This window comes from Lissotriton vulgaris, unplaced genomic scaffold, assembly GCF_964263255.1.
Source record: "Lissotriton vulgaris unplaced genomic scaffold, aLisVul1.2 SCAFFOLD_234, whole genome shotgun sequence".
Lineage (NCBI taxonomy): Eukaryota > Metazoa > Chordata > Amphibia > Caudata > Salamandridae > Lissotriton > Lissotriton vulgaris.
The window spans coordinates 757,052-901,230 of NW_028251781.1; the positions used below are offsets into that span (position 1 = coordinate 757,052).

A 144,179-nucleotide genomic window follows, 5' to 3' on the forward strand; every position below is an offset into this window, starting at 1 on the left:
TATCTATCTATCTATCTATCTATCTATCTATCTATCTATCGCCCTCACTCTATCTATGTTGCTCTCTCTCTATCTATCTGTCGCCCTCACTCTATCTCTCTGTCACCCTCACTCTATCTATCTGTCGCCCTCACTCTATCTGTCGCCCTCACTCTGTCTATCTGTCGCCCTCACTCTATCTATCGCCCTCACTCTATCTATCCACTCGGGATCTCCATCAGACCCCTGCCCACCCACATCTTCAACAAAGCTGACGCAGCAATTGCACCCCAACTGCGAAGAATCATCAACATCTCCTTCGACTCCGCGACATTCCCGGAAAGCTGGAAGCACGCCAAAATCAACGCACTCCTCAAAAAATACAAAGCGGACCCCAAAGACCTCAAGAAATTCCGGCCCATCTCCCTGCTCCCCTTCCCGGCGAAGGTCATTGAGAAAATCGCCAACATACAGCTGACCCAGCACCTTGAAGACAACAGCATCTTAGACCCATCCCAGTCTGAATTCAGACGCAACCATAGCACCGAGACTGCCCTCATCGCGGCCACAGACGACATCAGGCGCCAGATGGACAACGTTGATAACTCAGCCCTCATCCTCCTGGACCTATCAGCCGCCTTCGACACAGTCTGCCACCGCACACTCAGAACACACCTCCAAGAAGCCAGAATCCAGACGAAGGTCCTCGACTGGGCCTTGTCCTTCCTCTCCGGCAGATCCCAGAGAGTCCGGCTCCCACCCTACCGCTCCGAAGCCACCGACATCATCTGTGGCGTACCCCAAGGCTCATCTCTCAGCCCGACCTTGTTTAATGTCTACATGGCCCCCCTCGCACAAGTGGCCCGCCAGCACAATCTGAGCATCATCTCCTACGCGGACGACACCCAGCTCATCCTCTCCCTCACCAAGGACCCACACACCGCCAAAACCAACCTCCACAAGGGAATGAAGGCCATCGCCGAATGGATGAGGAGCAGCTGTCTAAAACTGAACTCGGACAAGACGGAGGTCCTCATCCTAGGACCCACCCCTTCAGCCTGGGATGACTCCTGGTGGCCGACCACATTGGGAAATGCTCCGACACCCACGGACCACACGTGCAACCTGGGAATCATCCTCGACTCCTCCCTCACCATGTCGAAGTAGGTCAACACCATCTCCTCCTCCTGCCACAACACCCTCCCCATGCTCCGCAGGATCTACAAGTGGATCCCGACCGAAACAAGAAGAACATTTACCCAGGCCCTCGTCAGCAGCAGGCTGGACTACGGCAACGCACTCTACGCAGGAATCCCAGCCAAACACCTGCAACGACTACAACGCATCCAGAACGCCTCAGCCCGCCTGATCCTCAACGTCCCCCGCCACATCTCCTCCCACCTAAGAGACCTGTACTGGCTCCCTGTCAACAAGAGGATCACCTTAAAATTCCCCACCCACGCACACAAAGCACTCCACAAAGCCGAACCAGCCTACCTGAACAACATATTCAACTTCTACACCCCCACCCGCCAGCTCTGCTCCACCAGCCTCGCCGCTGTCCCGCGCATCCATCAAACTAACTCAGGTGGCAGATCCTTCTCTTACTTCGCCACCAAGACCTGGAACACCCTCCTCACCCATCTACGGCAGACCTAAGACCTGCTCACCTTCAGAAGGCTCCTCAAGACCTGGCTCTTTGAGCAGTAGCAGCTACCCCCCACCCCCTCCCTGCGCCTTGAGACCCTCACGAGTAAGTAGAGCGCTTTACAAATCCCTGATTGATTGATTGATCTATCGCCTCACACTATCTATCGCCCTCAATCTACCTATCGCCCTCACTCTACCTATCGACCACACTCTACCTATCACCCTCACTCTATCTATCGCCCTCACTCTATCTATCTATCGCCCTCACTCTATCTATCTATCGCCCTCACTCTATGTATCTATCTATCTATCGCCCTCACTCTATCTATCTATCGCCCTCACTCTATCTATCGCCCTCACTCTATCTATCTATCGCCCCTCACTCTATCTATCTATCTATCTATCTATCACCCTTTGCTCTATCTATCTATCGCCCCTCGCTCTATCTATCTATTGCCCTCACTCTATCTGTCTTTCTATCTATCGCCCTCACTTTATCTGTCTATCTATCGCACTCACTAGTTTGCCATCACTCTATCTATCTGTCTATCTATCTATCTATCGCCCTCACTCTATCTATCGCACTCACTCTATTTATCTATCACATAACCACAGCATCACTCAGCACCACCACAGCATCACTCAGGGGCACCACAACATCACTATGCGCTACCACAGCATCACTGAACGCCACATCATCACTCGTCGCCACCACAACATCACTCAGCGCCACCACAGCATCAATCTGTGCAACCATTAAATAACAACTGGTTGAAATATGTTCTCTCATTGTTTCAAGCTTTATTACAAATGTCACAAAAAGTTGTTAATATTTCACTTCTGTTCTTGGATTTTCGTCACAATAAAATACACTGAACATAATCTTCACAAAAGTTATTTACAAAAGTTTAAGCTATTGCCATTATAAATGACAATAACTTTTATTTAAGTATTAATTATTTAAAAGAAATAAAAGCCATTGTTATTTGTAATATCAATACATCTAAGTCACGTAAAAACAACACATATTGCATTACAAATGCTATAGGTGTCACATTTGCGAAAGTTAACTATTGGCACTGTAAATGACAAAGCTATTAATTTCGCTATTTTCAAAACCAACACATAAATAAAAAATGTGTCATTTACAATACCAATAGCTCTTACTTTCCTAATGCCAGACCTATTGCATTGCAAATGCTTGTTTTTTATTCTTTTTTCGTGCTATTTACCCAGTGTAGGGTGTCAAAGTGTTTTACACAACACAGAAGCACAATAAATCATATGTGTGTAAATCAATGTACACGAAATGTTACATAAAACAAAGAGTGTTATAAGGTGTAGGAATTACATTTCATCTATACTTGTGGACATTATGGGCCTGATTGCAATGTCAGTCAGAGTTGCCTCTGACCGACATCGCTGCGGAATCGGGACCGACCGATCTCTGGTCAGCAGTCTCGACCACATTATTGCGATGCAGCCACATATGGTGCGGTCGAACACTCCCATTTCTCAATGGGAGCTTGTGCTGCGGTTGGAAACCAGACACAGCAATAGCTCCCATAGAGAAATGGGAGGTTGTGTAAATCCCAGCACCCCGTGGCACACGGTGAAGGAATTAAGGTGCCTCCCAGGCCCACAACCGTAGACCGCAGAGGCAAGGGGGCCCTGCTAGCATCCCCAAAGGTATTTTCCAATAACTTTTCCATGTCCGAAAGGCCGGTATGGAAAGGTTGTGTGAAACTGACATTGCAATCCTGACTGCGGAAAGCCGTCCTAAAGGGATTACGTTGCGGTTCCGACTGGCTAAAGGGCTCCTTGAGCCCGTAGTAAACCAGCCGGAATGACAAGCCAGTTTGACTTCGGACCACCTACATTGTAATTAGACGGTCGGAGGTCAAACCAGAGATGTCGGTCAGAAAGCCTCCGGAGGCTTTCTGACCGATATCATAATAGGGCCCTACACGCTTAAGTGAATAATCAGAAATAACACAAAGTCAGGATATAAAACGTAACACAATGATTGTGGTTTTCTGTACTAACAAGACTTTATTACATCCCAAAGGAACCCTTATTTGCAAATGTATAACAACAGATTAAGAAAACAACAATAAGGATCTAAACCCATGATTTACAGTTTGCATGCAGCTCATTGATGCCGGTAAATACATCACTGTGCTACACCAGAAGGTTTGCAACTCATGAACTAGAAGGAACATAATGGTCTCAATGTCAAAGGCCGTATCTCTCTTACCTTGTTCAATGTCTACATGGCCCCCCTCGCACAAGTGGCCCACCAGCACAACCTGAACATCATCTCCTACCCGGACGACACCCAGCTCATCCTCTACCTCACCAAGGACCCATACACCGCCAAAACCAACCTCTATCTATCTATCGCCCTCACTCTATCTATCATGATTTACAATTTGCATGCAGCTCATTGATGCCGGTAAATACATCACTGTGCTATACTAGACGGTTTGCAACTCATGAACTAGAGGTAACATAATGGTCTCAATGTCAAAGGCCGTACCTCTCTTACCTATCTAAATTAAATACACAATTCTGTGATCTGCGTGTTACACGATGGACTTTGCAGCACGCAGATTAACATTCTATGATACTTAATTAATAAAGACTGTGATTGGACAAAACGCAGAACTATCCTTGCATTGTGTTAACCACTTATACTAAGTCAATTATTGATCCATAAACAGTAAAAATCAGATTTGTGGGATCCTTTGGCATATATCCCTATGGATAAGACAAAACACTATTGATCTGAAATAGAAATCCAGAAAGGTCATTGTTCATGTTGTTCAGCAGTCTTTATTCATGTTGTGAAAACATTTTTTTTAAACATTCCCAGCCCACGATAGCCGACACATGTTTTGTCTTTTGCTTAGACTTTTTCAAGGCATAAACGTCAGAATCAACAGGCCAGAATTGAGAACGGGTCGTGTCTGTTCTTGCATAACGACATATGTGCACGAACCCCAGTCCAGATATTTGTATAACCAGCTCAGCTCAAAGTGTCCCAAAACGTCACAAGCAAGATCCTAATATCCGGCACTGGATCTGGCAGGTCCAATATATTTCAGAGCTGCATGTAGGCAACCATCAGGCCACTGAAATGGGTCAACGCTGTGCCTCTAAGTATTGATAACACAGTCTGTTACTATAACACCAAATCTTTTCCAAATATGACTGTCCACATTATTCGTGATTCGTAACTAGTCAGTGGACCTTCATTCGCGATCCTACTGTATGCGATCTGTCACCTTATACACAATCAACTCTTCGACAGTCTCCTTTTGTAAGTTCCTTTTAACGCGACCCTTAATCGCAACCGTAGTACATTGCAACCATCAAAGTTGTAGTGTGTCCGCCGATCCGCTTATCTCCACAGTCACAAGAGCAATTAATAAAGACTGTGATTGGACAAAACGCAGAACTATCCTTGCATTGTGTTAACCCCTTGAGTTATCTTACCACTATAATAAACCCCTCAGAGTTGCAGGGCATACAGTGATCTCTGCAGCAGATCAGCTTCTTTGTGACCCAATTAAATAAGCTAGCACAGATATTTTGTCATATATGTCCTTGTTGTCATTTTCTTTGCAGCAGATTTTAGTATTTAAATAAATGTATACTTGACTGTCAGACTCTGCTTTTTAAACTCAGCCCTCTTCACTCCACTCCATTTTCTCTGTCCTACCTTGACCCCCCACTGTTTAGGTTCCCGGACTAATTATTTTCCAATTGCATCTCTGGTAGGAAGTATTCCAAAGTAGTAGAAGTCATTAAGGACTTTAATTTCTAATGAAAATATGCGGGTTCAGTGACAGGGCCTCTTCAGTCCCAAATTAAAATCAGAATTCCAGCAAAAAAAGCACTTACGGTAGAAACATCAAAAATGTATGATGTAGTGTGCGTGTTTTAATAGAAGTGTTTGTTTTCTAGTGCGCTTTATTGGATGTAAATAGGATATATAGTCAAAGAGAAATCCCTGGGTACACACTCGCATATGGTTTTACTGTACTTTCATACTCCTCTGTCTGTACATTCAGACTCACACAGGAAAGGCTAGTTCAGTGCACTATATTAGCAAAATGTTAATTTCCACACCAGAGTTGGAACGTTCACAGTCTTATTTTAATAAAAACGTATACATAAAAAGATTGACACAAAATAACAAGTTAAAATTTCAAAGAACAATCTTTGAAAAAGGTAAAATAAAAACAAGTAATCATAACAATTCATTAAACATATAAACAGGTTAAACTTAAAATTGGAAGCAGGACAATCATAAACAATTAAATATCATAAGTATATATTTCATTGAATCACAGGTCAAACAGAAAAAGACTCTTTTTTACAAACAACCCCCTACATTCACTGTGGCCTACTGATGTGTTCGCCACTGCTAATGTCTGGATCCAAAGGTCTTTAGTTAATACAGAAGTGACACCAACAGTAACATTTATACATGTATATCAGTTGCTCACTGGACCCTACTTGGATTCTATTTATGGAAAAAATGCGTTGACGCGTTTCAGTGCAGAACACAAATGATACTGTAGCACCTTCTTCAGGACTTCCGTATTAGGGGTCACCAGCTTCAGTAAATAGTGCTTATCACCCTCTCTGTGGATATATGGGGAGAAAAGCAAGATATCACTATACTTGTACAGGTCTTATTGAAATAGCGTAATCAAAGGTTCTTATCACCTAAATGCAAATGGTTCTACAACCTATTTCAGTTGGTCTAACACATCTTGTTCTTGTTATTTCTATTTATCTGTTTTTTTTAACCTACTATCACCTGATAGGGTTCATTTGGTTATCTTTAAACATACCCAGTTTGGAAACTCTCATTTACTTTTCTATACATGTATTCTTACTTCGTAGTTTATACATTTCATTACAGAAGTACACCTTTGTATATCTAGTCCCTCCGTTTCCAATTTGGCGTGGAAATAGATAGAGGTCCAATTTGCAAGGCATTCACTCACGTTTAAGCTATTACATTCAAACACATTCTTACCCCATAGGTGTAGGGCAAAGCACCCGAATGGATATTTTTATGGGTTCTCCTATCCGACTTCAAATCTGGGATGTAGTTAATCATATAGGGTACATCGGATACTGTCAGGGTCTCTAATCTATCAATTTAGTCTTTTTTATGCTAAACCGTTCGATAAGATCATTTACCTTTTCACACTTATAGGGATCCCCGATGTGGAGCCTCTTCTATCTTTTCCAAATCTTTAAACCACTTGTATGGGTATCTGTGTTAGCAAGGAACAATATTTGGGTTATAGCTTCCCTCTTTTTAGTAGTTGGATGGATCTATCTGTATATTTGGTTAGGGTTAATTTTAGGTTACCTTACCTTAAAAGTTTATAAAACTCTTCTCGAACGGGCATATATTTGTATAACTCCGTCAATGAACTGGATATGTTCTGTGAAGGTAAATAAATACACAAATATGTGTGTGCATCTTTAAGGTTAGATTACCTCATTTCGTTTCTGTTTTTTATTTGCTCTACAGTTTATCTCTAGATCTACCCCCTTCTCAATTTGCTGACACAGGGACAATTTTCTCGCTGGTTTCTATTTTCCTGTTCTCATTTATACTGTCAGTATACCCGCTATCTAGCTCTTCTTTCTAAAGTATTGTTGGGAGGTTCCTCCCCAACCCACTTCTGAATCAGGGGTATTGTATTAGCGTTTGATACTACTCATTCACGTTTAGTGTAGCTCGTATGTTTGTTTAATTAACTCTCCCTGTACGCTATTCTAGGGATTCGAATTCAGCGTTGTGGTTATATTCTAGCTTTGTCCCCCAAATTTTAGCCTACAACCCGATTTAAAATGTGCCGTCTAGCCCATCTAGTTGTTAAATTTATATATAGTCTCCCCCTCTTACCTCGTATTTTCGGGAATCACGCCTCTGCCTCGTTCTTTCTCCTTCAATGCCGAGGATCGGGGCGTACTCTATTTATATAAATTGGAATTAGGTGGATTGTTTTCACCTGAATTGCGCACATGCGCTGTCTCCACGAAGCTCGCACCTATGATAGCGCCATCTTGGAACGGTGTGTCTGTTCCTATATATTATAGTTACCGCTGTCAACTTCTATAGACTTACACATTTCTCAATTCATTATTGTATATAATACATATTCCTCACACCTATTATATAATGCGTCCAGGTGCTATATTTATCCCTGTTTGATTTGGGAAGATCGATTCCCTCTGGGTTACGCGCATGCGCCGACAGGACGGGGCTTTCACATTTGGTAGCGCAATCTTCACACTGTATCCCCGCTACTCTATAGTGTGCTTACGGGTATAACGATATCCCACATTGTGCTTGTCTTCATCCATTATTACCTGCTATGTCAACCTCACAGTTTTCACTAGAAATATTTTGTTTCCGAATTATTTTGTAAATATATCCCAATTTTTATTCGTCATATCGTATGGTCTCGCCTTTGGTCCGAGCCTTGTTTTAAATGCTTAGCATCGGCCGATAGGGAGATTGTTTTTAACGCTATTTTGTTTTTGGTTCATAATTTATATTAAATATATTTTTGGTTCCTATCTTTTTCTAACAAATATGATCACAGTCTTGTCTCCCCTATCCCCCTTATACTATGGGTGCATAGCCTCAATATGCCTGTCCTCCAAAGATTACATTCTAATTTTCTTCATTTATATCAAGGCTTCCCATTCTTCCCTTGAGTTCAAGCCTTGCCTAATGGCATTGAATTTTATCATATACCATTGTTCTTGTTGTTTTCTTCTATTGATGCTATTTCCTAATCGGGTCTGTTCTTTTATTCTTTCTAGGATGACACATCTTAGGTCTTTCTCACTATGTCCCTGTTCTCTCCAATGTGCTACTAGTGGTGCATTTTCCTTGTTATTCTTAATTGCTGACTTATGTTCTCCTATTCTCAACCTTACTTCTCTGCCCGTCTCTCCTATATACGCCTGGTCACATGGACAGAGGATCATATATATCACATTCTTGGTTCAGAGTGGTGATTTCTTGTGTGGCTCCATTGTGTTCCACCTTTTTGGTAACAATACACAGTTCACATATGCAGCACTTGTTGTTCCCTACTGCTCTGGTTCCTGTTAGGGTAGTTTGGCTTTCTACTATATCGTCCCTATAGGTGTGTACTAGGTTAGACCTTAAGTTTTTGTTTTTCCTGTACGCATATAGAGGACGTTGTAGAGCAGTTTCTGTTCCATTGTTCAGGATTTTCCAGTTGTGGTTTATTATGTTCTTCACCTGATTGGCCACAACTGAGTACTGGCTCACCATCACTATTTTTTCTTGTATCTTCTTTTTATCTTTTTTATTTAGCAAGCAGTCCATATCATAGTAACGGGCTCTTTTTAAAGAATGGTCGATCCGTTTTTTTTCGCCTATGTTTACTGTTCCCAATTCATTGATTTACTCCTTTCAAGTATAGTAGCTCGTGATGGATGCCTTGGAGGAATGGAATGTTTAAGGTAGAACGTGTGAGGGTCAATATTGGTGAGCTGTGTGTGAAGGGAAAGTGTTCATCTATTTTCCACTGTGTATGAATATTTGTCGATCGCTTATGTTTGTCGTATCTCCGTTGAATGCGTGCAAGTGGAGACGCGGGACCAGAAGTTATAGTTTAAATGTCCCTTTACAACAGTAAAGTGCACCGTGTTATTTTAAGATGCCCTTAATGGAATGAAAACGTTTTTAAAATAATAAGTTTTGAAAAGAGAGCAAGTTTCAGTCCAGAAAAGCCCACGCATTTCTTTTTGGTCGGGGGTCCGCAGTAGGGAACGGTTGGCACGGTGCACTGCGAGGGGGGCCAGGCAGGTGGGCAACCGCCGCCGCGGAGTCTCCGGTGGGCGGGGGGCCATGGGATCTGCGAGCGGGCTGCTTGTTGTCAGCCGGGGGCCGCCACGGGGGCGCACACTTCGCTCGGTGGCGGGGTCAGGTGACTGTCAGGTTGCAGCAGCAGGCGGCGTGGGGACACAGAGGGGGCTGTTTGGTCGAGTGGGCTGGTGTTGGCAATACACGAAAGAGGGGGAGAGGAACGCTGCACGGGCGGCCCGGATTCTTGCAAGTAAGCGAGAGTGGGAGGCGGATGGGTTCCATGGAGGAGGCACGTACAGGGTTGGAGGAGGACAGGGAACGCAGAGGTGGCGGGGGCCCGCAGAGAGGTGGAGGAATGCAGCGGGGGAGGCAGGAGCCGGGGTCTAAACGGGGGGTTAGCGGCACGGCGAGCGCGCAACAGTCTGCTCTGCATTAGCAGCAGACGAGGTTGTGGCGCAGCTTCCCCTGCGCGCGGAGGTGTTCGTGCAAGACCAGCAGACGGCCGGAGGCTATGCGCGGGTCCGCCGGTCTTGCGTGTGGAGCCAGCCGCTTCCCCTTCTGGACCGTCTGCTCCCCGCACTGCAGTTCGCCTCTCTGGTCTGCCGGGTGAATACTCCGGAGATCCGCTGTCTCGTCCGTGTCCAGACAGGCGGCGGAGCCAGACAGGTAGGAAGCTATTAGTGCTCGAACTCACCCCCTCGGCTGCGCACTCGCTCTCCGCAACCGGCAACTTTCACTTTGAGTAACGTGTAATGTGCAGAGTGGAGCAAACCCCCTGAGGGGGGAATTGGTGATGCGTTGGGAGTGTTTTTTGTATTCATATTATTATTACTATGTGTTTAATATTATTGAACTTTTCTTCTATGGCAGTGACTTAGATATTTATTTGGTTAATGGTTCCGTAGCTCGTGCACAAGATTCTTAACTTCCTAGGCTAGAAGAACGTTCCCTGGGACAAGAGCTAAATATGGTTGACGGTGTTATTAACCTTTGACCTCGAGATCACACTCCCTGTGAGTTCGCGAGCTCGCCCTGTAGCAGCGTTGCGCGTGCCTCGCATACCAGAGGCCTGCAGCGTGTTACCATTTATACGTGGTTACGTCAACAAGGTCATCGACGTATGATGTTAGACTGACCTGTGCTCATATGACCAGACATTTATCTCTGGCTGCCCCAACCCATGCATTGCAGTTCTGTACCTACTTGTGATAGGTTTATGATTCGATGTGCATACCTTAATAAGGGCAGAGCATTATGGATGCAAAAACTTCCCCCAAAAATGTAAGACCGTTGCACCTGTCACCCATGGCACAGGGAGCAATAGGTAAGGTGACAGAAGCTCACTTTTTGATTAATCCTCTCAAAAATGTTGGTGCAAAAACGAAATATTGCAAAGTCAGTGCCCAGGTTTCTGCTAGGAGCTCAGCCTTCCCATCAGAGTCGACTCCTGGGAATTCCGCTGGCATCTCACTTCTACAAGGAGGTCCAGAAGATTTCTCCTTTTCCGACTGCACGCGCTTTGAATTCTTGTGGCTGTTCTGCATGTGTACATGGCAACCGATCATGTTTGTGGGGCAGTTGTTCCACCATGGATATCCCTGGCAGAGGAAAGCACTTTGCCGGGGGTTTCAGGACTCCCGCCAGCATGTTGGATGTTTAGGCTTTAGACACCGGGCAGCAATCTGTGCAGGCAATTTTTTTAGAGGGACCACCCAGATCTCATACTAGATCTCAGAACCCAACCAGACGCATTATGTATTTATGTATGTGTGTGGTATTTCTATAGCTCGAACTTAGGCAAAAGGCAGCAGAGAGGTGTACAGTCAAAGACAAGCATAAAGCCAAGCATAAATCCTGCGAGTGGCAGGAGAGGTAGCTGGTTTGTGGACGATTAATGCATTGTGATGTACTGTTCTTAAAATAGCTTCATCTTCAACTCTTTCCAAAGTTGCAGCCGTGTTCGGGTGGTCCTGATGGAGACTGGATGGTGTTCCAGATCTAAGATGCACAGATGAAAAAAGCCTGCTGCTGTATCTTTTTTTTCACTTGTTGGTCTGCAGTCTGATGATGTCCTGGCTGAGGGTCTGCATAAAGCACCAGAGATGGTGGGCTAGACCGCAAACCCAAGGCTAATCCTGAAATTCTTAGGGTTGATAATCCAGATTTTGGCAAAAACCTTGCTTTTTTTCCTTTTCACTTATGGTTCCCTACGAAAGAGCTCCACCACAAACACATTATATTGTTTTTTATGTGACCTCCCCCCAAACAAATAACCCAAATGATATTGTATCCAACAGTGCCCTCTCATTATTGTTCAGGGGCAAGTCAGAATATGTTCTATTGAACCATGTATTTGAAGAAACATTTTAATAAAGACTAAAATTGCTGAATTACAACTTTTAATCAAAAGACAGAAAAAACATGTCCGATTTTGATCTAGTGAACAGAATGTTTTTATCCAAAATTTAAGGAGTCTGATTTATTGAGGTGCTGCTTGTGCATTTGTCAAAAGACACATTTAGCTGTACGTGTCACGAGACAAGAGTAGCTGTTATGTAGATCTTTCTTAGAAGTGAATTTGCCACTGTTCACTGGACCAGATCCAAATTGATTCTCTGATTCTTTTTGTCTCTGTAATTCCCAGATCAACACACTGCACCTCTTCATCACCCTTAAGTGCAACACAGCTGTATCTTCCTGTACACCTTTGCCTCAGCCCACTCTTTTTTTGCCCTTCAGACAACAAAAGCTGTTGCTCAGCCAGCTTGTAATGAGCAGCCTTACACTCACTGCAGTTGTTGGTTCCCCGAAGAGCTGGTGCAGTTGCCCAAAACACCTGTTTCACAATGTGTTGCTGCTGTTAGTCCTCAGAGGGATTACTTTTTTTTCTTCCGTTCAGGACTTGTGATGCATTTTAATGGTTTTACACCATGCAAATCAAAACTGTGTGAACTGCGAGTTATTGTCACTGGTTAAATCACCATTTTAAAGTCAGTATCACAAATTCTAATCTTGGCTCACCTCCTTTATCACCCTTGCAAGATAGCTGGCAGAGAGCCAGGTCTGCAGTATTTTTGCAGCATTACAGAGAAGTATGTGGTTGAAATTGTTTGCCTATGTGCCTTGTCATCAGCAGTATTTCATGGAGCATAATCTTCCGTCCAGCAACATATTTGTTTGATACGTGTCTCATGCCCAATTTCACAATTTTTTTGTTTTTAAAATAACGGCATGGCAAAGATCTCCATGAAGCCGTTCTCTTTCAACTCGACAGTCACTGTGTTAAAATGCAAAATTAAGATGGGGCTATTTTTGTATTGTAATGTAACACGAAAAGTCTACTGAATATAACAAAATGTACTCACAACTTGCTTTTTCCTATTTTTTTCACTGCAGCTGCCAGTGTAGCAGTCGACAACACAGGAGCGGCAGATGTTGCTTCTCTGTCTGAAGATATGCAGTACAAATGAGTACAGACCAACATGAACAAGCTTATGAACAAGAAATACACAAGTATGTTGGAACAATTACCTCAAAGTCCTGTGATAACCTTTGTTTCTTTATACTGCAGTATGATAAGAGATTTTTGCCACTCAATACAGGTATAAAGTTTGTAAACTATAGCAGATATTTTAAATCTTTGTGCCTGAGTGGGCAAGCATGTGAATTGTAATACATTGTAGACCTAGCCGTATTATATAATTTCAACCAGAAACATAACCTTTTTAGAATACATAAATGGCATGTTACAGTACTGAAAACCAGACAAATTCAATATTAGGTCCAGGAGCAAGTCAACTTTAAAGCATTGTCTCTTGTTTTAAACTAACAGACTGGCCATCTGTCTGTATGTCTGTTCATGTGGCATTCTGATGGGCACAGTGGTACAGCAATGCTGACTGAAGGCTTGCTGCAAATATTAAACATTGATCAGATCCCATATGCATCTTCTATACCTGCAAATCAGCCATCTAATTTTTGGCAAATATTTTGGGAGTGTTGTTCCTCAGTATTTCTGGAGCATTCATTAACAAACACTGGCACTTACACAAAAGCACAGTAAAGATCTTGTCTCCCTTAGGAATGCTCTGTAAATATCTGAGTGAATGAGTCCCTTGGCTTTACTTATCCAATTCTGTAGGCACTGTTCCACATAACTTTCTTATTACACAGGTTGGGGGAAGTCGCACGCGCTCAGCTATTTACTACTGTAGATTATCCATAGCCCATGTGCGAAATTTCATCCTTCAGATGCCATTCATTTCTCTTTTAGAAATGGGCAAAACTATCTTGGCAGCCATGGATTAAATTGAAACGTATCAATGGATGCTATTGGAAAGCAATGACTGTGGCAATAGAGCAAGTATGTGTAATTGTCAGGCAGGAACATGGAACACAAAAACCCATGCACAGAGGACTGGAACCTGTACGTTTAAAAGCAAGTACTATATTTCTCTACTAAGCACAAATCACTTCTGCTGATGACGGATATAGAGTGATAAAGTATATAAAAATAATATAGAATTTGGTGCTAGAGTTGGAGTATTTTCAAGTCAACCAGTCTGGAATGCTTCATGATCTTCATAGAGTCCATGGGAAAGGTTATTGGAAATACACTGAAAACAGCTGCTGCTGCGAAATCCCCTGGCCCAGGTGGTGCTGGAAGCAGCACAGTGCAGTAGTCTTATTAGGCAACCACCGTTTCATCTGTGTGTGTGGCATTGTCAGATTACATACACTGAAACATTAGGAAATCTGAATGAAAAGAGCAGAGCAAGACCAAGTTCAGTGGTAAAACAGTGCATTAATTAGGTGGGTAGGATCACCCCTGCTGACAACTGTTTTAAGGAAAATATTTGTAGAACTAACACTTTCCATGCTTCACATTTCCGGCTTTTTCACAACTACCTTTGGTATATCTTATCTAGTATTAAAATTCCTAGGTAGACTACTTTTGCTACCACACTGCCACCCAAGGCCCATTTCATCATCTTGTCTCAAGCAATGCTGTTGCTGAGAGTCTTAACATTTTCAGTCTTACATTTATGAGCTCTAGTGCCTGCAGTCAAGACCATTCTCTAAGTAATTGCTTTTATCCCTACCCAACATGCTAACAGGCATCTTATCCTGGCGATCTTGAGTATAATTGTATTACCGCCTCTCTAACAGTTGACTGCTGACCCTGGGATCTTGGTGGCCTTAAGACTGGTAGACCTACCCACCCAACCTTTGCGTTTACAAAAAGATAAATCATAGCACACCCACAGCTGTAACACCCACTTATCCTCATCATAGAGAGGTTTGTCCACATCACCAAAGATCTTGGATCTTGGGTTTGAGGATGCAGAGTTTCTGTATCCAAGTGTTTTTCTCTTTACATATTTGCTTCCATGCTACAAGCCGAAAGTAGGGTTCTAAAACCCCGCCAGTCGCTTTCCCTCCAAAGTACATTATTTTGCCAGCAGATCCTTACATTGTCGTACCTCAGCCCTTTGGACCTCTACTGCTGAATCTATACCCCAACCCTAAACTTTGGAAGTTCAGAAAAATCCATCTATTCCGCTATGTATACTGATCTTGTTCCAATTTCTCCTGTTCCTCTTTATTTCATCCACTTTCTTGGATAGTCCCCTTCAGAGTGCACAAGCAATACACAGAATAACTTCAATAAATATACATATATTATAGACCTTGAGTTGTTAGTTTAGATGTTTCAAAGCTGCCCTAATCTGAACAAGTCAACCATTGCTCCTGGTTAATATATAGCAGATTTGCATCTTGATCGTCAGGTACGCAGTGTTACAATACATTTGTAATGTCAAGCTGATGGGGTTCTTTGAGGAAAGCAGGAGAGGGTGTTATTGCTTCCGGGTGGAACTTTGTTTGTTGTCCAGAGGAAAGATAAGACAATGGAATTTGCTAACATTTGTTAGCTTTTACATCTCCTCTACCACTTCTTCGCCAACCATGGTCTAATTTCCAACATGAGAAACTCATTCTACATTTACAGCTCAGAAATCAATTTTTAGCACAATCTGTTGCCTTTGAGTGACAAAATGAGCTTGTAGTTTGCTTACCACATATACTGCTTCAATCCCATTATCTCATAGATATTGCTTCCCATAGTCTAATTTCTATTCAACTGAAGTAACAGTTCTTCTTCAAAACATGCTTTTAAGAAGCACTTTTAGGTGAGCCTTAGTACTCTACTTTCCTCTTGACTGAAATCAAGCTATCTTCCTAACCTGTTGAGTTGTCAGTTTAGTAACCTCTGTCATATCCCGCTCCTTGTGAATACATGTTCAAGGGATGAAGCTCTGCTGCAACATGCCATGTTGTTTGGTCCATGGTTTACTAGGTCTGGTTACCATTTATTAACGCTGGAACCAGAGAACTCAAGCTGCTTCCTGTGGATAAGATGAAAGACACAGGAAGCTATCCCAATTCGAACACCTCAGTGAATCAACTAAAGTGCAAACAGTGAGAACAGTGTACGCTTCCTAAGATGGGTACAAGAGCATGTATTTGAGGTATTTAGTATAGACATTTCATGTCTTCCTAGTGATCCCCTCAGGTGCGTGATCACAGTGGTCACATTGATAGGCCACAAGTTGCCAGATTGTTTGCAAAAATCATAGCAAAGGGGAAAGCGCGATATAAATCATGAATAGGCATTCAAGATGAGCTTGGTAGCTACTGTTTACTTTAAAATGGCTATATTTCCTTTATATCTATGTGTTTGTCTTTAATGAGTTAATGGAGCAAGTGTTAACTTTAATAACAGTTATGGGGACATATTTGCGTATTGATACCATCATCAATAAAATTAGAATTAATTCCAGGAGAGTTCTGAATGATTCATGAACACATTTCATGTGCTGGTCGTTCTGCATAATCCCAAACAAATGATGATTGAAATTCATTGTTTTGTATTCTATCGGGTCTTTTTCTTTAGTTGGAAATATTTTTTGATTAAATGTAATGAAAAAGAATGTGTTAAAAACAGTTAATACATAATCAAAACGTAATTAACAACTGTTGTGATATTAAAAGGTATTGTTAAATGAGTAAATTAGAAAAATACAAATTGCCTGTAATAAAATGCGTTTTGAAAAAGATGTCAAGTATAGGGAAACTTTTATATAATTACAATAATTTCACTTGTTAGTGACAATGTAATAAAGTGTATACTTCATGAAACCTGATAAATAATTACAAATGTAATACAACAGAAGAAGGAAATAAAGAGGAAGGAGGAGAAGAAGGTGAAAACAGCCAGGAAATCGGTAAATCCATACTACTATTATAAAGGAAGAACTTTGAACCTTTGAGGCGGGTAAACTCGGGAACCACAGCGCCAATCCACACACTCGATACATCGTTGCAATCGTGAGGGTGTGCAGATGGACATAGGCTATATAAACGTAATAAAAATACGTAATTTAAAAAATGTACCGACAAAAAAAGGTAGTCCCTTGGATGAAGCGCCGGCCGCGACGTGCGTGCTGACGTGAGGAACGCGGGGAGGAACGGCGTCCAGGAGCGCGAGGAGGACCGGCGGACATGGCGCGGGGAGGAGCGGTGAGGAGCAGCGGACAGGCGGTGAGGAGCGGCGGACAGGCGGGGAGGAGCGGCGGACAGGCGGGGAGAAGCGGTGAGCGGCGGATGAGGTAGGTTATTTATTTAGGAGCGGTGAGCGGCGGAAAAATAAAGCAAAAATGACAATCGTGAGCAAGAGGAAGCAAACGGAGCATTACAAAAGTGAGCGAAACGGTGCATTACAGGAGGAAAAAGTTACGTGTGCAGGTTACAAAAGCGTACATCGTGAGCAAGAGGAAGCAAACGAAGCATTACAAAATTGAGCCAAACAGTGCATTACAGGAGGAAAAAGTTACGTGTGCATGTTACAAAAGCGTACAAAGTAAACATAGAGGTACGGGGAGGAGTGGTGTGCGGCGGATGAGGTAGGATATTTATTTATTTATTTAGGAGCGGTGAGCGGCGGAAAAATGAAGCAAAAATGACAATCGTGAGCAAGAGGAAGCAAACGGAGCATTACAAAAGTGAGCCAAACGGTGCATTACAGGAGGAAAAAGTTACGTGTGCAGGTTACAAAAGCGTACATCGTGAGCAACAGGAAGCAAACGGAGCATTACAAAAGTGAGCCAAACGGTGCATTACAGGAGGAAAAAGTTACGTGTGCATATTACAAAAGCGTACAAAGTAAACATAGAGGTATAATACTGCATTACAGGAGGAAAAAGTGACGTGTGCAAGTTACAAAAGCATACAAAGTAAACATAGAGGTATAATACTGCAATATATGGAGGAAGCCTCCGGGGGACCCACGGACAACGTCGGGGCGGGCGGGGGTCCTGAAGCCTAATTGCTCCCGGACAACGTCGGGACGGGCTGCTAGTATATACATAATAGAGGTCCTACTGTACACGTTTTAAGTAGTGAAAATAATTTTTCATAAATATTAGCTTAATTAGGTAAACAATTAAACAAATGCAATTATGCCTGCATGGAAATTTCATCTCTTAGTACATTTAAACCTTTATTCTAAGGTACTTAGTGACAACATTTGTTAAGTAAAGCCGCAGTGAGTCTCTTTTGACAGTATCATGAATCTGACAAGCATAATCTATATCAATTATGTTATTAACCCGTCACATTCCACTAGTAGGTAAAATTTGACATTTGAGCATCTTTCCAACATTTTTTCGATAGCAAAGGATATTAATAAGTCAATGATTGCATAATGTGTACAACATGAACCCTAACAAATAATTAGCGAACCAAGAAAAGGTTTTAATAGGCAAACATGTAAAAATCAAGTCGTTTATTTAATCTTTCTCCATAATATTTCCCAAAAACTGTAAACTTTCAGACATTAGTTGTTAAAATGTCAGTTTCAGAGTGACATGACCTACATTTATCTTCACTTGTAGAGCATTCATTCTGTGTTACTCTTGAGCAGATAAACGTCTGTAGAACACAAAAAAATAGAGTCTGCATTAGAGAAACAAACTCGGACAATGTATGCAATCTCATCTATACAATCTCAGCAAAACAGCCCAACAGATCCTGAGTTTTACAAATTGCTTTGCAATTTTACACAATGCTGGGACAGAAAAGTAATTCGCAAGGTGATGGATGTGCACCCTTACCTTGAGTGCCCCAAATGTAATCATGTCTAAATCCATATTTTTTTTTGTCATGGACCATGTGTGTGCACGATGACATAGGCCTGTTTTACCGATTGCTGTCTTTGTGTACCGGGAGGGGCACCCAAAGTGCTGCCCTCAATGGTGAAAGTTATATTGAAAGTGGGTGACCCAATAAACCCTTGCGAGCTTGGGCTGAAATATGGTATAAGAAAAATTGCTTACAAGGGAATTATTTTCAGAGATTATTCTATAACAGTAGTCTCACGGGATAGTTTGACAGTCAAACTATCCCGTGAGACTACGCCACTTCGGAGGAAGTGTTGCTGAAAATTTTGCCGAATAACAAAGCATTAACTTTGGAAGCGGATTAGGTATGCTACAACATCATTTTCGAGTGTAAACTTCAACACAGAAGGAACTTTTGAACCAAAGGTCCCACAAGAACAGCGCAGTCAATGACGATCGAGTGGAGATCCAGGAGGGGGTCACATTTTACAAAAGATTGAAAGTCCTGAGGGTGGCCTTGAGGATTTGTCAATGATAAGGCCGAAACGTCGACGTATCAGTCCACATCTTTTGTTTCTAGATCAATTCGTCACAGCGTCATCTTTGTACATAGTGAACAAGATCAGTTGTGATATAACTTAAAAGAGTGGGCAGCAACGCAATGGCTTTGAAGAACAACTAATCTATGTCTGATCCACTTGTCTTTTGTTGATTAATTTTCACAGTTTTTAAAGAAATTGTACCCTATAAAATGCAAATTTGATATAAAAATATATTTTATAAAATCTACTTCCCATGTAGCTTTTTCTATTGTGAGTTATTACCACTTTGTTGAATTTGAAAGTATTTATCCAAATGAAAACAGGTTTAATTGAATTAAGTTGGTCCTAAATTTTTTCAGTCAAGATTGATCAACCTCCTGTTATAGAATAAATTCTGAAAAAAATTCCCTTGTAAGCAATTTTTCTTATACCTCAATGATGAAAGGCAATGCCTTTGGCAAGAGTTAAGCCATACGAGCGCAGTGGTTGCAGTTTACTGTGGCGTGATCAATAGGACTGAACATGCCTTTTCACCTGTGTCACTGGAGTAAGGCCTACAGGTCCACTTATATAAAGTTTAGCTGTTGAATGTTTAACTCACCCTTGGCCTATATTGATCTGCTCTGCAGTGCTGCGCTGCATATGTGTGTTATAAATGTGCTTGGGCGTAAATGTGGCTCTATACAGTACAATACAGGGATATTGCTGTGCAGTGCATGTATGTTATATGCATGTGCTGGGTGTATGCGTGTGTGAGTCGTACATTACATTAAGGATTTAGTGCTGTGCAGTGCTTGTATGTTTTATATATATAACATGTATATATGCACGTGCTGGGTATATGTGTGCCTGTTAATGGTACAATACGTGGATGATTTTGTTTTTCATTTTGGGAGACCCAGTGTAGTAATGGGCCTCAGCCAGACCCGCTAGTGCAAGGGGTTCGCCCTTCTCAGCACAAAGTCCTCAGACCAATAGGAAGAAGTTGGCATGAAAACTGGAATAGAAAAAGTAACATTTATTACACCTCATGAGGGGGTGCTCCGGTTCAAACAGTACCCTTCGGTATTGCAAGAAGTAGCACAACGAGCCAAGAAAGCATGGTTTATTTATACCCACACAGGGGCTCAAAAGTAGGAGGTACAAACACAAGAGCACAGTTTATGTACATATAAGGTAATATTCGAGAGGCACAATCGATCAGTGGGAGGAGCTAACAGTTTTGGGGTCGACAAACACATTCCTATCTGGAACTAATCACTAACAGATGTGGACCTTACTTGACATGCGCGAAAGTGAGGAATGCTAAATATAACTTGTTACCGGGCAGATTTCAAGCACCGTGGACAGGAAGATAGGACAAAGCACATGGTCAGCACGAGGCAGCATGTAGCAGACAAAATGGCTGCAGTGAATACAAAATGGAGTCCGCTAAATGTCAAGACAACATTATCGCTGTTAATTTACGGCACCAGGGCAACCACGAGGAACATGAGGAGCTAGAGGGTGATCTTTGATTTAGAGAAAGGTCACTGGGAAGGGGCCTAGGCACATCTCAGAAAGGTGATCTGCCTGATAAAATAATCATAAAGAGTAGGACCACTGTGGCTGACATCAATCAATCAATCAATCAATCAGGAATTGTAAAGCACGGCACATCACCTGTTAGGGTCTCGAGGCACTTTGTGGTGATCTGTTCATTCGAACAGTCAGGTCTTGAGTTCTTTCCAGAGTTGCTGGAGCGGTCCTGTGGTGCAGGGGAAGGTTGTTCCAAGATTCGGCCACCAGGTGTGAGAAGGAGCATCATCAGCTGTTGGCTCCGCAAATTCGACAGGTGTCTGCAAGGAAGAGTGAGGCGGAATGCCGGTGTTTGGTTAGCTGGTGGAAGGTCATGTGTTTGTTGATGTACGCTGGTCCCTCATTGTACAGGGCTTTCTAAGCGTTGGTAAACATCTTGAGCAGGCATTTCTTCTTGATCGGCCAGATCTGTCAAGCAGTGTTTGTTAGGATTATTTCCCACAAAGATTAATTACAAAATGAAAATAAAACTTGTATCATTTGACACAGTCTTGGTGAAAAAGCGAAAAGCTATGCTTTGGGTCAACCGGATTGCCCCAAAGTTCAATAAGTGGAAACAAGACTTGCTGGAATGGAGAAACAAAATCCGAAAGCCTCGAGAAGAGAGGAGAAACCAACAGAAGGCGTGACTGGGCCGCTATGCTGGCAAAATTGATAGACCCACCCAATAGCAGACGCTTTAGTGTCTGATTTAACATACATTGCTTTACAATGCTACTGCTTGACAATTAGATTGGTATATGTGCTTAAGGGCTGAAAGGAGACACAACCATACACATATTATTTTGTTATACTGTATGCACGGTGCATGTGAGGTGGTGTGTACTGGAAATGTTTTTGTTTGTTCTTATGATGATGTTCAGATACCAATAAAAAGAATAAAAACAGTAATTGAACTAACCAAAAAATATTCCTCTCATATCAAGATTTCCAACATATGGTTCTGTTTTTATCGTCTTCTTTTTTTAGCATTTAAGAAGACTAGCACTCACCACAGTACAAGTCATATAACAGGTAAATGTTGATAGTAGACTGCAGACTGTTATACAGTGGAATCAGCAGGAGCAACTGGCAAGTGCTGCATATGTCTAGCATCGTAAGGGCTGAGCCTAGAGACATAAGCATTTTAGAAAATAATATCCGTGGCGATAAGAACAAACAAACACTTCACTCAACTTAACATACTAACTGAGCAAGGGTAGGGAAGGGGAGAGGAGTTGGAATTCCGTGAGGGAGGCTCAGGTAGGCTTCCCGGGGGATGTTTCTGTTTTTATTCCTAGTTTGATTTTTGCACCTAACGGGGGAAGGCACAAATCCATTAATGACAATTTTTATTTTGAATTCAATTAGAGCAGGGGTCTCCAACCGGTCGATCGCGAGCTACCAGTAGGTTGCCAAGGCCCCATGCGTAGCTCGCGCTGGTAAGGTCTCAGTTTAGTAACCCATCAACGTTGTTATAGCATTTAGGCCTTTTTTTAGGTGACGTTCCCCCCTCACCCAAACCAGCTGATCAGATTGACTTAACTGAGCCAATTAGGGCTGTAGTCGTTTTTTCTGCTTCCCGCAAAGCAAAGGTGGTGCTAAACTTTATCTAGCACGTCACAGTTTTTTTCCATGTGGATTGCTATATTTCTACAAGTCATCGAGTCATTCATTACAACTGCTAGTAATGAAACCAGTGTGGCAGCCTTCAACAGCCTATCGTTCAATAACGGTCTGAATACTGCTTTTTACTTAATATTCCCAAGAAAAATCCTGAGATGTATATTCGGAGGTTTTACAAACTTTAATTTAAATGAATGGCATGAAATAAGTGGTGCTCTCTGTGTTGGGCAACTGAAAAGGAGCGATGGCAGGCATGTGTGTACATTCTGAATGGAATAGAAAAGGCATTGAATCTGAAGAACTCTCTTATTGATGCTGATGTCTGCTGCACAGATTGAAGCAGGATTAATATCAGAGTGACCTTGACCGAAGGAAAAGGAGCGCCAAGCAAAGTAAACGGTAAGGCCAGACATGCCAACCCTCCTGATTCAGGAGGGAGACTACCGATTTCAAGTCTAGTCTCCCACCTCCCGATTTAAGCATCCAGAAACCCGATACCACAGGATGCAGCAGGAATTACACAATGACCTGCTTCATGTGCTTAAAATAACTCAAAGTTGAGCTAAACTGAGAGCTCAAAATTACGTTGGCTCTCCACCTTTGTGTGAGTTGCTTGGCCTTACGTAGCTCACAACGATTTTCGCTGATCAGAAGTAGCTCTCATGACAGAAAAGGTTGGAGACCCCTATATTAGAGATATGTGGAACACTCTAAATATAAAAAAGAGATAATAATGTTAAGAATAGAGTGTCTTGTAAGAGTTTAGGAATTGCATATTTGAAACTAGTAATAGAATTGCCTCAGGCAGATGCAACGTCTGGAAATTTTACTCCACCTTCAGTTTTTTTTTTATTCCTTAAAATGTGAGGTGAAACAGATTCTATAGATTGAAAGAAATAATTCAGTACATTAAATGGAAATAATACTAAGTATAAAATAAGGAACTGACTGACATAAGTTTAATGGATTCAAATCAACAATGGCAAGACAAATCCAATGGAGACAACCACCGATTTACCAACTTAGGGCCTAATGTACAATAGCTTTTTGATGTAGTAAAGACTGTGATTCACAAAAAGACAGGGTTGCAACTTCAAAAAGCTATATTGGAATGTATAAACATTACTTTATGAGTCTGAACAGTATTCCTGACGTGCTGTAATGGTTGGGAGGTCATTCTGAAATGTAAATAGAAGACGGTGCGAAAGAGATGTTCCCGCTCCTATTACCAGTTGCAATGAAGTGTATAAGTGGAAGTAAAACTATTGTTCTGTTATCAACACATGACTTAGAGTGGTAAGTTATTCACAAATGGATCTGTTCCCAACAAAAAGCTTTCCAAGGTTTTCCCTTTCGGAATTGGGGCAAGTGCCTTGCGGGGGGGGTTGCGGGGCTGAAGCAGACAATTGGCTACAGGTGCAATGCATGCCGGGACTACCCCCAACCGTGTCATTCCTTTTAAGTGACTTTTTTCTTTTTGTTTAAAAAAAAACAGCCTGTATTTCTGTAAGAGACTAGAGCTGAATTTTAAAAACAAGCAATAGGAGAGCCAGTAGGTATGGCCTTGGCAAGCTGGTGGGTTAAATTGTTTCGTTTTTATTGCAAGCATAGTCTGTTAAAAGGGAGCAAAGAGAAAACATACAGCTCAAATATGGTGGCCCTCAGCTTGCTGCAAACCTTTAGAGTGAGAAAAAAATATTTCATACACTTTTAATTGAGCAGTATGTGTGCTTCCTATCACAATGGTGTACTTACACTAAGAGTTAGTGCACAGATCAGGAACATATTATTAATATTGGTACAAAGAAAATGTACTATTAGCTTTGAATTATTTTAACCTGAACATTTAACAAAAAAGGCTAAAGATTGGATAGAAAAACATCGGGAAAGTAAAGTATTGGGTCACAAATACTCATGCAAAATTCCATCACTAGGGGCAGGAGAGCCAATGGTGGAAGTGGGTTGACCCATTGCTTAATGCTATATGTTGTGGTGGATAAAAGCAAAATTTGAATGCCAACTGAATGTTCAGTGGGTGAATAGAGCTCAAGCCCTTAAATCTACGTAAAAGAATGCATTTCAATTTAATGCAATTTTTGATTTCATGTCGCTGATAAGACATATAAAGCTGTCTGTAGGTCAGACCAAAATAATTTCACTTCGAAGAAATACAAAAGGAGGGATGGAAGCCTGCTGTCCTTTGCATGCCTCATCCCTGTATTTGCAGGCATTTGCGGGGGAGGAGGGTGCAGAAAATGTCTTCTTTTTCACGAATGAAAGACCATTTTGTGATGGAATTGAGTAGTATATCAGTCGTTTTGCAAATAAAGCCCTGTTCACCAGCCAGTAAGGGTGCGGTTGTTATTAGCGATTTCTGAAAAGGCCGTAGTACACCAGGTCCCAAGATTTCTTGTATATGAATAAAATCAATATTGATGATGTTTCTGATATTATTTGAAAAATATGTGCCTTAATATCTCCTGTAATTCATGTATTGAGCTTGCACTGGAATTCAGTTTCAGTAAATATCCTACATTTAGAGGGAGTATTTATTTTTTTAAATGTACTTTATAACCAAATAAATCCCAACATAATTGTATTACTTCCAGAGAGACTGTAAAACAAGAGCTATGGTGTCACATATATTTAGATATATAATAAATATTCAGAATAGTCTGAAAATGTAACCTTTTCTTTACCCGCTGAATAACCATCATTGAATTGTTTTTGGTGATATGTTCTAAACAAAGTCAAAGTATTATGGGAGAAATTAGGCAATCTTGCATTCTGCCTTGGTAAAAAGTGAAATATGGGGAAACAATCTTATTAACAAAGAACCAAACTGTAATATTGGTATATATTTATTTAATTACATGAATACATTTAGGACCAAATCCAAATCGTTCCAAGAATTTAAGAAATAAAAATTGCTATTTGACTTGATCAAAGGCTTTTTTACCTTCTCAAACAAGTGCTGCCAAAGTGGAGTTATAAAGGGAAATCTAAAAATTGTATTTGCAAAAGTTGTAGTATTATCAGAAGAATACAACACCCTAATAAGACCTGATTGATCAGGTTTCACCAGAAGTGCAATAAATTATTTTATTCTAGATGCTAAAAACCTTGGCAGATATTTTGCAATCACTGTTTATAATTGATGTGGATCTTATGTTCTTACAAAAAAGCTAAATTATACCCTGCTTAGGAATTTGTTTTATCAAAGCTTACAAAAGGGATCCCTGCCCTTTTTGAGAATGTATAGATTAATTAAGCAATTGAGATAGTCAGGGTAACAAAATAGTAGCATAATGTGTGAAAAAAAATCTAGAGCCAACCCATCCGGTTTATAGGAGTTACCTATTTTGAGAGTTAATGGACAGAAGACTATCTAATGTAATCAAGCGAAGCCTCAGACTTTAAAGAAGTATAATCAAATTGTTTTTCAGGATTAATATTAGTTAGGAAGTACCTATCCAATTGCCCTTGAAGTATATCCTATTATACGTAGTAATGATTAGAATAAAAATACACTATAAATATTAATTTCAGGATGATCAAATGAGCTATTACATTCGTCAGGAATGCTCTCAATATTCTTTAGCTAACATTTGACTAGCCTTATTCTGACCTAATAATATTTAGCTTTTATTTTGTAGGTCTGGCTAGATACAGAATGATCTGTCTGCAAAAGGTCTTGTCGTTATATAGGAGTGTACAGATAGGGGCTTTGGGACAGCCCTTTTTATTAATGAGTATCTTTATTGCTGGTCAACATGTGCTTCAAAAGCCGTTTGATGGGAAAGCAGTCTGCCTAATGAGTCATGCCCCTCAAGTCAATTTAGTCAAGAGGAACCTAACTTGAAACCACAACCTCTGCAAATTGCGCCCCACTTTCCAGCTACCAGAAACAGGTTAAAGACAGCCAACAACTGTACATAAGGCCATAGCCATGCCTCCCAAGGCAGTGCCGTCCCATAAGTCTTGTGACCTACTTGTATTCAGCAGACATTGAGGCATGTGTAGCTTTCCTGCCACTTGGAACAAGTTAAATAAGCCTTACAAGTGTGTTGTAGGCTTTAGTCTCACCATACTATACTAATTCCCCACTAATCCTTTATGGGTTCTGGAGCAGCATGCTACTCGCCAAAAAAGCACTTCAACACCTCATCAGGGGTAGCAAGCTCTATATAAATGCAAAACTTTTTCCCTCTTCTATCCCTCAGCTATCTTTCTCTATCCAAATAACAGACTAACATATTCACCACTCAAATTACTTTCGTATTTCACTATACTAATTCAGCACTAATCCTTTATGGGTTCCAGAGTAGCATGCTACTCGCCGAAAGAGCGCTTCAACACCCCATCAGGGGTAGCAAGCGCTGTGTAAATACAAACCTATATCCCTCCACTAGCCTTCTCAATCAAAATAACTGACTAACATATCCACTACTCAAATAACTTTCGTTTTTCACTATACTAATTCACCGCTAATCCTTAATGGATTCCGGAGTAGCGTGCTACTCACCGGAAAAGTGCTTTGACGCCTCATCAGGGGTAGTAAGCGCTATATAAATGCAATTACAATACAATGTAATACAATACATGCGCAACAAGATCATGTCATCTGCCAGTGCTCTTTTGCTAAAGCCTATCTCAGCCTGTCAATTTTCCAGAAAACTGAAAGGTTTAACAAGCCAGCCACGTGTCCAAGGCCTGTGTCACTGCACAAGCCGGCATGTTATTGAGGGCATGTAAGCTACCATTACTCCTCAATACCATCCAATAGTAGCACTTTGACATTCCCCCAAGTTGGAACAGTTTCCAGACGTCCGACCAGCATCCTGCAGGCCTTTGTCTTAGTCTACAAACCAGCATGCTCATGCTCACTTAACCTTCCATAAAGCTTGTTGCAGATCGCACAGCTTTCCAACCAACAAGAACTGATTCAGGAAGGGGAACCAGCAAGCTTAATGTATTATTCTTAAAGAGATGTGTATTTAACTGTTTTCCTGAATTGGAGCAGGCTTTGAGTAGTCCTAATAGACACAGATGATGTTGTTCCAGATCCTGAATGCATAGATGCCTTGTTTTCTTTTTTTCCTATTTTGCATTTCTGTGTCTCAAGTCTGATGGTATCTGGCTGAGAGTGTGTTGAGAGCCTCCAAAGACGGTGTGTTTGCCAGCCAGAAAAATGGAGGTGCAGGAAATGATTGCCTTCCAAATTATGCAGTTGGGTTAAAAGGTGCTGCTGGCTTCCAAGTAGAGCGAGTGGAGTTTCATTTGTACGTGGTTGAAGTGATTGTATTTCCTCATTGTATACCAATGGTACAGAAATGCATACTCCTCACTGTTGACCAGTAGGAAAGAAATTACCCAGCAGTGGAAACTAGAGACTACCTGGTGCTTGAATTGTTGACAACAGAAAACCCATCAACAAAAATGTGTAGTCAGGCATTGCTGTGCAAGACACGCAGCTTTAATGCCTCTCTGAATCCTGAAGTAGTGTGTCTTGTGACCAGACCAGCGCTTACTACACCAGATGATAAACGGAATGTTGCACAATGGCAAAACATTCACCCCCAGTCACAGATCTGGGTTTAATCCATTGTTATTTTGCTCACCAAGCCACCCCAGTTTAGACATGGCCATATGCAAATCAGTCTTGACCCTGTGCCTCATGGGAACAGTCCAGCCCGAACTGCCAAGCCATGTCTTTCCTGGACCGGAATCAAGCATCCTAGGACCGGTTTCTGGCTATCAGCCGTCATCAGCCAGGATAGCTTGACTCCAGTGGCTTAGTGGGCAAGTGACCCACGTCTGGGCATACCCTTCCCACGTAGGGTGAAGAGCAAAACACACAAGATGATGGACGGAATGTTGCACAATGGCAAAACATTCATCCCCAGTCACATATCTGGGTTTAATCCATCGTTATTTTGCTCACCAAGCCACCCCAGTTTAGACATGGCCATATGCAAATCAGTCTTGACCCTGCGCCTCATGGGAACAGTCCAGCCCGAACTGCCAAGCCATGTCTTTCCTGGACCGGAATCAAACATCCTAGGACCGGTTTCTGGCTATCAGCCGTCTTCAGCCAGGATAGCTTGACTCCAGTGGCTTAGTGAGCGAGGGACCCACGTCTGGGCATAGCCTTCCCACATAGGGTGAAGAGCAAAACACACAAGATGATGGACGGAATGTTGCACAATGGCAAAACATTCACCCCCAGTCACATATCTGGGTTGAATCCATCGTTATTTTGCTCACCAAGCCACCCCAGTTTAGACATGGCCATATGCAAATCAGTCTTGACCCTGTGCCTCATGGGAACAGTCCAGCCTGAACTGCCAAGCCATGTCTTTCCTGGACCGGAATCAAGCATCCTAGGACCTGTTTCTGGCTATCAGCCGTCTTCAGCCAGGATAGCTTGACTCCAGTGGCTTAGTGAGCAAGGGGCCCACGTCTGGGCATACCCTTCCCACATAGGGTGAACAACAAAACACACAAGATGATGGACGGAATGTTGCACAATGGCAAAACATTCACCCCCAGTCACAGATCTGGGTTTAGTTCATCGTTATTTTGCTCACCAAGCCACCCCAGTTTAGACATGGCCATATGCAAATCAGTCTTGACCCTGTGCCTCATGGAAACAGTCCACCCCGAACTGCCAAGCCATGTCTTTCCTGGACCGGAATCAAGCATTTTAGGACCGTTTTCTGGCTATCAGCCGTCTTCAGCCAGGATAGCTTGACTCCAGTGGCTTAGTGAGCAAGTGACCCACGTCTGGGCATACCCTTCCAACGTAGGGTGAAGAGCAAAACAAACAAGATGATGGACGGAATGTTGCACAATGGCAAAACATTCACCCCCAGTCACAGATCTGGGTTTAATCCATCGTTATTTTGCTCACCAAGCCACCCCAGTTTAGACATGGCCATATGCAAATCAGTCTTGACCCTTTGCCTCATGGGAACAGTCCAGCCCGAACTGCCAAGCCATGTCTTTCCTGGACTGGAATCAGGCATCCTTGGACCGGTTTCTGGCTATCAGCCGCCTTCAGCCAGGATAGCTTGATTCCAGTGGCTTAGTGAGCAAGGGACCTATGTCTGGGCATACCCTTCCCACATAGGGTGAACAGCAAAACACACAAGACCAGCGCTTACTGCCATATAGGATTTGGATCACACCACATAGAACAGAAGTATTAGGAATGTGCGTGGTAGCCAAGTTGGAATGGGAAACGCAGAAATATATATTTGTGTGTGAAATGCGACCCAAATGCCATCAGATCTCAGGTCTCAATTTTGTCTAGGTCCTCTTAGTTGGAAAACACTCCTCTGTACTCCCCCAGACTGAGGCCTCGACGGTCACCCACACTGTGCCTTACCTAGGGAGATGCTGGTCTAAGGGAAAAACTGCAATCAGTTTGAATACCTCGGTGAGTTTTAACAACTCTACCACAACACCATCCAAACATGACTCACTGAGCTGTCCTGCCATGTGCCAGAAGGCCAACCAGTATTTTACTCTACAAGCAAGCACGGTCATGGAGGTCACATGAACTACTGATTCTCTGCAGATTGATTTAATTTCAACATGCCTAGCAATGCTTTCACCAGAAACAGTTCAAGAAGGCCAACAAGAATACTTAAGGCCTTCTCACCCAACAAGCCATTGCTCTCAGGGAGGTCAAGGGTCTAGCTAAGCAAAATCTGGCTAGCATTACTACAACCAGAAGCAGGTTTAAGAAGTCCACCAGCATAACTAAAGCCACATTCTCATCTTCAAGCCGACCAGTACGCCCAAGGACTTGTTTTTGTCCTGTAAAGTAGCATGTTCTTGGAGTCCATACTATCTACTCCTACTGTGCAGGTCTAGTGGTCAGGCACATCCTGGCAACCTTTCCTGCCACTAGAAATAGCCTCAAGGAGGCCAAATAGCCGTCCCAAGCTCTCTATATCACCCCATAAGCCAGCGCTGTCATGGAGCGCACATTACATTCTGCACGATCTCCAGGTCCAAGCAAGTGCAAGATACCCAGCTTTTCCATCAACAGGAACCAGTTCAAGGAGGCTAATTAGCATGATCAAGACTCAACACACACTCACGATAGGCAGATAATATAACCTTACTACACAGTCCTAGGCCATTGTGGCTCACGCCGCTGTCCTCTTATGAACATGATCAAGAAGGGTAATCAGACAGTCCATGGTTTCAGTCTTGTTTCACAGTGCAGTACGCTAGCATACATCACGTGGCCTATCGATACTCTGCAACTCCAGCCAAACATGGCCCACCCAGCATTCCCACCACCAGCAAAACTTTCAAGAAGGCCAACCGACATTTACAAGACTTCAGTTTTGCCCCATAAACCAGAGTACTCACAGAGGCCATACGAGCTCTGCAGCTTTAGTCAATCGCCGGAAATTTTAAATATGTAAATGTGTGACATTTCTGTGTTATGTATGATCCTGTCAAATTTCTATTTCAGGTTTTTTAGTAATAAAGGTTTTCAGTTAGTGAACATGTTTACGAAAATGTAATGGCTGACATCTTTAAATTCAAATAGAAGCTGATCATCACTTATATCATTTTCCACTTGAAAGATGTTGTCTTACACAATCCTGTGACTAAAACTGTTTTATGCCCGGAGCCTGACAAAGTCAACTGTGATTATCAGTTACTTTAAAATGGGAGTGTGTACAGGCTATTGTAGTATTTATCCATTTTATTTTTGGAAAAATCATTGATACCCCTTTATCAATGTAATGGCAACAAGCTTCATGTTATTAAAGGCCAATATTTTTTAACATAGGTTCAACCGATTTCATTGTGCTTTTTTGATCACAGTGTTTAATTTTACATTTAGTACTGACTTATGGAAATGCATTGGTGTTTGTATGTTGTCCTAATTGCATTGTTATGTTTTTCAATGAATTGTTAATGTAATTGCATTATCATGGTTTTATTTAACTAGTGCTATAAAGAATAAATCATTCTTTATTTCTTAGTGTTTGTATGAGTGACTTCTGCATGGCTTTAGCATGACTCTTTGAGTTGCACTTTATATGTTGTTATGGTTAAAGAGTGATGGGGTAAATCTGAACATTCACGAACGATCACTCGGTGATGGGGCAGATTTTATCATGCATAATGGTGGTTATTCTTCACACATTTGTGCCGTTTTAGCACAATGATGCTCATACTTGGTATAATGCCTAAACTGGCATAATATTGTTTTTAATTTTCGAGTTCATACAATTTAACACAACTGGTGTCTAAAGCCTCACAGTGGAAGACTGATGTAACTTCAATCCATCCATGCACACAATCATACAGGATACTTAGAAGTCCATCCTTGCAATCACTTACTTAGCTATTCATTCATTAACACTGACTCATTAATTATTCATGCGTTCTGCCACACTTTTATCCATCCACTCACTCATTCATCTATCGTTAACACATTCTTATATTTAGCCACTTACCTACTCATAAAAACACACATACACTATTAGTCAGTAAAGAAGTATGTTCACTAACAGCCAGGCCCATTTGCTTTGCCAGTGTTTGTTAATAATAAACCACAAGTGTAAGAAAGTGGATTATTATTTGGGGGTGGTGACTGCCCACCTCAAGGAATAACAATACCTCTGTCAGGCTTAACCATCAAATTCACTAAATTAATCTGAGCTCAAACCTCTGGTAGCTATGGCACAGAGCAGGCAGCCTTAACTTAGGGCAATGTGTTAAGCATTGATGCAGTACCAAAATAGTATTAAGATCAAATTACCAAACAACACAAATCCCGAACTCAATCATACAAATGGAGTAAAATGTATAAACAAAAAGGCACAAAAACAATAAAAATCCAATAAGGAGAACAAAAGAAATGAAGTTTTAAAGCTTTAAGTGAAAATAGTGCCAAAAAGCATTAAGCACTAGTGATTGTCTAGGGAAGCGGTAGACTGGGATGTAGGTGCAATTTGAGGTGAAGTGTGATGGAGCCTGTGTCAGATACACCACGGCAATTGCTCCCAATAAAATTCTGGAAGTCAAAAATTTGAAAACGTTTCAAAGTCCCACTACAGAAAGGGACTTTGTCACTCTCCTGAAGAAATACATTGACACTTCTTTTACGTCCCAATATAGAATAGGAATGTATCGCTTTTTGACAAGGAAAATTTTCCCCATACATGGCACAGCTGAAACTGTAGCTGCCGCTGCAGAACCAAAGCCTGGATACATGATGCAGGTTGGGCCTACTAGCGCTCTTGTGGTTTGGTGATTTCCTGCTGAAAAGTTTTTTTAAGTCTCAACACTGAACTGGATTTTGTAATTTTTCTTGGAAGTGCTGGGATCTTTGAGCGGGACTAAGCTGAATTCCAATCTGATGTTGTTGGAACTGTCAGATGGATACCGTTTCTAGTAGGTCTCGCTGAAGGTGTGGAGGAAAAGTTTCCAAGCATTCTTCTGCAGCCCAAACAACCACATTGTTACACTTCGCAGGACTTCAGGGGAAGGCAGTTAAGGACTCGTAAGGGTGTCGGGTAGGGGCTACCAGCAAGGTCCAGTTACCACCAGACAGGTGGATACTTCGAGGAAAAGGCCTTGGGCAGCTTGTTGTGCACCTTTAATTACACAGGAGTCCACTTCTTCATCCTGGGTACATGAGTGAGTATGTCCAGTCCTTCAGGGCCTCTCATGTCACAGACAGGTGGTCCAGTCCTCTTCTGATCTTCTGCAGGTCCAGGAAATGTTCTCCTGGGGTGCCACATTACACCTGGCACATTCTAGTGCATAAGGGTGACTCCTGGCTCTTCCCTAATAAATGAAGTATACGTTCCAGGGGCAGCCCTACCAACAGCAATTACTGTTTTCCCCACTGTAGACAACCCCTCTGTGTTCCTTATTCTCAAACTCCAAGATGCAGAAATATTTTCCCCTTATGCAGACACTGTGTTTTGGTGTCAGCCTGACTAGGGGAACAAAGAATGGGTCCTTTCCAGGTGTTGCCTGATATTTACTTGTGAAAAGACAGGCCCCTTTGAAGCAAATTAAGTTCCTGCTCTCACCCCAATTGGTCTTCCAGTGAGAGGAAGAAGACGCCTCCTGAATCTCAGGCAATAGACCCTGCTCTGAGAGCGGTGTTCACACTTCATTATGCTCAAGTGCTTGTTTGACAGTTGCTATACAGGTAATGTAAATTAGCCGCCAGGCGCTTCAGACAGGGTAAAAGTAACTGTCTAAACAACTTTACAATTGGGTTTTTAAGAAATATTAAAAAGAGTGGTTGAATTATTTTTCTAGCTGGTACTAAACATGAGATACAGAATTAATATTTTAACCTATACTCTGGTTTCATTTAAACGATATCCAGGGCTACCACTGTGAAACCAGCTTTTAGGCCTGTCTCTGTAGGGACATGGTGACATAAATTTTTACATGTCCCACTTTTTAAATATCATTCATCCAGCCTAATAGGCTACAAGGCCTACATAAGGATGACTTATAAATATTTAAAAGAGATCATTGCTTTGAATTATTTTGACAGATTGCACTGTAAGTTTTACACTGCAGACGTCAGGCTACATTGGTAGGTCTGAAGTTACTTTTTGTTGGCCCACTCTGTGGATGCACAATAATTGCTGCAGTCAACAGGTGGCATTTAACTTCCAGGCCCTGAGTGCATTCCCTACACCATACACTAGGGACTTATATGCATATTAAATATGGCAAACATGAGCCAATTTAACTATGTTTAAAGGGGGAATCGCATGCCCTTTACTCTTGGAGAAGAGAGGTCAAGAACACACAGCCGTAAAACCAGCAAAGCAGATAGGGCAAAAAATGGGGGGACATTATACAAAAAAGTCAATTTCCTACAACAGGAGTTAAAGGGTTGCTCAAGCCTAAAATTTTGGGGCCCAATTGATGACCAGTGTAAACCCAAAGCACTTACAGTGCTACAGCGCGGCTCCAAAAATGATTTCTAATTATAACTCACCATTTCCCTGAAACCTTTAAACGCACAAAATATGCACCAGTGGGGCCCATAACACTGCGCATTTTCTCTACTCACTTACACTTGGCTTCAAGGCTTTTGGTGAATCATAATGGAGAAATGCCGTAACATTTGGTGGAGCGTCTAAACTTATTTAACTATTTATTATTTACACCTGCAGTTTAAAACAAACATATTATCATAATTTCTTAAACATTGGATTATTCAGACACACCACCATAATGGCAATGGATCTGCTAGAAAGAAAATTAGGCGTAGGAAAATCACAAGACCAGCTTTTAAAATTCCATTTCCCAATTTTATTAAAAGCAAAACTTTATTATGTTTGATATTTATGCATTAGTCAAATCTTTATTTAGTTAAATCTCAAACTTTATTTCAATAATGATCATTTTATTCAGAGCTCAAGATTTCAGTAAAGTTTAGCAAAGAACAGATAGTTCCAACTTCATTCTCTCCTAACATCCCTGTCTAACACCTTCATCTTATCCTTATAGTTCTGCAAAGCAACAAGATGAAATAAAACAGAGTCTTACATCCAGGAATCGGTCAGCAAACGGGCAGCATCTCCGATAGAAATTGAAAAAGCGACCCCTTCTAGTCAAATCCAGGGGTTTTTATACCTTAATTCTCCTAACTTAATCTATCTAAAAGTATCTTGTCAGTCCTCATTCAAATTCTCATTGGACAGTTTCGGGGTGGGTGAGCATCATCTCACCATTACGACACACTTTTTTCTATGTGTCAGCATAAAAATAAAGGGTCTTTGTTATGTTCAGTTTGCGGCCTAGGCGCATCCGCGACTAGCAACATCCATCCTCCTTCCCAGGCTCTTGAGCATTACATCCTCCATGCTTGGCACGCATCCTAGGTTCCGGGCCACATTCGGCCTTGAACTGTTCTCAGACACAAGCAGTTCACTCTGACTTGTAGATTTTAGAGTGCCTGAGCTTTTCAGCTCTTGCTCACAGTTTACCAACACGTTTATTTTGTTTAGGCCTCAGAGGCCACTTTTTGGAACTACCATAGAAACAAACAAAAATTCATGTTAGTTATTGAATTGAAACCCATTCTGTTTACCTCCCACCATACTAATGTTTCCCATTAGTTGTTACCTAGCAAATAAGCCAAACAAATGCGTTTTATACTTACATAAACGACCTTCTTTTTCACAATACGTGTACAAAAAGCACATTTAAATAGCGTTTTGTTTATAACTAAACAGCACATTAGTTCACAATACCATAACATTACACATTAGCTAGGTTTATTGCAACATCCAAGCAAAATTAGTATTTCCGTGTGTAAAAAATAAAAATGAGAAAATGTGTGCATCTTACTCTATGGTTGATTATTTTCACAAAACATGCAATTAGTAATCATTATTGTTATGGGACATTGACTTCGAGAGGGGTACACAAAATGTTGCCACCTCGCTCCATCAATTTCCTCATCTGGTGATTTTATCACCAAATATCTCTCAAAATTTTGGATAATTTAGTAGAACATGTTTCAAATTCTTCTTTCTGTTAATGTCATCTATACTTTTGTCTCTTTTTTTTTATTCTTGCCTGCTGTGCTTTATTTCTTTTCCTAGGTACCATGAGGCATTAGGGGGTAACCCACTTGGTCCCCTTAATATGAGTATTAATGAGAGATTGAAGGCATGGTACGATTTATCACTCTTGGATGTTGATGAATATAACTATATGACAATTTCAACACCAAGAGCTCCCTGTTTGTATACCCTACCAAAGGTACACAAGAATAGAGAGAACCCACCAAGGAGACCAATAATTGCAGGAATTGGTGGCCCGACTGAAAGAATTTCAGAGTACATTGATATATTTCTGAGACCATTTGTACATAACTTACCCTCACATATTCAAGACACAAAACATGTGCTTAATATAATGTCGGATGTCAGGTGGGAGGATGGTATGTATTTGGTCACACTTGATGTGGTCTTACTGTATTCGAATATTGAACACCATTTGGGAATAGCAGCGGTAGAAACCTTTCTAAACAAGAGACCAGTGGAATTATTTGAGCACACTAAGATGCTATTAGAAATGACTGAGGTACTGCTAAAAAATAATGTATTTGTATTTAGGTTGACTTTCAGTTGAATATTTGTGATATGGCCAATCGATTTAAAGCAAGGGGCTACGAGACAGGAGTGATTGATAAAGCCAGGAGGAGGGCATGTGCACTCAGACGGTCACAGACTCTGGCACCTAAGGTGATAATAGATGAGGACAGAAAGAAACAGAAGGTACGACTAGTGACCCATTATAATGTAGAATCCCACAGGCTGTACTCTATTATTAATAAACATTGCACTTACTTAAAGCAGATAAAGACTTACAGCCATATATCAGTGAGAGACCATCCATAACCTTCAGAAAGGGTAGGACATTGGCAAATGATTTGAGTCCCAGTTATCCGATCAGAACTAAAAGGACCTGGCTAACGAATGAAGTAAAGGGATTCCACAAGTGTGGTCGATGCAGCTCGTGTAGATGGGCCAGGAAAAAGGTAACGAGTTTCAGTTACAATGGCTCAGAAAAATATGAGATAGATACATTTATCAATTGTGACACTACTTTTGTAGTATATGTGATAGCCTGTACATGTGGGCAAATCTATGTTGGCAGCACGATTAGGAGACTTCGTGATAGAATGACAGAACATTTTAGAGCTTGGAAGAATGGAGACACTAGGTACCCAATAGCTGCCCGTTTTATACAGAATGTCGATAGAAAGCACGAACACCAATATAGCTTTCATGGGATTGACCATGTGACACAGGACCCCCGAGGGGGTAACAGGCTATTGAAACTGAGACGGAGAGAAGTAATATGGATTATGAAGCTTAGAGCGGTGGAGAGAGGTTTGAATATCGATAATGAATATCAATTCTATCTGGGACAAGACTAAACTGATATAGGAGTGCAGAGAAATATTGTACCACTGAGAGTAATGGATAGTCAGGTTTTGAATATTTTGGACACATACTAAATACAGTATATATTGGCCTTGAGACTGTTACCGGTTTGTTAATTGTTAGTAATTATTTTGGTTTAAACTAAGCATGAGCGGAAAATCCGTTCCGCTCGCGGATTTCGCGGATTTTCGGTAAATTCGCAATCCGCGAGATTCGCGAATTTCCCGCAAAATCTGCGAATGAAAATCCACGAACGGAAAGGATTGGGTCAAAAGTTCAAGCTGACTTTTGTAACTCTTTTAGAATGGCGCCGGCAAGCTGCCAGAGCCATTCTAAAATAGTTACAAAAGTCAGCTTCAACAGGAAGCTCTAGTAGATAAAGTAAAGCAGGTGCTGCTCAAATTCACTTACACAATCATTAATCACCCCAAACTTGGGGTGATTAATGATTGTGTAACTTAATTTGACCTTCAACTGGAGCACTTGCTTTACTTTATCTATTAGTGCTTCCTGTTGAAGCTATTTCTAGCTATTTTAGAATGGCGCTGGCAGCTTGCCGGTGCCATTCTAAGTGGGGCTGAGGGCAGAAGGGCACAAAAGTGGGGCAGAGGGCAGAAGGGGACAAAACATGAGTGGGGCAGAGGGCAGAAGGGCACAGAAACAAGTGGTACAGAGGGCAGATGGGCATAAAAAACGAGAGGGTGGCAGTGAATAAGCAGGCAAAAAAAAAACCTCAGCGAAATTGCAAAGCGCCTCGCGAACACCCGCGAACACGCAAAGCGCCTCGCGAACACACAAAAATAAAAAAATCCATAAATTCGCGTGAATTCGCGGATTTTGCGGATTGCCAATTCGCAAATCCGCCAATTCGCGAATTGCCAATTCGCAAAATTCGCCCATGCTTAGTTTAAACAAGTAGAAGGATGTAAAATAGGACTGATAACACATGCACAAAATCATGACTTTTGTATTGTTTTAATTTACAACGAGTGAATTTACATGAATTATGGTATCTGTATATTTGATATTGTTAGTTATTTGTAATTTGTGCAAGCTTGTATATATGTCTAAAAGGGCATATTGATGCTACTGAAAAGTATAGTACATGATGTTAATATTCATGCATATAGCCATCACCATATCAGATTAAGGTTGATTTATAAATTATTGTGATTCTCTTGCAGACGTGCATGCACGTACACCCCTTTACTAACTCACTTCTTTATCCTACAAAAACCTAACCATCCTTATATTGGACTACCAACTCCATAAACTATCTGCTAATACTTAATAATTGGAAACTCAACTTATCTTTCCTTTACAAATGATGCTCCTTAAAAGCACTGCAGATAAATTAGATATGTAGTGGGATAATAGATTTAATGGTTGGTGAACTAAAGTTGATGATAATTCAGATCGAGAGTTGTTATACATGTATAATAGAGTGTTAGTGGCAAGGGGATTGAATTATCGGTAAGAACTGATGGCTCGTGATTATAGGAAATAGTAATTGTACGAATAATTATGACTCTAGAGTGCATTATAAGATGGCGCCCTATAATGTGCAGGACATAGAGGTAATTATAGTAGACGTATATACAGAATGCATGATCCGGAATTATTGACTCAGAATTTTATCTCTGATCTTAGAGTAATGTTGAATCATATTATTGTGGTATGGTGAATATAGCGAATAGGGGATATAGTAGCCTTTTACTTTGGAATTAGGCAGAGAGAGAAGATTTTGCCCTGAACATGCTACAAGATTGTTAATCAGAATAAATAGGCACTTAAAGATGGCGCCCGTGTAGCACGCCATACTGAGTAGCAGGGCAAAGTGCTACCGGGAACTAGGTAAGGAGATTGCCGCTCACGATCGTTCTATCATTTATGACCTATACTTGTATAAGTATGATCTTTTATTAGGTCGCTTTTTTATTTCAAGTTGGGGTCGAAGAGGCACTTGACAAAGTTTGTAAAGGTGAGCTGACTGCCAGGTGGCTTGCTAGGTAACCGACAAGTACACCATTTGTGATAATAAGGCTAATGTATTATTTTTCAGCAATACGAACAGGGAGAAACTCAAGGGAACCGAGACCCCGAATACTTTATCGAGTTGGGGACGTAAAGATGTATTTATAGAATGAGAAGGTGAGCTGACTGTTAGACAGCTTATGAGGTTACTAAACAGTCTCATGAATTTGGTAATGAGACAAATGCATTATATCATTGTTTTATTGCAGAGATACTAATAGGGAGTTGTATATGGATTAAGACCCCCAAGTCAAGAAGTGGTATACTCCGAGGGTGAGTGCTTAAGCGAGAAATTGTTGTGTCAAAATGACCCGAGCTCGGCACATTATAGAATAATATATGATCTATCTTTACAATGTGATATAAATAATATTTGTTATGTCTGGGTCAGAAGTACGGTAAAGAGAGTATGGATTTAATTTGGTGATTATGTTTTAGATTTGATATACAGATGAAGCTAGAGGAATCTACTACATTAGATTGAACTATGGAATAATAGGTGATTACTGAATTTTGTTGCATAGAATAAGGCATGCTACTCTCTTTTCCTCTTTTTACGTTTTAAACTCGTCTGACATGGGAATATAATCCATTACACAACTTATGGGTGTATTGTGAACTTGGAGTGGTATTTCCTTTTTTTCCATTCTTCTCTAATTGAGATTTACACACCGTGTGGACTTGATATCTTTCTATACTGGTGTTTTTACAATAACACTACTAACTATAAGCCATACGTAGGTCGTGGTTTATTCATGGGAACTGTTTATTTGATTACAGCCCTGAGGAAGTCACAATGTTGTATAACTGCACGACGAAACACGTGTTGGCTTATATATCGTGAACCTATGGTTGTGAAGAAAATGAAAATAAACACAGCAGAACCTTGATTGAAATTTTTTTGACTTTTTACTGCAAGCGATTTTATGGTGAAGGCATCATTTTAATTATAATTTGTGGCTTTTCAAATTTCAGTTAACACTTACCAATTTCACCGCTGCCTCCCCACTGAGTGTCCGGCCGATATTAGGGCTGAGACACCTGGGAATCGGGCGGAGTGATAGCGGCGGCCATCTTGGGTGAGTCACTTGCATAAAAACAGGGAGAGCGCCTCTCTCACGAGATAACAGCAGCAAACGCCTGAGGCTTGAGCCGGGCGGTATTTTCTTTGTCCTGATTGAAGCTATTACTTGCTAGCACTTGCCCCGTGCGTCCTCTCCCCCCTAGCACTAGCGCGCCGATATAGCGAGTCGTTTGGTGCCTCACCGATTTTATGGTGAAGGCATCATTTTAATTATAATTTGTGGCTTTTAAAATTCAGTTAGCACTTACCAATTTCACCGCTGCCTCCCCACTGAGTGTCCGGCCGATATTAGGGCTGAGACACCTGGGAATCGGGCGGAGTGATAGCGGCGGCCATCTTGGGTGAGTCACCTGCATAAAAACATACGGCTATGGCTCCGCGCAGCGGACGCGATCAGCGGACGCGCCGTATTAGCGCCGGAGTTACACCAGAGTTCAGCGTGTCTGCGCCCGTACACGCTGAGGACGGGCTGCAGGACGGGCTGCACATCGAACTCCCCGATCCTCCCTCTCAGTTATTACATTCCTATACTTTGGAGGAAATGTTGGCTTGGAAACCGGAGGACCCCCTATGCCACCATAGGTATACCCCAGAGGAGCTACTGCTCATGGCCTCACTTAACGCATGTACTCGGAGCCCTGATACTTCCCCCTTGATTAATTATCCACCTCAAAAAATCTATTCCTCGGCTAAAAGTACTCACTCAGAGAAAGGATATCTTATCAATGCTCGATCCATAATTAAAAATAATGTAGCTTTCCATGATTTTGTGTTGTCTAGAAGGCCTGCATGGGTTTTCATCACGGAAACCTGGGCCTCGGAGACCTCAGGACACGACCTTTTAATGGAAATCCCGAGGGTTATGCTCTGCACAGATTTGACAGAGTTAAGTGAAGGGGCGGAGGATTAGCGATCCTCTACCAGTCGCATGTTACCTGCCGTATTAATGCTTTCTCGGTACCATCCGACCCCTTCCAGGTCCTGCATTTCTTTATTTCCTCATCACCATCAGCATCCTTTGTGGGCCTTCTTGTGTATAGGCCCCCAGGCCCTAGATCCAATTTTAGCAGTGACCTGTTTAGAATTCTGGAGCCATATGTTAGCAAGCCCCATTTCACCATTTTAGGGGATTTAAACTTTCACTTAGATGACTCCACTTCTAAAGCTACCTCTTCCTTGGTCGATCCTCTTGAAGCCTATGGCTTTCTTCAACTGGTAAAAGGACCAACTCATCGGGCAGGCCACACACTTGATGGAGTTTTCTCCAACGATCCTAGAGTTAAGACTGGGACTCCTGAACCGCTGGTCTGGACAGACCATCTGGCAGTACTGTTAGTTCTGACCCTCTCGCACTCAGATCCTCCTAGAAAGGAACAGACCCAGGGAAAGGGCAAAAGGAACTATAAAAACATTACCAATGATTCTCTGGCCCCTCTCATTAGTTCTGTCTCCCTGCCATTAGACCCAGAGAAGGCTGCACAAGATCTTGCCAACTCCATCGCTGGGGCAATAGATGCTCTAGCTCCAGCTATACGCCGATATTCAGCGAGGCGCAGGCCCTCCGCCCCCTGGTTTACTGAGCCTCTCAGGTTGTTGAGACAGGGATGTAGGAGACAGGAGAGAAAATGGAGGAAAACATGGGACACTATGGACAGAGAGACTCACAAGCGACTGTTAGGTGAATATAAGTCCTCAGTCATTAAGACAAAACAAGAATACTTCTCTGACCTCACAACTTCTCTCACTTCATCGAATGAGTTGTTCAAGGTAGTGGATTCCCTCTGCTCACTACAAGTTCCAGGCCCAGTGAAGGGATCTCAGGAGCTCTGTGACAAGATCTCAACTTTTTTCTATACCAAAATCGATGAGATTGCTGCTAATCTAGAAACGCAGAAAAAATCCCCTGGGAACCACACTATCCAGGCTCTCCCAATCTTAGAAGCCTGGCCTAAAGATCCCACCAAGACTCTCTCTAATTTCCCACTGATTACACCCGACAATCTTAATTCACTGCTGAATAGGACTAAATCTTCCTCCCCTCTGGACCCATGTCCTCTCAAAGTGATGAAGGAGTATAGGGACACACTACTTCCTCCTTTACTGGAAGTAATGAATAGTGCCCTGTTACACAGGGTTTTTCCTTCAGTCTGGAAGAAAGCGATTGTCAGGCCGCTACTTAAAAAACCCTCCCTTGACCCTACAATCTTAAAAAATTTCAGACCCATATCTTTACTTCCTGCCCCCGCCAAAATGCTTGAGTCCCACCTGAATCTGCACTTGTCTGCCTTCCTGGACTCCTCTGGGTTTCTAGATCAAACCCAGCATGGGTTCAGGAAACTCCATAGCACGGAGTCTGCACTCACTATGGTGACAAATAACATCAGAATGAAAGTGGATCAGGGACAGACAACGCTGCTGGTCCTGCTCGATCTGACCGCAGCATTCGACACCCTATCTCCCTCAATTCTAACATCTCGTTTGAGGGAGATAGGAGTGGAGGGGCCAGCTCTGAGCCTTCTGTCCTCTTTTTTAGACCTTAGAGAACAGAGGATCAAACTGGGAGAATACCTCTCCCCTGCTACATCTCTGCAATGTGGGGTACCACAAGGGTCAGCCTTAAGCCCGACCCTATTTAACATTTACGTGGCCCCTCTTGCGAGATTAGTAAAAGCTCAGGGAATGTAAGTAGTGTCATACGCAGATGACACTCAGATCATGGTGTCACTGGCCCAACCGGTCAGCACCTCTGCGTCCAGCTTCAGGAGTTGTATGCAATCAGCCTCTGACTGGATGATAGTCAACTCCCTGGGGCTGAATGGCGACAAGACCGAGGTGCTGATCTTCGGAAGGGACCAGGATGCGTGGTCAAACGAATGGTGGCCGCAATCCCTGGGAACCTGCCCGGTCCCCTCTCACTCAGCTAGGAACTTAGAGGTCATCTTCGATACTTCGCTGGCAATGACCCTTCAGGTCAATAGAACGGTGGCTACTTGCTGGGGAATCATCAAAATTCTCTGACGAATAGTGCACTACCTCTCCCCGCAAGCTAGGAAACAGACAGTGGTTGCGTTGGTTGGTTCAAGATTGGACTACTGCAACTCACTGTATGCAGAGATCAATAAGGGACTAATCCAACGCCTCCAAATAGTACAGAATGCGGCAGCAAGATTTGTCCTAGATATTCCCCGCTCCTCCTCTGCGACACTAGCCAGAAAGAGCCTACACTGGCTTCCTATAGAACACCGTATCTCCTTTAAAATCATTTGTTTAGTGCATAGGGCTCTGAAAGCTGGAATATCTGTGGGGCTTGGATCACTTCTCTCCGGCTATGTCCCCAGCAGATGTTTACGCTCATCACAACAGAATCTTTTGGTGATCCCCCGGACTAAGAAGACCAGATGGGGTGGAAGAGCCTTCTCTACAGTTGCCCCGCGTCTTTGGAATGCACTTCCATTGGAACTTAAGTCCTTATCCTCACTGCCCCTCTTTAAAAAGGCCCTTAAAACATGGTGTTTCAAGAAAGCTTACCAGTAATCTGCTCTCGGGACACGTAAATAATTTTGTGTTAGGCGCCTTGATGCCCTTTGGGCTTAGTTTGCGCGTTATAAATTTGTTTTCATTTCAAGCAATTGAACTCTGACATTTGCCAATTGATTTGTGTCATTACCTTAAGTTAGTTGGATAATTGAGTGCTCGGAGGATATTGGTTCAACTTTCTAAAATGAAATGCTCTTCTGTGCCAGATCTGGTTTAGTCAATACTCTGTTTCTTTTTGTTTACTTTTTTCCCATTCTATTTGTTATCCTTTTTATATTTTTCAGTAGTCTTTGTGTGTTTTAACTATATTTTCAGTTTACACTTATTCAGTGGCAGCAGTCCATTATCTTTGTGCCAATAATTGCTAGCCAACGGCTGCTATATTTAGGTAACAGCATGTTTTCTTCTTTCTTCTTTTCATTTTTATGGCATATCCTTGCAATCATTGTTTTTAAAATGATGAACTCATCAGCTTCCTAAGGCAAGCCATATTGGTTTTGCCAGTGCTTGTTTCTTTTATGTGGCTATAACCTTGTAATATTCTGGCTTTTTTGTGGTGTGTTGATCCACTCATGTTCAGTTTTTCTGACAGACATTGGTAATTTTGTTTGCTAATGTTTGTAGGCAGTGTAGTAAGCTTTGAGGATCATGTTGGTAAGTAGCTGCCTCCAGGTAGGTTGACAGTACTATGCCTTCTATGACAGTTGTGAATTACCCTTCTAGGAGTAAACATTTGCCTTTACATAAGGATTAAAGTTGATACAATGTTCTGGGTTTTCATAGCAATTGATGCCTGGAAGACAAATGAAATGTCAGGGGTTTTGTACGTTGCTTCAGAGGAAGTTTGAATCTGTCTAGCTCCAGCATGTCTTCTATTTTTACAATTTCAAGTATGTCAGTCACAGGTAAAGCATAGAATGGGATCATGGTTGGCACTATCATGAAACCGTTTGAAATCAAACTCAAGATGGGAGTAACCCTACAGCATCTGTTAAAAGATAGGTTGTACAGCACTATAAACAGTGGTGATTAACTGGCTGAATGTGTGGATAATACAAAATGTTAGTAAGACTGCATTGGGGAGTGCTACACAAGAGGATACTGCAGGCATTATAAGTGCTCCTCTTACAAACACCAAGTTACATTGAGCTCAGATGAGACTAACATATTAAGTGCTGAAGTGTTGATGTAAAAGTATATGTCTGTAAAAAAGACCTTATAGACTTAAGTGGTGGCAGTGGTAGAGACATTATTAAATCATTGTAGGGTTTAATTTCAACAAATTCAATATCTCCGCAATCATCATCTTCCCTCAGAGAGGGCTCTTGTGGCCATATAGACTGTGCTTCTTAGACAACACAGACTCAATATAGCTGAAGGAGGATGGCAACAAATTTGGAGCATACAGTGTACGCCTATGCGATGGCCTGCATTCATGATAAGCACCGCCCGGGGCAGCAGAAATATATTTTTTCGAAGTAAACAAAGTTCCGAAGAGTTGCCGGCGTTCCATTCTTCCATACTGTCAACACATGGAGAACTTACTTGTTTGCCTGGCAATTTTGCGTTAAAGTGGTCGGAGAAATAGATAACAGCGATGGCCATTTCCAGTCCGTGTCCTGAGGAGAACCCTTAAATAATATAGTGGTTCAAAACGCGTTGACTCTGAGCTCGAGCAAGAAAGAAGGGGCGTTTCAGGGCATCAAATATACCATTCACACTTCCTCATGAAATTTGACCCCATGCGAAGAATAGTCTCTGGCTCAGTTAGACAAGCAGGCTCTTGCAATGTATTTAATGTCCGCTTGTCTGTATATATTTAATATTTAAGGACTGGTGTCCTAGAATGAATTAATTTGAGGCATTGTACAGTTGTCTATTTGGAGTGTACAGGAATTTATCACATTGATTTTGTGTATTATGTATCGTTTTTGAATGTCTTTATGTGCTAATGATGTGACTGTGGGACAAGTGTGTTCTCTCTATGATATACCAAAGGATTTCAAAAATATTCATAAAGTGTAAATGACTAAATCAAAGAAGTCATCCCGCCTAGGATTATTTGGCTAGGAGCGGTATAGTGTATTGAAACAAAACCTATCTGGCTATTGTTTTTGTTTAATAGTTTTGAGTGGTCCAGGCCAGCCAGTGACAAATACAAGTAGACATTTATGCAGGCTTGTGGCAGAACCAAAACAAGCACAGCTACTAAGGCAGTGTCACTATGAATAACAGTATTCAGACTAAAGTGTTTATTTTTATAGCAGTACCCCAAATCTAACCACAAATTCACCATAATTTCACAGTAAAGGATACAGAATCCCACACATGTAAGCCAGTATTCACAAACTTCTTTATCCAGGCTGCCATTAAAAAAGGGCCCCTATGAAATAGGATGTACATTCTCACCACAGTAATATCAGCAATGAGAGTCGAAGTGCAGTGCACACAGGCACATAATAAGAGCCTGTATATTTACCATTAAAACAATGGAGTCTCTTTTATTATGTAGAAGCAACTGATATCTGAATCAATGATGACACCAATATTTGATTGTGGCATCACAGCATTACTGGGGTATCTCAGCAGAACACACATCCTTGATTAAAGGCAATCTAGCTAAATGTTGATAGTTGAACCAACTACCTTATTCCTATGAGGATAATAAATGTTTCTGAGAACTAGTGGCTGGCACAAATACAATTCACAGCTTCCTGATCACAGTAACTTTGTTGCAATAGCATACCGTACATGTGGCAAATCATTATTGCACATTATGTGCCAGACAATGAATACACTTATTTTTCACTATGCTACTATTTGCTCTGCTAGCACACATCTGGGCACAGCCATTATAGTGGCACAGCGAAATAAGTCTGGAAATTTGTATACGCAGTTTCAGTTAGTATGCAGGCAAACTGATCTTTTGACTGGACTTCAAGATGTGAGTGTGCAAAGACTTGCTCGTACTTTGGAAGTGAACGTCATCACTTCCAATAACAGTTGAAGTGTTAGGGATGTCCTACTTGTGGTTGGTGTAATATTAGTGTAATGTTTATGTCCTGCTTTGTTTATGTTTTCCATCTGGTAAGGGGTTTGCCCTTCCTGAATATAAATCTGGTTGGTAAATTCTAGCTGTAATCCAGAAGATATATCCACATTTCAACTACTGGTACAGTGCCCAACATAGCCTTGCATGACCTTGAGCTGCGACAAACCTTGCTGCAAATTGGCTGAAGGTGCCTTTCCTCATAACTTGTAGCTTCTTCTTGTACATGCTGGACAGCATATGTCTGTAGTGCAGTGCCGCCAGTCACGCAAAGGTTTTGGAGACAGCGTTCTGTGAATCTCTTGAGTTACAGCTGATAACGAACAGGTGCACAATCCTACATTTACTTCTGCTAGACAATCATGATGACCCAGAACACGACAAGACCAGGACAGTTTGAAAATGGGAAATGGATTTGGAAAGTGTTTTGTAAAATGTAAGATATTACTTAGCATAGATAATTAAGTGGAGGAAATGTGAGAATATTTTGGACATTGGTTACCAAAGGTTCTGACAGCGCTAATAGTAAGCTCACCAGTGATTCCTGAGAGAACAAATAATTAAAGTATCTTGTAGGGGTTTATTTGATGTTTGCAAATTGACTTATTTACTACTATGGATGAGAGGTACTTTCAAATGTTTATTAATTCCAGAAGAAAAAAACACTCTCTTTGTTGGATTAAAATGAAAGTATTCCTGGCTCTCCTGGAATCTGTCACGTGGTCTTTAAATTTCTCATTGATTGGTGGTGTTTTTTTTTTAGCTTAGCTGTACTGGAATATGGTCCCTAATTTTGAAAAAGGAGCTGGAAAGTGACAAGCATCTTGTTTGGACTCTATGTCCAAAGTTATTAGAAAAGCAATTGTATCAAGGCTGAAAAATGGATTGCTGACCATGTCCAAGTGGAACCTTGTACAAATCATAGCATTGATGAAAATATTTTACTATACTTGAGAGACAGTAATTGCTACTTTAGGAACTTGATGAAGGACAACGTACATGCAGCATGCATAGGCCTTTCTAATGTCTTTTATAAAGCCCCTTGGGATGGTGATGATGCAAATAAATATTTGATGATGAATAAATGAAACGAGTGAAAAATGTATTGCAGGATTAATTAACACCAGTGCTTACATTTGAAAAACACTCTTTAAAACGCTCATTATCAAATGAAATCAAAAAACTTGTAAAATCCTTAAGTGCCATCTATTTCAATTGAGCTGTTGAATTATTTTTGAAAAATATAAAAAGCCAGACCTGAAGCTAAGCAGAATGTTGGAGACGTCGCATTCTTTGTCAGACCAGACTTCTGTCATGTCACAGTCGAAAGGCAATGGCGATTATGTCAACTAATCAAACCTTTTCAAGATAAAGAAGCTCAACCTTTTCTGAACAACCCAGCTTCTCTGAAGGTGGTCCGCCGGGGCAAGATGAAATTGTTTACGTAAAAGACAATGAATTTCTGATGGAGCTTAAACCATAACACCTCAGTGGGTTAACCTAAGCCAAGCTCAGAAGACCATGTATATATTTGGCTAATCTCTTGTTTTTGCTCTCTGTCTTTTTTCTTTCTTGGTTTTTTCTATGTTGGACTGTTTTGCTCCAATATCAATAGAGGCTTGAGAAGGGATACACTTTTAGGGCAGGTCTGAGGGCCCTTAGGAATCTTTTGGATTCAGAATAAAGAATCCCCTTACTCAAGTAATTAAAGTACAATGTTCACGATATATTCACGGTTTATGTAAATTGCTTTCTATCTCCATACAGACCGATGTGCGGTCTAGATTCTTCCCAGAGACTGGGAGGGGGTAGGGAGGGGGGAAGGGGTCAGGAGAGGTGGGGGGGCAGCGTGGGGCCGATGGGCAGGGTTGGATACTGGGGGGTGGCACGGGGTGTATCCTTAGGGGTTTAAGGGGAGGATAACAAAAAAAAGAAAAATGTTCAAAGAACAACATAAAAATAAAAAAAACGAGCTGGTCGGAATAAGGTTAAGAGACAATATAGTAAGGTTTTATCAAGCTATACTAAAAATGGGTGGAAATATTGAGTTGGCTAGCTTACTAAACTCAAATGGGTACGATTACTATTCGCTCAGTCAATGTAGGGGGTCTAATTGATTGAAGTAGGCATTTAAGGATCATGGAGATTGTAAGAACTATAGCTACCGACATAATCCGCCTCCAAGAGACACATATTTCATGGGGCACAAGGGGGCTAATCGCGGCTAAGAGCTATACACTACTGGCTTGCTCCTCCCATGAGCTCTAGCATCAGAGGGGTCCCTATCTTAGCTAGAAACAAACTAGGGCGGGTGAAACAAAAACTTGTCGATGCATGTGGAAGATGGGCATTGGTGGAGCTAGAGGTTGGTATAACAATAAGCACTGTTTATGACTCAAACCAAGAAGATCCGAAAATAACAGAAGACTTGGAGCTGGAGCTAGCATACTGACCTACTCCCCTGATTATGTGTGGCGAAGTGAATCTTCATCAAGCAGAAGGGAGGACCGTGACCAGCAAGTATCAATCAAGGAAACCTAGAGTTATAGGGCTCTATCCTCACTCAGTTTTAGCCATGGACTGACTGATGTCTGGGATTTTAAGTTTCCCCCGCGTTCCTGGGTACACATAAAAAATATGTCAGCTTGGACTATTTCTTTATACCAAAGCAGATTCTGACTGAGGCAGGAATAAAAAAAAGTGCAGAAATTGAGGGTGGATCACAATCCCCTGATTCTCGAGGTAACGATTCAACAAAATTTAAAGCAACGATGTCAATAGTCATTTGATAGGAAATTACTGATAGACCCGAACTTCATTGATCATGTTAAGAATTGGATACATTACTATTTTAATACTAAAAGATACAGCACATCGCGCATCATGGTATGGGACGCCTTTAAATCAGGGATTGGGGGGAGGGAGCTAGTTTTGTCTCTCATAGTAGGAAACAACAGGATTTGGAGAACAGGAAGGTATTAGCAAAACTGACTGAGCTTGAGAAGGGACATTTGGTAAAAATAGTGCAGGGGGATATAGCCCAAACCCAGCTAGAAATTATGCTGACCAAGGCAGAAATAAATGCATACTACACTCGGAAAATTTCTGCAGAATATCAGACCCTTAGGACCGAGAGCTATGAGTTTGGGGAGACAGCGGGGAAGCTCCTAGCTCTAAGGATAAGACAAAGGACGCTTAAGAGCCAGATATCTTCAATAAAAAGGGAGGGGATGACATACACAGATCCAGATGATGTAACACGATTTTTTCATAAGTTTTATCAGGATCTTTATAATGTAGGTGGTCAGAGGCCATTAGGTGTTCCCCAGGAGAGGTATAGATATGAAGAAGGAAGGAAACTAAACTCTGCTGCCAGGGAGGAGCTAGGATCTAACTTCTTATTGGAAGAGGTGCAAAATGCTATACAGCAGCTTGCTTCAGGGAAAGCAGCTGGCCTGGACAAGATCCCATTGGAGTTCTACAAAATATTTCAAGCAGAATTAGCCCCTTGCTATTGCATCTATTCTTAGGGGTACAATATACTGGTTGCACACCAGAGTCCTGGAAGGGCACTAATATTATCTTCTTCCCTAAAAAAGGCAAGCCTCCCAATAATCCTACCTCTCATCGACCTAGCTCCTTAATAAATACAGATACAAAAATGTATTCTAAAGTTTTGAAAATCCGTCTTGGGGGGTCATAGTCTATCTTGTCACGCCATGGCAACAGGGCTTCATACAGGTCACATAAGACGAGCTGTGGCATTGTTCCATCGCCAAAGAAACCGGTGGCCTGCTGGCTATGATCCTCCTCAAAGCGGAACAAGCATTTGATCAGGGTACATGGGAGTATTTATAGGGAGCTCTGGCAGCTAAGGGGTTTGTCCCAGGGCGATAACGGCCGCTAAGGCAATGTATGCAGATCCGTATGCCAGACTTCAGCTAATGGGCAAAGAATCAGACACTATAATAGTGGCTAGAGGAACAAGGCAGGGGTGTCCATGCTCCCCCATATTCCTTGCTCTCTACATTGACCTCTTTATCGAGCAGATACTACAAAATCAAGTAATCACCCCGGCTCTTACCAGGGAGTAGAAAACCAAAGTATTAGCATACGCTGATGATATTGCTGTAATAACCTTTAATCCTGAGACGGCTATAAATAAATGAGAAACTATGACAGAAATATATGGTCGTGAGCCCACATACCTAATAAATAAAAGAAAGACACAGATAATATGCACTGTCAATATTTCCTTTCAGGACGCTCCACGAGTAGCCACCGCCACATATTTAGGGGTAAGGATATATCCAAAGGTAGAGATGATTGCTCAGATTAATTTTGACCCTTTGATTAGTAAAATGCCCTTTGATTTGAGGCTCATGAATGCACTACATTTGACTATCATGGGTAGGATTAATGTCCTTAAGATGGTAATGTTACCTTTCATTTTATATTTGTTTAGGGCCCTCCCTGTGGAAATTGAAGGTTCTATATTGAAGACACTGGACTCTATTTTCCGTAATTTTATCTGGCAGTGTGGCAAGATCAGGAGATCCCTGAAATTTCTTACTCTCCCTCAAACCCGAGGTGGATGGGCTGACCCTACCCTTACTTTCTACTGCTCGGCTGCATTATTACAACAAATGAATATACTTTTTTTTAAAGTGGCTCCAGCGAGCGGTCTGAAGGGATTGAGGCCATTTAACTATATGTGAATTGGCACTCGGAGAGGGGGAAAGGGCTTTGCTTCTTTGTCAACTAGAACCCAGCTACTTAAAGAAGGTGCAATTCAAAAATATAATAAATGTCTGGAAAACCTAGGGGAAAATCCGAAAGATCATGAAGATAGAAAAATACTCCAGGCATACACCACTCTGGCGATCAGCTTTTTCTCTCCGGCTTTCTATGATATAATGGGGAAACAATGGGAACATTTTGGCCTTAGAACAATTGGGGACATCCACGCAATAGATCAATTGTATCCTTTTTCTGAACTACAGAAAGATCTTGATATTCCTGATAGGTCTTATTTTAAATATCTTCAAATAAAAGAGTTTTTTAATAAAAATAGGTTAAATCGATGGCCAAGATCCCTTTGCTTGAAGCACATGGTCAATTTAACTGTAAGATAAAAAACATCTATATGGTATAATGTTGGATCAAATACCAGACGATATAGAGAAAACTGAAACAAAGTGGGCTAGCAAATTGGAGAACGCTGATATTGATATAGATATGTCACTAGGATCGGCGACAAAACTCTTCTCTCAGCTAACCTGAAGGCGCTACGCTTTAAGACGGTTTCTAACTTATATTTTACTCCAGTTAAACTATTTAATTGGAAAAAAGGGAGGATGATAAGTGTCCCAGATGTGGGATCAGTCCGGCCAGCTGCAGTCCATGCAGTTAACAGTGGTGGGGCAGTGGGGCCGGGTAAGGGGGGATTTCGAGGGACGATGCCAAGGGAAAATTAATTATTTATTTAATTTTCCCTCTGCATCGTCCCTCGAAATCCCCCCTTACCAGGCCCCACCGCCCCACCACTGTTACCTGCATGAACCACGGCTGGGTCCAGCTGAAGTCGCGGACATGTTCTATGACTGTATTAAATTATCATCTTTAAAAAAGGGCATGGAGAAATTCTGGGAGAAGATACTTGGTAGGAGGGTTGGCCTGACCCCTTCTTTAATGTTACTAGGACACAACAATAGTTTAGGGCTAGATAATAGTCAGACCTACTTTTTATTTATTTCAGTTACAGTTGTCAGATTGCTGGTAGCAACTAGCTGGAAAGATTCTGATCCCCCAACGTTTCAAGCTTGTCTGACTCGTTTTATTGCCTTCTATAACCTAGAGCAAATGCTATATGATTATAGGGACGTCAAGATAGGAAATGGGGGGAAAAGATTTGGCTTCCAATATCAAAGTGGTTAAACAGGGAAGGAAATGTAGAAGTTTGACTGTATTTTTTAGCTCAGATGAAAAGTATATTGATTGGTAGAAAAGAATGACCATTATAATCAACTACTATAACAATCTATTTTATACTAGCTTACCATCGCGCGTTGCTGCGATCTCAGAAGAAAGGACATTCAAGGAAACTCGTTATGATAGCATTAGATTTACATTGTGTCATTGTTATTGAAACTTATTCATTTTATTTTTGAAAACATTTCTAAGTGTGGCTTGAGCAGTGCGTCCTCGATTGGCTTCCAATCTTGATTCTGGTTGCTCTCCTGTTTCATTCGAGCGGGCTTTAGCAGTGCGTAATTGATCGTTTTCCAATCTTGATTCTCGTTGCTCTCCTGTTTAATTCGAGCGGGCTTGAGCAGTGTGTAATCGATCTGTTTCCAATCTTGATTCTCGTTGCTTGTTCGTTTGAAATGAACGGGCTTGAGCAGTGAGTACTCGATCGGCTTCCAATCTTGATTCTGGTTGCTCGTTCGTTTGAGAATTACGTGCTTGAGCAGTTTGTATTTGAACAGCTTCTAATCTTGCTTCCCGTTGCTCGTCTGTTTCTGAAGCTCGTAATGCCTTTTTCTTTCGTGCTTCTGATGTAGATTGACCAATCGATTTCCGTTTGCGGGTCATAACTATCGACACTGCTCACAAATTTGCTGACTATTTCAGTATTCAAAAGATTATGGGGGCCTATTTTAAAAAAATAAAATTTGACAGAAACGCTTGCGGGAGTGTACTCAACAACTACCCAAAGTTTCATGGCGATCGGATGAATGGTGTAGTAATGCATAAAGGACAAACAGACATACTTTCGTTTTTATATATATAGATATATTAGAAGGGTATAGACTCTCGCTCCAGATTTTTTTATACATGTAACTTCTAATTGTGTAACGTAGTAATCATGGGATTACTGCTATTTTTGTATCATCTATTTGGTATTTATTTGTACAGTTCCTCTCTGCTCAATAATTAAAAAAAATCTAAAGTATCTCATATGTATGAGGAAAGTGACCCACCATGTCAATTGCACTTTGGGAGCCAGATGAGTATTTTTTCTATGTTCTTTGAAAACGCATGACGTTAAAGTAACAGTGTAATGCATCTATGTTCATTAACTGTGAGAGAAACAGAAAAATCTGTGATTTAAGAGGAAGGTCTGTTGTTAACCAAAGCGCAAAACCCTCTCAGTGTCACCACATGAATTGTTAAAATAAAGGATTTATTGAGTTTTCCAGTGTGGGGATCTTTTTTGCGACCATAGCAAGTTGTGGATGTATAACTTAATAAATAGCAATCAGTTCAGGAAGGTGGCTTGCTGATACCTTCAAACTACACCCGCTCTTATCTCTCTGTGATTCAAATAAGAGCAACCTAATAGAGGAAAGACCCAGTCGAGAATTTGGGAAGGGAGAAAAGGCACACGCACTGCTGCCCTTCTGGACAGTGTGGCCCCTCCATATTGGTGGTTTAGTAAAGGAAACGTCGAGCTGTTAAGCAGTAATGAATAGTAGCTCATATGCATGTGAACTTACTGGTCTGCTGGTTAGAGGGAGGCAAACTCAGGTGTCCATGAGATGTAGCAGACATTTTCAAGAGAGCCATGAGAGAAGACAAGGGATGGAGCAGTAAGCTACGAGAGCTTACCAAAACCCTTGAGCCACAAAAACAGAGACAGTTGGAAAACAGAACAAAATTGCACAGACAAAGCCAAATGGGCACTCAGCACATTCCCCGGAAAGAGAATAGTCTGTAGCCCTACTGGAAACTGCTGCTTTTGATGGTGGGAGTGTTGTAGACCATTCTGTTAGAAGAGCATGCAACTGCCATGCTGAATTGAACAAAAGCATGACCAGTCCCTTATCTCTCAAGATAGGAACCCACCTTTTTATGTGAATTGAGTGCAAGAGCAGTACTTAAATCTTGCGTGCCCAGAGATGTGACTCAGTGGCTACAGGTGTCATTTATTCCAGACCGGTACTGTGGTCCCCAAGTGTACCTTTGAACCTTGGAAGCAAAACAACAGCTCCAAGCAGAAAAACTCTACATATTCAGAGGAGGCACGCAAGCTAAACTGGCCAAAGATGAAGTGCTGTGTGAACCTGCAAGTGACATAAGCATGTCCCAGCTGATGGGATAGTGGGTCTTGCTCTCACATCCAGATTTACAGAGATTCTATGGAACATTGACCCCGCCTTCAAATTATAGTGCCTGTGTTCGGAGAGTTAGGGGCAGTATAACACGAAACTGTTTTCTCAAAGATAGCTGAGATTCAATGTAAGCAATTTTTCTTCAAAGAGAAGAATTACATAAATGAGAGGCCTACGGTACTCACTGCAGCCGCTGTGAGAATAGTTCTCTTAATCTTTGGTAGTCAGATAACGTTTTGCTAACAGAGCTGCATCTTGTAGGATGTGCCTTGAAAAATTCATGTTCTCTGATATTAGGTACCACATCACTAAAGGTAGGCCTCTTGCCTCAGGGATGGTAGTTGTCAGCATGCAATACATCTTTAAGCTGGGCTTGAACCCATCCTTCAACCAATGTCAGTTGAAAATCGATCTCTTCACTTAGCACTGTCCAAACAGAGACAGTAATTCAGTAAAGAAAATACAAGATAGGCTTCGAACCCCAAGGGTGCTTTCTATATTCTACTACATTTTTTTCTGGGGGAGTCCACTTACTGTCCTGAATATACGCCACATCTGCAGTAGAAATGTAAAAAATAAAAAGTTCGAGTAAAAACAAACAGAATCTTGACAAATCATAAAGTAATTACAATACAGAAATTTGAATGTCAAGGGAAAATGCATGTGTTACATCAGGGGTCAGGAACAAGCATAAGAAAGGGTATAGTGAGGTATGGTGTGAGAGATGAGGTAAAGCGGTATAGGTTAATGTTAGAGTAGCACCTGCAATCTAGAAACTGCATTCATCAGAAATATCTGAGGGCTCTGACCTGGATGTGAAAATACAATTTTTGTCAGGTCGAATTGCTAATTGTTGCTTTTCATGGGGGTTGATATTTATCTGCAAGACATAAAACCAACCACCACATGACCTTGAAATACTGTTAAAAAAGGTGAGGAATTCTCACAGGTGGCCATAAAAGGTAGTAGGTTGAAAATGAAAACTTTGAGGACTGTTTCAGTAGCAGATTGTTTTTTTTTACTTCAATCCTATGTGAATTTCATCTTTTGTAACAGTGCACTGCAACTGTTCAGTAGTGCTTGTCTAGCTCAATCATGGTGAAAAAGTGAAAAATAGCCCAGTGCATGAGATATTTTATACTAGAATCAACTCATGATCTATTTATTCCATGTGTTGTTTTTGGCAAATAGGCACATAAGTGAGAGTGTGTACACATTCCGTCTGTGCCTCAGCATCTATCCGATTTCCCTGTCTCGCACTCCTTCCTCTCTCTCCGTCTGTTTCTCACCTCCTTGTTTTCTCCTCTTTCCATCTTCATCACTCACATGAATTTAATGAGTGCTTTGTTCTCCATTCTGCCAGGCCTAGTCTTGGCCTTATATACTTAGAACAGAAGCAACGTGATATTATGTGTCTCATTTGTGCCCAGCGGCTTCATGTTTCTGTTTAATGTTGCAGTTTGGTTTCTCAAAATGGGCCTGCAATTGTAAAAAGACACATAGTGCACTGACTATAGGAGGACGTCATGTTCAAGAAGTCCATAAACAAACTTTATGGGTCAAAGAAGTCAGACTGTCAACAAATGGGCAACGAGAGCGTATAGAGTCAATTAAAATATTGTAAACAATTCCAAATGTTTGTACACCAAAGTCAACGCACTTGCGTTTGCGTATTTACGTAAAAGATACAATAGCAGTTCTGAATGGGTGCATTGTACATGCAGAATTTTCACTGCTCGTATTTTGTGGATTTGTGATGGTTTATCGCAGTAGAAGCTTTCTTGAAAAAGACTGGTAGTATTGGTCCCTATCTGGCTAGGAGCATTTTATCCTTTTTCTGTTTTAAGGGATTGCTGTGCACCTTTGTCTGTTGGCTGGTGTGAGGTGTAGCCTAATGGCTAAGGGCCAAGAGTACAAAATGTGTTAATGGTTGCAAACCCTCAGATTCACTAAATCAGAAGGTTTGCGACTGGTAAAATATTTTTATATTTACTTATCATATTTACTGGTTCAAGATCGTGTTTCTAAATTGGAAAATGTTTTTAGCATTGGATGATAAATTGCTATTTGGCATGCTGTGGGTTTCCCTTCATATTTGGGATTCATACACTTATGTATAAATACATTGCATAATTCCGGATCACAAGCCGGTTGTTGTGGTCACTGATCTGCTGATGAGGAAAGAGTTCCCCTTTGGACACCTCCGCTTTAAGAATGTTGAAAAAAGTTTCAAGAAAAGTAGGCTGTGCTCCACTAGACCACTGCCAACTTTCAGTGAAACTTTTTTTAAAAAGTACTTTTTCCGTTAAGGGAAAATATATGTTTTCTTTATTTCAAAACAATCACAGACATGGGGCCCTTGCAGGTAGCCAATCCTGTCAATGTGGCCTATTGCAGGGTCACGAACTGCAAACTGTCTAATGAAAATAATTAGGCAGTTCTTTCTGTGACGTTGATACACTATTTTATGAAAGCACATATTTGTTCTTGGTTGGTTTGAAAGTCCAATTCCGAAACCCAACACTCACTGCACCAACAGCATCCCATGCCCCATTCTCTGATTCTCGCATGCATGCCCAACACCCGCTCACTCACAAACACACCATGGAGATCTGGGATCTGCTGCACAACAATGCCCCTGACCTACTCTGTCTCACAGAATCCTGGCTGAACCTTAAATTGGCACACGACATCGCAGCAGCCACCCCCGGCAAGATTGTCCGGCAAGACAGACTTTACAAGCAAGGATCACCAACATCCACAAGAACATCATCTGCCACACCTCATCCATGGACACATCATCCTTCAGCATGGAACTCCTGTCAAGGCCATCTTCACTCTACAGATCTATCTGCAGATCACGAGGACCACACACCATCTTCACTCACACACTCTGACAGACTTTGTCTTTCCTCTCTCCCTTGATGCTAGCAACTATATCCTACTTGGAAACCTGAACTTACACCTGGAAAACCATGTCGACTCCAACTCAACTGACGAAGTGAGCTACAGAAAGATTTTGGATTCAACCCAGATCAGTGACTGGGGGGCGAGAGTCTGAAAAGTTTCGGAACTCTGTCCATCATCTCCTTGTGCTTGCATTGTTCTCCCTAACTTGTCAGGGTATGCCCAGAGGTGGGTCACTTGCCCACTTTGCACTGGAATCAAGCTAGCCTGGCTAATGAGGGGTGTAATCCCGAACCCGGTCCCAGGATGCATGTTTCTGGTCCAGGGAGGACGTGGCCTGGCAGTTCAGGCTGGACTGTTCCCATGAGGCACAGTGTCAAGACTGATTTGCATATGGCTGGATCTAAACTGGGGTGTCAAAGTGAGCTAAAGAACGATGATGAATTCAACCCAGATCTGTGACTAGGGGCGAGTGTCTGAAACGTTTCGGCACTTCATCCATCATCTCCTTGTGTTTGCCTTGTTCACCCCAACTAAGGAGCATTCATTGAAGACCTTTAAAGCCTAGGCCTCACCCAATGAGTAAAGGAAACTATGTAAGTCAGTGGCACCTCCATGACCTTATTTTCGCCAATTTCAGCAACTTCTGAGTAGACAAGCCAACACCAGTTCCTTGGACAAATCACACCCTTGTCAAGACCAATCCACTGAAACTGAAACAGCATCACTAACAATGACTGTAACACTACTCTCAACACCCACCAACCCAAACACAGCAACAGGCTCCCCAAAGCCATCCAGAATTTCAACAATAGGATTACCTCCTGAGCCGACTACCTGGCCCCCAATCAAACCCAACAATACAACAGGATCCAGACCCCACAGGATCAGACTGATGAAACGCCACTGCAAACTGGAGTGCAAATGGAGAATTAGCTAGGACAATTCAGACAGCGGCATGTTCAAATTCACTCTGAGACACTACCACCAAAGTATCTGGACCACTAAATACCCCACTCTGGTGGACCGCATTGATGCCAGCTACAGTAGAAGCAAATACATTTTCTCCATTGTGAAAGATTTCATATCATCATTGGCATTCTCCCACTCACTAATACTCTTGCATGACCTCTGCGACAATTTCTCTCAATTCTCCAGCAAACAAATCAGCTCCATTTTCAGCAACCTGACTTGACAGACCTCGCCAAATGTCTCCCAATATCATCCAGAGAACCAATTTTACCCACATGGCCTGTCATCATCCCAGATGAAACTACCACTACCATGAAGTCCATCCACTCAGTACCTAATCAGACCCCTGCCCCCACCATGCCTAAGCCATAGGACTGCAACTCATCAGCACCATGCTCACACCCACTCTGAATCCCTCTGCCTCTTCTGCAACCTTTTCACATGCTTGGAAACACACAACTGTCCTCTCATTGCAGAAGATGCCCTCTGTGGACCCTTTAATGCTCGCCAACTACAGACCGATCTCCCTGCTACCATTCCCAGCCAAGGTCTTAGAGAAAAGCATGAATGGACACCTCACCAAATACCTCAATGGCCACCAAGAACCTGACACCACTCAGTCTGGTTTCAGAACCAACCAAAGCATGGAAACTGCCCTCATCACTTCCATGGAGGACATCTGCATGACTCTGGACAGAGGCGACACAGCAGTCCTCATCCTCCTGGACCTCGCCACAGTAGTTGACCCAGTCTCCCACCGCATCCTCATTCAAAACGTACACAACATCGTAATCCAAGGACACATACTTCAATAGATCTGCTCCTTCCTGACTGGAGGGACACAGTCAGTCAGCCTGGCACCGTGCAGCTCGAACACCCTCAGTCTCATGTGCGGATGTCTGCAAGGATCCTTCCTGAGCCTGACCCTTTTCAGTGGATACATGAACCCTCTATCGGTTATCATCTGCTCACATGATATGAGCGTCCTCTCCTATACTGACGACATCCGACTCATTCTCTCCTTCACGGACAAGATGCACAGCACCTGGATCAAGTTCAATACCTTCATGACTGAAATCGCCCACTGGCTGACCACCAACTTTGTAAATATAAACCTCGACAAGACCAAAATTGTCATCTTCAGGAAGAGCACATAACTATGGGACTCCACCTGGTGTCCATCAGATCTAGGACCGGCACCCATCACTCAACTGGATCATGCTTCCATATCCTGAAGATGCTGAGGAAGATTTTTAAATGGCTGCCAATTAGGACCTGGAAACTGTCACACACGCCCTGGTCACAAGCAAGCCGGACTATGGGAATACTCTATGCCAGGATCAACAAAAAACTCTCCAGACAGCTGTAGACCATTCTGAACTGATTGGCAAGAATCACTGTCAACCTCCCATGCCACAATCACATCACACCACACCTGAAGGAGCTCTACTTGCTCCCCATTCACAAACTAGCACAGTTCAGACTCCTCTCCTACACTTTCAAGACACTACATAGCACTGGCCTAACAAACCTCAGCAATTGCATCTGCTTTCACCAATCTTTGGTAATCATGCCTATTGCCTTGATAAATAGTTTACTCACTAGTGCTTGCACTGTGCGCTCAGCCTGAGGATTTTCCTGGCATTATTTAAAAGCTAAAGAATGCAGAGCTTAATTTTGATTTATTTAGTTTCAGGCTATGTGCATATTTTTACGCAGAACTTTTTTTTACTACTAAAGTACACAAAAGTGATGGATGGAATGCTTGAATTAATCATAGTCATTGGTAATTGCTCAAAGCTGCATCCCAATCCATTGTTATTTTGTACAGAATGCCACCTCATTTTGGACCCAGCCATATTCAAATAAGTCTTGACCTGCTTTAACAGGAACAGTCCAGGCTGAACTGCTAGGCCAGGTCCTCTCTGATCTGGAACACAAGGAACCTAGGATCAATTTTGCCCTAGTTAGGGCTCATCAGCTAGGTATAGCTTGCTTCCAGTGACAGTGTGCACAGGACCCACGTCTGGGTGTACCCATCCCACTTAGGGTGGCACTCTAACGTATACAAAAGCGATGGATGGAATGCTTCAATTAAAATCAGCCACTGGTAATTACTCAGGAACAAATCCCAATCCATTGTTATTTTGCACACTGTCCCACTTTAGATTGGACCACATGCAAATCAGTCTTGACACTGCTCTAACAGGAATAGTCCAGTGGACTGCCATCCTAGGTGCTCCCTGAACTGGAACACAAGCAACCTAGGATGGATTTCACCCTGGGTAGGGCTCATCAGCCAGGTATGGCTTGGTTCCAGTGACACAGGGTGCAACAAACTCACATCTGTTCATACCGATCTTTCTTACAGCGATAGACTAAAGTATGTAAAAGTGGTAGATGGAATGATTGAATTAATCTCAACCACTGGTAATTTCTCAGGTTCATCCCAATTCATTGTTATTTTGAACACCCCGGCACTTCAGTTTGGATCCAGCCATATGCTAATCAGTCCTGACCCTGCTCCGCGGGAACAGTCCAGCCCAAACTGCTGGGCTAGGTCCTCTCTGAACTAGAACACAAGCAAGCGAGGACCAGTTTCACCCTAGTTAGGGCTCATTAGCCAGGTATAGCTTTTTTTATAAGCTCAATCCTTCTTTCATACCACCATTTGTATTTTCTTGGACTAGTATGCTGATTAAGCTGTTGATTCATATCCTATATCAGGTGTAATTTTTATTTTGTGATTATTTCTATGTTGTGTTTAGCAGCTTAATTTCATTCTAAGTCAATAATTTGTCAGTATTGTTGTCATAGGCCAGCAGTATTCCTAAAACTAAGCCTTGACGTGACAAAAAGTTGTGAAAATTTTAACAAATCGCTTTACATCGCTGTATTTTGAATTGTAAATGTAGCATACAAAACTGTATAGAGCGATATCTCCTGCTGCCGCAATATCATATTCCACTGCATTTCCACTGCTTTCTTGTTTTCAGGATCTTATTAGCTGAAACCTCAAAAACGTCACTGTTCTACATACAATAACTCACACTTGTGCTATTTCTCAACTATAGCGGCAGATACCTGGTAGTCCAGAGGCCAAGAATGTGCAATGCCCTTATCCTTATTCTGAAATATGAACTCAATCACAGGCAGTTCAGGAAGCTCTTTAACTCTGAAGTGTTTAGCCTTGTTCACCGACTCAGGGGTCAGGATGGAAGAGCGTCTGATATGGCTACTAAGTGTAGTGTGCGACCCCACCCCCTTTTTGTAACTTAAAGCTCCCTTGAGCAGCGGGCTGACGAGCCTGGGATCCCGCACCTACGCGCCGGAGTGGTACTATACCTGGCAGATATTGGCAGCCATCGGCGACCCCAGAACACTGCCTATCCCTGCTGACGAGGGTTGAAAACCCGAAACACGTGTCCAGGGATGGCGAAGACAGCGAAGATAGCAAGATCGAAAGATGATGCATCGCGAACATTCTACTACAATGACCAGAGTCCTTAGGGGCAACTTCCGCCGGTGTGTGAGTAGTGTGCGACCCCACCCCCTTTTTGTAACTTAAAGCTCCCTTGAGCAGCGGGCTGACGAGCCTGGGATCCCGCACCTACGCGCCGGAGTGGTACTATACCTGGCAGATATTGGCAGCCATCGGCGACCCCAGAACACTGCCTATCCCTGCTGACGAGGGTTGAAAACCCGAAACACGTGTCCAGGGATGGCGAAGACAGCGAAGACAGCAAGATCGAAAGATGATGCATCGCGAACACTCTACTACAATGACCAGAGTCCTTAGGGGCAACTTCCGCCGGTGTGTGAGTAGTGTGCGACCCCACCCCCTTTTTGATATGGCTACTAACTTCCCTCCAGTCAGACTCCATTACTACCTATGTTCTCTTTTTGTGTGTACCTATTTAACCAACTCTAGTTCTCTGAAATAACTTACCGGCTTACACATAGCACTTTACAAAACTTCTGAAAACCTCTGTGAATAAACAATGTTTTTGTGACTTGGTTAGATTCTGGTTATATGTAAGTGCCTAAAACAAAATAACTTGTCAAGACTGTCTTTACAGTGTTGTGTTCCATTGTTAAGACATTTAGCCATGGTCTTTAGATTTAATTTGCTGTAGTACAGTTACAATTATGCTTAAATGGAGCTTCTCACCCAATTACTCAGACAGGGTCTGACTGGCCTATAGAGCAATCAGGAATTATTAAGATGGGCTGGGCTTACAGGTCAATGTGTGGGCCGGTTTTTTGGCTGTTTGTAGGCCTTCTTGTATGGTCAAGTTGGCTGGTTTTGACTGTTTTTACTGCTGATTTAATTATTATTACCACAATCATTGCCTTCAGCAAGTACAAATGCATGCAGTCTCCCATATCTAGCAAAATACTCATATAGCGTGCCTTTACTAGTTAAAAAATGGCCTAATATGCAAATGTGGGCTACTTTTTTAGTTATTTGGGTTACCAATGGGGGCCACTTTTATTTTGGTGCCCCGGCCTATTTTTTGTTCCGGTCCGAACCTGGACACAGACCACACCTAATAATGGTCTGTGCTTTCGTACGACCCAGCGTGTATTGCACTCTTTTAACACTGCTTTCTCTGACAGTTTACAGTGATTACATAGCTGGAAAGCAAACATTTATTGGCAGCCTTCTGGATACATTTGCAGGAATCTCCAGGTAGCGACAGATTGTAAAACTGGACAGCTGGCCTTGAACTTGACGTACATTAAGCTACTGTAACCTGGCTCTAGGGTGCAGCCAAGGTGCAATTGGAATGGGGCCCTGTGGTGTGAGAGCACCATTTCCACCTGATGCTGCTACAGAGTCATTCACACTGTGGAGCCTGCAGGCCTCCTCTTACTCTAACATTTCTTTTTTCTTGTGAGAGTATGAAAAGGGTGTGGAGATGATGGGTGCCTCCATCGTCTCCATGTGACATGTTTACCTACTAATTTGAAAGCTGCCCTCTGAAATGGAGTGTGGCACATACCTTCAGCCAGCTTGGGCGCAGTTTTTTGGCAAGCAGTTCATGACTATCAATGTATATTGAAAACTGATGCAGATAAGCACGAACTGTATAGGTAAATAAGCTGGCACAAAAACAGAAAGTACACAGGGAAAATATCCTGCATCATGCTGTATGAAAACAGCCTGCATATACACTTAGAACATGTAAGGAGAGCACTCTACACATACACACAGTCTACATGAAAGCAAGTTACCCATTTGTCTGACTTCACACACACACTTTATAGAACCAGCATCCTGCACATACACACAGATTGTATAGCGAAAGGAGCCTGGACATACATACAGTAGGGGCATGGCTATCAATAGTATATTATGTGCGTTGGCACCATGGCCCAGGAGATTGAGAGGGCCAATGCATCACAGTTATAGTTGATTATCACGCCCAAACCAGAGATTGGGGGTCTGTTCCTGTTCATCTTGCTTGCATTAGGACCAGTGGCATCCACGCTACGACTCTGCCATAAACAATTACTAGAGTTTTCTGGGTGCAGATTCGACATATCTTCCGTATGGAGCCACTAATCTTCCAAAACCTGTGTATGAACATACTACAGGCAGGCAAACGCACATGCTCAGACTACTGCTGTTACCAAGCTGATGCCTATTGGATAGTCTTTGGCTGCAGTTTGTCCCAGGTTCTGCTGCCGGTGCAGGGTCAATGAAGTGTTGACAGTCAAGCAGCAAGTCTTTGACTTTACAGTGTTGATGTCACACCACATGGCCACAGGTCCTGAAGCGGAATCTGGCGTCACAGACTTTGATGACGCATTGATCAAGACTGACACGGTGGCGGATCTTCAGAGGCAGTGCTTTGGGGATTGCATTGCAAGTCGTGGTTGTTACATTGAACGTAGTTCATATAGCCTTCCTTTTGTTTACTTTAAGATGCGGAACCCAGCAAACCGAGTTTATTCCATGTGGCGATGCACATTATGTTGTGAAGTGTGTTTCGCAAAAACGAATTTCTCCTTTTTAACTGTTGGGGGTTATTAATATACGATTGCAGAATCCATGGGCGATACATTGCGCATTCGTTCGCCCGAGTACGCTCCTAAGCAAAAACTATGCTCAGATTAATTCAATTGACACTCAGTAAAGTACTGTAAAATATGTCCTCTGACCTAAATAGACAACAGAGGTTTTTTCAACAGTGTTACAGCTTAATGTATGCACTGATGGGGCACTAGGTGATCCAATCTTAAGGGATCCCAGATGGTTGAACACCTCTTTTTAACTCTGAAAGGATGTAAATACTTTTAACCGTGGATGCCTTTACATGTTTTCCCTTGCGTTTTTTCTTTTCAGATGTAGGCCTTTGGAAATGCCAACAGAGCCCACTGGGTAAAACCGTGAGTTTTACCACACCACACACACACTACCCAGGTTAGGGTACGCCTTAGCGTGCGTATACCGCCGGGGATTGGTATTCGGTCCTGATGAAAACTTTGCTAAATTAGCTGATATAAGCAGAAACATTTCGACAAATTATGCACAGTTAACTCTAGGATACAGCTGACTCGCCTTATAGGTCAGCCCAGTGTCCGCACCACTGATTTTAACCATTGCTGGTTGCCCCTCTATTAAAGTTGGTACAGGGTGCAACTCGCTATCTTTTAATCCCCACACAACTCACTTTCCTTTTTTTGCATTATCACTCAGTGAAAAAAAAAACAGCTCCGCTGTAAATACAGGCGTTGCAGCACACCAGGGAGACACTTGGTTTCCCTCGTGGGAACCCGATGATGAAGCATGTCACCAACCAGGTTAGTGAGTGAGGGTTCTTTTAAAAAACAGAGGTTTTTTCCCATCACACCCAGCCCTTGTTACATATATTGTGTTTTCTTGCGCCATTAGTTACTCTTTTGTTGTTAAGGTATATTGTTTTGGGAAAGAAGAGTGATTCCTTTCCCTGACTCTCCCATTGTTTGATACATAAAGAAAGAATATGCCAACTTTCTAAAAGTGGCATTTGCAAAGATGTGTTTTTAAATTGTGAGTCCTGAGATACCAAACTCCAATTGAGAGGAAATAAACACTGGAAACATTTCCCAATTCAGAAGCAGCTGAGCCTTGAAGGTAACTGGATTAATGATTTGAACAGTCTTAAAAGGTCCATAGAATAGAGGTTTTAATTTGTTCTGGGAAAGATAAGAATTCAAATATTTAGAGTATAATCAAATATTATTCCCGATTTCATTGGTAGGAGGAGAGTTACGATGGCCATCAGCATACAGTTTTATCCTTTTCTTTGACTTCTGATGATTAAGAAAAAAATGTTATCTAGCAGTTTTGAACTGTCAAAGCTGGTTGCCACATGATTGGCTCCGGAACCTTCAAAACCAAAGGCAAAGGCTTGAAGACAAGACCGTGGAAACAGATGAATGGCGAAGACTGAGTCATGCTATGGATGAAATAGTTATGGTAAAACTCAGCAATGGTCAAAAAGGAAGACCAGTAACTTTGAGCGGAATTACAGAGGCATCTAAGATATTGTTTCAGTTCTTGGTTTAATTGTTCACTTTGACCATTTGTATGCGGGGTGAAAACCAAAGGACATGGCCTCATCAATCTAAAGAGTTTTGCAAAAAGATTTCTAAAAGCAGGAGTTGTACTGAGAGCTTCACTCTGAAACAATAACTTAGGACAAACCATGCAAAAGAAAAATGTCTTGTTAAAAAATGTGTCCCAAGCTCTTAGCAGAAGGCAATGTCCTAAGGGCTGTGAAAGGAACTGTTTAAAAAAAAGAATCAATGGTGACCACGATGACCCAGTTCACTCCAGAAGGAGGCACAGCTATGATGAAATCAGTAGAAATCGTGTGCCAAAGTTCTGGTGGAATTAGTAAAGATTGAAGAAGTTCTGAGGACTGAGTGAGATTTCTTTCCCTGAGCACAGTCAGACAAGAACCAAAATAGAGTTCAGTATCCTTTCGAACAGAGGTCCAACAAAAGGATCAAAGAATGAATTCCAGAGTAGATTTAATCCCTCTACGACCATTATTTTGAATTTTGTGGCACATCTTGAACACTTCAACTCTCAACTCTTTAGAAGGAACAAATAATGGCATTTTGAAGAAACAAAATGTTCCTTCTTACACACTAGTCCTTGTAAGATTTCCCATTCTTCTTTAGAATAACTGGCTTAAACGTTTTCAGAAATGATTGAGCTACCCAAATGATAATTTGTGGAAAAAGGATATTTTAACCAAACGTTTATCGAGCTTTGGGATGTTCTTAGGGCCAGGAATATGTGTAATGATAAAGTCAAGTTGGTTGAAAAACTAAGTCCACCAGGCCTGCCGACTATTCCTACACTGCATATTCCAGAGACGCTGAAGGTTGTGATGGTCAGTGCGAATTTTCAAAGACTCATAAGCCCCCATCAATAAGTGGATCGAGGCAGCCCTCTGGGGCCCTCACAGTCCTTCCCGGCCTTGAAAGGCCCTGTGTACCACCAGCCCGATACAGCCTTATCCGCTGGCTACGGACAGGAGGCCGGCAGCAGCACCACAATGGCATTACACCCAGAAAGACAGTTTACACAAGATTTTGAGGACAAAAATTTGAATTTTAAATTATTATGTGCTCTAATTGGAGCATCCCATTTATTTGATGTACTTGTCTAAAGCTTTTCAAGATATTTCTGGTTCACTGTAGACTATGTTTACTTTTATTTGGGCTGTGCTCATTGTGCACCCCGATCAAATCCCCACTTACACAGGACAAGTAAGGTAAACATAGAATATAGTCCTTACCTCCTGGTTCTACCGCAGTTTTTATCTAGTAGCAATGTTCTTCTTATCTAATCACTTAAGGAGATGAAGTAGCTCGGAATTCTTAAATGAAATCTGTGATGTCAGAAAAGATATTGGGCCAGATGTAGGTCGCCAATTACCGGTCGGTAACGGCTGATTTCGGCCGTTACCGGACGGTAATTGTTTTTTGAGATGTAGGGGGCCCCAATTTTACTGATTCTGTAAATTTACCGAATCAGTAAATTTACTGAATCGGTAAATTTACAGAATCTGTAAAATACCGACTCAGTATATTTACAGAATCTGTAATTCCTGATGTAGGTGGCACAGTTTGCAGTGCCACAGGCCCTTAGGAATTCTTATTTTACCATGCAATCCTATTGTGTGGTAAAATACCGAATTCCAGTGTACATGCACATATGTGCATGTACACCTATGCCATGTGACACACAGACATGCCCTTAGGGCATGTCTGTGTGCCACATGGCACACAAGCCTGCAATCTGGGTGCTACAGGGTGTCAAAGTGACACCCCGTTCCCCCAGCCAGGATTCGGTATTTACCGATTCTGTAAATACAGAATCGGTATTTCCCATTGATTCCTATGGGCTTCAAGGCCCATAGGAATCAAGAGGAAATACCGATTCGGTATTTACCGAATCGGTAAAGGTAATTCTAAAATAAGAATTACCTACATCTGCCCTCTTCCTATTTACCTACTCTTAAATACCGAATCGGTATGATTCGGTATTCAAGAGTCGGTAAATCGGAATTACCTACATCGGGCCCTTCGTCACTGAAAATGTCTGTTTACTATCAAACAGTACATGTCTGTTTAACGTTAATGTTTAAAGCATCTCTTACCCTAGAATTACTTCTCTTTTTTGGTCAGGTGTTTGGTTATCCATTGTTCTGTTATTGTTCCATTCACATTTTTCTTCCACCCACTACAGCATGAGGCAGTGGGCAGTCTACCTCAGCCAGTGATTACTAAATTTGCTGTGAGTGATGGTATTCTACCTATTTATAATGAGCAAATCCACACACAAAGTAGATCCTTTCAGTGTCAGGGACCACTATGGCAATGTCTAAATTTTTGTTTTTAAGCACTGTTTGTTTTTAAATAAAATATTTGCTGCGAACTGAGAAGCTTCCACAACAATATAGTTATTCAGAAAATAGAACAAGCATGGACAAAGGCTGAAGTCTGACAGCAAATGCCAGACCTATTAGTGTTGCTAATGCTTGTTCTTTATTGCCGCTCTGCTGTGAATTACAGTATGCACACAAAGCATGTACACTCTTTGCTTTTCTTTGTAGCTTATTGCAGGTGAACATAAAGCATGATATAGTGCTACCCGGGCCCTGATAGAATAGAGATGTTGTTCTCTTGAATGCCACAACATTATTTGCCTGGGAGGCTGCTTTATCAGCCAGTTTATGCCTTAAAATTGCTCTTTTGCATTTTTGGGCACATGGGCAGAATCAGACTTCAGTCCACTTAACCAAATGGACTTGTATGTTCAGTCCATCACTGGCCATATGCCCATGAAGGGCAACAAAAAAACCTAAAAAAGTTCCTTGTTACATGTTCTGGAACCGGCTTACAACACGTATGTAGCTGTAACTTTTGTGGAAGCTCTGAATTATTAGTATAATTCAACTACATATCCAACTCATACATATATACACATTTACCCTTGTGAATATTCACTAATTCATGCATACATGGGTTACAATGTAATCCATGTGCTAGTTGTACCTGCGTGTAGAAAAGGTTTTCTGAATCCAACCACAAAATATTGCAAATTGTGTTGGAATGTGTTATAGCTGCTGCTCAGCCAGTGTGACTGTGGTGTGGAATGTTGATAAGTGAGGGAGTCAGTTGGAGGATGGACTGAGCAGCATGATGACTGCTCCTAGTGGGGCTCTACATACCATCTATCATAATAAACATTTTACATAATCTACCCTGGACTACTGGACATCTTTTCAATAAATATATTTGACAACGATTTGAAGACGGATTAAGATGAACCTGCGTGTGTTATTTGAGTGAAAGAAGAAACTAATGAAACAAAAGAAGGAGTACTACTGAAAGAAGAAATACAACTGAAAGAAGGAAGTTAAATGATCTTTAGAATACATAAGCAACTTGAAGTTCAGAGTATGATGGTATGCCCTTTAGCCCCAACAGTGTCCTATACTACCGGACAACCTAACAGCCAGGGCATGGTTGAATTCAATCCTTTCATGAACTCAATGTCAGTACATGACCAGATGGCAGAGGATAGCAACCACTTTGATGCTTGGACTACTCCTGCGCATGTGTCCCTGCCAGCGGTCTGTGAGGATGTGGGATTCTGGGCTGTTTCTTGCATGCTAGAAGTGTCTGAAGCGCACATTCAGCAGATCGCTCTGCCACAGAAACATGGGGAACCTTCGATTTGGTTGGTGTCAATGTATGTACTTGGAGCTGGTGTGGAGGAGATTGGGGCGTTAGTACGTGACGTCGCTTTGGGGCAAGCTTTGTACAAGCTTTGGCAGCAGCGCAAATTGTCCGATAGCTGTGCGAGTTTTGAATTACCTGTGGCATGTGGTGCAGTTCTGTGGTGCGTGGAGCAGCTCAGTGGCGCCTGTAACAGTATGGCGGTGCAGTACCTGTTAGAGAGACATTGAACCGCGTGTACATGACCAGAGCCACCAGGTCCTCTTTACGTTTGCGTGCCTTCATCCTGTACTCGCCAATCAAAGCTGAACTGGTTTCCTGAGCAACTGCCTTGCTTTTGCGTATATTTGCTTGGGAAGGACTTTTATATCGGAAGGAAGTTCCACGAGAACAGACGCATGGCAGTATCGGAAGGAAAGTCCATTCACCTTCGTCGTTGGGAAGATGTACATTTATTCGCGTGGTGGTCACGACATTGTGGGAAGTATTCCCTGCTGGTCTTTGTTTGTGTAAGGACTCGGAGGACACTTTATGGGACAGAATGCAAGGTAGCCTTTGGATGTGCTAACTCTAAGGGAGACATATGAATATGACCGTCAGTAGCAGGGAGCAACTTGGTCGAGTCGGAGGTCACACTGAACACCCTGGTCATAACCCAAAGTGATATTTAGTCCTGGGAGGCATTGAGGTAGTGTGGCTCACTGGTTAGAGGCGGCAGACCCGAGAGCAGAGGACGGCCCGGGACCAGGGTTCGATTCCCGGCGCGGCAGGTTTCTGGACCAGGGTCAGCGGACTCGATAATTCTCTCGCCTCGGTGCCCACTCTGATCAGCGATCACACTCGGCAACTCTGGGCATTAGCTTGCCTCATCCTCACTAACGGCCCCACCAGACCGCCGGGGATGCCTGGTCTCACCCTGGAGATACCCATTAAGGGACCATCTCTCAGGGAAGCCAGGAAGGGTTTCGCAGCGGTCGAAGCGCCTTGGGACCCTACGGGTAAGTAGTGCGCTATATAAATGCCTATACATTTACATTTACATTTACATTTACATATGACTTTGAACAATGCTGGTGTACCAACAGTAATGTCATGTTTTCTTCTCATGTATTTGTGCCGCATATGCTCATTGTGGTGTGCTTTCATATGTTTCACCATATTTAAACATTTTTACCTACATGTTTGACATGATGTGCTGTGTTATGTATGATGTAAGGATGTAGCCGTTGCTTGTCATTTTATTTGTTTTGTTCTTCCCATAAAATAACAACATATTTATTACTAGTGATGTATCCTTGGGGATGACTTTGAGGTGGTAATTCACTCATTTTGTACTAGTGTGTGTTTTGGTATGGTGATCAGTGGGTAAGGAGCAGTCATTCATGTTTTATGACTCTATGTGGTTGTGGGACGGTGTCGCGATTAGGTTGGTGTCCACCACTCTGTGATTGTGGGATGGTGCAGTAATATCACCGGCCATTGTAGTTTCTGTATTGACTTTATAAGTAGTAGTCATGCAGGATAGAAGTGCAGAGCTAAGCTCAAACTACTTGCAGCAAGTAGGTGTGCCACCCTATCCATGGAAGTGTGGGTGAAGAGCAGAGTTGACGTTGTTGTTCCACCCTACCTATGGAGTAAGGATGAAGGGCAGGGTTGAAGCCACATGACTGATGTGAAGTGTTGTTCCACCCTTACTACGGGTTAGGGTGAAGGGCAGGGTTGAAGCCAAATGACTTATGTGAAGTGCTGTTCCACCTTTACTATGGGTTAGAGTGAAGATCAAGGTTGAAGCCAAATTATGTATGTGAAGTGTTTTTCCACCCTTACTATGGGTTAGGGTAAGTTCAGAGTTGAAGCTAGTTGACTTATATGTTGTGTTGTTCCACCCTTACTATGGGTTAGGGTGAAGTGTAGGGTTGAAGGCAAAATATATGCGTGTATAAAGTGTTGCCCCACCCTACTACGGGTCATGGTGAGGGGACATCGTTTAAGTCAAGGTGGTTCACCAGTTTAGGTGTTTCATCTGTCCTGTTCTCTTGTTCTTTTGCTATAGGCTATCCACTACTGCACCCCTGTGATTGGTTCCATACTTGTTTCTTTATGTCTGTCTGGCCAGCTTGCATGTCTGCAGCATTTTGGGGTCTGTTTGAGGATTAGTGGTTTGGTAGAGAGTGTATGCTGTGTTCTGGGTAGAAATGGGGAAGGGGTTATTTTCAGTATGATTATTTGCTGTTGTTACATTCATGGTCCGTTGCAATTATTATGTTCCTTTTTCAGTTACACATAATGCTTGCAATGTTTTCATCTGTTTTTCACATGCACTTTTAGTGTATGTTTCTTGCCTTGTTGTGCATAATGCATGCAATGTTTTCCACCTATTATCTTCATGCATCTGCATTGCTTCGCATTGCAATATGGTAAACACCATGCATGAGTCTAATGTTATTCTGTGAAAATAAGGGAGATGTGTTATACCTGCTGCTCAGCCAATGTGACTGTGGTGTGGTGTGTAATGTTGGTGTGTGATGATGTTGAGGAATGTGATGAATAGAGAGATCTGCATCTAGATGGGAGGGAGGAGTTGCACCTGAACCTTGAATAGGGCTGTGCCTGCCTTCCACAATGCTGGCTCCACCCCCTGGGGAGCGGCTAATGTCTCTAATAGCAAACTCCTTAGTGGTGAGGTCAGCCAATTTCACTATATTAGGTGACCTCAATCTTCATTTTGATCTGTCTCAAGACCCTACTATCAAAAACCTCTTGGCCGACTTTGCTGCCTTACAACTCAATTCTCTAATCCAGGCCGCCACACACTCGGCCGGGCATATATTAGACCCTGTTTTCACTAACATCCCGGAGGTTAAGACAGAAGTGCCCAAACCTATGGGATAGACAGACCATTATCCTATTAAAATGACTTTGTTAGTTAGAGAAACGTTTAATAAAACTGAGCCAACTTGACGCCTTAAGAGACCTTGGCATAAACTTTCAACCAGTGACCTGCACGTCACTCTAGGAGAATTCTAACGTGAGGCAAACTTGGACATCAACACGACTTATAATGCCTTTCAAGATTGGATTACTAGAGGACTAGATGTTCTCATCCCAGCCAAATGAACCAAAGGGCGCAGCTCTCCCTCCAACCCATGGTATAACGACACCCTGAAATCCATGAGAAAGATTGCAAAAAAGCCGAGCGAATATGGAGAAGGGAATACAATAATAGAGACAAAGCTTCTACCTATCCAAACAGAAACTTTACCATAAAGCTATCGGCTCCGCATGCGCCTCCTTCTATGCAGAAGAAACTAACTCTAGGCGCAGCATTGTGAGGACCTTGCCACGTTCTTTGTAGAGAAAGTGCAAAGAATATACAGATCATTTCCACAGCACTCTCCCAACCCTCCTAACTTCACTAACTCCATTTCTAATGGCACCACCATGACGCTCATTACCAGAAATCTCTTATGAGTACCTAACTAAACTCTGCAGGAAAGTTAAGTCTGGCTCTCCAGCAGACCCGATGAGGCCTACCCAATTCATGGAATAATTCGAATTTTTTCTGCCTTCCCTGGCCTCCATACTGAATCTCTCCTTTTCTTCGGCTAGTGTCCCGACTGTTTGGAAACAAGCTTGGGTCTCCCCTATTATCAAGAAGCCCACCTTAGGCCCTTCCAAACTGGAAAACTTCAGACCTATCTTGCTGCTCCCATGGCTGTCTAAACTTGCAGAGGCTCATGTTAACAACGTCCTGTCCCTACATATGGATCAAAACGACATCTTGGACCCATCTCAAAATGGGTTCAGACCAGGCCACAGCACCGAGTCTGCCCTCCTGGCTACGACTGAACATCTCCGGATGATCCTCGATGCCGGTCAGAGTGCTGCGCTGATTCTATTAGACCTCAGCGCAGCCTTTGACACGGTATCCTATAACATTCTGTTAAATCGTCTGGCGACAGTAGGGATTGCCGGTCTTGCCCTGGAATGGTTCTGTTCCTTCCTGAAGGACAGATGCTTCTGGGTGTCAGCTCCCCCGTTTCTTTCAAAACCCCATCCCATCGGACAGGGAGTCCCGCAGGGCTCTGCACTAAGCCCATCCCTTTTCAATCTTTACGTGCAGCCACTTGCGGCAGTGGCTAAAGAGTGGGACCTAACGCTGGTGTCATACGCAGATGACACGCAGCTGGCCATCACTCTCACGGAAGGCCCTTACACTTCGACCTCAAGATTTAGGGATGACCTTGCTGCAGTAGCCCAGTGGATGATGGACAACTGCCTGCAGCTCAATGCAGGCAAGACAGAGGTGCTGCTCCTCGGAAGGAACACCAGCTACTGGAATGAGCACTGGTGGCCCTCGTCACTAGGCACTATTCCACCACCCAAATCCTTGGTCAAAAACCTAGGCGTCTGGATGGACTCCTCACTCAGCTTTCAGACCCACACAAAAAAAGTGGCAGCTACTTGTGTGGGCCTGCTGAGGAGTCTCAGCCCTATACTCGGTTTTTTTTACCCTAAGGTTCGCCAACTCATTGTCCAAGCCACAATTTTCTCCCGCTTGGACTACGCCAATGTTCTACTTCTTGGCGCCAATAAAGGGGAGATAGCGCGACTGCAACGCGTGCAGAACTCTGCGGCAAGAGCCTTGGTTGGTCTTCCCCGCAGATGCTCGGCCAGAGCCACTATCCGAAAGCTGCACTGGTTACCTATCGAATCCCGAATCGAGTTCAAAACCCTCATTATGACATTCAAAATACTCAAATCCGGATGCCCAGAACTTCTGCGACCACTCCTTACACCGTACGTGCCTCGGCGCAACCTGCGCTCATTAGGCCAGCACCTACTGATTGTACCCCGTACAAAGCTTTGCCGCACTGGTGGTCGCTCCTTTAGGGTTTTGGGAGCCAAGCTCTGGAACGCTCTGCCACTGAACATCCGCTCTCTGGAAAACTTGTCTACTTTCGGAAGGCCATCAAGACCCACCTGTTCCCCTCTCCTTAGGACTCCTGTATATCCCACTCCTTTCTTTCCTCAGTATAGTGTCTGTGGTTCATCAGCGCCGGGACGCCTCTTTGCTGGGGCAGCTGTTGCACTCTACCAAAATTATAACATAACATAACATACTCTACACACTGAAAGAAGAGAAGGAGTCCTGTAAACAAAGTGCTCCAGGACTGTACTTGCCTTCCACAATGCTGGCTCCACCTCCTGTGGGGCGTCTGATGTGCATGCCCTGCACTGTAATGGGAAAGAAGTCTGGTAAACAGAGTGCTTCAGAACTAGTTTGGACTGGGCAAAGGCCCCTCAGAGAACAAAGATTTTGGGGTGTAAATATTGGGACCCTGATCCCAAGAATTAGATCACTTTGTACTACAATAAGAAACCTTTACTGAGGAGAGGAACCTGACGAAACTGAGGAGAGACTATTTCCAAGCTGAAGGGCTGCTTGGGGGATTGGCCTGCAGTGGTTGCCTTACTGCCAAAGGAAGGAGAAAGGAACTTTGTGTACTTTGCTTTCCACTTATGAAGGATCTCCAATGGCTTGGAAAAGAGTTTGCCTCCTGCTGAAGTCTCAGGGACAACAGACTTCACCCCTCAGCTCCCCAGAGTTCTTTAGTTGTGCCTGCTGCTGTTTTGGGCCTTCAAAAGAGCTGGAAGCGCGACTCAACGAGAAGAAGCGTGTCACCCGCCGTCGCAACTCCGAAGAAGGGTGTCGCCGCTGCAATCCACGCATCGAACCGAGAACTTCTCGCATTCCAGAGAAGCGTGCCGCATCTGGAAGATCTTCAGGTCTTTATTTCTTTGTATCTGAACTTTGCCGCATTTCCCATTGCTGGGACATTGCTTGTCGTGGAAGCGCAACGCAACCTAAGGTACATTGACGCAGAGTGTCGCATCTAAGAACTGAACTGAACTAAGCTTAAATCTACCATCTTAAAGTAATCATAGTGTGTATTTTTGTATTTTATGGTCTTGTGGTAACTCTATATAAAGTCTACCTATTTTTGATATAAAACCTGTGTGGTGTCCATTTGTAGTGTTGTCACTGGGTTACTGTATGTGGTCCCAACTGCTTAACTTTCAATGCCTCTGAAGTAAAGCCCTTCTGCTCGTGCCAAGCTACCAAGGGGGTGAGCAGGGGTTATTTTAAGAGTGTAATCCCCTTATCCTGACTAGAGGAGAGGGTCCCTATTTGTCACAAGTACCTACCTGTGCCAACTAGAGACCCCATAATCTAACAAACATTTTTCCTGAAAAAGTTCTGGAGGACCTATAGACGTGAAGTTTAGTGGTGGACTCATTTAAAGGTGAAAGCCAAGTCAGCCAGAGAGATAGCTTTTGATTGGTACTTTATGATGAGTGGGTCAGGCAGGTCCTTTCTGAAACTCACTTAGTTTTATTGACCTCTAAAGCCTGGGGCTGACTTGTTCCTTAGACGGGGTAAGGGTTTGAGGGATCCTCGTCTATGCTTTAATTGTCTGGGTTTACTTTGGCAGAGTTTTGCCCGCTCATATAAAACTGTTATTGCTGTCAGGGTCCTTGAAAACCAAGATCTCGTACACTAAGCAGCGTGAAACATTGTTTGGTGTTCTATTCAACTCTGTATTTTATTTTGATTAGTACAAAGTTTCGATAAGTTGTAAAAAACATGAAACTTATGGCATCGGTCTCGCTAGCTGACATCGACATCCCCAGTATAACACACGAGGCTATGCAAGACCTAGAGGTAGACCAGACAGAGGAAGAAATTCAGTTGTCGATTCAGGCATTGCAATCAGGCAAAGCGCTGGGTCCCAATGGACTACCCGTGGAATGGTATAAAGCAATGGCCTCGGAGCTCAGTAGACCCCTACTGGACATGTATATGGAGAGCCGGGAAAGGGCGGAATTGCCGCTTGATCAGCGCACGGCCACGATTATAGCCATACCGAAGCCGGGAAAACCCCCAACTGACTGTACCTCATATCGCCCAATATCCCTGCTTAATGTAGAGGCCAAGGTACTAGCCAAACTTCTGGCCAACCGTTTGATGCCACACCTGCACACCCTGATCCACCCTGACCAATCAGGCTTTATGCCCCACAGAAGTACAGCACTGAATCTCTGGAGGGTTCATGGGGTACTGGCTCGTTCACACCTCCTCTCGGAGAAGGCAGTAATTCTCTCCCTCAACGCCAAAATGGCTTTTGATCTAGTAGAATGGGAATATCTCTTTGTGGTACTTGCGCGTATGGGCTTTGGGCCGAAATACATAGCCTGGATACGACTACTCTACACGAAACCGGTTGCGCAGGTGGTGGCCAACGGCCACATCTCGCTGACATTCCCGTTGGGCAGGGGGACTAGGCAGGGATGCCCCTTGTCACCCTTACTCTTTGCGTTGGTACTCGAAACCTTGGCAATCCTAATTAGGACAACGCCCTTATTCAGAGGCATTAAATGGGAGGAAGGATGGGAGGATAAAATATCACTGTATGCGGACAACATGCTCGTTTATATGGTCGACCCTGATGTCGGAATCCCAGCCCTACTGGATCTCTGCAACATGCACGGGAAGTCTTCAGGCTATACCCTGAACTGGTCAAAATCAGTGATATACACGCTGAAGGGCCCGGCACCAGGGCTACAGGAAGACTGCCCTTTGGCAACGTCAACGACCTCCTTTAAATACCTGGGCATTGTCGTCACGCAGGATGAAGCAGCCTTCTTTACTAATAACTTAAAACCACCTATGGATCGCCTACGTGCAGACGTTAAGCACTGGGCAACTTTACCCCTGACCCTCCTAGGGAGGGCAGCCTTGTATAAAATGATGGCTCTCCCCAGGTTCCTATATGTATTGGAAAACACCCCACATCTTGTCCCACCGCGATATTTCAAACAAATTGCGGTGTTAGTCTCCAACCTGCTCTGGAATAATGGCCCGGCACGTATAGCCTACGACAAACTGGTAAAAAGTTGGTATGAGGGGGGGATTGCGCTGCCCAACATACAGCTATATTACTGGGCAGCTCAGCTTAAAATAATTAACCAATGGATCCACGCCCCGAGAGATGACCCAGCATATCAGGCAGATTGGTCACAGCTGGGGGCGGACTGTATGCTCTTAGTGCTAAATAATAAACCGCAGCTTAATCATCTGATCGGTCCAACGCGGCACACAGCAGCCCTGTGGCACATAGCGCAGGCACAACTGGGCTGGAAAGGGAAAATCACTAAAATGACACCACTGTGGGACACAAGGTCACTGGGGACCCTTAGATTGTGTAAAGGATTTGCGCAGTGGGACCAAATAGGCATTTCCACGGTAGGGGACCTTTGGGACAAAGACATGGTAATAACATTTCCACAGCTCCAGCAGCAACATGGCTTTAGATCCACTGAAACATATAGTTACGTACAAATCAGACACGCACTACTCCGGGCGATTCCAGCGGGAACTGACATACCAGATTCCTCACCACTGGAGGATAGACTACTGATAGACTTTATGCAAGAAAGCGCGACCTCCCTCACGTACAAAAAACTGATCAACAACTTGGAGGACCCTACACTGAAACTCAAAGAAAAATGGGAGGGGGAGGTAGGTGAGGCGGACGAATCGGAATGGAATGAGGCATTAGCCTCCCAGAGAGAGGTGGGCATTTCGGCAAAGTTCAGACTGGTGCAACTCAAATTTTACACCGCATCTACTATACTAGAACGCTGCTCCACAAAATACATAGAGCACCACATCCCTTTTGCTTGAGGGGCTGCGGGGAGGAGAACACTATTTCATACATTATGGGACTGCCCACATATACAGGAATTCTGGAGGCAAATAATGCGTACAATCTCCCAAACACTTAAGATTTCTGTTTTGCCTGAACCACGCAAATGCCTCCTAAACATCTGGGATCCCAACGACCTAGACAGATATGGACTAATTTGGGCTACATTGGCCATGACAGTGGCTAAGCAAGATATCGCGCAGAAGTGGGGGGCTCCGGAGCTACCCACTGTGAACAGATGGGCTAAAAATATGGATATACTGATGGTTACGGAGAGGGCGGTATATGTCCTTCGAGCTTCCCCCCGTAAGCGGAACAAGGTATGGGCGGCATGGAATGTCTATAGAGGAGAGATATGTGAACCTCTGCCGCAGGGAGATGAACTGGACTCCGAGGGGGAAGATGAGTAACGGATAGGGCTGGGGATGGCTGCCTGAGCGGACCAAATGCAATGGCGTTCTGGAACACTGTAACTGAGCGGTGACGGAAGGGCATGGAGGCTTGCTGATGGGGAGAATAGTGTGGAAGCATACTTGAAAATGATAACTTTTGTTTGGGGGGGGGGAGTTTTCTTAGGATCAATAAGATGGGGGCTCATGTTAAGCAACACACCACGGGAGATAATTTGGTAAACTCCGATGACTGATATCTGGACATATAAGAATGATTACGTAAGTTTTAGTGTGGGTAGGTAAAGTCACTGATAGAAGTTGTCTGTTACATACTGTAAAATACGAAGATATAACTATGTACAAAACGACTACATGATTGAATGTACCAGGATAAATGCTTAATATGCCTTAATGTTAATAAAGATTTCCCCCCCAAAAAAAACATGAAACTTTGTTGCTTGTTTTGTCTCAGGTTTCCAAAAATGTGTGCAAGGTATACCGCAGCTCGGTGGCACAGCTTTTGCAGACAGCAATGTTTCATTTTCTTGACCTACTTTTTAAAAATGTATTTAGCATTCTTGTGGGGTGCCTGACAGACAGCTCTGGAAGCAGCAGTTCTCTGCCGTTAAGATGCAGGCACCAGGATCGCCGTCCAATCATAGTATAAATAGCGGTGCAGTGTCCATCATTCAGCATCTCTATAAAATGAGCCCAATGTGTCTCTGGTGTAATCCCAAATTGAAGGCTGTGCAGTTCATATTTCCAGCCTAGGTACATGCACCTGCATCAACTTTTTGGCCTCTAACGAAATGCTGATTGCAGCTGGTTGTTATGGTGCCAGCGCCGGCTGTAGGGCGGTGCGACCGGTGCAGCTACACCTGGCGCTGAACTCAACAGGCGCTGTGTTTAGATTAGCCTACGGTGTTAAAAGCAGATGCTGCAGAGTTTCCAGGCAGCAATAAAATTGTCAAGATTACTCTGGGGATTGATGTTCCTCATGGAAAGATGGCGTTTTTGTCTAGTTGCAGTTTGGACTCATAAAGTAGCACAGAGGGTTAATGTGCCTGCTGCGGAGAATGCAGACCAGAGAACTGTATCTTTTATGGATAGCTCAGTTGAATACTGCTTTTGTCATGGTATCCTTTTTGTTACTTGCACTTCTTAACTTACAATGCTAATATGAACTGTCTTCAAAGAGATACACTCAAACTACATTGTATAGGTTAGGACTTTGTTTTTTCCACAGTCTTTCATTATCTTCTTCTAATGTAGCTGAAAAGGGTTCATTTGGTTTGATCTACATTCTCACTAGTAAAGCCTTTCCCAAGCAGCACTTTACAATAAAATATATGTGGGAGAGGAGCTATGAAGAGATGAGGTGCTCTGTTGACGGGTGGGAATCCATGGAGGAGGTCATTGGTGGGGGAGGCATCAGAAATATAAGTATCGCACCGGGAACCTCCATCTCTAAAGCCAGCCCTAAGCGGTGCTTTGCCAGAAGGAGCCTGTCCCATGTTTCTGTCCCTTAAACTCGCTTTAAAACACCTTAATGAAATAATCATTATTCTTCATATTTCATTGACATTATTTTAGAAAACAAATTCTAACATTCGTACAGTTTGATTCGAAAAATAACCTTTTTTCATTTTTTTAAATGCCTTTGACCCTTTTTCTTTAATATGCTAGATCATAAACTCCTCTTATGGCCATATTTGTAATTAATTCCTGTTTGACAGGTACATGTTTTGTCAGAAGTAAGTTCTGAAATAACGCCTGATGAGGATTTAAAAGTTCAGTGAGTAGCAAGGATTTACCATAGGTAGACTCAGGACTTAAATTATAGGGTTCCAAATTCCTCAAGGTTATGAGATCAAGTCTCAACCGCAAATAAGAGTGTATGTTGTGCACATCTAAGTACTGCATAGCTCTAGGATTCCAATATGCATGATGTTATCATAATTGTTTTATATAAGGTGCTTCATAACCACAAGGGCAGAACAACAATATATTTGATGCCTTGTATAGCAATCCTCTTGCTACCAGTGGTTGCTCACAAATGTTCACCAGCATTTTTTATTGGTACTGATTTTTTTACCAGTAGTGTCCCGAGTCCATGTTGCAATCTAATTGGATGAACAATTTACTTCGATTCAGCACTTGACTCTTTGGTGGTAGGGAAGTTGATCAATTGAGGTTTACTATAGGACGCAGCCGGGATTAAAGTTTTCAGATATGGCATGGCTCAGTAAGCAATAAAGATCATTCAAATGAAGAACATCTTTTTTATTTGTAGTTTTCTTGTCTTGTACTTTGTTCTTCAGTCTTGGTACATTACTTCATGTACATCCATTCATCTTTTTCAGTAAATCCCAATGCATTTCGGTATAGCAATACCTTCATCAGGGGAATACTGTAATCAAAATCAATGCAATAACAATCAGGGTTTTGAACAAAGGCATTTCTTTTGTTCCGACGTATTCCACTAACAAATTGGAAAACTGAAGTTGCATTATTTAAATTCATGAGAAAACTTCGGTTACAGTGGTTTTTCCACACGATTAACACAGAGTCCGCAACCCCAGCCACCACACCAGAAAAACCACAGGTCTTCAGACCTAAGAGCACTTTTATGGCTCCATTTTCACACAAGGCTTTGGATCTATTTGAAACCTTGGTAAAGAAAGATGTAGAACAGATCTCAACCACAAAGACTAGACAAAATAACTTGACCAAATCAGAACATCAAACCTTGGTAAAATTGGCACAGAATGATATGTTAAAAATTGTCCCGGCAGATAAAGGAGGAGCACTGGTTGTACTTAACCATTCTCATTATCTGGCAAAGGTCAATCAGCATGTTACCGATGAAGACACATATATCAAATTGGATACCGACCCCACAGTTCGTTTTCAAACTATTCTGAACACGATTCTTGAAAGAGCACAGGAGATGGGTTGGATAGATGAGCAAACCCGCAAATTCTTGACTGTCCAATACACCAAGAGGCCTCATATATATATGGTGCCCAAAATGCACAAGAATCCAGCAGACCCCCCATTCAGGCCAATTGTGGCAGGATGTGGGTCTCTGCATGAACCATTAGGCAAGTTTTTAGATCATTACCTACAACCATTAGTACAACAATGGAGCACGTACATACAAGATACCACAGACTGTTTAAAAAGGATTGGTGAAGTGATTATAATACCAGGAGAAAATGTTTTGTTATGCACTGTGGACATATCTGCCTTGTATACCTCTATCCCTCATCAGGAGGGCATAGAGGCTGTTGAATGGATGTTATTACAGCATGATTATGATGAAGGTACAAATGTTTTTCTCCTAGAATTGTTGCATTTCTGTTTGTACCATGGATATTTCAGATGGCAAGACAGTTTTTACCTACAAAGGACAGGTACTAGCATGGGTTTTACTGGAGCACCAACTTTTGCTAATATATTCATGGCAAAGTATGAGAACGAGAACATTTTGCAAAACCCCCAAGGGTCACAACATCTTAAGCTTTATGTCAGGTACATAGACGACATCCTTATGGTGTGGGATGGTACACATGAGATGTTAGAAAACTTGTTGACAGAGTTAAATTGTTGTCATGACCAAATTAAGATCACATACTCCGTTGATGATAAATCCATCAACTATTTGGACATACTCATCGAAAACAAAGGAGATGGCCTACATACAAGACTGTACAAAAAACCACAGACCGCAATAGTGCATTACACTATAGCAGCTTCCACACACTATCCTTGAAAAATCACCTACCTTTCTCACAATTTTTACGTGCACGCAGAATTTGTTCACAGGAAGAACAAGGTATTCAAGAGATGGAGGTTATGGTTCAGGCATACAAAGAGAGAGGCTATCCAGAAGAGGTATTACAGCAGGCTAAACTCAAAGCCAGCCAGAAAGATAGACAGGAACTGCTTGTAAAAACAGTTAGACAACCACTTCAGAGGGAGGTATTTGTAATCAAACACTCCACATCGAGTAGATTCATTAAGAAAAGCATTTTGAAAAGATGGGAAGTGATTGAACAAGAGACAGACTTCAAAAATGTGTTTCTTGACAAACCACTATTTGCACACACCAGATCTAAGAACATAAAAGAGATATTAAAAGACTCTCAGATCAACACAGGCAATGCACGACATAGAGGCATGGTAAAGTGCCACAACTGTGGTCACTGCGGCAACGTAATGACAGGGGATGTGTTCACACATCCACAGACAGGCAAACACATACAGCTAAGACACACGTCAGACTGCAACACCAGCAGAGTAGTCTATGCCATTAAATGCCCTTGCGGGCTGGTATATGTGGGTAAAACCACAAGAAAAGTCAAGGTCCGTATAACGGAGCACAAGAGCCTGATAAGAACGGGGAACCCTAAATCTAACTTGGCAATGCATTGGAAAGAGAGACAACACACCATCCCACAATTGCGTTTCACAGTGTTAGAAAGCATTAATCAGGAGGTACATGCTGATACCAATCGCCAATTATTGCAAAGGGAGACATACTGGATTCGCAGTTTGAATACGCTAGAGCCGCGGGGACTCAATGACAAAAGTGAATTTGCATGTTTTCTGTAAATAAACATATGTATTGAGTATTGTTATTATCATGGTTTGTACGGCAACTTTGTCATAACCAGCACTCACTTAGTGGTAGATGTCAGTATTTTATTCATTTTTCATTCATTTTTTACACTTAGTTTATGTTCATTTTTTCATAGATCTTGTCATCAGACCCCATATGTGGTTTCACACATATTTAACATATGCCCTATTCGTTTTTGCTCCTCTCTTGAATCTCCGTTACCTATACGTTATTGACTAGGCAAACATGGCGCTCGCTGTCAGTTCCAATAGTCCGTTTTTAGTGTTAACCCGGAAATGGTAGTCTATTCATTAGGATGGGTCAGAGACGGCGTCTCTGAGCGCAAGATGATGAGACAAGCAACTAGTTCCCAGTAGCGAGGTAATGAGAAGCACGGACGCGGGTTAAGGTTGGGAGATCAGTAGACCCGTTAGCGGGACATTAATGGCATCGCACATTTTTTTGCAGTTGCTGGACACGAAAGGCAAGACTCTTTGACGTTTAACTTCGGGGGAGAACATTCACGGATATAGGTAGGCGGTAACTGGTTTCTGCTTTTGGCGTCTTTTTAGTTATGGTCAGCACAGTTAGCTACCATCTTGTTTCATTACTTAGGAACATCATACGTGGCACAGTACAGTCGCTTACTGCATCGAGTCAGGTACATATTCTCTGGGCTTGAGTATAGCGTGACACGTGGTGGCTTTCACTTCTTGCTTTTAGACACATTGGTGGAGGTAGAGCTAAGCTGGTACTCGTTTTGACAAACTTGCCTTAGAGGTGATATACACTTGAGGTGGAGTCTGGGGCTCCCGTATTTTCAATTCTGATTATTGTTATTGCATTGATTTTGATTACAGTATTCCCCTGATGAAGGTATTGCTATACCGAAATGCATTGGGATTTACTGAAAAAGATGAATGGATGTACATGAAGTAATATGCCAAGACTGAAGAACAAAGTACAAGACAAGAAAACTACAAATAAAAAAGATGTTCTTCATTTGAATGATCTTTATTGTTTCTTGAATGCAAAAAACATATTGACAATGATTTGGTTGAATGAACTTTTATAACATTTGATACTATAGATCATTGTGGCTTATAGAGCACCCCGCGGGGGCTTGTGAAAAGTGCGTCGTTTTCAGACAGTTTCTGTTTGTGTTATATGTTAAGTTACTGACTTGAGCCGGTCAGGTTAAGCGACAGCACCTAGAAAGAAGGAGTACTAGATTCGTATTTTCAAAAAAGGAGTGCAGAGTGTCAATCTCAAGACATATGGCTCAGTAAGCAACATACCACAAAGTCAATGTCCAGCCAGTACTATACCTTTGAAGAAGATTAGGAAATGCCAAAATAGGATTGATAACTAGAAGGCACTAGCACCTTCTCGGGCTTAGATATAATCACAAGTGTTTTTGTATAATTTACGCACACATTTTTAACCAGATTTTCTATAACATGGGGCTAAATTATCACATATTTCCTTAGTGATTACCCAACAAAGCAGTGGCTTCTCCTAGTAAAACTGTACCACCCTCTGCTTAGCATAAATGTGAAAGTTGTCGCATGTCTCCTTAAGAGAGTCCCAGTTAGGAGGAAAAGCCACAAAAGACTAATCGAACTTCCTTAGCAATAGGAATAGTCCTTGATTGAAGATGAAGAGCTTTATAAGACTTTTGAAGCCAGACAACAAAAACACTCTAAGTCTGGGTAGAGAAAGCGTGTAGAATAACCTTCCAAGTTGAAGAATCGAACTGGGAACATCAGCTTCTATAACAAAGAGTTAAGATCAGGAAGACAAACTTTATACAATGGACAATGAACCCGATGAACAACAGGGGAATCCTTTTGTAAATGTACTTCTTGCTTTGATAAACTATTGATAAACTATTTAAAATTGCTTCATCCTAAAACATCTATCGAACAGCAAGATAAAGAGAATGCCAAGTTTTGGGATGCAAAGAATCTCATTGTCCAGTTCAATGGCAAGTGGGAAACTGGTGTCTAGGCAAGATACTATTGAAAAATGATAAAGAAAAGTTTGCATATTTAATGGGTCTCTCAATCGCTCCTACTGCGGAAGACCCTTAAAGGGTATGGATCAAACTAAACCTATTATGATTGTATTTCTGGACCAGTAATGCCGCAGACTGTCAAATTTGTTGGACAAAACATATAGTGCACAACAAAAACAAAACCAGGGCTGGAAAAGCACAGACTTTCTATTCTCAACAATGAAAAAACGAACAAATAAATACACCAATAAACATTTATTTAAAAAAAACGGTTAGATGCGCAGCCACCAATGCTGAAAAGATTTTGTATATTCAAGTACAATTATGGGGTAAAAAACATAATTCCTGAGGGAAATGTTCTATGATCCCATTATCAGTACAGATTTAAACCAGTCTTGATTCTTCAAATTATGAATGGTTTAATTCTATCCTGATAAAAGGATTTGTTCATGTAGCAATTCTGCCAGTATTGCGAAATTCATGGGCCCTAGTTTCAAAGGTATTTTCGGATGTAATTAGTACTGTTGATTTCTCTTACACTAGTGTGCAGACATCTTCAGACATAAAATATATTTAAAATGTGAAAAGGGGTTGGTCCAAGTTATGGTGTTTCTTGAGTTCCGTAATGTGTTTGTGGGCATTCCCAAAGTACGATCTAACCCTGATTTTTTGGCATGAGTTTGTATGTCGTAGTTAATGATATGTGTATGCGAAGTCCTGTTTCATTGGAAAAAACATTTTCATTGAAGAGCAAAATAAAAAAAAGATGTCCAGGTTCGCTAGCACTTGCACATAACATTCCTGCATACGGACATTTACACCTGCTACTTTTCATCATGCAAAGATAGCTATGCATTAGAATGTACTTCACAGGCACTAATAGCTCTGTTGAAGCAATTTCCTGACTTTTCTGAAACAAGCCTTCGTGAACTAGGTCCATACCTTATCATCTTATTTTCATCATACTGGGTGACAGTTTGCAGTACATAAGGTGCTGATCCCCAGTAGTCCTCAAAGCTACACCTCTCTAGACTCACAAAGCATCTCATTTGTCTCTGCAGTTTGTAAGTCTTTGTGCGTCCTTTGACCCGGTTCTAAATATTCGCTCCCAATTTTGTTTGTTTTCCTACGACTTCAGAAAATGCTTAATGCTTAGACAGTGTGCCAGGGATGGTGTCTTCTCTGACATTAACAGAATTCAATCTGTGTGATGACTGCAGAAAGTCATAAACCTGTACAAAGTGTACCTTTGATGTTTGGGACTCAGCTTTAACACAAAGTCATTCAATAAATACAGCCTCATGTATCCGAAGTCAATCCGGGAGCAGGAGGTGAAACTATATTGCCAAACATAAAAACAGGTCATGGTCGAAAAATAGATCCTGTACCAATCCTCGAGCCAGTCACAATGTGCTTCAAGTAGTCTGTCTCGCATGAAATTCCATTCCCACTCTAAGTCTTCTGGTAAGTTGAAGACCCGCCAAAAGTACAAGTAGGCCAAGTGTGACTTGACCCCATCGTGCTACTCAAAATTAGGAGAGAAGGGTGGAGATCATAATCCGCAAATGTCTTCTGACTCTGATCTGGTCCTGCAATTCTTCCCAGTGCCAAATATTCAGGCTGTGTAAACCTTGCAGCGAATTGTGGCCTTCAGCTAGTTATGCTGCTCTTATTTCAGAAGTTTTCCCCCCTCCCTCTTTTGCCCCTTTGGGCCCACTAAACTGCAAGAGTCTCCAGTTGGATTCCCTCAGTGCCAACTCAATCCGAGGGGTCGAAGCCCTTTTCGTTGCCAGTTCATGCTACTAACTCAGGTACTAGGGTCCACACCAGTCCACTCTGTGCCAGCACCAATGCCAACTCTGCCATCCCAGGACCCTATCCCAAAGTTGGTATTCACCCCAACCCTGTGCCGTTGTTAGCTCACTCCAGGTCTATATCATTCTGTGAGGTCACAAAAGCACAATCAGTCAACTTGCTAGCCCGACTCTAATCCTCAACCTCTGCCTTTAAGTCAGTTTTATCGGGGGCCTTATTTGGATCTGACACATTTCAAGGTAGGTAAGATGCTTTCTATGAAAATGATAATGACTTCATAATAATGACAAGGAGGCGGTCCACCAGCTCTCCTCTCACTATATCGATGGTGGGCTTTACCTGTATTTACAAAATGTCAGTGAGCTAGATACATTGCCAGATACTGAGCTAGACGTACCACCTGGACCACCAATGGAAGTTTCTCTTTAGCAGTAGTTGTGGAAAGGGCGACAGAAGGGTTTTATTTACAGCTCCCTACTGTGGAAACCAAGACAAACCTGTTAGATAAGATCCTTTAACCAGGCCCAACTTCTTCTGAGCCGTTACTGCCATTCAACGACCCTGTTATAGGCATCCTTATGGACCTTTGGCCCAAGCATGCTCGGGTTATGTGGTCAGTCAGCCTGTAGCCAGGCGACATAGGCCAGCCTCTGACGACCTCAGTTTTCTAAGCAGCCTATGCCTGAAAGTCAGATGGTACTGTTGTTGACGAGTAGAATCACTCCTCATACCTTTCTGACCAATACTCCTGATAAAGACTCTAAACAAATTGATGCCTTAGGAATGAGATTGTTCTTGTTCTATTCAGCCAGTCTGGCTTTAAAGTCTTTGAAAGTGGTGTGCTTCTGGACAGGTAGCCCCAGGCTTTATGGCTGCATGTAAGGTGACATTAACCTCTTCAAAGGAATGAGGGGTCTAGACAGGTGAGATTGAATTGAATTGAATTGAATGGCGATTTATATTGCGCAAGACAATAACCCGCAGGTATCATGGCGCCTAAAAAAATGATCAGAGAATGATCAAAGAAGGAGACAGGAAACCTTACATATAAGCTTGCTGAAAGAGAAGAGTTTTTAGAGCAGAGCGGAAGTGCTGTAAAGACGGGAGAGATCTCAGGTCAAGGGGAAGGTCATTCCACCACTTAGGAGCAAGAGTGGAAAAGGCTCTGCCACCCCATTTGGCTCTTCGTACACGGGGGGGCTGTCAGACGCAATTTCCCAGAGGAACGCAAGTTCCTTCCGGGAATATAGTGGGAAATGATGGACCCAATCCCTGTGTCGCTATTTTTGGCAATGGCTCTGTAGGTCATGCATAGGACTTTGAACCGGATACGGTGTTCTACCGGCAGCCAATGCAGCGTTTTCCTGGCTGCAGTGGCCGAAGAGCGTCTGGGGATATCCAGGACAAATCTAGCTATGGCGTTTTGGACTACCTGTAAGCGCTGCAGCTGGCCTTTATTAAGCCCAGCATACAGTGCATTACAGTAGTCCAAACGCGAGCCGATGAGAGCAACAGCTATTTGTTTCCTTGCCTGCAAGGAGAGATATTTCCTGATCCTTCGTAGGGTGTGGATCAGACCCCAGCAGGTGGAAACAGTTCTGCTCACCTAGCTGCCTAAGTCGAGAGCCGGGTCTATCAGCACCCCAAGGTTCTTGGCAGAAGTTGTAGGGGAAGGGCATGTTCCTAGTGAGTCAGGCCACCAGTTGGCTGACCAGATGTTTTCTTTCCCCCGAACACCATCACCTCAGTCTTCTCCCCATTCAGTTTTAGAGAGTTCTGAATCATCCAATGACCAACCGCCTCCATGCAGGATCTAAACTTGGAGGCGATTAGTTCATCTGCATGGGGAAGAGAGACGAGGATTTGAGTGTCGTCTGCGTAAGAGACTACCTCCATCCCGAAAGATCTTATTAGTTTGGCTAGTGGGGTAACATAGATATTAAAAAGGGTTGGGCTAAGTGCTGACCCTTGAGGGACCCCACATAGCACAGATCGGGATGGAGATAGGAACTCCCCCAGCTTGACTCTTTGTTCTCTCCCCGTGAGGAAGGAGGTCAAAAGATCCAGAGCTGCGTTCTTCACCCCCACCTCCCTCAGCCGAGATGTAAGGACTGAGGGGGAGAGGGTATCGAAAGCCGCAGTTAGATCGAGCAGGACCAGGAGAGAGGTCTGGCCCTCGTCTACTGTCGTACGGATCTTATCGAGCACAATGGTGAGGGCTGACTCGGTGCTGAATTCTCTCCTAAATCCATGCTGGGAGGGGTCTAGGCATCCCGAGCTTTCCACAAAAACAGCGAGATGCTTGTTAAGATGTGCCTCAAGCATCTTCGCTGGGGCAGGGAGCAGGGAAATAGGCCGGAAGTTCTTTAGGACCCCCGGATCCAGGGAGGCCTTTTTCAGCAGGGGTTTTACTACCGCCTTCTTCCATTCTATAGGGAAGATACCGTCTCTAATGGCTAGATTCATTATCTCTAGCAGCGGAGGTAGGAGGGTATCCCTACACTGCTTGATGACTTTCAGTGGACAGGTATCCAAGGGAGAGCCAGACTTGGTCTTAGTTAGCAATAGCTCAAGATCTTGCAAGACTAACGGGGGAAAAGAGTCCAGGGTGCTTGAAGGGGAGATTTCTGTGGTGGTTAAACTCATCTCTACCCCGGATGTGGATGCACTGAGACCAGCTCTTTGTTCCTCGAGGGCCAGGTGGATATCCTGGATTTTAGTGTGGAAGAAGGAGGCGATCTTATCACATAGATTCTGTGAAGGAATGACAGGGTCAGGGGCTTGCAGTTTGACCAAGGAATCAACAGTTTTAAAGAGCTCCTTCGGGGAGGAGAGCGAGGTGGTCACGGTAACAAAGTATTCCTGTTTAGCCTGTGCAATTTCATCTTTGTATTTTTTAACAAGGAGTTTATGAGCTTCCTTGTTCTTAAAGTCCCAACTAGTATGCCAAAGCCTCTCCTGTCTCCTCACTTCTTGCCTAAGGAGCCTAAGGGAGTCGGAGAACCAGGGGGCAGATGGTCTCTTTCTGGCTCGGCGCCGAGGTTGTACTGGGGCCAGTTTATTCAAGGCCTCGGTGGTGACCTGTTCAAAGTGAGCGACTGCAGTCTGTACGTTATCTAGGCCAGTGATAGCAAGGCTTGCAGCCCAGGGCTTGAAGGAATCGCTGTTAACATTCCTAAAGTTCCTGGTAGTCTCCATTAGATGGTTTCCTTTATTACCAGAGTCCATCCTATGATATTTCAAAAGAAAAGGGACCGCCAGATGGTCAGACCAGGAAAGATGAAACGGGTCATTGGTAGTCAGATGGAGATCATTGGAAAAGATACCATCCAAAGTGTGTCCTGCACGATGTGTGGCTCCGGTGACACGTTGCGTGAGCCCACAGGATTCCAGGGCCTCAGTGAGACAGGAGGTGTCAGAGAGGTCAAGCCGTTCTAGATGGTAGTTAAAATCACCCATGATGGAGAAATTATCTCGGCCAAAATAGGGTTCAAGGGACTGGAGGAGGTTGTGCGTAAAGTGGGTTCTCGAGCACTACAGATTTGGTTTAGAAATTATGGAAAAGAGTCAGTGGTGTTTCTGCTTTAAATTTAGAGAGCTGGTGCTGTGACGTATATGGAGCGCTCATTTATTATCAGATGAATTACCCTATTGCCTATGGGGGGTGTGCCGAGTGTTGAGAGTGGCTAAGTGAATATGAGATGGGGTTTGGTCAATGGTGTTTCCGAACAATTTAGAGGGTCATTTGTGTGTGGGAGCAGATTAGTTGGAAGAGTGTTTTAGGTTGTGTTTTTTAAGGTTAAAGCTCTTATCACTCCTGTCACCAAGGATGATAACTGGAGATGAGAAGGTCACTTAGTCCATGATGGTGTCAAGTCCCAAATAAATAACAAAAAGTGGCAATGTGGGTGGTAAATGTTTCAATGTCTGTGCTTTAAAGAAAGCAGAGAAAGTTGTTTATGAGAGGGTGAAGTAGGGTCAGTGGTTGTCACTAACATAACATGATTTGTTGATGAGATAGTTGACCTTTCCACCTTGTGAGATGTGTGCAGCATTTGTAAGATCTTCCCATGGTTTTTTGTGAGGAGCAGAGGTTGTAACATATTTCTTTCGATTAATACAGGCTTCTATGATGGTAGCACTACTGTTCAAGAAAGAATGACTGTCTAATGGGTCAGAAGTTTTTTTATTAAAACTCCAAGTTGTGGTCTGTTCCAGGGCAATATTGAGATGGTTTGGGTATTTCGATCTAGTTTTCCTTGAGTGCTGTATTTGTTCCATGAGATGTGTTGGGAATTATTTGTTGCTTTGATAGTTATAGTATAGTAGGAAGAGTAGTTGTGGAGTTAGAAATAAAGAAAAGGGGACGTCAGGTTGCTCAGAGAGATATAGGGCTTGATTTAGATCTTAGCGGGACTCCCATCGTCCCTCTGTGGTGACAGTTACAAGTACTCTGTCGAGCTGACGGAGTCCTACCCACTGTATTTAAATGTGGGCTTGTTGAACCGCTGTCCACATAAACAGACTGTTTACTATCACGCAAGCGGTGCACCTCCGTCGTCGTGGTGTACTCTTGTGCTAGCCAGCACTACTCCATCGCCTCAGGCCGGCGGGTTTGCGCCAAGCCTATTTAGATGTCCTTGTTGTGCTGGTGTCATCCTAGTGGTGGTAGCCTGATGGAGTGAGTCCTTGGTAGAGTGGAGAATGGTAAGTATTACTAATTAATGTGTTAATACACATATATGTTGTGTTTACTTCTAAACTATATGTGAGTAATGTGTTATGACCCTTTTTTTTTAACATATTGCATCGCTCACAAACAACATGCACACACTATTGAATGCACAACAAGAGGCACCACAAGCACAACACCCACAAGCACCACAACAACATAATTTTTCTAGTATGTCAGTACAGGTGTGTTCATTTTACCTTGATCAGTTGCAAAATGAACACTGATACATTACACATAGAAAAAATAGCATGTAAGAGCAATGTCAAAATACACAAGGCTAAAGCAATTGTCAATACACGATTCGTATTAGGACAAGTGTAAAAGATGCTTACCTTAGATCCTGGTGACAACGAAGTTGAGTAGCATTGTGGTCAAGAAGTAGCAGCAAAGGGAGGACCTGGACAATGGGGTTCAAGAAGAAAATGGGAGTGAAAAACAGAAAAAAAGGTAAGTTCCTACCTCATTTTCTTCAATTCTGCCAACTCAAAGTAGGAGATATCCCCGCCACAGTTTCCTCGATGGAAAGACACATTGTGATTGGCCTGGCGTTAATCTTGGCTGAACTCCTGCTGACAGCTGCTTCCACCTATGATGCTGTCAATGTGGGAGAAAAAATCTGGCGGAGTCTGCGGCACTCGGGTGATCATTTGTCCATGGACCCGCCCACATCTAAATAGAGTGGGTGGACGGCCAAGGAGGCGGGCAGTGGAACAATCGAAAAAGTGACAGTGGGACCAGATCTGCCAAGATCTAAATCAGGCCCAAAGTATTTAGTGGAGTGAAGGTGAAAGGGCAGTATGCTAACTATGTGGATACATTTCATTAGAGCGTGAAGAAAATTGCTGAAGGAGTAATCATGGAGGAGGTGATAAATCACTCATAATATTAGGGGTATAGGACAAGCTATTTGTGGGGATCTTGTCCAATAATATATTGAGTATGCTAACAATCCCACAGGTGTACATTTGCAGGATGTGTCAAGCAGTAGTCACTCGTATACATAGGGGCGCATAGCGAACATCACTTAAGTGTGTGGCCAGGGTTCAGGCACAAAATAAAAATACCTCAGATACATTGCGTGCCGAGCACTGACCTCTCTGATGCTTGGGGAGTAGTGTGCAGATACAGTTTAAAGTGGTGCAAATCACCAGTCACTCAGATGCTTGTAGGTTCAGAGCACCAATCTCCCAGATACATGTTGAGAAGAGGCAAAGTGATGCAGGAGTATCAATCACTTGTATACATAAAGGTCAATGGTGCAGGTCACTGAAATGCATTGTGGAGCAGGGTGCAAATAGGTGTGACAGTTCAGAGCATAATTTAGAGTAGAACTCCCTGGTAGTGTCGTGTTTCTTATGCCTCATATTGTGCGAGGTCCGTGTGCCTCTGGTACAAGTATTTTGCAGTCAGTATTGCTGTAGTCAAATCCACTTCTTGGTTCGTGCACAGAGGTGAGTGCAGGAGACTAACGTCAAAATGTGGAGGCGTGAAGGAGGTCAAACGTGGGCTTCGTCTTCCTATGCAAATCAGTATTGCAAAACCTCATTTTCTGGGAAGAGCAGGCTGATTTAAAATTAGACCTACACATATCCAAGGTGGTGGCTTCTCCAATGTTTGCTGTCTGAAAATCCCAAATCAAAAAGACCTATATCTTTCTTCCTATGATATAATTTATTGTCTTAAACATTTATAAGCAGGCTTGGGTTTGAGAAGGAGTGCATTGCAGTGCATTTGTTTCGGATTTTTTTTCATCATGTTCACGAGCCATTTCTATCTGTTTTTGCTCTTATTTATGCCTTTTTTTCCATCCGTTTTTTAACGAATTTGGACCTCAGAAAGATGTATGCTGGGTACTTTCTACCCTGATCCGTGTGACTTTTTAATGGTAGTCTTGCCTCTTAGCTGCATTGAAGAACCATCAAGACTGCGATGGAGGATTTACTCCTTCTGACTTTTGCCTCCTAACTGTGACTTTCTTAATAAGATATTTTACACCTTTCACATATATATTAAAGGGTGGTGTGGCAATGTGGCTTCTGGTAGGAGTCGCTCTTTGCTATTACAATCAAGAAGGAAACTAGAGAGACCTTGTTTGTGTCCAGTCTTTGACAATAACAACGGTTCATGGTGACACAAAGCACCAGTCACTCCGAAATATGGGGGTGCAGGGCAATAACATGTCTAAAGCATGTACTGCTGTACTTGAGAGATGTCATCTGATCTGTAACTTAAAAAAGATGAGAGGGGACCTTAGGTATCATTGGTTTCCTTTGCTGGATGAAAGAAGCAACAGGGGTTACACAGGTCATGGGGCTGCACATCTCAGGAGTAACAATCTTTATGCACTTTGTGTTCTGTGCCTCCAAGCTTTCTTAAGATGTCAGCAGATACAACGTGATGAAACCGGAGTCGTCTAATGAATGATTAGGGATTGGCATCCTTGGCAACACTTGTGGGTTTCTAAGATGCCATCCTTTAAAGGTAATGCAGACCAGCAGGCAGGAGGTGTTTTAGACACTCCTGATTCATTAAGGAATATTTAATCTTATGGAATCTGAGTTCCTGAGGCAAGATGGAAGTTTAAAGGGGGTTATAGTAGACACAGGAGGCAACGAAGTGCATATTCACTTTAGTAGAACAGAGAGATAGGTGGAAGGGCCTGGGGAAGGATTTCTTTACATATATGTCATAGCAACTTGGAATGAAAATGAACTCCTAAATATAGGTGCTTAGTTCCCTCTTGTTTGACTATATCTCAAATTATTCATGTAAACTTCTTAGCATGTTGCTCAAACTGAATGATTTGTATTTCTGTTATCATTTATTTATTTTTTAAGACTTTTTGAGGGTATGTCAGTGTTTGCTATAAACCTATTGGAACTTGATTTAACAACATAGTATACTTTGACAGGGAGACTCACATACTAGGATTTGGAGACAATGGGCACAGCAACTGTGAGGTCTGGGCACTGGTGATAATAAAGGTGGGTTTTGTGACTGGCAGACACTGAGGCTTGGATGTACAGGCATTGTGACCTGGAGATACAGACACTGGGGTTGGGAGGCCTGTTTTTCGGCTTGTGAACACAGTTAAGGGGTTGGGAAAATCTCTTGGCAATCGCCATAGGATGATACAGACACTGGGATGGAGAGATATGGACACAGGACCATGGTGACCGAGACATGGATCTGGGGAGACATGGGGATGGGAAGACAGACTTGGCTATCTAGCTAGTAAACATGAAGGCTGGGCACGGGAGAGACAGCACAGGGCAAGGAAGGGAGGGATACAAGGAACATGGTCATTGTACCTGCACAGATAAGGCAGAGGCACAAGATTAAGGGTGCGGGGGCACAGTGAGAGGGACCGACATATACAACAAGATGAAAAGAGAGTGATGGGAACAGACAGAGAGACGGTTTGTGAGCCACAGGACACTTATAATGATGGTCTGAGGCAGACAGATGTTTGCACAGGCACACAGGTAACATATACTCAGACTGGGATAAATAGACACAGGACCATAGCCTCAGTGACCCTAGAGCAGTGAGAAATGGACATTTGGCCAGAGATGCTCAAACACTGATGAAGGGATTTATGGATATAGACATTGCAGCGGGGATACCGGAAAATTGTGGCAGAGAGATGTGGACACTGGGAGAGACTGGGCCACAGATAGTGGAATAAGAAGACACGTGCACTGCGAGACAGATGCACAGACATCAGCAGAAAGAGACATACATTTACATTGAGGCGTGAGGACAAAGACCTAGGGGCTTGAAGGCAAGACCCCCGAAGCACAGACATAGGCATGGGTCATGGTGATTGTTAAACCTAGTATCCTTGGTGTGGTTTTCCCCTATATTTTTGCCTCTGCCTCCTGTCTTTTTGCTGTGTGCTGGACTTGGTTTTTGCTGGTCTAGATGCTTTGGGCACTTTGCCACTGCTGATCAGTGCCAAAGTGCAAGTGCTTCCTAGGTTAATTGTGAATATGGAGTGGTGTTTCCATGATTGGCTTGTTTGACTTACTACTAAGTCCATAGTACAGTGCACTGTATGTCCCCGGGGCCTGTAAGTTAAATGCTGCTACTGGGCCGGCAGCGCTGATTGTGCCACTCACACAGTCCACCTTACAAAAGGTTCTCAGACCTGCCACTGCGGTTCCTGTGTGCAGTTTGGTACTGCCATGGAGACCTGGCAAGTTCACCCACTTGCCAGGCCCTAACCTTCCCTTTTCTTACATGTGAGTCACCCCTAAGGTAGGCCAAAGGTACCCCTGTGGGTAGGGTGCAGTGTATGTGAAAGGTAAGACATGATCTGATGTGTGTAACATGTCCTGATAGTGAACTACAGTGAATTTCGTTTTTCACTATTGAAAGGCTATTTGTCCCATAGGATAGAATTGGAGTTTATTTATAACATCTTATAAATATAATTTTCCATTAGGATAAGATGGGAAGCTGAAGTTTAGTATTCCTGAACTCAGAATCTAAAGAGGCATCTTTTAGTAAGGATGATTTTACATTCTGTGATTGAAAATACCACTTTTAGAAAGTAGGTATTTTCTTGCTTAACCACCCTGTGTGCCTCTGCAGGTTTGGGGATTGACTGTCTGGCTTTGGAGTGACTGGGGCTGGGGATGTGCATTTACTGTAGACAGCCACTGGGGGAGGGGGGGGGGGGGGTTGAGGTGTGTCCTGCCTTTCCTGGATGAGTGAGGGCTGGGCTGAATAGACCTGGGCTGCATTTTGAGTATGGGGAGGAGATGTCCTTTTACATGAATGAACATGGACTGCCTTACGGGAAACATCCATTACAACGCAATACCTTTACACCGTGGCCAATACAATGAAGGATCCATTACAGCGCATGCCATTACAACGCATATCCCTGACTGACCAGCACCTTCCCTGAGGTAAGCACCCAGTGGTGTTAGAAAAGTAATTTTCGTTGTAATGGAATATGCGTTGTAATGGCTTGCTATGTAATGCATGCGTTGGAATGAAAGCTGCATTGTATTGACCACGTTGTAAAGGTATGCGTTGTAATAGTTTTCATTGTAATGTCATACATTCCTGGCTTACACAATGCTGTCTCCACCTCCTTCTGTGAGGCTGGACCAGGGAGGACTGAACTGGTTTTGACTGAGCACAGAGCCTCTCTGCCACCAGAGTACAAAGGAACGTGCTGTATAAATGTTGGCCCCCAGCCCCCAGAACTTTAGATTACTTCTGAAATTCAAGAGGAACCTCTGCCAAGGAGAAGAGCTGGGAAAACTGATGGACAAGTACTGCCCCTTTGCTGTGTGCTCTCTGGGGTTGGCCTGCACTGGCTAGAGAGGATAAAGCCTTTGTTGTGTGCTGTGTCTCCTGCGTGAGGAAGATCTCCATGGGCATGAAGTAGAGCTTGCCTCCTGTTCTGAAGTCTCAGGGACACAAAGACTTCACCGCCAGCTGCCCTGAACTTCCTTAATGGGAGTTCTGATCCAGCCAAGAGCTGCTGGTTGCTGAGTTGGGCCTCTGGAATTTATTCCTGCAGTTGGGAGCTGGAAATGAAATACAGCTTCATCCGCACCTGTTTCCGATGCATCACTGAAGAAACCGTCACAGTGCCTGCCCACAGCTGGAGAAATCGTCACACGTCGAATCTCGTGCACCGAAGTCCAAGATCATCGCACCGATTCTGATGCAGGCCCTGCTGTGTGGCTGCTAGATCCAATGCATCTTGGGACCGCGGCTGGAGAGACCAATGCAGTGCCATTGCTGCCGCAATACTGAGAACCGGCACATCTCCGATCCTCACACATCGCACCAGGACGCCAAGTCTACAAGAACGCCAGTGCGATCTACAAGAACGCCAGTGTCGCAGTAAGAAACCAACGTATAACCTCCCTGCACAGTAAGAAACCGACGCATCACCTCCTTTTCCGTAAGGAAACGACGTATCACCTGCCCTGGAGTAAGAAACCAACACATCACCTTCCCTGGGCATCACCTTCCCTGCCGATATTTTTGTTTGTGACTGTGACGCATCCAAGGTACTTGGTGTCGAAAGTGTTTCATCTATAGTTTGCTATGGACAGAACTGTTTCTACCTTTTAAACGTCATATTTTGATTACTGGATTGTGGATTATTGTTGTTTTCATCTTGTTTGGTTTAGATAAAGATGACTTATTTTTCTAAACTGAGGTGTCCATTTGTAGTGTTTTCACTGTGTTACTGGATGTGTACACAAATGCTTTACACACTGCCTCTGTGATAAGCCTGTCTGGTCGTACCAAGCTACCAAGGGGGAGAGCAGGGATTATTTTAGAAGTGCATACCCCTTACCCTGACTAGGAATAAGGGTTCCTACTTGGACAAAGGTGCAAACCATTGCCAACTAGAGACCCCCTTTTTTCTAACAGTGATGTAGCCAACATACATACAGAACCATCCCTACACACAACCCCTAATCTGGATCTTCACCTCTAGGATCCACCTCATAAACAGAATTTGAGGTGGGCAAAAGTTGTGAGGTCAGATCTCCTCAAAGAATGATGGGCCACATATATGAATGCCCTGTACACAGATTACACTATTTACACACACACACACACACCCACACACACACACACACACACACACAAACACAGACAGACGGACACACAGGTTTTGGGGAAGGCAGCAAAACTGGACCCTCCTTTCCAGCCCTTCCTGGTCCATCATAGAAAAACCTGTAATTACAGAACACATGGCCCACTACCCACCCATGCTTGGGAGATCTGTAGAAACTCCTATTATCCACTTCTCAATGGGGTTTCACTTAAAGAAAACCCATTAGTGGTAGACAACACTCTCCTCCCTGAGACACTCTGCAGCACAAGAGTTGTTTTAATTGTCACAGACATTGCCCTTTAAGACCAAAAAGTAGCATACCATACAATACCATACCATGCAATGCCATACTATACTATACCACGGTATACCTTCCTGTACAGCACCAGAGAGGCACGAGGCCTCTAGGACATTGTCTGGATACGATGGTGCAGTAGGTTAGAATGATGTGAATTGTCAGTTGCATCGGAGGGTCGGAAACCTGACAGCAATTAGAGGGAAAAATATGAGACCACATACTTTTTCCATAACAGTTCATTTCTGTGCTGCTTTTTTTTGCACTATCGGGATGAAAAAAATAGAAACATTTTATGTATTTCATTTTTTCCCCTCAATCTGCCAACGCAAGAGCGCGACACTTTGATAAAAATCAGTGACATTAAGTCCCTGCGTTTGCACTTTTCTTGTGGAAGATAAAGTGTCAGCATCCTGGCTCCAGAACCCATCATTTTAAATGTACGAACCTTTGAACAGAGCTTAAAATACATGTCCTTAAACGAGTAGGTAACCTTAAACATGTTTTGCAATACAAGCCACAGGTTTTCACGTATTGATCTAATATTTTTGTCATGTTAGAACAAAATTAGGCTAATGAACTCTGTGCCAATGGCACTGCCACAACAAAGTGCATGCTTCAGCTCTTATAGAGCAGAGTTCGTACTGCGCCGAGTGTGTCTGTTGTGAGTGTGATTGGTACACAGTGGTGCTTCTTGAGAGTCAGTGACAATAGGCTAAAGCTGGCCAACTAGCAGGGACTAGTCTGTGTTGCGCCCCAGTGCAGGTCCCCAATCTTTAAAACATTAATCAGAATCCCTTCCTTCTGAAACATTTTGAGTGGACCAGGATCGTTTGGCTGGAATGCATGTCCCCGGCAGGATCATGGTGGGGAACAGATTTGTGCTGGTACTTTAAGAATCAGGACTGTGATCCTGTAGCAACACCTTGTGTTAGATGTAAAGAGCTTTTAATTTGTTTTCTTTGCTCTATCTATAGGAAAGACCTGGAGCTGTCTTATAGAAACAGGCCGTTGTTCCACTCTGTAGCCTCCCACACTTGAGTATGTAGGCCGGGCACACATCACAACAGTGTGCTGTATCACAGTGTATATGCTGTTGCCAGTGCTCTCACGATATTGTACCTGCACTGGTAACACAATAGTAGGGACAGGTGCATCGACTGGTTCACTGTGCACGCAGCAAACTGCCTTGCATCTGAAAGGGGGTTACAGATCTCCCCCTGCAGGGTGGGTACAGTGAGCGACTGCACTGGCCTGCAGATAGATTCCTGGGGGGTTCTTGGGGCCCCATTTCCTTCCATTTCGTGGATGCCCTCGAGCAGGGGGCACACTGCAGCGCAGAGTATACCTCTTGACAAGCCCTTTTTGCCTCTGCACCCATGTCTGTAATATGTTACTGACACACAGGCAAAGTAGTCTGCGTGGCTTCCGGATTTCTAACTTAAGACTTCCAAACGTAATTTTCCAGTATTCCAATTTGGAGAGAATCCATGGTCTTAGTTCCACGTGGCAACATGAAGTAGAAAAGTGGGGGATCCTGCCGTAGTATATTTATAGCATATTCATGGTGCACACTGCCTGCGCTGTGTATAGCAAAGTGTTATGCTTTGCAAAAGCACAGTCAGATAATTCACCACGTGGTTCATTTAATATGTTAGAACTTTGGGAGCTTTGATAATATATTATCTTTTGATGATTAAAGATGAAATTGCCAGAAATAATTCAATACAAAATATGGAAGATTAAGAAGATTATTAACTGCCCTGTTGTATTTTCCTATGTTTAACTGAAGTTTCTTCTGCACTTAATTAATATGCCTTTAAAAAATGTAATGCAAAATATTTATCATCATTTTATATTAGGCAGGAAATAATGGCTGTAAAATTTCATTAATGTTCAACTTACAATGTAGATATGGACGGTGTCTAACACCTAAAAAAAAGTCACAAGTACCAGATTCTAATATTCACTTATACACGAAACAAGAAGTCCATTCTAAAACACACTGCAAAATTGGACTGAGATCAGCAAATGAGGATCTCGCCTCTAAACCTTTTTTTAAAAAATGGCAATTCTTCCTTTTAATATGTACCTCACAAGCAAAACTTAGATCTGTTTATATCCGTCCCCTTGAGCATGAGTGCTCCTTTGAGTGAAATGCCTCTGACCTCAAATACTTTTTAAGGACAACATGAGAACCCAAAGGAGTCAGCAAGGGACCTTGGGAGTCAATACTATTAAGGCAACAGTGGTCCCTTACAAGCATTAATATAGCCTTATAGCCCGCCGTAGAGGGCTATACCGGCTATTAAAGGCCCTCTCCAGCGTCAAAGGCCCCGAGCCGAAGGCGAGGGCCTTTAACAAGGGAGAGGGACTTTAATAGCGGTATAGCCCATCTACGAAGGGCTATAAGGCTATTAGAACATTCTGTCACTAGAGGACAGAATGTTCTAACAACAAAAAACAAAGCCTTTTGGGAGCGTTAGGGGATTGGAATCCCCTCAGGCTCCCTGAAGCCTTTGTTCACAGCCAGAGCGGTGAACAAAGAGACATTGGAATGTTGGAGCTCCAGGCTTATACCAGCCATTATAAGCCCGGAGCACTCCATTGTTTTCAATGGAGCTCCCAACATTCCAATGTTCTAATATTTAATCAATAATTATAGACAAAGTCGTTACTATATTGCAAATGACATACCCAGCCGGGCAGAGGTCTTGGTATTTACTTTTCTGTCAATGTAAAACATAATTCACACACAATATACAAGACAGGGCACAAGCCTGCACCCAGTTTATCACACAGACAAAAGGGAAACAATTAGATAGAACGCCGATATAACTTTTAGCATGAACTTAGGGTTAGTATGGAGCACTACCTTATTATGATGTATTTGCATGAAAGGTTCTTGAATTGTTAGTGCTTGTAGCTCGCTCACTCGATCAAGGGGGGGTTATGGCAACTAAAAATGCTGCTTTCCATGTTAGGAATTGTAATTTGCACGAATGGAGTGGTTCGAAAGGTGGCCCCATAAGTCTGGTAAGTACTACGGTTAAGTTCCAGACTGGCTAAGGTGGATGTCTTGGAGGGATAATTCTTTTAAGTCCCTCCATAAAAGCTTTGATAGGTGGTATTCTGAACAGGGACAGATGTTGTCTGTTCTGGAGATATGCTGCTATAGCAGCAAGGTGTAGCCTTATGGAAGAGTATGCTAGATTGCATCTTTGAATATGTAAGAAGTAACATATTATGTTTTGGATGGAGGCATCTAATGGATTGATTTGGTTATTATTACAGTAAATTGCAAATCTTCTCCATTTAGCTGCGTAGCATGCTCTAGTAGTTGGGCATCTTGCTTCCTTGATAATGTTCATACAGTCTGGAGGCAAGTTAAGATATCCGAACTCTAAGACTTCAGGAGCCAGATCGCTAGGTTCATCTGATTGGGATCTGGGTGCCTGATTTCTCCGCGGTTCTGTGTTAACAGCTGTGACGATAGGCGCAGCCTTTAATGTGGGACTACTGAGAGTTCTAGGAGTGTCGTGTACATGGCTGTCTTGCCAATGTGGGAGCAACCAGGATCATTGTGAGGGACTGTTGCTTTAGTTTGAGTGCCACTAATAGAATCAGTGGGGTTGGCGGAAAAGCATACGCAAATCTGCCTGACCAGGCGGCAAAGGACTGGCATTTTGAGTTTTCTTTTGTGGCAAACAGATCTATCTCTGGATGCACACACTTTTTGAAGAATGGTTGGAGGACTTGAGGGTGAATTTCCCATTCGTGTATCTGTTGGCTGTGTCTGCTTAGTAGATCTGCGATCTGATTGTCTATTCCTGGGAGGTGTTCTGCCAGGAGAAAGATGTTTTTGGGAATTGCCCACCTTCATATGCTCTGAGCTAGATGAGACAGCTGCGGAGAGTGTGTCCCTCCCTGTTTCTGTATGTAGTACATGGCTGTCATGTTGTCCGTCCGGAGTAATACAGCCTTGTTGTACAAGTATTTCTGGAAGGCTTTCATTGCTAAAAATACTTCTAGCAACTCTAAGTGGTTTATATGCAGTGTCTTCTGCTTGACTGTCCAGAGCCCTTGGACTGTGTATTGAAGTAGGTGGGCTCCCCAACCTGTCAGTGATGCGTCCGCTGTTCGCACTACCTGTGGAACCGGGTCTTGGAACAGTCGCCCCTTGGAAAGGTTTTGTGGGTTCCACCACTGCAGAGAGTTGTAAGTGCGACTGTCTACCAACACTAGGTCTTTTAGTTGTGCTTGAGCTTGGTTCCGCTGCGTGCTAGGCATTTTTGCAATGGACGCATTTGAAGTCGGGTATGAGGGACAATGAATGTTTTTATAAACATTTTAACACTTTGTTTGAAACACTGCTAAACAGTGTTTGCACTGTGCACTTTAGTAAGTAACGCTTCTTACTTACTGTCTACATCTTCTCCCTGCTGGGTCCCCGGTCCGTCACGGCTCGTGCCGGTTGTACGGAGGGACAGGAAGCAGAGGCACTCAGGGCTTTGCTAGCGCAAGGGGGTTGGATTTGATCACATAATTTAAAGGCAACTGCAATTTCTGTGGAGACTGTCTTCAATTGTTCCACGGTGCTTGGCTTTTAAATTCTTTTATAAACATTTTAACACTTTGTTTGAAACATTGCTAAACTGTGTTTGCACTGTGCTCTTTAGTAAGTAACGCTTCTTACTTACTGTCTACATCTTCTCCCTGCTGGGTCCCCGGTCCGTCACGGCTCGTGCCGGTTGTACGGAGGGACAGGAAGCAGAGGCACTCAGGGCAGCATCATCGAAGTTGACCCTGCCCTCCACCCTACTTAATTTCCTCCCTAGCGCGGACGCGCGCAGCAAGAACAGCATTCCACGCTGTTAGTATTTGGGCTGCTTTGCTAGCGCAGGGGGGGTTGGATTTGATCACATAATTTAAAGGCAAGTGCAATTTCTGAGGGGACTGTCTTTAAATGTTCTACGGTGCTTGACTTTTAAATTCTTTTATAAACATTTTAACACTTTGTTTGAAACGCTGCTGAACTGTGTTTGCACTGTGCACTTTAGTAAGTAATGCTTCTTACTAACTGTCTACATCTTCTCCCTGCTGGGTCCCCGGTCAGTCACGGCTTGAGCCGGTTGTACGGAGGGACAGGAAGCAGAGGCACTCAGGGCAGCGTCATCGGAGCTGACCCCGCCCTCCTCCCTACTTAAGTTCCGCCCCAGCAAGGACGCGTGCAGCGGCGTGCCAAAGGCAAGCCCGTCCGCGCCTGGACGCCGCCCGCCGCACGGACCCCTGGTTCAAACTTTACATATTGTGGGTAAGCGTGCTGTGTCTATGATGTTGAGTTACATTAGGCAGGAGTTAATTTCTTGAAACACCCATATCCCCTCAGCAAAACTGGAGGGTCGACCCGAAATGCTCCTATCATTAAGTGAACAACCTCAACCCCCCTTACCATTATGTCTAAAGCCTGTCCGGGAAGCGTATCCGGAGCCAACCCCCGCGAAAAACCGAGCTCTGACACCACAATGGAGGCCACTTTTCTCTCCGCTCTTTACCTCAACACTAGATCGATACCAAAACATGCACTTGAGCTATGGAACCTTTTAGAGAGCGAAAAAACTGATATTTGTTTCTTTACCGAAACATGGCTCCATAGCCAAGCCTCTCCAAATATACTTATCGCATTCCCTCAGGAATATCATCTGATTAGGCTGGATAGAGAAGGAAACCGCGGAGGTGGCATTGCAGTAGCAGCTAAAGCCCCCATTGGGATCACCTTACAAGAATCTTTTTCCAACCCTATGTTCGAAATTTTGATTATTAATATGAAGTGGAACAAGGTTGCTTTTGGGAGAGTAGCCTTAGTATATAGGCCCCCTGGTACCAAGTCCAAATTTTATCTAACTAGGAGATTTTAATCATCATGCTGAACTATCCGTAGATCCTGATACCAGCCACTTGATTAACACCATGGAAACCTTGGGTCTAACTCAAAGGGTAACAGGACCAACACACCAGGCCGGGCACACCCTGGACCTGATCTTCACCAATCTGCCTAACCTAATCAGTGAAGCCCCGCTCCCTTTGATCTGCACTGATCACTTTCTTTTAAAATGTAGTTTTCCTAAACCCAAAGGGGTGATTTTTAGAAAACCATAAAAATATAACAGTCCTATTGCGACCGTGGCGTAAAATGACTTTGGAGGCCTTCCTGACTTATTTTAAACCTCTCACAGAACAATCAAACAATGTTGAACAAATGTTAACCCAGCTTGAAACCTCCATCGGGGAAACGCTGGACAAAATAATACCTGAAACCAGTATAAATGTGAAAACCTTGCGGCCCCCTGGTTCACTGCTGACCTAAAAAAAGAAAAGCTGATCAGCAGATCTGCAGAACGCCAGTTGGAAAAAACTAAAACATGGGAGGACCAGGAGAATTACAAACTGGCTCACTCCAATTATATAAAAAATATAAAAGCTGCGAAAAAACCCTATCTTACGCAAAGAATAAATAAAGCGGTCCACTCTAGCAAAGAGCTTTATAAAATACTGAAGGAATTCACTGCCCCCCAGGTAGAACAATCAGTATTTATTCCCACGGTGGAATGGGTAAACTCTTTGTCTTCCTATTTTGATAATAAAATTAAGTTGATCTACTCCGCATTTCCGGACACTAGCCAAGACTCATCACCACTTGCTGATGACGATCCCTCCCTCAAACTCACTATCAATGTAGCCTCGGATACGCCATATCTCACAGAATTTGATCCCATCACCCCCTCTGAAGCTCTTGAATGCCTTAGGAAAATTAAATCTGGCTCTTCCACTGACCTTTTGTCTCCTCGTAACTGCTCGGAGATACTCCCGCTATTGGCTAGCTCTCTCACTAGCATCTTTAACACCTCTTTTGAGCTAGCCCTCATACCTAGAAGTTGGAAGCACGCCCTGGTCAAACCCATTTTAAAAAAGCCATCCAGCGACCCCACCCTCCCGACTAACTATCGACCTATTTCTCTACTGCCCTATTTTGGGAAGGTATTAGAATATTTGGTGAACAAGCGTCTTACTACCTACATTGAAACGCATGAGCTCTTGGACTCCTCTCAGTTGCGATTCCGAGCCGCTCATGGCACTGAGACAGCTGTAATGGAGATTGTGGACAATATTAGACTCACCCTAGAAAAGGCGATTCCGCAATTCTTGTTCTATTGGATCTATCGGCTGCTTTTGACACCATCTCCCAAGCATTCTGAAACATCGGCTGTGGGAGATAGGTGACAGAGGCAAGGCCCTATCCTGGTTTGAAAATTATCTGGCGGATCGCTTCACCTCCGTTAAGGTTGACACCCTCGTATCCAGTAGACTGCATCTTACTGTAGGAGTCCCTCAGGGGTCAATTCTCAGCCCCATGTTATTTAATCTATACCTTACTCCGCTGGCCAATATAATAAAAGCCCACGGCTTCACAACAGTGTCGTATACGGACGACACTCAGGTGCTTATCACCTGTAAAGCTGATTTTCATGAAACATGTATTAGATTTTAAAAGTGTATGATTGACATCAGCAAGTGGACATGTATTAGATTTTAAAAGTGTATGATTGACATCAGCAAGTGGATGTGTGACAACAAACTTCAACTGAACTACAGCAAAACGGAAATCATTTTGTTCGGTAAGGCTAATGAAGTTTGGTCACAGGACTGGTGTTCCCAAGAACTGGGACCATGCCCCGCACCCAAGGAGGTGGTTTGTAATCTGGGAATCATGATAGACTGTTCTCTCTCCATGAAAACCCATATTAACCAAGTATCCGGCGTCTGCTACGGGATCATGCATAAGTTGCGTAAAATTTTTAAATGGCTACCTCTGGAAACCAGAAAACCACTAGTGCAAGGTCTAATCATAAGCCGCTTGGACTACGGCAACGCTCTGTTTACAACAATCAATGAGTGTTTACTCTCTAAATTACAAACGCTGCAGAATGTTGCGGCAAGACTGGTGCTTGGCCTTCCCCCCAGATCAGCCGCTATGCCGAATCTCAAGAACTACACTGGCTGCTAATCGGCCAGAGAAGCCATTTTAAAGTTCTAAGTCTGACCCACAAACTTCTTTACAGTACCGGGCCAGCTTATCTTGCAAATAAACTGGTCTGGTATTGTCCCACTAGATCATTAGGTTCTAGCTCAAAATCTCTCCTAGTTCAGCTACGGGCTCGGACGTCGCGTAATGGATGCCGGTCCTTTTCTTATGTGGCTCCCCATCTCTGGAATAAACTTCCCCCCCCATCTTTTGTCAATTACCAACCACCAGCTGTTTTGAAAAAACTTAAAAACCTGGCTTTTTCCGAAATAACTGCTACTTATCAGCCCTAGCCTAGGTCAAGGTTGTTGTTCTATACGGCAAAGCGCCCTGAGACCTAACAGTGATTTGTGCGCTCTATAAAAGCATCTGACTTAATATGCAGGAGGCCATCATGCCTATAAGCTGTATGAACACTCGAGCTGGCAAGGAGTGTTGTGGGTGAAATCTTTGAATTAGAGACTGCATGTTGGCTGTCCTGGCTAGATTTGGATATGCTTTTGCCACTGAGGTATCTATTGTTGCTCCCAGATATTGTTGTATGTGGGAGGGCTGCAGATTGGAAAGGGGCGACCACTCGGTCCCCCCGAACGTATGGTGGAGTACCCCGATCCCCCCGGGAAGCCATTTTGGGCGGGAGGCGCGTCCCGGCTGGTATGCCCGAAGCGGCGTAGCTGGGGCGCACCTTTTCCCGCCCAAGAGAGGGTTGTCCTAGACACCGACACCGCTAGCCACGCCCAGGAGGCGGATTGGAGGTGGGTCCACGCCCACCCGAAGAAGGATAAAAGGAGCGACAAGCCAAGGAAGCATCCTCTTGTTCCTGTGCTCTGAAGCTGCACCTCCCCGTTGCACGTGAGCTCGAGACGGAACGAAGAGCCAATTTTGAAATTTGTAATTTTTCTGTTTTCTCTTTTAGCGCTAGAAGCCTTGTTCCAGGACCTTTCAGTCACCTATTGTGAGAAAAATGCCGGGCAGAAGGGTCGGAAAGAAGGTTAGCACCGAGCAAATGCTTCGTATGCTGGTGAAAGACATGGCGGACATGAAGAAGCAGATGGCGGCCAGGGACGGTACGGGCCGGCCTAAGAAAATCATCGGACCAGCATTGCCGGGGGTGGTCCCTTCCGGGAGAGGAAAAAGGGCCAGGAACAGGGCAACTGGAGACGAGGTACCGGTTCCGGAGGCTCCTCCGGCGAGCCCGCCCAGGCCGGTAGTGGCTCCTGTGCCGATTCCCGACGCAGGGCAGCCGATCCCTGTCGTAGTTACCCCTGTGAACGAAGGGGATATGCCACCGGAGTTGGCCGCCCAGCTGGCGGCATGGTTGGGCAGGAACAACGAGGGTTCCGTTGCTCCGGGGGACACGGCCGAAGAGGCCAAATTAATAATGAAGCAGTTGCGGCAATCGCGAGATGCTGCAAAGGCACCTTGTCCTTTTGTTTCCCCGCAGGCTCCCGTGGGTCAACCAGGATCGGGCGTTGGTTCGGCAGGGTCTACAGTTACGGCTGCAGGTTCAGGTAAGCAGCCATTGCCGATGGCGGGGGAGGGATCGGTACCTTCGAGGAGGGAAAAAGTTGTTCAACATATCCCGATGGAGGTGAAAGAGAGGATATGGGCAGACAAATATGTGAACATGTTTTCCCTGTTGACCGATCACTACGAGATTGAGCATGTAAAAAATCAAAAAGAGTTTCTACATCCTAGTGTATGGCGAGCCAGGATGGCCGGTTTCAGAGTCGATGAATCGATAGGCAATTGGGGCAGAGCGTTTGGAATGTTCACTGCAGTTATGGGGGAACGTAGGCCCGAATTGTTGGTGGAATTGGCCGTGTACCAGACACGTATCATGGAATTTTATGAAACTTATGGGGGTAATCAATGGTTTTCTTATGATAATATATTTCGTAAATCCAAGGAGCACGATTCATCCCTGACGTGGGATTGTTTTGACTCCATTTCCTGGCAAAAAATGGAAAAGCCAGGCGTGGGGAAGTCGCCATCGTTGGGGGGTGATGTGGTTGAGTATTCCCGCCATTCGTCAGGGGCGCCCTTTCGGGCGGGTTCAAGCAATGATCGGAACTCAAGGAATAGTGGCAGCTCAGGTAAAAAAGGGGTCTGCTGGGGCTTTAACAGAGGAAAATGTACTAGGCCACAGGGTTCTTGTAAGTTCAGGCATGAATGTTCGGGGTGTGGGCAGTCCTCGCACCCCGAGACTACGTGCAGAGCCAAGGCTGGTGATACGGGAAGTAGAGGAGGCGCCAAACAGGTCTGAAATAGTCCGAGGGGCGCCTCTACCTACCCCGGTTGATATCATGGCACTGATCCCTTGGCTAAACGAATACCCGGATCATATCTCCGCTGGGGTGTTGCGAGATGGTTTTTCAGATGGTTTCCGCATCCCAGCGGGGGATTTTCAAGGAAAAGCACAATGTAGGAATCAACTATCGGTGCAGCAGAATGCGGCGGTGGTACAAGCAAAGATTGGTAAAGAGGTGGCCCGAGGTCGGGTTGCTGGACCATATGACAAGCCGCCAGTTGCTAATTTCGTTTGTTCACCCCTTGGTGTAGTCCCCAAAAAGGATCCGGGGGAATTCAGGTTGATACATAATTTGTCAGCTCCAAGGGGTCTTTCGGTGAACGATGCGATTGACCCGGGAGTTTGTTCGGTGCGGTACACATCTTTCGATGAGGCCGTCGCCATGTTGAATCGCCTGGGGCCCGGGGCGCTGATGGCTAAATCAGACATCGAGTCGGCGTTCTTGTTGCTCCCGGTACACCCAGATGATCAGCGTCTCCTTGGTTTCATGTTTCAGGGTCGCTATTACATGGATAAATGTATGCCAATGGGTTGCTCCATCTCTTGTGCGTATTTTGAGAGATTCAGTTGTTTTTTGCAATGGGCTTTCACAAGAACAACAGGGTTTACACATGTGATGCATTATCTTGACGATTTTCTATTCCTGGGGGCAGCCGGAGACATGGAATGTGCACAAGCTTTGAATGAATTTTGTGATCTCATGAGACGCTTTGGCGTGCCATTGGCACCAGGTAAGACAGTGGGGCCGTCTACTTCGCTCGAGTTTCTTGGAATAGAGCTCGATTCCGAAGAGGGGTGCTTCCGTTTGCCTAAGGAAAAGGTGACGAAATTTAAGGCATCGCTTGAAACATGCATTAGCGAAACGAAAGTAAGATTGCATCAGTTACAGCGGGTTGTGGGTCAACTAAATTTTGCCCTTAGAGTAATGCCGATGGCTCGCCCATTTTCCCGCTCTATTGCTCAGGCCATGGTTGGCCTTAAGGAAGGCCACCACCGCACAAGGCTCTCGGCAGAGGTTCGCCAGGACATGCGCATATGGTTGGCATTCCTGGCGGATTTCAACGGTCGGGTCGTGTGGAGCAAACCCGCGGTTTCCTCTGAGGAGCTGGGGTTGTGGACGGACTCGGCAGGGAGTGTTGGATTTGGCGCCATTTTTGGTAATCATTGGTCAGCACAAACCTGGCCGGCATGGTGGCATGAGAGTGGGCTCACAGGTAACATTGGGTTTCTCGAGCTGTTCCCTATTCTGGTGGCCTTGAAAACATGGCCTTAGGGGTTTCGTGATCGCTCTGTGGTGTTCTGGTCTGATAATATGACCGTTGTTGAGTGTATCAATAGTCAGGCTGCCCCTGCAAATGGATCTTGAGATTGCTGAAGGAAATTGTTCTGCTGTGTATGAGGCTAAACGTCCACTTTAGGGCAAGACATGTGCCAGGGGTGTTAAATCAGGCAGCTGATGCGCTTTCTCGTTCCTGTATGCAGGCCTTCTGGGGTTTCCTACCCTCAGCGGACCCGGTGGCGGCACCATTTCCCGAAGCTCTATGGTCTCTCGGTGCCCCGGACTACAAAACCTCGTGGGAGAGAGTCTAGCACCCAGGACAAGGAAGGCATATGAAGGGGCGTTCCGTTCCTATTGGTCCTTTTTGGGTTCCGCTAGGGGGGAGCTTTGGGGCCAAGAGGAGTATGTCCTGAAATTTCTGTTATCATTACATCAGGCAGGCAAATCAGTGGCTACGGCCAATAGGCACCGGGCCGCCATTTCTTTCATGGCACGGGCTCATGGCATCCAGGACCCCACAGCGTCTTTTCTGGTACAGAAAGCGCTGCGTGGGTGGCAACGCCTTGAGGGCAGCAGAGTTGATGAGAGGCACCCGATAGGTCTGGAAAGGTTGGCCCTGTTACTGTCCGTACTTCCTGCGACATGTTCAACTCAATCAGAGACAGTGTTATTCCGGGCCGCTTTCTCATTAGCATTCCATGGGGCTATGCGGGTGAGCGAGCTGGTAGCAAGGAATAAGCAGGATACGGGGGGAGGTCTGTGTCGTGAGCACATTCAGATTAAGGGGGAGACAATGGTAGTCTCATTTGCCAGGTCCAAGACCGATCAGAGAGCGATCGGAGACAGCATAGTAGTCCAGCGGATTCCGGGATCTCCCATGTGCCCGGTAGCATGCGTCGAGGAGTATTTGGCGCAAAGGGCGGCATCATGGGGGGGAAGCCTGCTGAGGCACGCCGACGCCACCCCACTGACTAGGTTTCAGTTTCAGCGGGTGCTAACAATGGCAATCGCAGCTGCGGGCTTGAACCCGTGCGAGTTTGGGACTCATTCCTTCCAGATAGGGGCTGCTACAGAGGCTACAGCCAGGGGTCTGAGTGTGGAAAAAGTGAAACAGTTGGGGCGTTGGTCCTCGAACTGTTATAAAAGGTATGTGCGGTTGCACATGTTATAAAGCGAATGACATGCACTCACTCTTCTTGTTTTTGTTTGGTTTACAGTTTCGCGAGCTTACGAGGCGGGGCGGACTGTGCAGTCGACACGACACCTGGAAACCAGCGGTCAAACATCACCGGCTGAGAAAAGAGTGGTGTGGGTCGTGGGCCACTCATACGTGAGGCGTGCCGCGGACGTATTCAAAGCAGGTGACATGATTCACATGGCTGGGGAATACGGGTACAGGGTGACCTTCTACGGAAGGGGCGGGCTCTGTATTGACCAGTTCCAAACTTTTATGGAGGGCTTGTTAGGGCGGACAAGGTCACCGCCATCTGTAATCATAGTGCATCTTGGGGGCAATGATTTGGTGACCATTGGTCGACGAGTACTTCTCGAGTTGATACTATCCACAGTAAGTTGGTTGGCGAGAAGGGTCCCGGGGTGCACAATTGCATGGTCCCATATGATTCCACGGAAGGTGTGGCGGGGGGCTAATTCTGTGTCAGCTTTAAATCATTCAGTGAAGAAAGTGAATAACAAACTTGGTAGATTGTTCCGTACGAATACATTGCATTCTATTCCTCATGGATGTATCAGGGGGGATCAAATGTATCTAGAGGACGGGGTCCATTTGTCCCGGGTGGGGAATGCTTTACTCATAGGAGACCTCGTAGCTTGGTTGAGGAGTTTGCAGCCATGACCTTTAAGTAGGAGTTTTTGTGGGGGGCCCGGATAGCCGGTCAACTATCCGGCCTGTGGCGGTAAGGTCATGATCGGTGAGCAGTAATTGGAAGATCCCTAGAGGTTTGGGCGTCACCCATTATGGATGGGAGCGCCCGGGGGGAGGCGGCCATTGGCCCCTCAAACGGGGAGGCGGTCCCCTCTAAGGATGGGGACGCCGAAAGGGAAGGCGGCCATGGGCCCCTCCCTGGGGAGGAGGGGCTACGGGCGACGGCAGATGTGGTAAGTTGTGTGGGGTGGGAGGGGGGTCTACGCTACCTTTTAGACACCTCACACGAGTCCTCAGACGACCACTAAGATGGCGTCGAGTTAACAGGGGGCCCCCGCTAAGACAAGGGAAATTGGAAGTAGGCACAGAGGTACAGTCCGCTGTGCGACCGCCCCTCACAGGTGAGGGGGGAGTTCTGGTATTGGGGATCTGACACCGGTTACGACCTTGCCGTTGGCCCGTAATGTTAGGATGTACAATTTCAATGTTCAGAAATGCATTTGCAGGATGTTTAGTATCGGCTAGGAGAACCTTTGTATTAGAGATGTGTTAAGGTCAGCCAAGAACATCGTAATGTGTAAATGAAATTGTACATGATATGAAACTGTTATTTTAATGTTTTAATTTTGTTTCATATTTTAATAAATACGGCCGGGAGGGTAACTCCCTCCCGCCTTCCAAAAGTTCAGAACCGTTTCCGTCTTCCCATCCTTGGGGATTGTTTTGAGAGGGGGTGGCGGGTATCTCAGCCATATGGAAAGGGGCGACCACTCGGTCCCCCCGAACGTATGGTGGAGTACCCCGATCCCCCCGGGAAGCCATTTTGGGCGGGAGGCGCGTCCCGGCTGGTAAGCCCGAAGCGGCGTAGCTGGGGCGCGCCTTTTCCCGCCCAAGAGAGGGTTGTCCTAGACACCGACACCGCTAGCCACGCCCACGAGGCGGATTGGAGGTGGGTCCACGCCCGCCCGAAGAAGGATAAAAGGAGCGACAAGCCAAGGAAGCATCCTCTTGTTCCTGTGCTCTGAAGCTGCACCTCCCCGTTGCACGTGAGCTCGAGACGGAACGAAGAGCCAATTTTGACCCACCCACCAGCCCCTGTTGACAGCGATTGTTTGAATAAAGTTGAGTGACGTGATATTGTTTCTCTTACAGGTTGTTCTGAATAAAAGTTGGTAATTTGGTATGTAATAAAGTGATAATTTTTCTTTTCAGCATGTTTATTCAGCAGAAGTGGTTGCAATTGAACTGAACAGTGATGCTCAGTAGAGATTATACTTTGAATTGCTTAAATGTGATTGTTTTTTCTCCTCGTTAGCTTAGATTGTCGTATTTATTTTTTGGTCGGGCGGTAAGGTCATGATCGGTGAGCAGTAATTGGAAGATCCCTAGAGGTTTGGGCGTCACCCATTATGGATGGGAGCGCCCGGGGGGAGGCGGCCATTGGCCCCTCAAACGGAGAGGCGGTCCCCTCTAAGGATGGGGACGCCGAAAGGGAAGGCGGCCATGGGCCCCTCCCTGGGGAGGAGGGGCTACGGGCCCCTCCTGGGAATTTCCCGGGGCCCGGACATCTGCGACGGCAGATGTGGTAAGTTGTGTGGGGTGGGAGGGGGGTCTACGCTACCTTCTAGACACCTCACACGAGTCCTCGGACGACCACTAAGATGTTAGGATGTACAATTTCAATGTTCAGAAATGTATTTGCAGGATGTTTAGTATCGGCTAGGAGAACCTTTGTATTAGAGATGTGTTAAGGTCAGCCAAGAACATCGTAATGTGTAAATGAAATTGTACATGATATGAAACTGTTATTTTAATGTTTTAATTTTGTTTCATATTTTAATAAATACGGCCGGGAGGGTAACTCCCTCCCGCCTTCCAAAAGTTCAGAACCGTTTCCGTCTTCCCATCCTTGGGGATTGTGTTGAGAGGGGGTGGCGGGTATCTCAGCCATAGTGATTTTGTGTAATTTATGGAAAAACCCAGACTGTGCAGCAGCTGAATTGTCTTAGATGTGTGGGTTGCACACTGTGTGTATGATTGGCTTTTATGAGCCAATCGTCCAGGTAGGGGAACACAAGGATGTGTGGCATTCTTAGGTGTGCTGCTACTACTGCTAGGCATTTTGTGAAAACCCTTGGTGCTGTAGTTACCCCGAAGGGGAGAACTTTGAATTGATAGTGTTGACCTTCTATTGTGAACCTGAGGTATTTCCTGTGAGCTGGATGTATAGGTATGTGAAAGTATGCATCCTTGAGGTCTAATGTAGCGAGGAAGTTGCCTTGTTGGAGTAGCGGGAGTACTTGTTGAAGACTGATCATATGGAAATGCTCTGAGAGTATGTATTGGTTCAGAGGTCTGAGGTCAAATATTGGTCTGAGGGACCCGTCCTTTTTGGGAATAAGGAAGTATAGGGAGTATACTCCTGTCCCTTTGTGTTGAAAAGGGACTGGCTCTATGGCTCCCTTTTCTAGCATGGATGTTACCTCTTGTTGTAACAGGGTGACGTGTTCTTTGAACATAGGACGGTGTTTGGGTGGTTTGTTGGGTGGAGTAGAAGTGAGTGCCAGGCAATAACCATACTGGATAATTTGTCTCACCCACCTGTCTGTGGTAATTGCGTTCCACAAACAAAAAGAATCCTACCCACAGTGGACGGGGAGAGTGTAGACCACGGACGTGGGGGACACTTAGTGTTTTGTAAAATACCCCTCACACACCAACAGGCCCCTTGGTGTCATGCTTCATCATCGGGGTCTTCGCACCCCTCTAACGGGATGCGGCGTGCTGCGACCTGCGACTACGCGGGAGCACTGAAAGTGTAGACTATGTGTGGTGTGTGTAATGGGAGTGATAGGGTATTTTAAATGTGAGTGGTGGGGTATGGTGAAGGTTAAAAAGTACCTGGCTCGTAGGTATCAGGAAAAAACTTTATTCACAACCTCGGGCTGGTACTATTAAAAGAAGTGCAGTGTGAGGTAGTTAGTTGTCGTAATTATGGACATTTACCTCTGGTGTGCGTCGACATGTTTCGGAGCTTGTGCTCCTTCTTCAGGAGGGGGGCACAACTTCCCCACCTTACTCACGTTTCTCTATTGAAAAGTGTAAATAACTAAAAGTGAAAGTGCACCCATCACCTGCCATGCTCTGCTCTGAGTCTTATTAACATGCCACAATTCCACCTCTGTCAAATAAAATACCTATAGATTTTGATAGGCAATTTCTGTTAGTGATGTTGGGCCCTTCTAATCAACTTGAGATTTCTCACAGGTATGCCCATCAAAAAATGGCTATGACTGTGGAGCAAAGGATTGTTCAGGTATATTTTGGACGTCGGTCTTCCTAGCTGGCCGTCTACAGGATTCGGGTCTAACCCCAATAGCCGACACAAATACAGACATCATAATTAAGCCTTTGCATTAGTTAATCAATTAATATCAGCCCTAGAACGACGCGGGTCACACATTATGGTTACTTTATAAAGCGTGGATGTAAGTTGCCGTTTTGAACTTTTGTTTCTTTCTAAGTGAGGACCATGACAAGTATGAGATATATCCCAGAAGTTCATAAGTTTTGTAGTTTCCCTTCTTTGCCTATTTAATACAATTTCATTGAGCCACTAGTCACTTCCAAATGAGGAATTGTAACATTTGACACTTTTGAGGTGTCTATTGCTTCCTGTGTTGACCTCCACACTTCAGTTAATAGATTTATTAATGCAGATCAAGAAAATAATAATTCTCAACACTTACACCGCTGCTATGGCAATATTAAATAATATCACCAACCCTCCCAAATGAACATGTGGTGAATAGTCGCAATGCCTTGTTTTTGAAACATCTCTTATTACCCAGACAATTTTTCATCATCAGAATAATTCTTCATTAGTCTCAAATACTTGTCTATATATTATCTTCTCCTAGTTTCTAGGAGAGGCAATACAGTGTTAAATGCATCAAAGTGCCCAAAGCAGCAGGTACTGCGATTTTCCTGGCAGTGTGGTCCTAAGATTATATCCATAGTTTAAGAAGTATCTTCCTTGATTTCATGTCTAGTGTGTCATACAGATCTGGTTTAGGCCCTTGCATTTTCTTCATTTATAAATAATAAATAATTGATGGTAGTTTCCCTAAACTCTCTTCTACTTGTAATTTTTCATATCATCACAATATAGTTGCAGATTTTTCTTGTACAAGCCCAAAGGCATATTGAATGGTATACACCACTCAATGGGTCATTAAGTGAGAACATTTTTCTTAATTCTCTTTGAATTTCATAGCAAATACTGAAAGTGGACCCTGCCCTGTCCTGAGTATTTTTTTGGAGCTGTGGCTGTCTCACCTTTAGTAAGCAAAGACCTGGTAATCAGAAAAGTAATTTACTTGCCACGAGATTTAAGGGTTATTATCCAAGTTTTTCTGCGGATTGCACACAGTTGAGTCTATGGGTCAAGGCTCAATAGCCCTCACCACACCTTATCTTCTATTGTATTGAGCTTATCATATAACCTTACCCCATAATTCATATCTAAAATAAAATCTGATGGCGCATCTGGCCCTTCTGTGTCATCAATAAAGAGGCCAATTAAAACCCTACAAATGCATGATCACAAGTAGTCCAGAGTTTCATCGTGGAGGTGCCAGATAATGTAGAAGATTTTTAAATGGGACTCACATTTTATTGGTGGCACTAAACGGTACCCAAGATATTTGAGGAAATCAACATTCTGACCATATTTACACCAATTTACCATTTAATCTGTTCCTTAAACAACTTGATTAAAAACAGGATTGTAATTATTAATTAACTTGTAACAAAGCAGCTGCACAAGAGATCTAATTTTATCCAGAGTTCCCATTCAGTCTGACAGTTATAAGCCTCAGATATCCAGAACTTTTCAACCCTTCATTAACAAATGGTAGGCTTTTGATGGGATAAGACTAGGGTAAGAGATGCAGAACTCATAACTTGTCTATTTCCTGGGTTCCCATAACACGTCCCTCTCCAAAATCCTTACCTGCTTCCTTTTTGCTGTTGGTGAGCCAAGTGAGAGACAGTATGTTGCAACCATTCCCACCTAGCACCCCATCGTGGCAGGGTAAAGATTTGAACTTTGTTCTCACTGAGTCACAAGGGCACAGAGTAATAGGAACCCTACTGTTAATAGCTGTTAATGGCTCCTCTCTCTTTAGCCCAGAGGCACCACTGTCCTACCTACCACACTTGCGCATTTAAGGCTGAAATTCAGTATTTGATGTTGCACCTGAGCATTATGGACTGGCCATTTAGAAGTATATCCAAGGCCACTGGAATTATGGGATTCTGCGGCCTCTGTATTTTCCATGCAAGGATGAATTTACTGGACATACCACATAATCCACCATTCAGTGTATAATTCGCAGATATCAACACACATTGTTTTTGCACTCAAGTGGATCAAAGTTTGCTAAGCAAAAGTGCTTGCAGTACCACACGTTTGCATGCCGTTTGCAAAGGTCACCCTTTAGCTGCAGATTGCTTTATTTTGGGGTTAATCTGAAACTAATTAGATGAAACATTTACCCAGATGTGTGTTAAAATAACAAAATAGTGAAATAAAACAAAATGTGCCTAAAAGCAACTCTGTTGGATAATTCTGTCCTCTTTTGCTGCGTAACTCCAGTGACCCTGGCTACTCTTAAATTTAGGAATATGTTACTGGGTATCCATGGCTAATAGGGTGAATTAGTCTATGAGTCAGTCAGCAGTTAAAACCATTTCAGGGCACTTCAACTTAAGCTTGAACCCCGTCCCCTGCCATGCCTTTGCCTGGCAGTCCATGGGAAATTGAAACAGTATTTTTGATAGTGCAGTTCACACTGTCTGGGCAAATGAGCCTCTGCCTAGGCTTTCGAGGCCGTGTCTGGGAATTGAGTTTATAATTGGGTATTTGAAACCTGCCTGAACATTTGATGCTGCCCCTGGGTTGTTAAAGCTGTACCCATGCAAATAATGGTTGTGCCTGGTTGTATGTGATTGTTGTGCCTTTGCTGTTGACACAAGGAGAGAAGGGCATGGAATGGGGAAATTGAGAGTAGAGAGAAACTAAGGGAATAATTAACAGAGTAGGGCAGGAAAGGTAGGTAGGTTAGAACAAAAGATGAGAGGAAACAAAGAGGCAACATACTGAAGGCAGGAACAAAAGAAGACAGTATGAAGAAAGGGCTACATGATGTAAGGAACACCACTTAAAGATAAAGGGAAAGAAGAGAAGGCAGGAAGAGAGTAAAAGGAAGGAAAGAAAGATGGAAAGAAATTATATGAAAAGAAAGCAAGTACAAATTAAGGAAATTTCGAAGGAACCAGATTACACGACAGTCAGAATGAGGGAGGGTGAACAGTAAAGTGCATTGCAAAAGTAAAATGAATGGCATACTTTCAATGAAAGCTGACTGACTAAAAAAGGGAAAATTAAAAAAGGAAAATAATACATGACAAAATAAGGAAATTCACAGAAATTAAGAGAATCCATTCAATATGCAATTGCCACGAAAAGAATGATACAAGTAAGAAAGAAAATGGGGTAAAAATAAAACACATTGTACAACCAACTAAAAAAATGTATGTACAGAAACAAAATTAAAGAGACATTCATTAGATTAAAAAACAGAAGCAATTAAATATAAAGCATTATAGAAAAACGGGAGAATAAATGGCATTTGGGGAAAAATAAATAAAGTAAAATATAAATAATAATAAAAAGGCAAACAAACAAAAGAGTGACGAGAAGTGTAAATAAAAAAGGAATGACAGAATTCAGAACAGCTATTAAGAGAGGAAATGACAGAAAAGATAGAAATGAAAAGAATAAAAAAAGCAAAGATAAAAAGAAATGCAGAAAAGGTTAGAAAAGGTTAGAAAAGGAAAAGAAGAGAAGATAAATCGAATGAAAATAGCACAAAGACAAAGCTAAAGAAAACAGAATGTACAATGAATGAGTGAAGAAAGCAAAAAAACATGAGGAAAGGTTAGACTGAAGAGAAAAAAGACAGTATTTTATAATAAGAAAAAGGGTGAAAATGAAAGAACACCGATAAAAGGCGATTTTTATTATAACATTTTTGGCACATACAAGCTAAAATTCTCTCACATTTGTACTGAAATCATGTCATATGAAAATGAATGTGACAAAGCAGCAACAAGATTAGTTATGAACACATCATGGTCAGAATGATGCCATTTTTTGAAATACAGATAAATGAATTAGCAGTTTGAAAATGACATGCAGCATACGTCTGTAGAATTCGCCTCTTGCTCACTGCGTTTGCTATGACAGTCTTTTTTTGCATTATACCATGCTTAACTATAATTGTTTGCCAGTCAGCATTTCGTTCTGTTGCTCTAAAGGCTTGGCTTTCGCCTCTTTCTCCATGCTCCTCTGCAGCGTTCGTATACTATGCTAAAGTAGCATAAATCCATAGTAATATTAGAATCAGATTGACAAGTACCTGGTTTGTAGTCTTTCCCTTTTAAGTCTCACAACCAGCCTTGAATAGCAATACACGCAGACATGCCAAAATACAAATGTGCATTATTTAATGCGAGGGTGTAATAACGTGAAGAGATTTTAACTATGATGTCTTTAATGTGTCCCAATTGTTCCCCTGTTGTTCATCATTTTCTGCTGTGAAGAGAGTCATTTATATTTGAATAAATGGTTTCCTCCCGTATCCAATTAAGAACATTTGCCAGATATAATCTGCAAATTTAGCATTTATATTGTACTTCCAGTTTAAGGATCATCACTGCACATATTTTGAGCACTGCTTTATAGGTTTAAAATAATGAGTCAAGTAGGTTGTTTGAATACTTAACATTTCTAACCTTATTTAACTTTAAAGGTTGCTTTCTCAGACTCCGAGGGCTTCCCTTAGACACCCACTCCACTCCATCCACTGTAATTGCTTGGAGGATCTGGCATTCAACTCTCAGTCCCATTATATTTAATAGCATGCGCAGTCTGTACCAAAGAGAGGCGATACAGGCTATTTCCTTTTGGCTAGAAACGTGCCAAACTCCTTTTTGGACATTCTGCCATTGCTGTAGCTAGTTTCCTTGCCCAGTCTGTTTCAAGCACCTGGTCAAATTATTAAAGCATTAAAAGATAAATGTGCTTGGTTCCATATGCTGGCAGATGCATGTGTGAGGCTAAGACCTTTGTGTCAATGATGGGAAGTTCCTACCCCCCCCCCCCCCAGCTCTTTTCTGAGCTAGCATTGTATGCTGGTTTTCTCCAGTGGTGCCACGACATCGCATGCAACATCTCCTTGTGGCTACCAGTTCGTAGGGCATTCTGCAGCGAGAGGGGTGCTGCATGGATCAGTTTACACAGGTGAGAATGTCTATTTTGATGAGTTGAGATGTGGGTCGTTGTGTGGCATCCACTGTGTTATATTGTTGACGGTCTAGTAGTTGGGGCGGGAGGAGCTAGGTGGGCTGAGGGGAAGAGGTGGGGTCAGGAACAGGAAAGGGCAGTTAGAGTAGGGACGGGGACTGAGTAAGAAGCACGAATAAAGATCTCTAAAGTGAAAGTCAGTGTCCTTGTGTCTGTGTGGGTTAGGACACGACAGCTGGCGACGAGGGTGGGATGTGAAGAAACCCCGCCTCGTGATTACCCCGTCCCGCAGCGTGGAGTGCACTCCGCTGCACCGTGGCCCCTGCGGCGCCAGTGACGAGCCCCCAGGAGTGGCCTGACCTCCCCTCACGAGACGACGAGGGTCGAGAAGAAGACGCAGCGACACAAGTGAGTGAGCGCTGAGGTGTCCGGGAAGCGCTGAACCGGAGCGCGGAGAACGCAGCAGAAAGGGCGCCGAGTGAAGAGCGCCAAACGCCGACCGCGCTGAGAGCGCCAACGAAGCCCCAGAGAGCCGACACGGACGAGGAACCGGAGACTCCCTCCGATGCTGCCCAGGTGAGCCTGATGCACTGCGGAGGCGAAGGGAGAGCCCCAGACACGCGCCGCTCCCACGCCGAAGCCGGCAATCACCCGACCAGGGCCGGCGGAAGGGGAGCAAGCGGCAGGCAAAGCGCGCGAGACCAGCGCTGAACAAGCGATCCGCACCTGTGCACGCCGCAAGAGCGGAGGGCGGCCCAGCTCCACTGTGAGCTCCTCAGTGCTGAATGTGTGCGTTTGAAGAAGGAGAGGAACCACGTGTTGTGTCAGAGGAGGCGGCCATTACAAGGTCAGGCAGCCTTAGGGACCAACCCTGTCAAAACTGAGGGCGGCCATCTTTGAGTCAGGCAGACTCCCCAGACAAGCCCTGGCAGCCCCAAAAGTCACAGCCAAGCGTCAATGACTCGTGAACAGTGCTAGTGGGGCACAGCAACAAACAGCGACAAACAAGCATTGGCGTCTACGAGAATCACAGAGACGCCGGAAGCAAAAGAAGCGGACGCCTGCACCTGCAACCACAGCCAGAAGCCAAAGTCCCCTCAGGATGTCCAACAATCGCGCACAGGATGCTCCCGCCGGAAAGGAAATCAAGGGCACGCATCTGCGAGCGCCAGAGCCCCTAACAATCACAACAGGGAGCAGCATGGGCCTCAAGTGGCAGGAATGGTTGGAAGATTTTGAGGACTATGTCAAGGGCTCCCGAATCGAGTCCGACGAGGACAAAATAATAACCCTTCGCAATCTAGGAGGGCGCGAAATCAGCAAGATAGTGCGAGAGATCCCGACAGATGACGGTGACACCTACGTCAAAGTGAAGGACATACTGAACAATCGCTTCCTGCACAAGAGAAACGTTGATTATGAGAGACACAAGTTTCACCAACAGCACCAGGACAAGGATGAGCCATTGACGTCCTTCATACACCGACTAAGACGTCAGTCACAATACTGCGACTTCACAAACTTTTCCCCGGATGCAGCCATCAAGTCTCAAATTATCTCAGGATGTCACTCAGAGTCGCTGAGACGAAGATTACTGAGGAAGCCACAAGAGTTGGCGGAAATCGAGGAGAATTCACGAATATATGATCAAGCTGAAGAAAATGCAGCAGAGATAGAAGTTAAGCCCAGCACCAGCCGAGAACACGCCAACCGCGTCTCTGACCGCCACCATGGCCGACAAGCTTACCGCGGCAACCCGCGTGACCGATCACGCCGGTCCAAGTTCTCACCCAGACGCCGGACGGATTATCGGCCAAGAGACTCAGAAAGGAGAGATAGACGACCTGAACGCACAAGACGGTGTTACAGGTGCGGGTATGATTACCCCCACATTGACTCGTGCCCTGCCATGGGCCAACGCTGCCGAAAATGCGGAAGATCAAATCACTTCGAGGCCATGTGCAGTGAGTACCACCGAGAACAACGTAGCGGTGCCGATCAGCGCACCAGCCAGTCAAGATCTTCCAGGACCGAAACCAAGCGGCATCACGCCAGAGCCGTCCAGAATGAACCTGCTCACTCTCCGGCGTCGTCTCATTCCAGTCGGGAGTCCAGACGGTCCAGATGGGATCGTCGATCCCCCTCGAGAGAGTCAAGATCCTCCTCGTCCCGGAGATCAGGTTACACCACCGAGTATGTCAACCTTGCCGACAATGATCAACTCAAGCGGTACCCTCGGCTCGACATCATGGTGGGCAATCATGCCGCGAAGTTCGTCATGGACAGCGGTGCCTCCCTCAATTACATCTCTGTTGCTGAGCACGAGCGCATGATTCCCAAGCCTCACCTGCGCTTTGCACCCGTTCGAGTATACACATGGATGTCGAGGAAGCCACTCCCGTGCCTGGGGAAGTTTGACACCACCCTCACACACGGCGACATCACCATTCCCGCCGTCATCCATGTCATCAAAGGACCTGATGCCGACTGCCTACTAAGTCTTCCGACAGCGGAGCGTCTGCGCCTCGTTCACATTCTTTTCAACATAAACGACAGCTCCAACTACGCTGTGAAATACCCTGCCCTCTTCAAAGGCCTAGGCAAACTGAAGGGCCGACAAGTACACCTGCACATCAACGAGCGAATCAAGCCCATCGCTCAGCATCCCCGGCGAGTGCCGTTCCACCTGCAATCGGCAGTGGCTCAAGAACTGCAAGACCTTCTGGATGCCGACATCATTGAACGCACCGAAGGACCCACTCCCTGGGTGTCTCCGGTGGTCGTCGTGCCGAAAAAGGGGACTCCTGGCAAAGTCCGTCTGTGCGTGGACATGCGCCTGCCGAATACAGCTATCGAAAGGGAGAGGCACCCCGGCCCACACCTGAGCGACATGATTACAGCCCTAAATGGTGCCACAGTCTTCTCCAAGCTAGACCTCAACAAGGGCTATCACCAGCTCGAGCTAGATGACAGCTCTCGTTCCATCACCACATTCGCCACGCACCTCGGCCTCTTCCGATACAAACGCCTCAGTTTCGGTGTGTCCTCAGCAGCTGAAATCTTCCAAGAAACAATTCGACTCATCATCCACCACATCCCTAATTCGCTCAACTACAGCGACGACATTCTAGTGTATGGGGCCAACCTCCGAGAACATGACATCGCCCTCGACCGCGTCTGCAGGGCTCTGTTAGACGCGAATTTGACTCTTAATAAGGACAAGTGCGAGTTTCATCAGTCAACACTCAAATTCTTTGGACATATCTTCTCATCCAGCGGCATGAAACCTGATCCAGACAAGGTGGCTGTGCTCAACAATACCAAGAGTCCTGAAGATGTAAACGATCTACGCTCCTTCCTGGGGATGGCGAGCTACTGTGCGCGATACATCCGCGACTACGCCACGATAAGCCATCCCCTGAGACTCCTCACGAAATCCAACCAGCCCTTTGAGTGGACCCCGGACTGTGAGCGCGCCTTCAGAGCCATCAAACGGGCAGTTGAGTCGTCTGACTGTTTGTCCTACTTCAATCCCAAACGCAAGACAGAGATCACCGTGGATGCCAGTCCCGTAGGTCTGGGTGCGATCCTGGCCCAGTACGACGATGAATCTGACCAACGAAGAATAATCGCCTACGCCAGCCGCAGCCTCACGGACCCGGAAAGGAAGTACTCTCAGCCTGAAAAGGAGAGCCTGGCGGTCGTATGGGCGTGTGAGCACTTCCACATCTTCATTTATGGGAAGCACTTCACGCTCATTACTGACCATCAGGCGCTCGTAACCATATACGGCAACCCGAAGAGCAAGATGCCCCCCCGGATTGAGCGATGGGGCCTCCGGCTGCAAGAATACACCTTCTCAATCATTCACAAACCGGGGAAGGGTGACAACCCTGCCGATTACATGTCTCGACACCCCCGAGACTCTCCAGCACCGACTTCATCCATAGCAGAGGAATACATCCACTTTGTCTCAAACCATGCTCGCCCCCCAGCCATACCAATGGACTCCATCCGCGAAGCAACCAACAAAGACACCGTTCTGCAAGTCGTGATGCAGCGAATACTGTCCAACAGGTGGAGGCATCATCCACAAGACGACGAGGAAGACCCCGACGTCAGAAGTGAACTTCAAGCATTCAGACACGTCGCTGACGAACTTTCGATCACAGAAGATGGCCTTCTCCTAAGAGATCACCGGATAGTTATTCCGGCCACACTCAGACAAGGTGTTGTTGACCTAGCTCATGAAGGACATCGTGGGGTTGTCTCCACCAAGAGGGCGCTCCGAGAACGTGTCTGGTTCCCCGCTCTAGACCAGCTAGTTGAAGCCACTCTGAAGGACTGTCATCCCTGTCAGCTAACTGGTCCCAGCACGCCGCCAGCACCGCTCCAAATGACCCCGCTTCCGGATGGTGTATGGCAAGAAGTCGCAATGGATTTCTATGGCCCCCTGCAGTCAGGGAAATACGTGGCCGTCATTGTAGATGAATATTCCCGATTTCCAGTGGCTCAATTCATCTCGTCCACCAATGCCACCTGTACCCTCAAAATGCTCGAGGAAGTCTTTGCAATCTGGGGCGTTCCCAGAATCATCAAAACGGACAATGGGCCCCCGTTCAACGGACATGAGTTCAATGACTTTGCGAAACAGATGGACTTTCAACACCGCAAGGTCACCCCGCTCTGGCCACAGGCCAATGGGACTGTTGAACGCTTCATGTCCACCATCAAGAAAACCTTCCAACAGGCCGCTGCCGAGAAAAGGGACCTGCAGGCAGCACTAAATGAAGTCCTCTGTGCATATCGGACCACTCCTCACTCCACGACAGGTGTCTGCCCCGCCACCCTCATGCTGGGAAGGACCCCACGAACACGAATTCCCACCTGGGAAGGAGCACTGAAGAAGCCTCTCTCAGACCATCAGATCAAAGACATGGCCACAACGGATCAACACCGTAAGGAAAAGATGAAAGAACATGCTGATCTCCGACGCCGAGCCCGATCCCCTTCCCTCAAAGAAGGTGACAGAGTCTTTGTTAGACAAGAACAGCGCCAAAAGACTGACTGTCGCTTCAAGAATGAACCTCTTACAGTTGTGCAGCAGAAAGGCACGATGGTGACCGCGGAGTCAGAAAACAGGCGGGTCACCCGGAACGCTTCCCACTTCAAGAGATGCCCCCCTGAGAGGCGTGAGTGTATGCCCCCTGCCTCCGTATCGGAGAACTCTAACCACCCGGAAACAGGCCCACCTGACCCTGTGCCACAAGTGGAACCAGAACCTGTGGCTGAGAACGCTGTGTCCACCCCAGCTCGCCCACGACGCCAAGTACAGCCTCCGAAGAGACTGATCGTTGAAATGGACTAATTTCACTTTGCTATTTTGTTAAGAAGGGGGGAGATGTTATATTGTTGACGGTCTAGTAGTTGGGGCGGGAGGAGCTAGGTGGGCTGAGGGGAAGAGGTGGGGTCAGGAACAGGAAAGGGCAGTTAGAGTAGGGACGGGGACTGAGTAAGAAGCACGAATAAAGATCTCTAAAGTGAAAGTCAGTGTCCTTGTGTCTGTGTGGGTTAGGACACGACACACTGGTCCTCTCTTAGGGCCAGATGTAGGTAATCTCGATTTACCTACTCTTAAATACCGAATCATACCGATTCGGTATTTAAGAGTAGGTAAATGGGATGTAGGTAATTTCACTTTTGAAATTACCGAATCGGAATGATTCGGTAATTACCGAATCGGTATTTACCGATTCAGTAATTGCCATTGATTCCTATGGGCCTTGAGGCAACATACCAAATTCACATTTTCTCTAGTACAGACCACTACAGGACTAATCAAAGGAGCACATATGCACAGCATTGGTAACTGTTGTCCATAATGGAATACATTTTTGAAGCCACTAGTGTGAGGATCACAAATTAACTTCAAAGAATGTGATACACACTAATATTACTCAGATATGTGTACGCATGGAAAGAATATTAGATAAAACAGGCACCAAGTATTTTTTATGCCCCTTTACTGACCTAACTTTCTATCTGTTTCCCTTACCCCAAAATTCGATTGAAATATTTGCATGTCATTGTCTCTCATGCTGATAATAGTTCTGACAGACAGCTGAAAGAAACAGATAGCAATAATATTGTATCCTCTTTTTCTGTATTTACCAAGGGGCCGATTACGATGTTGTTCGGAAACTCTCCTGACCGAATAGGTTTCAGAATCGTTATCGACTGAATGGGTTCTGCAAGTTGGACTGACTGTTTACGATGCTTGCGAATATCGTTTGGTCGGACTCTCATTGAATTCAATGGGAGCCTGTGTTCTGAATGAGAACACAGGCTCTCATTGAAAAAAGGGGTGGTCGGGGAAAACCTTGCGCCCTGTGGCGGGAACCTCCTGGTGCCTGCCACACTGTGCATGGTTGGAAAGAGGGTTCCCCTGGGTACCCCCGTGGGCCCCAACCAGAGGTCTGCAGGTGAGGGGGGCCTGTAGCAGGCCCCCAAAGTCAGATTCCGACAGCCGTTTTGTGTTGAGCAGACCGAATTGGAACGGCTGTAAGAATTGGCCATCATAATAGCTCGCTCAGAAACCTTGTCCATAGAGCTGTACAATTCGGCTCAGAATGGCTGTCCGAATGCCTTTTGGAACCGAATCGGACAGCCCGAACAGTTACCTAACATCGTAATCAGTCGGTTGGAAATGTGAACGATTCGGTCCGAAACATGGGTTCCAAATCAATTTCTAAAACTCCAAATTCCATTCGGAGCCTTTCTGACCGACATCGTAATCGGCCCCTAAGTTGGTATTTCCCTTTCACTCACTATGAACTTCAGTTGACTGCTCTGCCATGAAGTATCTGTGTGAAATATATTAGAACTATCTGAGGTAGAGACCTTTGAGGTCTTGACTAGTGCCAACTCAAAGTGTGGGGCTCTAATAAAGGTAGTATCCCACAAAAGATCACGTTGTTAATTTCACAAAGAAAACTTCAAAATGAACATCTGGTTAGTATGCAATTAAAGCTCCCTTTGGGGTCTAGAGTTTATTTGTTCACCTTGGCACTAAGCAATAACAGGAGAACTAACATTCTTCTGGAAACAGCTTATTTTTTTACCATAAACTACATAGTGTTAGACCTATCTGTCAGGAAGTGTTTTAACACTTAATTAGTTAAAGTCCTTTATTGCATCAACCTCCAGCCAACATTGTACACAGCCTCCAGGTTACAATTTTCTCTCCAACTGTCCAGACAGTAATTTTTGCTTCACAGGAGTCCTCCTGATGACACCTGATGGCACTCTATAGTTATAGAGACAGCAAGCTAGGAAAAATCAGGTTAAAACACCTTTCCCCTAAAACATAAAAAAATATTTACATCATATAAAGCATGTGAGTAGAACAGAACATGAAAATATAAGGGATATAATGGCACAGGATAGGAAATACATAGGAAGGCTAAAACACCAATAATACTAATAAATATACCTACATGGATAATAATGGAAATTCACTCTGAAGCAATATGACAAAAATTCAGAACACAAATAGCAATTTTCGTTAACAATGAAACCCTTAACAATGATAAAGAAATGTAATCTACATTCAAGGTAATAGATTTTGAGACTAATCTGTTACATAAACTCTGAAACGTACAGGTTGTTTTCCCGCCCACACACTTCTCCTGGGATTACCATCCTCACCACAAATCTTCCCAGATTCATTTAGTGGAATGGGTTTCTCACCAGGAAATTTAGCTAATCGTGACATAATCCAAACCTCACCCTTTCTAAACCCACAACATTCCTTTTTACCTCTATGATTTCCTTTGGTCCTGTAAACTTAGACTCCCCCTTAGCACTCCAAGTGGGCCTTTTAACAGAGAGCAAATCACCAACATGCCATATACTGTGGCGGACACAATGTTTGTCATCAAAGCATTTTTTATGCTTGTCTTGATTAGCTTTTACCTTGTCAGTGACCATAGATTTTCCTCCCCTCCTTAAGCACAACCACAATGGATTCAATTTGGATCTAGAAAACCTTCCCTTTAATGATTGGAAAGGAGCAATTCCAGCCACACTATGAGGTGCATCCGAAATCAGTGCTAATATCTTCCTGATCATTCTGTGTAGCCCCAAGCAGATTTCAGACAATTGGTTTGCTTGATAATTGCAAGGGCTCTATCTAGCCATATTCACAGTTTTTTATAGGGGATTTGGGATCAGTGGGGTTGTCCATGCAATTTAGCCAGCTATCCAGTGGTCTGTGTATGATCATGTTTCCTAGTATCATTAGTTCTGTCTTGTCACCGTTCAGCTTCAAACAGCAGTGCGTCATCCAATTGGTCACTTTTTCCAAGCAATGTACCAATTGTTGGTTTACAGAATTAGGCCCATTTGTTAGAGAAATATCCTGGGTACTTAAAATTGAGGTCGATGCGACAGCGTGTCGGCACTTGCCAAGAAGTGTTTCAATACTTAATTAGTTCAAGGTTTTTTTTGCATCCACCTCCAGTCAACATTGTACACAGCCTCCAGGATACAATTCTATCTCCAACTGTCCCCACAGGAATCCCTGCTTTACAGGATTCTATCTGATGACACTTTATAGTCAAAGAGACAGCAGGCTAGCACAATACAGGTTACAACACTATAATCCTTGTCATGGTCTTCCTCCCAAACATTTTGCCTTCAACCCTTCTGTTTTCTGAATTTTATATTTGTTTTTGTTGGCATTAGGACTGTGACCTTTACCACTGCTAACCAATGCTAAAGTGCTTATGCTCTCTCCCTAAAATGTGGTACAATTGGCTTAAACCTGATTGGCACTCTCAATTTACTTGCAAACCATTAGTATCAGCAGTGGTGCCTTCATAGGGGCTTAGGGGCATTGACACGCTGCTAATCTGACACTACTTCCCAGTCTAGTGTAGTCATTTTAAAAGAGCCTGTACGTACCTCCATTAATTTTCTAATGGGTGGGGCCACGGTGCTCTCAGTGGATGGGATGAGCAGCTAAGTCTGAAACTGAGCTGCGCATGTCAGATTGGCTGGCATTTTTGCTCTGGCCAGCTTGACATGCGCAGTCCAGGCTTCCACATTGAATTCCACCCCCATTGGTCTTCAATGGAGCGTTTTGGTTGCATGCCTCAACGAGTCTTAGCACTGCTCTTATGCTGCTTAGCATTATATGCAACGTAAGACTTGTACTTGCATTGGCTACGGAGGTCGGGCCACTGCTACGGAAGAGGTAAGTACTAGTCAAAGTGATCGGCATGTGCCAGTGGCTGTGATTAATTCAAGCATACGGTCCGTCACTTTAATGTTTGTTGGATCGTGGACGCTATGCAGATCCTAAACATCCATGTGAACTTCCTCACAGAAAAAGAATGTTTTGAGGTAAGATTTGAATTTTACAAGGGAGCCACCTTTTATGTGGCCAATCCAGGGGCGTAACCTGTTTGTCATCAACCGCATTGGGTCATATTGCCGCTTGTTGTTTACAGCGCTTCGTCGTGGCTAGATGCGGCGAGAAGTGATATATATCAGCTGCAGTGCACAGTCATGCCTAGGTGCATGAGTGGCCCGCAGCTGTAAACCTTAGCTCAGCTCTATGGGCCCGATGTAGGTAAATCTACATTTACCACTTCATAAATACCGAATCATACCGAATCGGTATTTATGAAGTGGTAAATTAGAGGGGGGGAGATGTAGGTATTTCAGATTCGGTAAATACCGAATCTGTAACATTCGGTATTTACCGATTCTGTAAATACCGATTCGGTATCCCCCATTGCTTCCTATGGGCCTTGAAGCACATAGGAATCAATGGGCATTACCGAATCGGTAATTACCGATTCGGTAATTACCGATTTGTGCAAGGGTGCAGGGGGTGTCACTTTGACACCCTCTAGCACCCCCAAAACAGGCATGTGAGCCATGTGGCACACAGACATGCCCTAAGGGCATGTCTGTCTGTCACATGTCATAGGTGTGCATGCACACATGTGCATGCACACCTGGATTCGGTATTTTAACACCCAATTGGATTGGGTGTTAAAATACCGAATCTGAAGGGCCTGTGGGACTGAAACTAGTCCCACCTACATCCCAAATTTAAAAAATCGGTAAAATTACCGATTCGTTATTTTTGCGATACGGTAATTTTACCGAATCTAAAAAGGTCCCCTACATCTCAGTAGGCCAAATACCGGTCGGAAACGGCCGAAATCGGCCGTTTCCGACCGGTATTTGGTACCTACATCGGGCCCCAAGTGTTTTAACAACCGAGCTTGGTGTCAAGGTGATATTTTAAATTCCCACATTGGAGCCTAATTCATCTTTGTCTGACGTCCTGGACAACCTGGAACAAATCGAGTGGTGAAGGTAAAGGAAAATGTATTCCTTAAGAGCTATATCAAAAAGGATTGATTGCAAGTAAAGCCCGCTCAATGAACAGTCTGCAAACAATGACACAATTCACTCTATGGTCTTGCCCGTCATGTTTTTAGAATATTATAAAAACACCTGCACAGGCCCATTTCCCAGTAATATCATAAGGCTGTGCTGACCGATAACATTCTATGTGAACACCTTGTCTGCAGTTATTCGGATGAAGGAATTTATTTCCGCAATACCAGAGTGTTCGACTCAAAAGACGGTGTTATAATGAGGGCAGAGTCTTTTGTAAAGAGTAAACAGAGCACTATTTAACTGCGGTTAATCATAAAGTCGTCAGTCAGTGAATCTGTCAAATAAATCAAACCTCCTAGAGGTCTGAAAAGCACTTTTTTGTTTACGGTTGTTCTACGGCGACAAGATAAAGACACAAGATGTACGTTAGCCGTTTACATTGAGTCCGTCAGCAGGTTGTAGGGAGCAATGAACCCAACCCATTATTTGTGTCTTCACGTATAGGAGGCCCTGTGCAGGTCATATACTGTCAAAAGATGTCAAATGCAAACCTCTTTGCACAACATTATTTTTTCTCTGAGTAAGCTTGCAGTGGAAGTTTTTGATTGTGTGTAGGGGTAGCAGGTGTCATCGTGGTTCAAATGAATAGCAAGGACAGCTCTCAAAGGCACCTTCAGCCAGATTCATCAATGTCCCGATTTGCGAGTCCTTAATAGCGATTATTAAGGAATCGCTATTAAGGACTCGCAAATCGGGATTCATGTAGAAATTGCAACATAAATTGCGATTCCTACAGCCTCCATATTTGCGATTAGCAAATTGCTAATCGCAAATAAGGAATAACTCCCCATTCATTCCTATGGGCCTAAAGGCCCATAGGAATGAATGGGGAGTCAATCCTTATTTGCGATTAGCAATTTGCTAATCGCAAATAAGAATGCGATTTTAAGGGTGCCAGGGGTGTCCAAAGGACACCCTGAGGCACCCCTGAAATGGAAATGTAGCCTGATGTTGTGCACACACATGTCCAAAAGACATGTGTGTGTAACATACCACTTAGAAAAATGCACTAAAGTGCATTTTTCTAAGTTTTCGCTATTTACCACGAAGTCAGACTTCGCGGTAAATAGCGGCCAGAAATTGCGAATTCACAAATTTTAAAAGGTTCATGAATAGCATTTAAGGAATCTCAAATTGAGATTCCTTAAATGCGATCGCAATGTGAAAATTCGTAATTATTTGCGAATTGTCAAATTGCGAGTTCATGAACCATTGATGAATCTCAAATGCCATTTTTGCGGGCGCAAACTGCCGAATTTTGCGATTCTCACCGTTTGCGCTCGCAAAACTGCTTGTTGAATCTACCTGCTTGTCCCTGTTTCGGGGAGCTGAGCTGTCTCTTCAGAGTTGGCTGCAGAACATCATATTTGTGGTCAGGTCACTAGGCTCCAGTCCTTTGTGCTTAACAGTCATTGTTTTCATGGTGCAATGCGGGTTTCTTGTATTTTTAATGATGACATTTGTTTAGTAAGGCAGAGACTGACATATGAACAACTATTGTCTGCCTATGGCATCATGTGTGACATTATCTACATTCAAGCATGTATGACCTGAGTAACCTGCACATGGCCAGTAGAACTATCCTTTAACACTGGCTCTAGAGCTGACTTGACTCCCACGCTAGAGTTGGCTTAAATACTGTTGTTCTTTGACAAAGATTATCGTGACCTTGATCCCTCCTGCTTCGCTGGCCCATTTGGAACTTTATATTTGTGCTATCTCCCACTGATGAAGTCACTTTTATTCCTCTTCAGCGTGTACATTACTCTTCTTTGTGACTACAACTCCCACTTTAGGAGTTGCAAACATACACAAATTGATTCTCAGCTGTCAAGACAGTTGAGGCACGATTTAATCAGATAGGGGGCAGTCTTTAATGGTTTGACATATTTCAAGACCACAAATAAACAACAAAAGAGTGCGAAAATAGGGAAAAGGGAGGTAGGAGGAGAAGTCACTCTTGGTTAAAAGAACCCTCACTCACCAACCTAAATGGTGACATGCTTCATCATTGGGTTCCCACCAGAGAGGCCGAATGCCTCCCTGGTGGGCTGCAATGCCTGACTACAGCAGAGCGAGACTTTTTGTTTTGTGGGGTGAATGTGCTTAATCAATGTGAGTGATTTTTTAAAAAGAGTCAGAGCCTTCTCCCAAAAACTTTAACCTCTTCGCCGCTAATGACAAGGGTAACTCGTCATGGACTTTCCATTGATTTCAATGGAAATTATATGTAAAAGAAGAGTAATGCCTTAGCAGCCAAGTGGTTAATGGTGGAGGGCCCGGCACTGGATAAAAATAGGTGATGGATGTGTGATCACTGTTTTAATTTGCGAGGAAACATCATAGTATGGTGAAAGTTTGTGGTCAACATGTTTCAGCCTCTCAATTCATTAGGTGAGGCATTCATCAGGACCAAGAACAAAACACCACGGCGGTAGGCACTCGCTAAGGTGCACCTGTGGTGTTGGTAGAACGGTACACTACTCACGGTTCAGCAAAGAACTCGCAGAAAATGTCTAAAGTTTACGATGAGCCGTGGAGATAAAAGCAGCAAGGCATCAAAGCAAAACACTTGTTAAGTGAAGGATGGATGTTTGCTTAAGTGCCCGCATGATACTCCGCAGTAGTTACTTAAATCGTGCTATGTAATAGCATGTTCCTCCAAGTGTGGCACGCCTCTAATTGAAAAGCGCGTGGTTCAGCAGGAATTTAATTCAATGTGCCTATGTCATGATTTGCCATCACCAGAAGTAGTGGCAAAGTATATAAAAACCTTTTCCAGTGTCATTTTGAACCAGAAAGGTAGCGCGAAACATGCAAAGTCCTGAGATTCAGGTTTCAATTAGACCAGAATAAGGGTTTGTGAATAGTCTGTTCACAACCGTGTGTAACACGTCACGCATATGGTGGAGAGAAAGTGTTGTCGAACATGATAAAATAACGGTGTTTGAGCTCGGCCAAAGCAACAAGTTACACACAGGCAGGAAAAGATTGGGGCTTACTTAAAGTTACTGAGAACTTTACAACATGGATCCTGGTGGGGAGCGATGGTTACTTGTGACTCGCTGAAATGAGACGGAGATACAGAAAGTTAAACAGTGGTTTGGGATATGATAACAGGTTGGCGAAGTGACGAGGGGATGCATGTTTCGTACTCACAGTGCCACTACTTCTGGTGGCACTGGACGTGTGATTAAACCAGTGATGACACATCCATCACCTGTTTTTAACCAGTGCTGGGCCCTCCACCATTAAAGTTTTTGGGAAAAGACTGCAACTCTTTTTTAAAAATCACTCACATTAATTTGGCACATTCACCCCACAAAACAAAAAATCCCACTCCGCTGTAGTCCGGTGTCGCAACACACCAAATGGCATTTGACCTCTCTGGTGGGAACCCAGTGATGAAGCATGTCACCAACTAGGTTGGTGAGTGAGAGTTCTTTTAACCGAGAGTGACTTCTCCTCCTACCTCAATTTTCCCTATTTTTGCACTCTTGTGTTGTTTATTTGTAGTATCCTAGGGGGAATAAGAGTGCACTGTGTGTATTCCTCCCGCTCCTGTTGTTTTCAGATATATCAAGACCATACATTAAGAATTGTTCTACAAATCTTGCTTTTCACAAAATTCTTTATTATACCATTTGGCCCACCTTTACCTTAAAGTTTCTCCAGAGGAGACCCACTTAACCTTCCATTTTGTCTGTCGGGCACTCACTTTGCTCCTCACTACTTAAAACTCATCCATAACTTTTATGCCCCACCACTTTGGAATTTCACCAGATGCCCCTGCTTAGTATTTGGTGCTTAATTATGCCCAGGGCATGTAAATTAGATAATCCTAGTGGGCTTGCAGCACTCGTGTCACCACTTATAAAGCCCTTTAAAACATAACTCAGGCATTCCATTGCAGCCTGTAGTGCAGTTTTGAAACATGGCCCAAAAAACTATTTTCCAGACCTAAATCTTCCATTTTTAAACATATACGTAACCCCTAACAAGGCTCCTAAACAACCCATAGGGGAGGGTGAATTGTATTTAAAAAGTAGGAAATGTGTTTTTAAGTTTTACATGTTCTGGCCGTGGAAAAACTCCCAAATTTGTTTTTCACAACTGCAAGTCCTATCTCTCCCACTGAATTGGGTTACCTTATTACTTTTAATAAGTGCTAACTTTTGATTGAGAACAGATAGGAAGGTCAAGTTTGGACTCAAATGTGTTTTAATTTAAAAGCATCTATAATGGTAAAGTCAGATTTTTGAGTCACAACTCTGAGAATGGCACTTTTAGAAAGCTAGCATTTTCTTGTTCTCTGAGAAAAAGGTTTTGAGTCCCTGTTTTGTACATAGCAGATTTAATTTGCTAAGTTTGTCATTGATAGAAAAGGTCTAGCTTCAGTAGGGTCAGACTTCTATACCAATGTAAATTAGAGGCACACACAAGGCAAAGTGGACAACTAAACCAACGGATAAATTGAAACCTTAAGTAAATATACCAAGCAAACAATATTTCTATAACAAATGATCACAAAATTTATTTGTACCTCCCAACCGGGTTACAATCTAAAACAAAATCAATCACAAAAATTAAAAAGGTTTAAAACAACCACCATCAGTGGCAGTACAATGAGTATTTCAAACAGTCAAAGTTAAAACAGTCGACGCAGCGTTTCGGTGCTTTTTGGTTCTTGACACCTTCTTCAGGACATTAAAACATTTGACTCCGTATCTATAAATACAGAAAATATTTTCAGTATCTTATGCAATATTTACTCAGTCAATCACACTTGCCTAACTGATGTTGTTCATAATTTGAATACTGAGCGTGTCGAGCTCTACTACCAACTCTTTCTTACGTTCACCCCAAGCTTAGACAGTTTAATAATAAGGAGTTCATTATGAGAGTATATTTTGAGATTGTTATAGATTATTTCAGTGGCATAACACTACAGACATACTGTCTACCTTGTAATCGCCCTTACAAGTTCGCACAATAGAACTCATACCTGTGATTCTGACAGGAAATTGTTTGGAAATGATTTCCAATCTGTTACAAATTTCTCAGGAATTTCATTTTTCCCTTAGTCTATATAAACAAAACAAATACAAGAGGGCTCAGTGTCGTGATTTGTATGCCCTGGAGCTTATCTATAACTATTGTTAGTAATAGGAATTTACCTCTGGTCACAGAACTAGATTTTTCTGTGTGCACGGAGGGGCCACCGTTTTGCTACTTGCCGAAAAAAAAAGCTTCAATGCCTCGTCAAGGGTAGTAAGCGCTATGACTGGTCAGATCATCATATTGTCACATTCTTCATCAATGAAAAAGTTAAATCTAACCCGGGTCAATCCTCCAAGCCCAAAGTCTGGAAAAGAGACCTGAAAAAACTCAACCCAAGCTCTCTGCCTCCTAACAGCTGCAATCTCCTACTCCCACCGACCGGCGCTAAGGACGCTCAATCCCTGACTGACCACTACCTCAACGTTATGACCTCAATAATTAATGAGGCTGCATCTATGCAGCTAAAAAGAGTCTCTACTAAAATCTCCAATCCATGGTACGACGGAAGTCTCAATGAGGATATACGAGACATGCGAATGGCAGAACGCACCTGGAGATCAGCTCCCTCTGCAATGCACCTAAAAACGTTGAAGAAAAAGAGAAACGCCTATTTCAGGAATATAAAACGCTCAAAACGAGACTTCTTCAGCCTCCAGCTCGACCAAGCAAAAAACCGTCCGAGAAAACTGTTTGAGCTAATCAGAACACAATCCAAGGAACAACCCCAAACAATCAGCATTGTGCGCAAAGCTCCCTCCTGTGAAGACTTCTCCGCTTTCTTTATCCAAAAAACTGACAACATAAAGAGCGATCTCCTCATTGACGCAAGCCTCTACTCCAAACACCACTGCATAGCACCCACTGAACCAAAAAACAATGCTACATGGTCAACCTTTGGCACCTACTCTGAAGAAGAAATTGGCAAACTGCTCAGCACCTTGAAACCATCCAATCACCTCACAGACCCCCTTCCTGCTAACGCTGTAAAAGACTTTACCCCTTTGCTTCTCCCACTCTGGACTAAAATTATCAACAGCTCACTTCAACAAGGAACCATACCTGACTCCCTCAAAGTTGGACAACTCACACCTATACTAAAGAAACCTACAGCTGACCCCTCTGATCTGAACAATTACCGTCCCATTACTAATATCCCCACTCTCGCCAAACTACTGGAAAAATGCGCACAATTACAATTGACTAAACACATTGAACAGTTTGATCTCCTCAACCCTCATCAATCAGGCTTCCGAGCAGGACACAGCACAGAAACTGCCATGACTCACATAATTGACGACGCACTTCAAATGCTAGACCAAAACGACACCTGCCTCCTCATCCTTCTTGATCTCTCTTCAGAATTCGACACCGTTAAACATGAGAATTTACTCGAACTACTAAACACAAGAATGGGTTTATCTGGAACTGTTCTCAAGTGGTTCACTTCCTTTCTACACAACAGAAATTCAAGAGCAACAACCTGATGTCCTTGCCAATACCTGTAAAGCTTGGCGTCCCCCAAGGATCCTCCCTATCCCCAACTCTGTTCAACCTAGTTATGGAACCTCTCACCACCCTGCTACAGGCATCCAATGTACACTTTCACATGTACGCCGATGACACCCAACTTTATCTCAAATTACAATCCCCTAAAGACATTTTGCTCCTGAACTCAACGATCAGAAGCACCCAATCCTGGCTGGCCGATAACCATCTCAAACTCAATGCTCTGAAAACAGAGTTCCTTCTGATCTCACCTCCAGCGAAGATCTCCACCACTCAAATTTGGCTTAAACACCTAACAGCACATATGTCCAACCCACCATCGTGGACTCAGCAAAATCTTTAGGCATAAAACTCAACACCAATCTCAACATGCAGCAACATATCAGCAAGGCAACTAAGGGAGCGAACTTCCAAATCAATACCCTGAGGAAACTTAAACCTTTCCTCCCAGCCAAAGACTTCCAAACCGCAGTACAAGCACTAGTCATCCCCCGAATTGAATATGGTAGCGTCGCCCTCTGCGGACTCCCCCTAACTACTACTGCACCCCTAAGAGCTTGTCTAAACGCTGCAGCGAGACTCATCACTGGGTCAAAAAAGCACTCTCATATCTCTCCTGACTTTAAATCCCTGAACTGGCTGCCTTTTGAAGCCAGAATACATTTGAAAATCGCCTGCATGACACACAAGGCGGTACACCTGAACTCTCCCGGCTACCTCACTCAGAAGCTGACAATCTCTGGCGGTGCTAGAAACACTAGAGGCACAAACAATCTTTTGCTGAAACCTCGTAGATTCCGGAAGGAAAAAACCTATAAACGCTCCTTCTCAGGAATGGCACCCAGGATCTGGAACTCACTCCCTCCCGAAACTAGGCTCATCTCCTCCACTACACTCTTTAAGAAAGAAGTAAAAGCTATCCTCATGGCAAAATACACCTGAACTATTACTTCGGATTCTTTTATAGACTCTGCACCGATCTGTACTACCTGTTTGACCCCGTTGTTTATTTGTATTACCTGTATTATTGATTTACATGATTCTGATTTATCTATCTGACTATGCTCGCTCATGTACCCCTTCTGTGTAAAGCGCTCTGATATCTGCAAACATCTTGTCCGTGCTATATAAAACTTTCAAAATAAATAAATAAATATATAAATGCAATTGCAATACAATAGGGATTGCAGTTGTTACTTCAGTAGGGTTTACACCCCCCTCAACTAATAACCCAATTTCCTAAACCTAGACTTTGCAAAGCAATAGTAACTACCATTGTCGTGGGGGGACCGTGTTTGAAATATGTTTTATGGTTTTGGGAGTTAGTGATTTTGTGGATTTAAGGTATATTTTACTGAATTAATCCAGCAATGCTGTGAAACTCTCAAGACTTCGGGTAGAAAAGAATGCATTCATGGTATTTAACTTGATGACTTGAAATATCTGTGTAGCTCGGCCTCATAGTTTCTAGAGCAAAGTGATTTGAGGGTAACGTGCACTGGCATTTCACCTCTTAATGCGCTCTCATTCTCCACAGCTCACTGCGGGCATATTAACTCGGGCTTCAGTCGTACAGCAGTTTACAGCTGAGCAAATACAGTTACATTATGCTAGCCACAGGTGATAAAAGCAATATTTATTTATTGCCACCCTTGCAATCACTTACTTTTAGGGCCCATTTATTGTTGGCACACTAATTCAACGGTTATTAATTTTTACCTTATTTTTAAATTAATATGTGCAGCCTAATAATCCACCTGTGGTTCACCATGCCCTTCAATTTCCACGCCGTACACGCTGTTGAGGTCGAGGTTAATTCGAGAAAGACATTAATTATTACTCTTTTAAGACTTTTATATAGTACAATATGTCACGCTGGCAACTTCTACAGCCATCAAAGGGAGTCGTACCGAATACAGACAATGACCAAGGAAGATGGGGGGGGAGGCCAGCTGGCTATGGGAAATGGTCCCCACCAGCCTTGTGATGCAGAGGTCTAGGCAAAACCTCTGTTGAATAACTCGGTTTAAGAAAGTTTACCTGAATTACAGATTATTAGCGACAGAACATAAATATGTTCTAATGCACCACATACCGTAGTGAGACTACTTCAGATAATGTCATATATGTCAGTTTTAATGCACTGCCAGTTGTACAGTGTTGAGGTTATCTTGGTGTGCATGTTCTCTTTAGCACGTTCTCTATGCAAACTGCATTACAGCCTGCATGGAGAACATGCCCAGGCCCCCAGTACCCGTCTGAGTGCCAAACTATAGTGCTCAGACCACTCACAATGCTGCATTGCATCGTTGTGATAGGTTTAGGGGAGCCAATCACAATGCTGCATTGAAGGGTTGAGATTGGCTGAGGGGAGCTTGGCTGCTTCCTGTTCGGCTGAGTAGAGACTACATGGGACAGAGCGGCGAGGAGGTAAGTGAATTTTTCTTTTTTTCCCATTATACCTTCTTACCCCCTTGCCCCCCTGCCCCCAGCCTTACCACCCCAGATCCATGCTGGCCGTCACTGTATCAATGCATGGAAATCTTCTATGGATGATTATAAGGATAGATAGGGAAATATGCTTTAGTCTGATTGACCCTTGTGTCAGTTGGATTGCTTTCAGCCAATATTGATTTGACTAAAGCTGGGATGAAATCCTTCTGACCTAGGCTCTCCTTTAAATAGTTTCTAGTCTCCTTGTTCTCATTTACCACTTTTATAGTAGTCCTGCTCAGTTAAACCTTTTAGGTGTTCGTACTCTGAGTCGCCTGGAGAACTACAACATTGGATTTTATTTCATCACAGTATGCTGCATTTTGCATTTTTAATAGGCAGATTTGCATATTTGTACTATTTGTGTGATGTCTTAATAAAGACTGAAGGGTGGATTCCCTTTAGGCTAGCAGCCCTATATTTTATGTTGTTTGACCTGTTCAGCTAATTTGAAAAGTCTCATTTCCCTTTGCAGTTTCCCTGAAATGTTGCATTGAGTTACTATTGTCTTCTAATTATAAACTGCAAACCATGCTTACCATATATCATCTCTTGGTAGTGGGGGGTACAGATATGTTGTTTATCTAACTATGTTTGCACCGTCAGGTTAAAACCTGTGAATTTGTGTCAAGAGTTGGACACCTAGCTGCAAGGCTGGGTGCAGGGTGCTTACCAGAGTTCCTATTACAGGTGTGTAGAACAGAGCTTTCATCCTTACTTGCATGGGGCATTCGACTACACCACGGGAAGTCACTAAACCTCAACTTGCGAATCAGTGGGGTGAAGTTAGCAAATTCCCAGCACTACTTGTGAGGGTCTGACCACTGGATATTCCTCAGCTTACTTCTGAACAACCAAAAAATGTTGCACTAAGTATAGCAATTACCTAGAAGTTCCTATCTGTATCCGATCAATCACACACCATACTTGGCAGATGTATGTTGTCTCAGCTCAATCAACATTTACCACATTTGCAGCATACTTGTTGGACAAGGGATGGATGAAGTACTGGAATTACAAAGAGATACATAATGCTTAGATGTAACTAAGGAATTTTTGGGTCTGCATAGATATTATGCCTTGCTCTTTGTCTGGAGTCAATTGTGAGCCTTGGAACTTGTCTAAGAGATGCATGTGGTTGTCGTGTGAGCATCTTAACCCAAGAAAACATTATTCTGCTTAGCTAAGGCCCATGTTGGACCTGCACAGTAAGGGGAAAATAATTTCCTTTCAACTTTCCATGTCTGTAACACAGTGTCCTGACTCCCTTTACATCATCAAAACTGTGTCAGTGATTAGCAAGGTGTTGTCCATGTGTTCAACCCTCAGCCAACGTCCCCATATAGGCCACATGCTTGGATGTGTTTCCTGTGGCATTACAGAGGTTTCTAAAATAGTACCAGATTAAAAAAAGCAGTATTTAATTTTCGTACTTGTGAACATTAAAGATTAATTCTTTCTTAGAAAAGATTTTTGATATGTTAGCTAAACAATCGGGATTAAATAGAAACTATCCCTGCAAGGCTCGCCAAATACACAAAGTGTCTTTTCCAATTGAATATTTATTTATTAAATATTTCAAATAAGTCTCCATTTAAATGTCTCCCCTTAATGAAATCATATTCATAGGTATTTGTTATTATAGTCAATGCATTGCAAGCATTTAACCTTTTCTCAGTTCACTATAGTGCATAAGGGGTATTTCACCAGCACTCAAGGTTCAAATCTCCCATTCCAATGCTCTCTGGTCTTTTTCCAACAATCTGTTTTAACCCAGGTCCTATTCCTGTTCTCTCTCTCTTTCTCTCTCTCCTTCCCTTCTCTATGTTCATTGGGAATGTACCCATACGTAACTTTGTTCCTTTCAATTATACTTTGTCTCTGTCCGCCCAGAACAGGTTATTTGCGCTTAATACTGTTGTCTGATCTTTAGTAAATTGAGTTCCTCAGATCTTGGACCAGCGCAGCGTTAGAGTATTTGTGTTGAGTCTGAATATCCTTGTACCGTTCCCGCTCAGGTCAACCACAGCACAGACTTTCCTACAAATTGTTAACTACATCTATTTAATTTATTTTGGAGGCTTCCCAGTAGTATTATAAATGTATGATTTTGTTTAGCATGTTATAAACTTCTAAAGAAACGGTCAGTGCTGGGACTACAAATAATTATGTGGTGGAAACGAAAATTCAAGTTCTTCAGTTAAGAAAAAGTCGGTGCACTTATTTTTTGTGGAGCCTGAATCACAGGCATGATAACATAAGGAGATGATTTTACTTTTAAAGCATGATATTAATGATTCATTTATACATTTTCTGAGAAGTTGTCAATAAGGATGTTTACAAACGATATTTCCAATATTTATTCCTTGCATGGTATATTTGATTATCTTGCTTAGGTCCATCAAACTGACTGCGGGTACGGTATGATGTATTAGCATTTAAAACCATATAGTAGCATTGTCGGATGGTTCTTGATTGCAAAATCATGTTGAATAACATCAATCATGTACCCAGGTGTTTTTTTACTCCAATAAGACTGCAATCAGAGAGGTTATCTTGTAAAGACTTTTATTTTATTTTTACATTACAGCTGAACACCATATTAAACCATGTAATTTTAGAAATTGTTCTCAGATCCATACTCTCAGACTTTAATAAGTTTAAATATTTATGTTGCTGTGAAGGAAGATGCCACATGTGTAACAGTTGTTTCGGGTCACTCCCACACTAAATGGAAAACACATAAATTCAGGATTAAAGCACAGTGCTGTTTGCTATTCTCTTGTATGAATAATTGCATACCTAGTCCTTAGAAAACCAAAAAATGGGAGTTTGGTAAAACTTCCTACGGGGTATAGAGAATGAATAGTGTAAGCCTCCGCTCGCTGATGCAAAGCTATTGAGGCGACTTATGCTTCGTCCCTTTCTTCTTGAATGCTAAGCACTGAATGCCTGCAACTCTGGCCACAAAGTTGTGCTCTGTACCACAACGTCCCGTCTACTTGCCTTTCCAAATGTGTTTGTAAACACGGAGGGACTGTTCTTACTCTGGATGGACAAATAGGTCTTAGATCAGAAACAAATGAATGCATGACACCACACACGGGGACTTTAACTTGATCCTACT

General features: G+C 43.5%; 1 long non-coding RNA gene across 1 annotated transcript; it reads left to right on the forward strand.

Moving 5' to 3' along the window:
• The first annotated feature begins 9,950 nt into the window (after window positions 1-9,950).
• LOC147662767 (uncharacterized) lies at window positions 9,951-85,079 on the forward strand. The gene is made up of 3 exons (XR_015305499.1): window positions 9,951-10,177; window positions 12,908-13,024; window positions 84,985-85,079. It is a non-coding gene; the product is annotated as an uncharacterized LOC147662767 (long non-coding RNA).
• The last annotated feature ends 59,100 nt before the right edge of the window (window positions 85,080-144,179 follow it).